The sequence below is a fragment of the Podarcis muralis genome, chromosome 11, assembly GCF_964188315.1.
Source record: "Podarcis muralis chromosome 11, rPodMur119.hap1.1, whole genome shotgun sequence".
Classification (NCBI taxonomy): Eukaryota; Metazoa; Chordata; class Lepidosauria; order Squamata; family Lacertidae; genus Podarcis; species Podarcis muralis.
In genome coordinates this window covers 53,931,465-54,072,837 of record NC_135665.1, presented here as the reverse complement: position 1 = coordinate 54,072,837, position 141,373 = coordinate 53,931,465, and the positions used below count along the sequence as shown (strand labels likewise).

General features: G+C 46.8%; 5 protein-coding genes and 1 non-coding gene across 10 annotated transcripts; 3 read left to right on the top strand and 3 right to left on the bottom strand.

The window, feature by feature from the left end:
- Positions 1 to 2,773: 2,773 nt before the first annotated feature.
- MBD2 (methyl-CpG binding domain protein 2) lies at positions 2,774 to 63,905 on the bottom strand. 2 transcript variants are annotated; one of them, XM_028748677.2, is made up of 7 exons: positions 63,196 to 63,898; positions 31,769 to 31,928; positions 27,938 to 28,075; positions 19,825 to 19,915; positions 17,803 to 17,980; positions 5,426 to 5,571; positions 2,774 to 3,784 (listed from the first exon to the last, which is right to left on the bottom strand). In XM_028748677.2, exons 1-6 carry the CDS (start codon positions 63,309 to 63,311, stop codon positions 5,442 to 5,444), a joined length of 813 nt encoding a protein of 270 aa, XP_028604510.1. In that variant the 5' UTR covers positions 63,312 to 63,898; the 3' UTR covers positions 2,774 to 3,784; positions 5,426 to 5,441. The 2 variants fall into 2 exon arrangements, with proteins under 2 accessions (XP_028604510.1, XP_077792609.1); XM_077936483.1 differs by lacking the exon at positions 2,774 to 3,784 and adding an exon at positions 3,840 to 4,427 and having other exon boundaries at positions 63,196 to 63,905.
- Positions 63,906 to 65,981: 2,076 nt separating this feature from the next.
- On the bottom strand, positions 65,982 to 66,054 carry TRNAK-CUU (transfer RNA lysine (anticodon CUU)). The gene has a single exon. It is a non-coding gene; the product is annotated as a tRNA-Lys (tRNA).
- Positions 66,055 to 67,752: 1,698 nt separating this feature from the next.
- Positions 67,753 to 85,675, top strand: POLI (DNA polymerase iota). 3 transcript variants are annotated; one of them, XM_028749022.2, is made up of 10 exons: positions 67,753 to 67,939; positions 69,937 to 70,062; positions 70,543 to 70,707; positions 74,238 to 74,390; positions 74,472 to 74,708; positions 75,749 to 75,927; positions 77,451 to 77,542; positions 80,031 to 80,164; positions 82,205 to 82,407; positions 84,167 to 85,675. In XM_028749022.2, exons 1-10 carry the CDS (start codon positions 67,840 to 67,842, stop codon positions 84,938 to 84,940), a joined length of 2,163 nt encoding a protein of 720 aa, XP_028604855.2. In that variant the 5' UTR covers positions 67,753 to 67,839; the 3' UTR covers positions 84,941 to 85,675. The 3 variants fall into 3 exon arrangements, with proteins under 3 accessions (XP_028604855.2, XP_077792608.1, XP_077792607.1); XM_077936481.1 differs by having other exon boundaries at positions 67,794 to 67,939; positions 70,020 to 70,062; XM_077936482.1 differs by lacking the exon at positions 82,205 to 82,407 and having other exon boundaries at positions 84,167 to 84,349.
- STARD6 (StAR related lipid transfer domain containing 6) lies at positions 85,044 to 96,243 on the bottom strand. Its single transcript, XM_077936484.1, has 6 exons — positions 95,086 to 96,243; positions 94,721 to 94,770; positions 92,797 to 92,923; positions 90,476 to 90,593; positions 88,694 to 88,787; positions 85,044 to 87,442 (listed from the first exon to the last, which is right to left on the bottom strand). The coding sequence occupies exons 1-6, from the start codon at positions 95,173 to 95,175 to the stop codon at positions 87,286 to 87,288; spliced, it is 636 nt and encodes a 211-aa protein (XP_077792610.1). The 5' UTR covers positions 95,176 to 96,243; the 3' UTR covers positions 85,044 to 87,285.
- A 14-nt stretch (positions 96,244 to 96,257) lies between these two features.
- C11H18orf54 (chromosome 11 C18orf54 homolog) lies at positions 96,258 to 110,692 on the top strand. Of its 2 annotated transcripts, XM_028748766.2 has the most exons (8): positions 96,259 to 96,356; positions 98,585 to 98,915; positions 100,296 to 101,051; positions 102,676 to 102,826; positions 104,656 to 104,758; positions 105,063 to 105,200; positions 107,296 to 107,366; positions 110,200 to 110,692. In XM_028748766.2, exons 2-8 carry the CDS (start codon positions 98,630 to 98,632, stop codon positions 110,258 to 110,260), a joined length of 1,566 nt encoding a protein of 521 aa, XP_028604599.2. In that variant the 5' UTR covers positions 96,259 to 96,356; positions 98,585 to 98,629; the 3' UTR covers positions 110,261 to 110,692. The 2 variants fall into 2 exon arrangements, with proteins under 2 accessions (XP_028604601.2, XP_028604599.2); XM_028748768.2 differs by lacking the exon at positions 107,296 to 107,366 and having other exon boundaries at positions 96,258 to 96,356.
- A 13,968-nt stretch (positions 110,693 to 124,660) lies between these two features.
- DYNAP (dynactin associated protein) lies at positions 124,661 to 139,502 on the top strand. Its single transcript, XM_028749292.2, has 8 exons — positions 124,661 to 125,692; positions 126,800 to 127,006; positions 128,099 to 128,332; positions 129,628 to 129,781; positions 130,945 to 131,054; positions 136,933 to 137,046; positions 137,612 to 137,761; positions 138,473 to 139,502. Exons 1-8 carry the CDS (start codon positions 125,384 to 125,386, stop codon positions 138,605 to 138,607), a joined length of 1,413 nt encoding a protein of 470 aa, XP_028605125.2. The 5' UTR covers positions 124,661 to 125,383; the 3' UTR covers positions 138,608 to 139,502.
- The last annotated feature ends 1,871 nt before the right edge of the window (positions 139,503 to 141,373 follow it).

Sequence of the window (141,373 nt, the reverse complement as noted above, 5' to 3'; positions counted from 1 at the left end):
TCTCGGCCCAGAACATTGGAGGCTATACACCACACCCCTCAACAGTATTTATAGGAACTCAAACACTGAGATCCTGCTCTGTTCCAGTAACAAGAAGCCGAAAGCACCAGCCTGAAGATGACGAGTGAGACCTCGTCGAAACGTCGCCTAGACACCCCAACTTTTACACGGGAAGACACCCGAGGACACCAAAACCTGCATATATATATATATATATATTTTATACCGCCCTCCCCAGCTGAAGCCGGGCTCAGAGCGGCTAACAACAATAAAAGTAACACAGAATTCTAAAATCAATTCATTATAAAATCAATTCAGAATCAAATTAATGGCAACCATTTGGCTAGATTTCTGTGAGGATTGCAGAAGGAAGGGGTCAGACTGTGCCTTGGCCAAAGGCCTGGTAGAACAGCTCTGTCTTGCAGGCCCTGCAGAAAGATGTCAAGTCCCGCAGGGCCCTAGTCTCTTGTGACAGAGCGTTCCACCAGATCAGGGCCACAGCCGAAAAAGCCTTGGCTCTGGTCGAGGCCAGCCTAACCTCCCTGTGGCCCGGGACCTCCAAGGTGTTTTTGTTTGAAGACCGTAAGGTCCTCCGTGGGGCATACCAGGAGAGGTGGTCCCGTAGGTACGAGGGTCCTAGGCCGTATAGGGCTTTAAAGGTTAAAACCAGCACCTTAAACTTGATCCTGTACTCCACCGGGAGCCAGGGCAGCTGGTATAGCACCAGGTGAATGTGATCCTGCGACGAGGACCCCGTAAGGAGTCTCGCCGCGGCATTCTGCACCCTAATAATACATTAGGGCTGCAACTTGATTGAAGACGTTTTCATCTATGGATGAATTGATGATAGTAGTTCCGAAGAAATGTTCCCTTTGTTTTTAGACAACTTGGTACCATCACACATGCAAAGAAGAGGCATTCTCCCTAAGCGACTGAAAGAGGGGGTGCCTCTTTTCAAATGGCGCTTGCCATCTAGATTTTAATGTATTTTTATTTTTTATTTTTTAAAAAAGCATGCTGTCCAATTAATTAATTCAGATTTAACAGGCTTTTCATTAATTGAAAACTGCAGGCTGTCATAGCAGACCATTTCTCTGCACCACAGCTATCCATTCCTCTGCAAAAGTAGACAGATCCCGAGTTTAATGTCACTGTTCAATGCATGTTTAATAGGCTTCCAATTCCGTCTTGTAACAAGAATAAATTACCCATCAGTATCAAGGGAGGCAAACCCACAGAGCAGGTTGTTTTGCAAGGCTTTGAGGAGTCCCGTGATCAATGGTTTATTTGGAAACAACTTAGGCCAGGAGAGACTACTGGAAACGGCAAAGTCCAAGATAAATGGCTCCAGCTGCAGAAGTTCAATGCACATTATTATAAAGCCACTAGATTCTATTCACCACGGTGTCTATGGGGCGGCTTTTATGAAAAATCACCACGCAACAAGCATTATCTTCCCTGCTACCAAGAAGCCTTGAAAGGCTCGTCAGATTCGGACTCTGCTAGATGGATGTCTTCCTGTGGACTGGCTTTCCGCAATCAGTATTCCTCTCATTTTAGCTACCAACAAGCTTGATTGTAATTGGTGGAGACCCCAGGGCAGCACAATACAACGTCGTGAATAGAGGGCAGGCATCAGGATAGGGCAATGAACAGCCTGCTCTGAACCTGTCCGTCAGCCTATTTGGGGTGTGTGCTGCTTTCATACGTATTCACTCCGAAGTCTGCTCTGATCCATTCCCACAGTGATCCACAATTAAAAAAAGAAAAAAAACATGCAAAAGAATATACATTTAAGTACATGTTCCCAAACGTGTCATCTCTCAAAATAGCATTCTAACTATATTTTCTTTCAGCGTTGGAAAATGCATATTTTGAGCAATGTGTTGCAGCTTTCTGAAAAATGCAGCAATCGATAGATAGCTCAGTTTTGAGCCATACATCAGCCCTGAAGGTGCAGATTAGAGCACTTCAGTTCAGAGTTCATGAGGGTCAAATTTGTCAAGCACACTGCTCCAACCATGACACCAGGGAGGGAGAAAATGGAGACCTCCAGACGCTGTTGGACTGCCACTCCCATCAGCCTCAGCTGGCATTGGCCAATGGCTAGGGGTGATGGGATCTGTAGTCCAGCAACATCTGGAGTGTAGGGATGATCGCGGAGTGAGGAGTGGGGTCCGGAGGGAGCAGACTCCCTACCCGCAGGCAGCCACAGTCTGCCTGCACGCGTGACCTTGGGGTGCGGGGCACCCCCCCCCACACACACACACAGACAAAGCCACGGCTGTCTGAACATCGTTGCCTCTGTCTAACCTTTTGCGGTCTCAGTAGTCTGCGGTGTCCTGTCTGTAACCTTTGTCTCTGAGACCTTTTGTCTCCTTCGTCATACACTGTGCAAGGGGGAAATGACGCAGTGGAAACAGGTGCCAAAATAACTTTGTACCACCCCACGATCCCGGGACCGGAAGATGTGTAAAGGTCACAGCCCAAAATGTATCTGCTGGGTTTGCATATTTGTCTCAATAAAAGGAGGTTCCACAGGGCTGGCCAGCAGCTCGCATGCAGCCCACCTGTGCGCAGCTCACCTGCATTATCAACTCCTGCCTCATGTCCATCACTTCATGGAGGACCACAGGTTCCCCACATCTGGTCCACAAAAGCAGCAAGCACCCCACTCCCACCAAGTCATGGCCTCACCCCCACCCTTGCCAATACCACTACTGGCTTTTTCTCTCCTTGAACTGACCGACTGCTACAACATTTGCGCAAACCATTTCATTTGAAAAGTGCTTTACAATCTTTATTAGGTTCATCCTCACAACAACCCTGTGAGGTAGGTCACTCATTCCCATTTCACAAATGGAGAACTGAGGCTGATCCGCGCACACTCGGCAGGTGTGTGCATTCATACTCGCATCACAGTGCTCATCCAGTTCCCGCTGAACTTAGGATAGTTGCCTCGGCTGGGGATGCCAAATCCCCATTTGGGCCCTTAAGAAGTGCAAATCAAAGTCAGTGACTTGAACCCGGGTGTCTTGGATACAGTCCACTCACTTAACGCCCTTATTTCTCTGCCCACCGATCCATCTGGCGATCTGGGCACGGGTGCCTATAATTTCCACTTAATTATAGCGCATCACAGTCTACAAATTTAGTTGCTCCAAATATAATTATTTATTTCTCTTTTAGAGAAGGGGTGGCGATGGGTCAATTTACAGATGTTTCCACTCAACTCCGGTATATAAAAAAAATCTTTTATACAATATATGTACAACACATGTCACAATAGACTTCTTTCTTTCTTTTTAAATCGGGAGCGAACATTCCGTTTGCCTGATCCATTGTTACCAGCACACATACATCCACACAAAAGGAGAGAGAGAGAGAAGAAGGGGGGGAACCCTAAATATTTAGTGCTAGTCATACAGTTCCAGATTGCAGCCTAGCGTTGAAAGCTCAGCTTTGGGTTTAGGGAATTGTCTGACATAACAAAAAAATAAAAATAAAAAACAAGACTTTTGAAGTCATTAAGACACAAACTTTTTAAAAGTGGGTTTTCCTTTTTCTTTCTTGGTCTCTCTGTTTCCTCCTCCCCCCCCCCCCCAAGATATATACATAAAAAAGAGCCCAAAAAAAGGCATTGGTTTTTAATGCTATTAGAAAGCTATATAAATGTGCACAGGTCCTTTTCTTCTTTTCATAAAAGACCAATGGAAAACAAAACAAAAAAAAAGCGCCTTCAGCTTCCAGGAATTTCTTCTGGGGATAATTCTGTTTTAAGTACCTGTATGTAGAATGTAGGGAATGGGTAGGAAACAGGTTTTTGAGAGAGAGAGAGAGAGAGAGAGAGAGAGGGAGGGAGAGAGAGAGAGAGAGAGAGAAGAATGACAATGGTTAGACATCTTTTATTCTAACAGTGAAGATCTTTGCCACAGGAGCTCTAGAACAAAGCTCCCACATAATCAGAAGCCTCAAATTGCCTGTAGCAGTTTTATTGGTCCTGACAGATGCTACAGGTTCCCGTGAAGAGACTTAGTCTAGTCTTCACTTAGGGCTGCTTACTCACAAGTACACTCAATATCCAACTACACTGCCACACTCAATATCCAACTACCAGCCGGTAAGCCCCAGTACAGTCAATGGAGCTAACTTCTGGATAATATATAGAACTGAGCTGCCGGACACTCACCCTCCAACAACTACTTACAGCAAACAAAAAGAACCAGGAGACATTGCAGCTTCCTTGTTCACCTCTGCTGCAAGAAATGAGGCACTGCCTGAGGTTGAGCAGATGGGATGCACTAAGGACGTGTTGGAAGAGGGCCTCCACAGTGGGCTACAGGAACTGTTAGAAGCCACGACAGCTACTGTCACCTGGAGGCTTCTGATCACATGGAGGCTTTTTCAGCAGCTCTTGCTTGAACCAGCTATAAAAAATAATGGCCAGTGATACCAGCTGATGGCATGGTTTGTGGAAAATACCCTTTTGGGCCACTGGGCTCCCTAGTGGGTCAAGATTGTACTGTATGTTTCCCACTCATGCTATATACACACCACCATGTTGAGGTATTCAGTTATGGAGAAATCTTACTCATTTTTTTAAAAAAACAGGGGAGGGCAAGACGGCATGTACCGTATTTTTCGCTCTATAAGATGCACTTTCCCCCTCCAAAATGGAAGGAGAAATGTGTGTACGTCTTATGGAGCGAATGCAGGCGGGAGGCTCTGCTCAGCGCTCCCTTTAAAGAGCCGCATGGAGCGTGTGTGCGGCTCTTTGGGGCTTTTCCCCGAGGAGGGAGAATGGCTGCCCTTCTCCCTCCTCGGGGAAAAGTCCCCAAGAGACACACACTCTGCACGCTCTTTAGAGGGAGCGCGGCTCTTGGGGGAGCCTCTCCTGGGCAGCCGGATGAAGGCTCCCCTTGCCCGGGAGAGGCTGTGCACATAAGCTTCTGGGATTCAGAATATATTTTTTCTTGTTTACCTCTTCCAAAAACTAGGTGCGTCTTATGATCTGGTGCGTCTTATAGAGCGAAAAATACGGTAGTTTGAATCAAACATTTAAGAAGAAGGGACTACCTTGAAGGCCTTGGGAAGGACACAGGGGCGTAGGAAGCTGCCTTTCACCAACTCAGCATTTGCTGCCCTAGATGGAGGCGCCAGGAACTGAACCTTCTGCATGCAAAAGGGCTCTGCTGCGGAGAATGGCCCTTGCCTGGCGCCTTTCATCAAGATCTATTCTGTCTCTTCACCTTTAGCCAATCAGCTTGGCAGGCCTGGAGAGGAGAGCTGGGCCACTTCTGTGCTCTGTGAAGCACTTCACAAATTGCAGGCTTTTCATGCTGAACAGCAAAGCAGCAATCACAGTAACTAAGGGAGACACTCCAACACGCAGCGTTGTCGCTCCACAAGGAACCCGTGGCTGTACCTCATGCTTTTGCCTCTTATGCTTCTTCGCCATCATCCATCTCAACCTCGTCCAAGTCAGCTGTATCTGCAGCTCGCGACAAGATGTCTGCCATTAGAGCCTCCTCCAGCTTTTTTCGTACCTGCTGTACTCGCTCTTCTTGTTTCCTGTGGAATAACCCAGAGGGAAAAAGTATCACTGAAATATTATCTCCACAAATGGAAAGAGAAGTCAATCAGCAGGTCAATGCTATCTCTGTAAATCAGGGAATGAAGGTGAGCAGGTGAGGAACTGGTGGCCCTCTGTTATCAAATTTAATCTCCACCCCTATAGTTCTTCCTCATCTTTGAACAACTTCAGGTCCAAACTAGATTTTGTGTAGATTACCACCCCCCTTTTCCTTTCCGTCCCTGATGCAATAAATTCTATTCCTAATTTCCCATTTTGTAAAACTCTTGTGTGATTACTGGAGACATGAGTCTCTTGTAGACATATAATATCCCATTTTTTTCTCCTTAACACATGTTCTGTTTTGTTTCTTTTGAGGGGTTTTTTATTTATTTATTAATTTTCCACATTTATAACAAATATAATATATAAAAGACTCAAAACAAAACACATTAAAATACTAAAAGGAAAAAGAAAGAAAAATAAAAAACACTTAATACTTCTAAAATCCAAATTAACTTTCATTGTTATCTGACTTCCTCTAATCCCCCCTAACTGAATTTCATTGTGACACCTTTGTAACAGTTCTCCAAGATCATATTTCTAATACAGTTACCGTATTTTGTGCCCCATAGGATGCTCCGGCCCATAGGACGCACCTAGTTTTTTTGGGGGGAAATAAAGAAAAAAAATTATTTCCCCCCCAGGTGCGGGGCTGGAAGAACCAGGTCGGGGAACAGCGGGAAGGCGCGCTCTGCCTCCCCGCTGTCCCCCAAGCTTGTGGGGCTGGCGATGGGGAGAAGTGCGCTTATCCCGGGACTGCAGGCAGCTCTGCGCAGCCATCAGGAGCGGGGTGGGACTTCGCGCCCGGCTCCCGCGCAGAGCTGTGCTGAGCCCGGGACTGCAGGCAGCTCTGCGCAACCCTCGGAGCCGGTCTCCCGAGGGTTGCGCAGAGCTTCCTGAAGCCTGGAGAGCGAGAGGGGTCGGTGCGCACTGACCCCTCTCGCTCTCCAGGCTTCAGCGAAAGCCTGCATTCGCCCTATAGGACGCACACACATTTCCCCTTCATTTTTGGAGGGGAAAAGTGCGTCCTATAGGGCGAAAAATACGGTAACTCCTTCAATTTACTACCTTCATTTTTTGAGTTTACTATTCAACCCACTTACATTGCATGAGATAACATTTTAGTGACACACAGATTTACTGTATTCACGTTACCTTACCACATTCAAGAAATAACTATAAAACAAACTTTTCCACTTTATTCCTGTCTTGTCTCTTCTAGCTCTTGAAGTCTCTCTCCACCTAGATCTTTCCAGTACTTCCTCCAGAAACTTCCTGCTTCTTCTACCGTCCTAAAGGTCTTCCGTCTATCTTTATACGTGAAAGTGAGTCCCCGAGGGAACCTGTGGCCCTCTGAAACTCCAAATCCCATCATCCCTGACCATGGCCCATACTGGCCGAGGATGATGGGAGTTGGGGTCCAACAACATCTGGAGGGCCACAGGATCCCCAGCCCTGATCTAAAAGAAGGCGTTCCCACAGAACCACAGAATTGTAGACTTGGAAGGGACCGTGAGGGTCATCTAGTCCAACCCCCTGCAATGCAGGAAAATTGGCAGACCTGCGGCTTGAACCCATGACTCTGAGATTGAATCTCAAGCTCTATCAACTGAGCTACCTGGAGAGCCATATTTGACAAACTGGGGGGAAAACCATAACTGACAAATGAGATGCTCTAAACACTGCTTGTGCAGGTGGTGGTGATGATATTGATGATGATGAATAATAATAATAATAATAATAATAATAATAATAATAATAATAATAATAATAATAATAATAATAATAATTTGTATACTGCCCTATACCCATAGATCTCAGGTTCTACCCGTAGATCAGGTGGATGGATACCTTTTTCTGGGGATCAGGTAGATTTCATAAGAGAAGCCCAAATTCACATCCATTTAAAGTACAAATATTCAAGTCAATGAGGAGAGTTTCCACATCAAGAAAAACACCTGCTGTTGCCAATGTGAAAACTATCTGCATACAGTATTTTTCGCTACAAATTAAAATCCATGCTCCCCACTGAGGCAAATTATGTGATTCTTTTAATGAAACTCTTCATAGGTAGCTTAATACGGACCCACCACTAATCTCATCAACATGCACTGATTTTCACTTATGAACTCTGATGTAACGGTTGAGAAGGAAGCATTTCAGCTAAACTGAGCCAAATACATATACCAGTTTGGAGGTCATTGACTTTAAGACTAAAAAGAAAGCCCATCCGCCATCTTTTTTTTCCTGGAAGAAGAATTAACATAAACGCGGAACTATTGAATTCAGGAAGAATAAGTCACTGGGGGAATGCTGAAAGCCAGCACTGAATGTGATGTCAGGGTGAAAAAATCTCTTGGGATTCTCTGCCACACTTCCATTGTTGGGGAGCGATGAAAAGCTAGCAGCTACAAAGACCTGTATGGCTTTAATAAACCTAGATGGAGAAGCTGAACGCAAATCCCCAAAACTTTTCCAAATGTACTTTTCCTTTCTATGCACCAGAGTTTCTCTTATTTTAAAGGAAGGAGCGCAATGAACACTGGAAACTGAAAGGAGCAGAGAGCTCCCATCTTCAAGCACTCTTCTGTAACATTTCACAATCCCACAAGCCATGTTTGAAAAGCAGGATGTCCAAAGCAAACTCAAAATTGATTATTCTAGCTGCCTTCAGACAAGGATGAGGATCCTGTAACCCTCTAGGTGTTGCTAGATTATAGTTCTAGTCATGCTGGTTGGAGCTGGCAGTAAATGGAGTCCAACAACATTTAAAGGTAAAGGTAAAGGGACCCCTGACCATTAGGTCCAGTCGTGACCGACTCTGGGGTTGTGGCACTCATCTCGCTTTATAGGCTGAGGGAGCCGGCGTACAGCTTCTGGGTCATGTGGCCAGTATGACTAAGCTGCTTCTGGTAAACCAGAGCAGCACACGGAAACGCCGTTTACCTTCCCACCAGAGCGGTACCTATTTATCTACTTGCACTTTGAAGTGCTTTCGAACTGCTAGGTTGGCAGGAGCAGGGACCGAGCAACGGGAGCTCACCCTGTCACGGGGATTCGAACCGCCGACCTTCTGATTGGCAAGTCCTAGGCTCTGTGGTTTAACCCACAGCGCCACCCGCGTCCCCCACAACATTTAGAGGGCCCCAGATTCCCCACTCCTAACTCAAATAATTAAAACAAGCAAACCAGGTTTTTAAACCCAACCCACTAAAAACTATTGGCAGAGCCCCTGATGGCCAAAAACATGGTCCTTTAAAACATCATGGGTTTTTTTGTTTTTTTAAAAAGGACAGTGATTTGGCTTTAGTGTAAATAAAGCCCTGGGATGATGTGACTGAGTCTCAAATTTTAGTTCCTGCCCTGTCCTTCTGAGCTCTAAAATTCTATGTTTCTAATACCTTTAAAGCTGCTGCCCTTATGTCACGGATAAGAAGCGATCACACTTTCTTTGTTTATTTTGAAACTCTTGGATCAAGCTGACGCGGAGACTGCAAATGTGCCTCGTAAAAAGCATCTCACTAAATAATAAAGATGCTTTATGCTGCTGTTTACAGATCTTTTACTTTATCTTTCCATTCAGTACATCGCGCTGGGTCAGGCTTTAGTAGTGTTGGGGGGCAGTAATGTCAAGGCTGATGAATGAGATTTATTTTTGAGCAACACAGAGGCGATGTAAGGATAACTCTGCAAAAGCACAGGTCGGGGAGCTCCAAAGAGGCGCCCTGCACATGCAGAAGAGCTGAAGGAGGGGGGGTGTCCCAGATTCCAGAGCCGAGGCTGATTTAAAAGGTGCAAGACAGAGAACGTGTTCACCAAATCATCCGCCGGCATTTAGAGAGCGAGATTAAAGTAAATGAATGGAAGGCACTAAGGTATGTGTATTTGCACAAGGAATCTTGTGGCCTGGGTACAAATCACAATTGAGGATCACTTTGGGGAGAGTGGGATGTTGGCAGTGAAAAGCAATGTATATGAAAAGCTTATGCAATGTCAATGGGAGCCCGGAATTATTGTACTTTTCCGTGAGAAAAGTAGAAAGCCAGTGTGGTGTAGTGGTTAAGAGCGGTAGATTCATAATCTGGTGAACCAGGTTCGTGTCTCTGCTCCTCTACATGCAGCTGCTGGGTGACCTTGGTCTAGTCACACTTCTCTGAAGTCTCCAGCCCCACTCACAGAGTGTTTGTTGTTGGGGAGGAAGGGAAAGGAGAATGTTAACCGCTTTGAGGCTCCTTCGGGTAGTGATAAAGCGGGATATCAAATCCAAACTCTTCTCTTCTTCTGTGTACAGTGGTGCCTCTGATTGTGAACAGGATCCATTCCGGAGCTCTGGTTGGATCCCAACATTTCCATAACCAGAGGGACCGCTTCTGCGCATGCAATGGTAGAGCGCTTCTGCGCATGCATGTGTGGCAAAAACCCAGAAATATACATCTGGGTTTGCCACTTACGTATCCCAAAGTTTACGTAAGTGGAGGGATATGTAAGCAGCGGTAGGACTGTATAAGACCAGGTTAGTTTAAAAATAATGTTTAAAACTGGGGGGCATCTTATACACAGGTAGTGCATTGGGGGGATGTGTGATTGGTTGCTGCTGCGAGCCGGAGATTCTCAGTGGCTATTGGGTGTGTTATTTGTTGCTGCAGCAAGGGTTTGTGTTGGTTGGCTGTCGCTGCGACAACCGGGCGGGCAATAGTAGTGTAGTTCTGTGTGAGCGATTTTCAGCAATCCCCTCTGGGCAATCTTCCCCCATTTTCTTAATTTGGAGCCCCCCAAAATAGGGGGCATCTTATACATGGGTGCATCTTATACACAGAAAAATATGGGCATCCCTCTGCTTGACAGGACCTTCCCCAGATCTATGGCAGAAATGGCTTTTCTGCTACCTGTGCCCTTTTCAAAAACTGGGTGCTCCAGGGATCAAACCCGAGACCCTTTGCATGCAAAGCTCATGATCTGCCACTGAGCTGGGGTCCCTTGCCTTTTGCACATACGAGAGGACCGCAGCAGCCGAAGGCTTAGCAGGTTTCCCATATCAATACAGTGGTACCTCGGATTACATATGCTTCAGGTTACAGACTCCGCTAACCCAGAAATAGTACCTCGGGTTAAGAACTTTGCTTCAGGATGAGAACAGAAATCGGGCTCCGGCAGCACAGCAGCAGCAGGAGGAGGCCCCATTAGCTAAAGTGGTGCTTCAGGTTAAGAACAGTTTCAGGTTAAGAATGGACCTCCGGAACGAATTAAGTACTTAACCCGAGGTACCACCATACGCCAATGCCAGCCAAGTGCATCTCTCAGCCAGGCTGCCCTCTGGTTTGCAATTTAAAAGAAACAAAAACGTGAAAATTTGTCAGCCTTTTAGTACAAATTTCTCTCAATCTATACATTTTTGTTTGGCAGTTTTGCCTTAATATACCCAAAGCAAGCCCTCCCACCTCAATGCAGTGCAACTTTGTAAATTCTTTTCACTAATATATGTAGCTTATGAACACTTTACCCTGGTGTATGCTATTTTGCATGCATTTCTTGGCCGGTGAACTGCACTGCAAAATTCAGAGAAGTGTGAATTCTGGTGGACGCTTGTGTTTTGGTTCTCGTATTGCTTCAGAAAGTTTGAATTAGGTAGTTTTGTCTTTTGAATGAAAACTGAATCGAAATTCTCCACCACCCTACCTGGGACTTTCTGCATGCAAAGAAGATGCTTTAACACTGAACTACAGTCTTTCCTATGTTTGGATGAGGAGTGTTTGGATACCAGCATCATAATACAGTCATACCTCAGGTTGAATGTGCTTCAGGTTGAGCGCTTTTGGATTGCGCTTTGCAGCAACCCGGAAGTAACTGAGAGTGTTACTTCTGGGTTTTGCCGCTTGCGCATGCGCAGACACGGCAAAAGATGACCATCGCACGCGCAGACGCGCTGTCGCGTCTTACATTCCATTCAGGATGCAAACGGGCTCCGGAACGGATCCCGTTCACATCCCGAGGCACCACTGTATTGATGAAGCACATGAATCTGTCAAAGGAGAATGGGAACACAGATCCTTTGGGGGAAATATCACAAAATATTTCTCTGTTATTACATCTTGCGCTTACACAGCTTAACCCTGTCCTGCATATATATCAACAGAGAAGGACTCAGCAGTCACAAAAACCCAAAACGACTTGCACTTAGGAAGCTACCTTTAAGTGAAAACGCATCATCAAAAGTTAAGTAAGAACTGCAGGCCTGAAGCAAATGACTTTCCCATTAATACGTTCAGCTTGATTTCCTATGTTAATTTGCAGAGAAGGCACTCTGGAAACAAAAGTCCCTGAATATGCAACTGAATCAAAGGTAGCCCGTGCAAACATAATATTATTATTATTATTTTAATGCAAGTGTGACGTGGAGGAAAAGGAAAGAAGGAACAAGAGATATGAAATTTTCAAAGCAAACGAACCTTGGAAACACTATTTTTTCTGACAGATCAGGATTCCATTGCTATTAGAGAACTGTGGTTCAACATTGCCCTCTGCTGGAGGCAGTCTGGGATTTCAACTGCTAAAAGGAAACAAAAAACACCCCGAAATCCTTTGGAACATTTCTTTTTATGTGTTAGCCGTCTCCTGCTGGCGGCAGAAATAATAGAGGGGGGAACCCATGCTGTGTTAACTTTTTATGCCTCCATTACATCGTTCGGGACACAGTGAAGCCGAAAAAACGCTTAGTGCCAAACTTTAAGAAGATGCTAGAGACTATTGAACAAAACTAATTTTCAAAGGGAGAAATAAAGGAGTGGGGGAGGGATTGCAACATCAAGGACCTGCGTTCATCTCTGAGCTTCCACGACTGCTCAAAATTCACCAAACTCTTCTAGCCTATTTGGGTAAAATCTTTGTGAGCAAAGTCTACTAAAGCAAAAGGTTGCAAGAGCAATTTTGGGAAATTGTTGTACGTTAGGACTGGCCAGGATAGCTCAGTGGTAGAGAATGAGACACTTAAGCTCAGAGTTGTGGATTCAAGTCCCACTTTGGGCAAAAACACTCCTGCAATTACAGGGATTGGCATAATTGACCCTTGCGCTCCCTTCCAATTCTATGATTCGAACACAAGCACAGGTCATATACAGTGGTACCTTGCTTCTCAAACGCCTTGGTACTCAAACACCTTGGTTCCCCAAACCCGAAAACCTGGAAGTAAGTGTTCCAGTTTTCGAACATTTTTCAGAAGCTGAGCGTCTGATACGGCTGTCAGCTATTGTTTCTGGGGCGCCTGCACCAATCAGAAGCTGTGCCTTTGTTTCCGAACATTTCGGAAGTTAAATGGACCTCTGGAACAGATTAAGCCTGGCCCTTTTGTTTCTGCTATTTGTTTTGCATTTTGTTTTTGAGGCTTAATTTGTTTTTGTGACTCTGTGGAACCCAGTTAGCTACTGATTGATTGACTGTGTGACTGCGGAAATGGATAAAAGCCCCCCATCCAAACAATGACTATCAGTGCAGATAAGAAAAAATAATAATTATAATTCTTATCATCTACAATACTGTCTTATTTTATAGTACAGTGCATTATTGCTTTCATTTTATGGATCAATGGTCTCATTAGATAGTAAAATTCATGTTAAATTGCTATTTTAGGGGTTGTTTTTAAAAGTCTGGAACGGATTAATCCGTTTTGCATTACTTTCTATGGGAAAGCGCAGCCCTTGGTTTTGGAACGCTTTGGTTTTGGAACGGACTTCCAGAACGGATTAAATTTGAGAACCAAGGGACCACTGTAGTAAAAGTGGGCCCAGGCTGTATCACTTCATATTGCATGGGGGGAGGGGCTGGATTTCTCAAAAATCCCCTGTATTTTAAAAAATAATTCCTGCACACAAAAAGGATGCACTTCAGGAGAAAGCCTGGTGTAAGTCCTCCTCATTTTCCAAGAGCTGAAAGGAGAATTTCCAACGCTAGCAGTCTGCCATGGAGAACGACCGCTTTCTCATGGCCACCCATCTTAGCAACCTATGAAGCGGACCTGCAGGAAGAGTCTCTGGTGCTTAGCTCCTGCTGGATCATGCCAAAGGCCCGACTAGTCCAGCATCGTAGAATCATAGAATTGTAGAGTTGCTTGGGACCCCGAGGGTCATCTAGTCCAACCCCCTGCAATGCAGGAATCTCAGCTAAAGCTTCCATGACAGATGGCCACCCAACCTCTGCTTAAAAACCTCCAAGGAAGCAGAGTCCACCACCTCCCAAGGGAATTCGTTCCACGGCCGAACAGCTCTTACTGTCAGAAAGTTCTTCCTGACGCTTAGCTGGAATCTCCTTTCTTGAAGCCATTGGTTCGAATCCTGCCTTCTGGAGCAGGAGACAGCAATGCTCTCTCAATGGCCAACCAGATGCCTACAAGCAAGACCTGAGCAAAACTGCACCCTGCTCTTTGCTGGCAGGATTATACAGGTGCAGCAAGTCCAAGGAACAACTTCAGTCCAAACCATTTAAGGCTTTAAAGGTTAAAAAAAAGAACTTTAAATTGGGCCCAGAAACTCACTGTCGGCCGGTGAAGCTGCTACAGCAATGATATCATCAACACTGACTGCCTCTGATGGCTGCATTTTGGACCATTTGACATTCTTGAACTATCTTCCACATAATAGCTGCATTTCAATCCACATACGGGAGGTGAGGAGCAAGTCAAGTTCAATGGGAATTTGGAAATACAGAGGTTCCTTAAGCATCCTTAGCAAAGAGACTGTGTGCCCCCACAGTGCTTTTACCTCAGCCATGGGGCAGGTGGCCTCATTTAATAGTTATTGAAAGCTTTCATCTCAGTATTTTTAAGGGGGTGGAAAGGAACCATGCAATTTGGACGACCCACCCCAGTGACACATCCTCACACAAAGATTTGGAAATGGGCAACTGTGAGGCTCAAAAGCCACACGTAAATAGAGTTTCCAGGTCAAAGGCCTGGAAACGATGCCTTATGAGGAATGGCTAAGGGAGCTGGGCATGTTTAGCCTGGAGAAGAGGAGGTTAAGGGGTGATATGATAGCCATGTTCAAATATATAAAAGGATGTCATATAGAGGAGGGAGAAAGGTTGTTTTCTGCTGCTCCAGAGAAGCGGACACGGAGCAATGGATCCAAACTACAAGAAAGAAGATTCCACCTAAACATTAGGAAGAATTTCCTGACAGTAAGAGCTGTTCGACAGTGGAATTTGCTGCCAAGGAGTGTGGTGGAGTCTCCTTCTTTGGAGGTCTTTAAGCAGAGGCTTGACAACCATATGTCAGGAGTGCTCTGATGGTGTTTCCTGCTTGGCAGGGGGTTGGACTCGATGGCCCTTGTGGTCTATTCCAACTCTATGATTCTATGATTCATTAAAAAGAAGGGAAGTGGCAGCCATAATCGAGTCTGACTCCACGGTGCAAACTTTTATTGGGAAAGTGCCCACTCTCATATTTCACCCAGCACAGGCCAAACATGACCCCATTTGATTTACTTCCTTGTTTATGAACTGGCACGGCCGTGGGCTGTTGTGTCAGCAGAAATACACAAAGCTCTGCGAACGCTGCATTGCTGCTGAGGTGGCAGAAGCTTCAAACACACCCTTCAAAACCTGGAGTCTAACAGGACAGGAAAGAGAAAGGTCACACCTTTTCTTAAGTCACAAAGCACAAAGAGCAGCCTCATGAAACAAACCTGCTTTCAGGTGCAACATTCTAAGCATCAACAGGAATGAGTCTCAATGGGCAGAAAGGATGCAGGAATCTGGGGAAAGTGAGGGCAGGCAAGGATGCAGGGTTCAGCCCCGACACAGCAGATGTCACGATCCTGACCTTGCTTTGCAGGGGGGAGCAGTGGCATAGCGTGGGGGGTGCAGGGGGGGCCGGCCGCACCGGGCGCAACATCTGGGGGGGGCACGCTCGCCCCCTCCGGAGTCGCCGAAGAGCCTTGGGCGCAGGCTGTAGCAGAGCCCCATGTCTCGCGGAACCGAAGAGCTGGCAGCGGCTCTCAGCGCTCGCCGTGGTCCCCGCGCGTCAGGGCCATGGATGGCGAGCCAGGCAGCCCCTCCTCACAGCCCCGCCGCCGCCGCTGCTGCAGCTGCTGGGCCATGTTGCATTTTCCTCACCTCTCTGCCCTCTTCCTCCTCTGGGCAAGCGGCGTCGTTTGGGCGGCAGCGCCAGCGGCAACTTGCCTCAGATCACCTGACACGGACCCGCCCCCGCCGCCATGGCTACCTTACCGTAAATACCCCAACCCAGGCAGCAGCAAGAAGAAGCTGGCAGCGGCGGCAGGTTAGGGGGTGCAAATTACTTGCCTTGCCCCGGGTGCTGACAACCCACGCTACGCCGCTGGGGGGGGAGAGAAATCTCCCATTGGGGAGGGAGGTTTATTATTTATTTTATAGGAGTCCTCTCAAAAAGCATCAGGCCACTGTACAACAAGGGACGCGGGTGGCACTGTGGGTTAAACCACAGAGCCTAGGACTTGCCAATCAGAAGGTCGGCGGTTCAAATCCCCACGATTGGGTGAGCTCCCGTTGCTCGGTCCCTGCTCCTGCCAACCTAGCAGTTCGAAAGCACGTCAAAGTGCAAGTAGATAAACAGGTACTGCTCTGGTGGGAAGGTAAACGGCGTTTCCGTGCACTGCTCTGGTTCGCCAGAAGCAGCTCAGTCATGCTGGCCACATGACCCGGAAGCTGTACGTCAGCTCCCTCGGCCAATAAAGCAAGATGAGCGCCACAACCCCAGAGTCTGGAATGGACCTAATGGTCAGGGGTCCCTGTATCTTTACTGTACAACAACATAAAAAATAAAACAAAAGCAATACAGAGTGATGATTAAAACGACTGGCTACCCAAGAAAATTTTAAACCACTGCATAGGCTTGTCGGCACAGAGAGGTCAAGAGACATTTGGGGGTGCCTGCCAAATCTCTGCTGGAAGGGTGGTCTGTAGCATGGAGTCTAAATACCCGATTTAAGGCTTCCTCCAACTTCTGTCAAGGGGAAGGCAAACCTGGCCCTTCAAAGAAAACAGATCAGCTCAAACCATCATTCTTACTAACTTTTTTTAGACCGTTTTCTTGTCATTACACCTCTAGTTAACCAAAAGTCTCTCATGCCACGGAAACTGCCTCTGTATATCATCAAGTCCATTACATGAAAGGAGCATGCATGATTTTATTTTATTCTATTTGCAGTTGCTCAATATCCTTTTCTCTTCCTGTCCTTTCTGAGGCTTGCCTGTGCCTGGATAGCTCAGTTGGTTAGTGTGTGGTGCTGATAACGCCAAGGTTGCAGGTTTGATCCCATCCACTTTAAGATCTTTTACAAGTCGATCAACCCAGCAAGCGTGGCACCACTGCTTGCCCAACTTGCACTTCCAGCTACAGGTCCTCCCAGTGAAGCCCAACTTCTGAAAGTTCAATGGTTCTTCAACAAACTGTGAGGAGGTGCAACGGACAAGATCAAGCTCATAGAAGACCTTCGAAACAGCAGAGTGTGGTAAAACTGTAAGGTCAGAAGTCTGAAAAGTTGGTAGGATCCAGAAATCAACTCGGGAGAAGGAGAGGAAGTGTGTGCAATGTGAACACACGTAGTGATAAAAGGAGAGAATTCCATTCACCCCACAGAGAATGGGGCTGGTGTGACGTTAACATATGAGAATGCTGGAGGTGAAATAGTTAAACAAGTTACCCAATCAGAACCTAGGGGGGTGGAGTCAGAGGGACTATAAAACCAGCTCTGGGAGGGGCAAAGGGAGAGTTCATTGGGAGTTGGGTGGAGTGGGAGTGAATTGGGATAGAGTCTGTGGGTAGGTTGAGTTAGTGTAGTTAGGGGCTAGGAAGACAAGTAAATATCTGAGAGGTGGTTTAGTGAGTGAGAGCAGGTAGCGGAAGTTATAGGTCTGGATAGGCACCCCACGATTGTAATTGACCGACACCGTTTATGAAATCACACGCTTGTTAAACTGCAATAAATAAACAGAAGCTTATGTTCCAATTTAACCCTGACTGGACTCAGTATTGTCCCAGGTAGGGCCTGGGTGGTGGCAGCGAGAAATAAAGTGGTGGCAAAGGGATCAAGAGACGGTGAAACATCCGGGGACCCTGTGTGATCACCACAGCTGGTTGCAGTGAGAGGAAAAGCCCTTCAACGGCAGTGGGGGCAAGGACAGCGGCAAGGACTTACCTAATGTCCTCGTCCGTGACGATGAAGGCTTTGCAGAGAGGTTGGGAGGTGTTCAGCCACACGGCTGGGTTCTTCTCAACGGCGGCAGAGAGCTGCCCTGTGATGGGGGCAGAACTCGTGTGCAGTGCGCTGGCGACGGCAGACAGGAGGGTGTCGTCGTTGTTCCCCGGGCCAACCCCTGGAACGCGAATGCAGCACTTGATCAATAAGGTTCACCAGAGCAGAGCTCAACGGGCGGGATCTGGTGGCAAGGATCCCAAACCTCCCATCCCAGAGCCTAGTCAGGTAGCCAAAGAGCACATGAGAGGGAGATGAAGCATGCAGGGGCACACACACACACACACACATGGGTCTCACCCCACACCCTGCTGGCCCCATTCAGTTCACCTTCCTGCTTCGTGCAGGTTCAGCTTGACACTCTAGGAATTCTGGACAACCAATTATCTGTGAGGCAAGAGGGCGGCCTAACCACAAAACTGGCAAGAACCAGCTTCGGAGGAACCTAATGGCCAAAGCAACTCCAGATATGGTACAAGGAGGGTTCTAACACATGCCATTTCCAAGGACGGTGATTGACTAAAAGATGGTGGGACAATTTCAGGGACTGGGCAGAGGAGGAATGGTGGAGACCGCCTCCCCATCCTGACCCTTCCGGGGAGGAGGAAGAGGAAGGCAGTATAGATTTACAACAGGGGTTTGAGGGAGGTCGCAGTTCAGAGGCAGATGAGGGGGAAAGCTGGGAAACCATGGGAGAGCCAGAACAACACCCAGCTGACACATGGTCATCAGAAAGCATTCCAGACCCTCAATCTCCCAGAACACGGCGAGCCTTAAAAGTAGGAGAGCAAAGAGCTCAAAGACAGAGGGCACATAGCAGCACCCGTAGAAGTGACGGTGAGAATGACAAATGAGGAAATGGGAGAGACGGTGTAGATTCACTTGGGACAACGCCATTGTCCAAGAGGCTGGGTTCTATAGCCTCTCTCTGTAAAGATTAAAATAAAAAAGGACGGTAAGAAACTCTCCCTTGTCTTTATACGTTCCTGGGCAACCAGCCGGGAGCCACTGACAGCATCCTGACAGGCAATGGGGTGGCAGAAGATGGTAGGGGAGAGGAGGAAATACCTAAGGTGACTATCTTTTACTATATACCATGTCTTCCTAATGGGAAGACTCTCTGGACTCTGTCCTGTAATGCAGTACTAAATAGACAAGCTGGGAATCTGGTGACAGCCTCTGTAATGAACCCTCAAAGGGAATTTCTCCCCACACCAACCAGGCATTTGCTCACAGAATAGGACTTCCTCCCCTCCTCCTGGCCGTTTCTGCGCACCTGAGAATCTGGACTAAATGAAGCTTTGGTCTAAACCAGCAGGGCCACTGCTGTTATGTTCTTATCACCCTTTAGACTTCCACCAGCGTACCAAGATGTGAAGCTACAATGTGGACACCTGGGGGCAAAGTCAAGCATGTGGGCCCTCCCTGTTAGAATTCCTGCTCCATGATTGCAGTCATGGGATTTTTGTCTATCACATGACGGTGTATGTTTTGACTCCACAAAGTGGGAAGTGATGGAGACAGGATGTTTGTGTTACTGTGTTCCGTGAAGTGTGACTGTTGTCCTTTGTTTTGTCTGATGCTAGAGAGAGAGGGAGCCATGTTGCAGTGCTCCGTGTGCGTTTATGTGTAAATAAAGTAGATTAGCCAAAATGCTGAGTTGCTGAGGTCTGTCACGCAAGGTGCGCAAACTCTGCGGATCCCTAAGTGTGTCGGTGTCAGTTGGCATCGGTCGCTGTGATGTTTGGGGTGAAGAAAGCTTATGAAGCTCCCAAACGATCGACCAGGAGGGAGAGAACATGCCAGTCGGGCATGTGTCTCTGCCAGGGTCCTACTCAAGTGTAGGCTGAACTCCTGGCACCCCTTCAGATGCATCCACACATGCACAAAATGTCCCTCTGCACCCCAGCTTGAGAGCCACCCATGTCTTAGGAGCGCACAGAACACTACTGATGCAAAGAGTACCTTGAAGGCCTTTCGGCAGCTCCATGGATTTTATGATCTGCTCGCTCACATCTGACGCGCTCAAGCCTTGCAGCCTCTTCTCCCAGAAAAGCTGAAAAGATTGAAAGATTGCCGGGTTAATTTAAAATGGAAAAGTAACAAAAATACTGCGGGGGGAGGGGAAACCAAGACAGAATATTCATTTTACAGGCATAAACTTAATCCCTTCTGCAACAGCGCTGGAAGATTTACAGACAGTCTCTGCATGCTGCCAACTTGACGAAAAAGCAGAAGGAATCATTTTGTTTATTTGCTGGTTTAGTTCAAATATTTATGCCCCATTTATTTGGACGCAATCAACCTCTCAAAAGCAGCTTGCGGTGATACTAAAGCAAACATCCCTTGTTTTTATTCTTTTTCAAGGTTACTTCCAGGGCAGATTCTGGGTGCCAGTTCCCTGCGGAGCTTTGCTACTGAAGAGAAACTATCCTCTGGGAAGTTCTCTTGCACAAAGACTTGCGAAATGAACAGTCGCTGCCCAATAACACAGTTGCTTCCCCACACACCTGAATGGGACTTGTGCCCAGGACAAACCAACACCTGATTGCTCCAGTGCAGATGAGCACCAGCTATACTTGCTTACTTTAAACTGATGCAAAAACAATTAAGCAACAATTAAGCATACGCACACTTTTTCCAGTTAAGGACAATTGTCTAGAACCCTTGATTGCTTTCAGTATGCTAGGGCTGCATGGTGAACTTAAAAGGGGGTAGTTTTCAAGAATGCTCACCCAAGGACCAAATTACGTGTGATGCAGAAGGCAGCTTTGTTGGGGGCTGTTGCTGTTTTTAAAAAATGCAGATAGCACCAGCTGCAGGGAGAGCAATGGATAATTACAAGGAGCATAGCAGGTGTGGTGGAAGATTTTAACCCTCTCCTCTCCTACTGCTGTCCTAAATAAGAGTCCTGTTCCAAAGGTGCCATCTGCATTGGAAATCACTCATTGGGACCAGCTAAACTTTGATTTGGCGTCTCAATTGCAAATTCTGCCCTAGTGTAAGTGTAATTTGCCCTGTGGCACAGGGTGACTAAGTTCAGCACCTGAAAATGCGTGCATCGATAAGGTGCTTGTGAACTTGCGCATGCAGGTAAATCTGCAAGGACTGTAGACCAAGGAGACTCAAATTCGAATCCATGCTCAGCCATGGGTAAGCTTGGACCAGTTAACTAATATCTCAGTCTAATATGCTTCACAGAGCTAATGGAGAGAGAGAGAGAGAGAGAGAGAGAGAGAGAGAGAGAGAGAGGGAGGGAGGGAGGGAGGGAGGGAGGGAAGAGTACATGTTGAAGGAAAAACAAAATGGAAAAAATAAGAGTATTCAGCAAGGGTAGTAGTTGAACTAAGTTTGAGTAAAACTTAGTTGAATTACCAATCTTGCTGCTTACCATGAGACCCACTGAAATTAATGAACATGTCTAAGACATTGCCATTAATTTCAGTGGGCCTACTGTGAGTAAAACTTAGCTGAATACCACCCTAAGCAAGTGGATGTATCATGCAAATGGAGATCTTACATATGGCACCTAATTAGATTATTTTGAAATGTGCTCCTTTCCTGAAAACCAAGGTATTCAATTGCAACTCCTTACTTAATAATTGGATCATTTTTTATTACCCCCAAGTAATTTTTCATTGTGAAAATGACAGTACAATTTTTTAAACATCTACTTAATTTATCTTAAATGGGAACTAAAATGATACAATTGGCATGATTACTGTAAGGACTATATAAAATGTTCCTATTTAGCTGATTTAAAAAATCAATTTAGGTTACAATTATGTCAGATAAGTTTGGTGATCCCTGTAGACCCTGGTCAGAGTGATAATGTGATGGATGAGTTTTGTACGGAACATAATTGCTTTGTTTCAGTGCTCTCTACACAAGCCATTAATATTTGGTTGTCCAATTAAGATCACTTTTAAGACAATCGTGGCAGTGACCAACATCAGTCCATATTTACACATTTTGCAAGACAACTCAATTATTTCATTCCTGTTTTCCTTCACCAGACCATCATCAACAGGCTTTGCTACTTTACCTTGTGTGTTTATATGGATACAGGTATATAATTATCTCTACCCGTCTACTGCATATGGGTATTCAGATCAGCTTAGATCAATTAAAACCACATCATCATAAAGACAACATCATCAAGAAAATACAAAGCGTGTTCGCACATTACACTGAACCCAGGTACAAGCTGTCTCTGCACATGTACAAGGGTTTGTACAAAAGAGTTGATTTCTACAGTTCAACTATTGTGAACACAGGTACACAGATGGTACACTCATCGTATATCACACTTGAATAACCGGGTGTACCAGTTCAAGCAATGGTGTACACAGATTGAACATGCATGGAGCGTAGTAAGAGGCAGAAAAGGCACAGCAAATCTGGGAGGAAAACAGTCTCTGCTTGGCAGGGCAAAATGTCTTCCAGAACAAAAATGACTTTCCTAGCAGGTGGAAGATGGTTAAAGAGAGGGGGTCACCCAAGCCTTGCAGGGCAAAATATGCCATACTTTGGGTGCAGCAGTGAACAAGATGCCGCCTTTTTAAAAGCAATGCCAGAGGTGTTGAGGAAGAGGAGAAATCAGTTGTCTGTATCAGACATCTAGGCCTGCAGCAACATCTATCATGCGATGGAAACAGATAGAGATGATGCCATAGACTGGACACAGAGGAATGGTGGGAGGAACCAGCTGGGGAACCCCAAGGGGAAGAAGGCTCAGAGCCCTGGGTTTGGTGGTGGGACGGCAATGAGTGATCAGAGGGAGAAGATTGGAAGGATGGGATGGTGGAAGCTGAAGACATAACAGGGCTTAGTAAGAGAGAAGTCCAGAATCGGAAGCAGAAGCTGAAGCAGGAGAGGAGGAGGCCAAGAGGCAGAGATGAGTCAGGCTTGTGAAGAGGCAGGAGAGGTGTGAAGAGGGAGGAGCAAAGGCAGGCATGGAGGCACGATCTCATCTCAGATTGCTTGGGATACATCCTGGAGAGGAGGAGACATAGCTGGCTGTGGGGAGGCAGGGACCTTTAGTCTAGACCAGGCATCCCCAAACTTGGCCCTCCAGATGTTTTGGGACTACAGTTCCCATCATCCCTGACCACTGGTCCTGTTAGCTAGGGATGATGGGAGTTGTAGTCCCAAAACATCTGGAGGGCCGAGTTTGGGGGTGCCTGGTCTAGGCAACTGCTTCATGGGGGCAAGACCTGAGTTGCTGTGCTCATTAGGCCTGGAATTCCTGTGCTGATCCTGTTTTGCTAAGAAAGAGGTAACTCCAGCTCGCTCAAGGTGAATTACTGGTGGCTTGGGTCCTGCCAGGTGCCTTACAGCAAAGTTTCCCAACCTTGGGCCTCCAGCTGTTTTTGAACTACAATTCCCATCATCCCTGACCACTGGTCTTGCTAGCTAGGGATGATGGGAGTTGTAGTCCAAAAACAGCTGGAGGCCCAAGGTTGGGAAACACTGCCGTACAGACTACTTGCCCCTTCAGCTCACAGCAGTGGCTCCCCAGAGTTCTTTCCCTGAGTCAACAGTGTGATGCAGCAGCAAACAAAGCTAATGCTATTCTAGGCTGCATCAACAGAAGTATAGTGTCCAGATCAAAGGATGTAATAGTACCAACCTATTTTGCCTCGGTCAGACCACACCTGGAATACTGTGTCCAGTTCTGGGCATCACAATTTAAAAAGGCTACTAATAAGCTTGAGGAAGGGTTGATGATCGAGGTTTTGGAAACCAGGCCTTATGAGGAACTGTTGAAGGAGTTGGTATTTAGTCAGCTTCTACAATATGTGATATTTTCGGTTCTGTTTTTACTGAAGGTTCTGGGGCTTGAGAAACCAGGACCTTGGAATGCAAAGCATGCGGCCTGCGGTTGAGCTACAGTCTCCTCGTGATAAGCTCAGCACCGCACAAAATGAAACGAGGTGCTACGTAGACAAATAGGAAGTCTCATTTATATCAGACAAACCATCTGTACTCACAAGGATATTGTCTGAGTGGTTCCAAACATGCAAACACTCAAGGCTGTCTCTCTACTAATGTGGACAGCTTTTAACGCAGGTCTGAATGTCTGAACTGGGCCCCTTCCCTATTCAGCACATTCGTACAACAAAGAAAACCTGAAGCCTAAAGCTGCTCCCATTTCAGCATTTTTAGGCTGCTCCTTAGGTCAGTGCCTTCTTCACAAGCTTTTCTGCAGAGCTGGCACAGTAACAATGCCTTTGCCGTTCTAGAACACTTAAGAAATCCATGTTGGAGATCTTGCGCTGGGAGCACTGGTCTGTAGCTTCTGGGAAATGGCAGGTAGGGTCTGGAGGACGCTGCTGGACTCAAGAGAAGTCACACCAAATGCTCTTCATTCTTTTGTGCATGGAATGGTCTCCAACATGATGAATATATATACAGAGGGAGAAGTTGTCTTATAAATGAATCATCCCGACTTTGGCCGGAAGCAACTCTTTAAGCTCTCATCAGGCAGAGAGGTCTTCCCCCATCTCCGCTACTAGGGCCAGATCCAGGAGCAGTTAACCCTGTGTGGGCCACTTTCGACAGGTGGGGTGGGTGAGCCACCTGTCCCTCGCCTGATGTCATAGGATGCCTGGTGACTGACACTTCAAACTGTGGCTGTGAAAGAAGAATCCGGAGCACGCTCTTAAGTGTGCTCTCATTTTCTCCTTTGCAGCCCTGGCTTGAAGTCAGTGCTTTCCCAATTCAAGGTGCAGTTGCAAAGGAACAATCAACTGTGTGCTTAGAAATGCAGGTCTTCCTGTGCAGCTGCAGTAACTTGAATTAGGTGCTTTTTGAATATGACGCCTTTTTCTGTCACCAGGGTGTGGCTCACCCAAAACAGCCTATGGGTCAGACGTTCCACACCAATGAAGTGACTGTTGTTGTTTATATACAGTGGACGGGTGAAGAATCCGAAGTTCTTTAATTTCTGTACTTTATCTTTTCTATTCTCTCTTTTAAGTTCTTTTCTATCTCCTCCTTCTTGTCGTTTTCTCTCGTTTCTTTTCCCCTCTTCTCTTCTTTTCTCCTATCCTTTTTCTTTTCCTCCACGCTTTTATTTTATTTAGATTATGGTTGGATGAGAAAAGATACTTGGTATGAAATTTTTGTATCTCTCTTTATAAACTCTAATTAAATTTATTCAAAAAAGAAGAAGTAGTTCCCCACACAAATGAAGGTGGCAGGGTCTTAATCTGAGATATGGCAGCTGCCAGGCTGTGCATTACCACTGTGGGAAACTTATCAGAAATCCTCATTAACGTAGGTATTTATGAAAAATATTTGCACCTCACCCTTCCATCTACAATGCAGCTTGCAAAAAAATGATATCAGAATTGTCAGATAAAATACCACACAATAATATTTACATCACCGTATTATTATTATTATTATTATTATTATTATTATTATTATTATTATTATTATTATTATTAAAACTATTACTTAAAATAAAAGGACAGCGACCAGATAAGGCACAAAAATAAATAGAGGAGGCTTGCCAGAAAAGGGGAGATGGCTAGAGCTCAATGACAGAGCATCTATCTAAAGGCAGTCCTGATGTCTTGCTGTGTTTACCGTATTTTTCTATGTATAACACGCCCCCCGTGAATAAGGCGACCCCTATTTTGGGGGACTCCAAATTAAGAAAGTGGGGGAAGAAAGCCCAGAGTTATTGAGTTTGGGGGGGATGTCACCAAGAGTTGTTGAGCTTTTTTTTGGGGGGGGGACTGCCGAAATACCGTTCACCCGCCTAGCTAATGCTGACAATCACACACGTCGCCAAAACCACCAATCGTCTGCCCACTCGCCCCCAGCAGCCGCCAATCACCAGCCCAATTGCCGCTGCGGCAGCTACCAGTCACACGCCCAGTTGACACGGAAGTTGGCAATCGGCAGCAGCCCTTGCCGCAGCCACCAATCACCCGCCCAATCGCAGCTGACAATATCCTGCTCACAGCTGCAACCAATCGCCCGTGTGTCCCCCTGCACTATCCATGTATAAGACAACCCCCAATTATTAACATTATTTTATACTAATAAAAAATCATTTTATACACAAAAAACTACGGTTAATTTTGGAAGCCACCCAGAATGGCTGGGTAACCTAGTCAGATGGGCGGTTTTCATCATCATCATCATTTGCTTTGCATACCAAAAGTCCCAGATTCAGTTCATAGCAGCTCCAGTAAAAAGGGTCAGTTATCAGGGTGACAGGGAAGACCACTGTCTTGAGATTTTGCCGTACAGCTCATCCATTTGTGTACACAAGTCGTACAATCACTGTGTATACCCGTTTTCTTGGAAAGAAACAATAGAACTGGAAGAGTTGGAACAGGCATAGGCACACTCAGCCCTCCAGCTGTTTTGGGACTACAACTCCCATGACCCCTAGCTAACAGGACCAGTGGTCAGGGATGATGGGAACTGTAGTCCCAAAACATCTGGAGAGCCAAATGTGCCTATGCCTGAATTGGAAGTTACCCCAAGGGTCACCTAGTCCAACTCCCTGAAAGGCAGGCGTCTCAACTAAAGGATCCATGGCAGATGGTCATTCAACCTCTGCTTAAAAACCTCCATGGAAGGAGAGTCCACCAGTTCCCAAGGGAGTCTGTTCCACTGTTGAACAACAGCTCTCACTGTGGAAATATACAAGGTAACAGCCAGGCCCACAACAGAACCAATATTACCCACATCTCCTTTCTAACAGACCAGATCATGACTTCTGCTGGAGAACTGAAAGTGTTTCTCCCACAGGCCTCCAAAGTCATCTCGAAGGGTTAACCTATTTTAGGAGGACCTAATCATCCAGGATTAGGGACGCGGGTGGCGCTGTGGGTAAAACCTCAGAGCCTAGGGTTTGCCGATCGCATGGTCGGCGGTTTGAATCCCCGCGGCGGGGTGAGCTCCCGTCTTTCGGTCCCAGCTCCTGCCCACCTAGCAGTTCGAAAGCACCCTTAAGTGCAAGTAGATAAATAGGTACCGCTTTATAGCGGGAAGGTAAACGGTGTTTCCGTGTGCGGCTCTGGCTCGCCAGATGCAGCTTTGTCACGCTGGCCACGTGACCCAGAAGTGTCTCCGGACAGCGCTGGCCCCCGGCCTCTTAAGTGAGATGGGCGCACAACCCTAGAGTCGGACACGACTGGCCCGTACGGGCAGGGGTACCTTTACCTTTAATCATCCAGGAAGATCAAAAGGACTTCAAACGTGATGCATCTGGGAGGCAGAGAAGAAACAGACATCCAGGAAAAGCCTTTGACTCACCCCCCCCCAAAAAAAAGCTCCCGGTGAACCAAGAGTATGGGCTCGCAGGATATGTGAAATGTCAATATCCTCACACACGTACAAAGAAACCGTGACCTGGTCCTAAGGCTGCAATCCGAACGGGAAGTTCAAGCCCCAGCAATACCAGTGGAACTTCTGAATAAAAACAGTTCTGAGGGGAAGCTCTTTACGGTGCCCCAGAATACAAGATGCAGAGGTGTAGTGGTTAGAGTATCAGACTAGAAAAAGGGAGAGGCGGCTTCGAATCCTTACTCAGTCATGAAGCTCACTGGGTGACCTTGGGTTAGTCACCATCTGTCAGCCTCACAAGGCTATTGTGAGGGTGGGATCACGTAGCCTTGAGCTCTTCCTGGAGGAAAGGTGAGTCATAAATGCAATAAATAAAAATAAATTAGCTTTCATAACTTTCTTATTTTTTTCGTTGAGTTGTTGGAACACTTTGTTAGCCTTGTTTGTTACACATTTAAAATGAGCCAGTCATTTAAATAATTTGGCATTGTTTTTCCTTCGTACAAATTACATTTTTCTCTGTCTAAATTATATAAAAAAGTATTAATGCGAAGCATCTTGCACATTAAGCATCATGTTGATATTTAGCGAGTGTCGATTTTGTATTTCTGTAATAAAAAATGGAATACAGTGGTGGATATTTGACCACAACTGCCAATTGGCAGGTGTCCCAGTATTTCACGTCATTTCCTCTGTGACAAAATAGTTTCCAATTGCTGTCCTTCTGGGCCGTATCAGCCCCAAACCACCCATCGCCCCCAGTTACCTGTCTGGGCTGTTCAATCACTCTCTGTGGATCGGACTTCACTTTGTTGCTAGGATGGTTGGTAACTTTGGTGACCGGCTGTTTAAAAATAGACGCCGTTTGTCTGATTGGCAGTGTTGTGTTTAAATCTGGTTTGCCCTATTCGAAGACAGGAGAAAAACCACATGTTATCGCACAGCTGATAAGCAGAACGGGGAAACAAGAGAAGTTATTACATGGCTGGTAATCACGGCGGGACATGCAAGAACTTGCTCGTATTTTTCTCCTGAACACCAAATGTTTTTTAAAGAAAGAGTCACCATGATAAAATACGCTTTGAGGAAATTTCATACACCAGCTTACCTATGCATGTATGGCAAGGGTGGAGGCAAATGTGGCCCTCCAAGCCTTTTTACCTGGCCCTTGGGACTCTCACTACATCACAGCCACAGCCACAGCCACACACCCTCTGTGGTCCCTGCTTCACATCATGAGATTTCTGCCTGGTTGGAATTCTGATAACACAGGGGTCAGCAAACTTTTTTAGCAGGGGGCCTTAGTTTGCCTACCCATGTGCTAATGCCTTTTGCTTGCCTGCATGCAAGGTTACTGAAGAGGGAGGTTTTTATGTGGGGACATTTTGATGCAAGGATGTTTTTCACCTGGAGTCAAGCTGAAAGAACATATGTAGAACGTTTTCTATAGTAGCCAAAAGCATCCCCTTCCTGGAGTGGTTTTCCAGGATCACATTGGAAGGGGGCTGTAACTGTCTGGAATGCTGATTTCCTGTGAGGTCAATCAGTGATCCAATTGGCAGGGAACACCCATGTGACTGATCCGGGAAAGCATTGCCTCACTTTGCTTTCTTCGACCTCAGTGAACCTGACAGGATATATAGCGTTCACTGCACTTGATCCTGACTGTCTAGGGCAGGGGTCAGCAAACTTTTTCAGCAGGGGGCCAGTCCCCTGTCTCTCAGACCTTGTGGGGGGCCGGACTATATTTTGGGGGGAAATTGAACAAATTCCTATGCCCCACAAATAACTCAGAGATGCATTTTAAATAAAAGCACACATTCTACTCATGTAAAAAAACGCTGATTCTCGGACCGTCCACAGGCCAGATTTAGAAGGCGATTGGGCCGGATCCAGCCCCCGGGCCTTAGTTTGCCTACCCATGGTCTAGGGCAGCGGTTCTCAACCTGTGGGTCCCCAGATGTTGTTGCACTACAACTCCCATCAGCCCTGAGCTCTGGCCTTTCTATGGGTGATGGGAGTTGTAGTTCAACAACATCTGGGGACCCACAGGCCGAGAAAGGCTGGTCTAGGGTCACTAAGGGGAAAGAGGACAGAACAGCACTTAAACAGGCACCACGCTAGATGGGTTTAAAAGAGAATTAGCCAGCCATGGTGCCTATGCTCTGTCTCCACAGTGGAGGGCAGAAATGCATCTGAATACCAGTTGCTGGAAAACCCAGGAGGGGAGAGTGGTCTTGTGTTTGAATCCTGCTTGCAGGTTTCCCACAGGCCTCTGGTTGGCCACTGTGAGAACAGGATGCTGGACTTGATGGGCCATTGGCCTAATCCAGCAAGCCCTTCTTATGTTTTTACGAGAGAAGTAATGGCTCCATTCCTAATTTATTATCAATCAATCAATTATTGATATACAGTGGTACCTCGCAAGACGAATGCCTCGCAAGACAGAAAACTCGCAAGACGAAAGGGTTTTTTGTTTTTTGAGCTGCTTCGCAAGACGATTATCCCTATGGGCTTGCTTCGCAAGACGGAAACGTCTTGCAAGTTTGTTTCCTTTTTCTTAAAACCGTTAATACAGTTGCGACTTGACTTCGAGGAGCAACTCATAGCACGCGGTGTGGTAGCCTTTTTTGAGGTTTTTGAAGACTTTGGTGATTTTTGAAGCATTTCCAAAACTTTCCCGACACCGTGCTTCGCAAGACGACAAAATCGCAAGACGACAAAACTCGCGGAACGAATTAATTTCGTCTTGCGAGGCACCACTGTACAAAATCTAAGAAAAACAGTCACAAAGCAACAACTAAACAGAAGATCATAGAATCCCAGAGTCAGAGGGACCCCTGCAATGCAGGAATGTTTTGCCCAACAAGGGGCTTGAACACAGAACCCTGAGATTACGAGTCTTACGCTCTTACCAACTGAGCTAGCAAGGCAGATGTGTCCTGAAACAATACAAAGTGGACACCTGTTGGCAGAGGCCTCTTTGCGCAGCTGGAAAAGCTTGTCAGAACAAGATTGTTCTCTGTTTGCTTCCTTGTAGGTGCAGCGAGGGCACTCCAGTGATTTCTCGACAGGAATGCTGTTCCTCAGAACAGGGGCAGCCACACTGAAAGCCCTGCTCTGAGACAGACCTGTATCAGCAACCAAAAAAAGATTCCTGCGCCAAGTAACACTGATCCACCATGCAAATGTAACGATCTACTACTTCTGTTCTGCTAGCACAAGAGGAGAACTACCCCACTCCTTTCCCCTGCAGACCCTTTCTTGTGCATGCTCTAAATCAGGCCCAGGGGGAGATGGGAGCCTCTGGAGAAGATCTCCCGGTATGCCCCACGGAGGACCTTAAGGCCCATAAATAGCAACACCCTAGAGGTCCCAGGCCCTAAGGAAGTCAGATTAGCCTCAACCAGAGCCAGGGCCTTTTCAACACTGGCTCCGGCTTGGTGGAACGCTCTGTCTCATGAGACCAGGGCCCTGCAGGATCTGATTTCTTTCTGCAGCGCCTGTAAGACAGAGTTGTTCCGCCTGGCCTTTGGCTTGGAATCAACTTGATCCCCTTCCCCTCTTTCCTTTTTCCTTTCTCCTTCTGTGATAGAACTCCTATTTGGGGACTCCTCTGGCTTTTTTCTGGCCCATGTAGGACCAGTCTGGATAGTTAGCTTCAGTGAAGACTTGACATTTTCATCCCCAAAAAGTTTTTGATTTGAGTTTCCATTGAAATGAGGCTGTATTTTAATGTTTTAATGTTGTTTTTTAATCTTGTTTTTAAGTTGTATTTCAATCAATTAGTTTTTATATCGGGGGTTAGCCACCCTGAGCCCGGTCTAGGCTGAGGAGGGCAGGGTATAATTAAATATTATTATTATTATTATTATTATTATTATCTGGGGAGGAGAGAGAGAATGGAGGTGCCAGTGGGTCAATGAAATGCCAAACCATTTTGAATTCAGCCCATTGCCTTTCTGCCATTTGCAGGGAGGATGAGAGTGATAACAGATCATTGATCCCTTAACTACTGGAATCCTGGTCTGAAGATTGGCCCCTGCAATGCTCTTTAATGCACACACCGGCAAGAGACAGCCTTCCTGCCAGAAAACCTACTTTTGCTCCCCTGATGACGAACAGCACTGACAACATTGTGAAAATGCACCAGGTAATCTCTTGGCATCACCTGTCGCATCAAAATGTTCCCTGGAAGTGTTTTGTCAGCCTTATCGTTGTTCATCATACAGATGGAAAGCACCGACATTTGGTACCTTTGATTATACACGCAGAAGTTTTGTGGAATTATTTTCAAGGGTTATGTTCCAGGCTTGCTTCTATTTATTTTGTCACTGCCGGAGCATTGCAAAAAAAAAAAGAAATGAAGTGAAAACCGAAAACCCAAGCAAACGCCTCCATCACTGATCAAGATAAATGCAAAGATGAAAGGGAGAAGCTGATAGGAGGTGTGAACAAACAAAGACCATTGTTCCTTTAAATTTATTTATATATATATATATATATATACACACACACACACATATATATATATATATGAGAGAGATGTCAGAGTTTATGGAACTGACGCATCTATAAAGTGTGCTTGTGAACAAACCTTGTTTTGACTGAGCGAATCGTTCCTTAACCTCTGCTTGTTCTTCTGTAATTTACTAGGCATCATCTTCCCTGTCCTGAAGTCAAAACTGCTGAGGTCAACAGTGTTCCCCAAGTATCTCGACAACTGGGGCTTGCTTCGGAATTTCTTCCCACTCGGACTGCAAATATAAAGAACAGGAGAATGAGAAATGCTTCATTCAGAACTTAATACCCCTGGCTGGATCAGGCCAAGGTAAGGTAAAGGTAAAGTGAGCCTTGACCATTAGATCCAGTCGTGGCCGACTCTGGGGTTGTGGTGCTCATCTTGCTTTATTGGCCGAGGGAGCCGACGTACATGCGGCCAGCATGACTAAGCCACTTCTGGTGAACCAGAGCAGCGCATGGAAATGGCGTTTACCTTCCTGCCGGAGCGGTAAAACTGTAAAGGTAAAGGTACCCCTGCCCGTACAGGCCAGTCTTGACAGACTCTAGGGTTGTGCGCTCATCTCACTCTAGAAGCCGGGAGCCAGCACTGTCCGCAGACACTTCCGGGTCACGTGGCCAGCATGACAAAGCTGCTCTGGCGAGCCAGCGCAGCACACACGGAAACGCCGTTTACCTTCCCACTAGTAAGCGGTCCCTATTTATCTACTTGCACCCGGGGGTGCTTCCGAACTGCTAGGTTGGCAGGCGTTGGGACCGAGCAACGGGAGCGCACCCCGCCGCGGGGATTCGAACCGCCAACCATGCGATCGGCAAGTCCTAGGCGCTGAGGTTTTACCCACAGCGCCACCCGCGTCCCTTCCGGAGCGGTACCTATCTATCTACAGTGGTGCCCCACAAGACGAATGCCTCGCAAGATGAAAAACTCGCTAGACGAAAGGGTTTTCCGTTTTTTGAGTCGTTCCACAAGACGAATTTCCCTATGGGCTTGCTTCGCAAGACGAAACGTCTTGCGAGTTCTTGCGAGTTTGTTTCCTTTTTCTTAAAGCCGCTAAGCCGTTAATAGCCGCTAAGCCACTAAGCCGTTAATAGCCGCTAAGCCGTTAATAGCCGCTAAGCCGTTAATAGCCGCTAAGCCGCTAATAGCCGCTAAGCCGCTAATAGCCGTGCTTCGCAAGACGAAAAAACCGCAAGATGAAGAGACTCGCGGAATGGATTAATTTCGTCTCGCGAGTCACCACTGTACTTGCACTTTGATGTGCTTTCAAACTGCTAGGTTGGCAGGAGCAGGGACCGAGCAACGGGAGCTCATCCCGTAACGGGGATTCGAACCGCCGACCTTCTGATTGGCAAGTCCTAGGCTCTGTGGCTTAACCCACAGCGCAACCCGCGTCCCAACGGATCAGGCCAAAGGCCCACCTAAATCCAGCATCCTGTGGCCAACCAGTTGCCTGCAGGAAAAACTGCAAACCAGACCCAACACAGGGGCACTTTCACTGCTGTGGTTTCCAGCAACTGGCATTGTGGAGCTTTTAACACGCGTCTTTTTCTGCCCAAAGGCCACATTTCCTTATAAGCAACCTTTTTCTCACCGGGGGTGGGGTGGGGAGACATGACAAGCCAGGCCAGAGTCTAAAGGACAGCAAAGGAATGGTTATGACCTTCCTATGTATAGCAGTTACAACCCAGCTGTGCAAAGGTCAGAGGTTTAAACATATTTCCATCCTTTGTTCAAGGACACATTCCAGCCAGACAAAAGTAGTCACCGGAGGCACCAAGTTGAGCCAAGGAAGGGAAGAATCCTGAACACTGGAGGAATAGAACGGAATAGCCACATTCAGCCTGCAGGCAAGAGGTTCCCTGAGCTTGCAAAAGATTAATTCCTGGCCACTGAGCCTACATCGGTCCCTAGATGAGTAACTGATTTATAATATATAATTGATACGTACTAATTGATTTATATCACTAATAGATTGTTGATTATTTTACTGTTAGGCTGCCTGTCAGTGTGCTTTTTATTTATTTTTTGTCAGTGATGTTTTGCAACGTGTTTCTAATGTTGTACACCACCCTGAGATCTTTCAATAAAGGGCAGTATATAAATCGAATAAATATAAAACAACTTTTTCATCCTTCTCTTCAGCACAAAAAAGGAGAGGGGCAGAATAGGTTACAAACGCCACCTATAAGACTGATTGTAAACCCAAGGACCAGGGCCAGAAGTCACAACACCAAAGGAAAAGGGAGTGGGAGGGAAGAGGAAGAAAGCAAGCTTGGGGACCGTTTTTTTCATTAACAGAAGTCTTACAATGATCAGCTGGAATCAAAAGCTGTCAAGAAAACAAGGCCGTTAAAGTTGCTGGTCTTTCAGCAGAGATTCGTGTTGGCCAAGCCTGCTTTAAAAGAAAAATGAAGGGGCATTTGGACTTCTAATGGTAAAGGTAAAGGGACCCCTGACCATTAGGTCCAGTCATGACCGACTCTGGGGTTGCAGCGCTCATCTCGCTTTACTGGCCAAGGGAGCCGGCGTTTGTCCACAGACAGCTTCTGGGTCATGTGGCCAGCATGACTAAGCTGCTTCTGGCGAACCAGAGCAGTGCACAGAAACGCCATTTACCTTCCCGCCGAAGTGGTACCTACTTATCTACTTGCACTTTGTTTTTTTTTATTTTGTTTTTTTTTTATTTTATTAAGAAAAGGTACACAGTTTACATTATATTACAAATATATACATACAAAAAAAGAATTCCATCAAAAAACAAAAAAAACCCAAAGTATTCCATCAAGGTAAAAGGAGTTCCATCAAACAGACAAAGAATAAAGAATAAAGTATCTGGGAATTTGGCTCTCACCTAAAAATATAAACCTGGTTGAGGACAATTATAGTAAGGTGTGGCAGGACATTAAAAAGGACTTAGATACCTGGTACAGATTAAAACTTTCATGGACAGGGAGGATGTCAGCCATTAAGATGTGCATCCTCCCGAAATTATTATTCCTCTTTCAAAATATCCCGATAATTAAAGGCACCTCCCTCCTTAAGAACTGGCAAAAAACCCTGACCAAGTTTATTTGGCAGGGGAAGAGGGCCAGAGTAAGGTTGAAATATCTAACAGACTCGAGAGAAAGGTGCGGATTTGCAGTCCCAAATATTAGGTTATACTATGAAGCAGCCTGTATCTGCTGGATAAAGGAATGGGCCACCCTCAGAAATTCAGACCTCTTGGATTTGGAGGGCTTCAATATAAGATTCGGGTGGCATGCCTACCTATGGCAAGAGAAAGGGGAGGTCCACAGAGGATTTTCTAACCATATAATCAGAGGCCCATTATTGGAAGTGTGGAAGAGGTATAAAAAACTGATCGAGAAAGGTACTCCATGGTGGCTCTCCCCAACCAACATCATTAAAATAAAAAAAAAAATATGGCAGATGAAAAATGCACGTATGAGGATATTCTGGAAAAGACAGAAACAGGATGGAGGGTGAAGCCCTATGAGGAACTGAAAGATAGAATAAAAGAATGGTTCCACTTCCACCAGATATCTACTTGCACTTTGACGTGCTTTCGAACTGCTAGGTTGGCAGGAGCAGGGACCGAGCAATGGGAGCTCACCCCGTCACGGGGATTCGAACCACCGACCTTCTGATCAGCAAGTCCTGGGCTCTGTGGTTTAACCTACAGTGCCACCCGCGTCCCATCTGGGCTTCTACCAGGTGTTTAAACAACATCTTTGCAGCCAATCCACACTTTGCACCACCAGGCACACTTGCTTTTACGCTTCTGTTTGGATCCTGCACATGGTTTACAGAGAGGAGCTATGTATCTCCAAATACTTTGCAGTAAGGGCAAGGCAGACACACACTTACCAGTGTGTCCTTTGAACACGCCTAATGTGCATTTAGGGGAACATGCGCCACTCCTTTGCACTCTGCGTGCTCTCCACAGGAAACACCAGGGCAAAAACATGGCCAGCTGGCTGCCGTGAAATGTGCAATCGACCCTGCTCTGCAGTGAACAGGACGTGAGTAGGACGTGAGAAATTCAGGTTCTGGTTTCTACTGAACCAAGCAGCTCGGTGGGTGGATTCTGGCAAATCACCATCTCTCAGCCTAAGCTCCTTTGCCAGACACAGTAGTTAAATATAGCAAAAAAAAGTAAAATCCAATTCACTTTTTTGGGAGGAACCGTATGACCCCCTTGGGGGTATCCCACAGTTTATTTGAGATACTTCCTAATGGAGATAGCTGCCATGTTCAAAATTCATCAAGACCTCATTCACACATTCTTGTCCATCACCCAGTTTTCATCCACTTGACAACTGCCAATTGAGTGCAAGCACCGATGGGGGTGAAAATGCTGCCATTGAGCTGATGCATAAGATCCACGACAGCTCATTCACACACGGCGCCACTGCCAAACAATGAGCATGTGCAGCAAGCCCCAAGTGCTAAGCAGCTGAGTGACAAGGGATCAATACCTGTGCGAACCCGCCTACAGACGCTACTGGACGTGCTCATTCTCATCAAAGACCTCTTGCACCTTTGCAGCTTGGCTAAAACGGTCCTCAAAAAGATTGCAGGCGTCTGACAGCATACAAAAGGATTCTGCCTTTTCAAACGCAGTTCAGAAGCTTGTTCTTCAGGGCAAATGCCCAGAGATCAGGTATTCTCTTTGCAATGCGGCTTTGAAGCTTCCACAAAGCCACGTGGCTCCAGGAGCCCAGCTGAAGTGGTGTGACTCTTTTTTTGCAAAGTGTTAGGATTCCTAGGCTCACACAAAAGAGTCAGAATGAAAGTGGCGCCGCTTTAAAATAGATGTTTCGAAATTAAAACTGCACTTACAGGTTCCTGATACAAGTCTCCTTAAATATACAGTGGTACCTCGGGTTACATACACTTCAGGTTACATACGCTTCAGGTTACAGACTCCACTAACCCAGAAATAGTGCTTCAGGTTAAGAACTTTGCTTCAGGATGAGAACAGAAATCGTGCTCCGGCAGCAACAGGAGGCCCCATTAGCTAAAGTGGTGCTTCAGGTTAAGAACAGTTTCAGGTTAAGTACGGACCTCCGGAATGAATTAAGTACTTAACCCGTGGTACCACTGTATAAGGGACGCGGGTGGCGCTGTGGGTTAAAGCCTCAGCGCCTAGGGCTTGCCGATCGAAAGGTCGGTGGTTCGAATCCCCACGGCGGGGTGCGCTCCTGTCGCTCGGTCCCAGCGCCTGCCAACCTAGCAGTTCGAAAGCACCCCCGGGTGCAAGTAGATAAATAGGGACCGCTTACTAGCGGGAAGGTAAACGGCGTTCCGTGTGCTGCGCTGGCTCGCCAGATGCAGCGATGTCACGCTGGCCACGTGACCCAGAAGTGTCTGCGGACAGCGCTGGCCCCCGGCCTATAGAGTGAGATGGGCGCACAACCCTAGAGTCTGTCAAGACTGGCCCGTATGGGCAGGGGTACCTTTACCTTTACCTACCACTGTATAACTAAACCATAAAGCAGTTTTCTCCTCCTAGTTTCCTTTGCTGACTAAAGCCACTTTTGTTTCACTGGCCTGCTGGCGCAATAAAATAAAAAAAAGCATGCACAGCCACTGGCCAGAGCTGATGCCAACTGTAGTTTAGCAACATCTGGAGGACCAAAGGTTTCCCCAACACCTGCTTCTAACCATTTGCAGCATGCTGGCTCTCTGGATGCTTTTACAAGTTCCTTCCGTCTCCACGCATTTTGGAAGGGCAAAGGCCCCTGCAACGGGCCCACAGATCAGACAGCACAGCTCACTAGAACCTGGTAATAATTTGCAACAGGTTCAGAAGTACAGCAGATGTGAATGGGGTTTGTGTGGAGGAAGTAGAACTATCAAGCAAAATTCAGAACATCTGGATGAAACATGGACAGAAATACTGCAAAAATAAAAAGAATCAAATGCCTGTTTTAAGAGCCAGGTTCCTATTATTTGCCTTTATAAAACCAATGTTTCAGAAGAAGGAAGTCCACCCAATAAAACCACTTGAAAAGAGATACCCTGTTCAGATGGACTTTTTAAAGAATTACACAGTGGCTCTTACTACTGTAATTAGTCAAGGAACCAACCTCCATTAATAAGGCCACTCATTCATGTGGGTGACACATCATTTCCTAATGTGAAAGACCAGTCATATTATCTCTCCTCCTCCACACACAAGATAGATAACCTTCCATCTGCCACAAATAGGGCGTCATTCAACTAAGCTAAAATCACACACACACACACACACACACACACACACCCCTCGTTCTCTTAGATTCAAGTGGGTGGCTAGGGCAGCTCCGAACGGCCTTCGTGCAATGCTAGAGGCCTGGCTAGAAAGCTTCAAGGCCACAGCCGCTACACAAAAGGATTGAGGAAAAAGAAATATGAATTGGCCCTGCTCTGTAGGCTGGGAGCAGCTAGAAGCCAGGTGGAGTCACAGATCTTTGAAATGTGTAGACTCGCACATGCCGGCCAGCTTCTGTTTCGACTTGAAATATTTGTTTTGGGCTTCTCAGCAGTTCGTAAAGGCAGGAAGCGGGCAGTAGGAGCGCCGGTCCAAAATGGTACCCATCAAAGAGGCGCCAGAACTGCGCTCCGGCACGGTCCGGCTGAAAAAAGCACTGCCTATCCTTGTATCAGCAGCAGCAGCACCAATCATTTTTCACTGGGGCTCATGGGAGTTGAAATATACTCGGAGTCGAGAGTGGATTTCATGCTCTTTATTCAGCTCATAGTGGTGAGGAGGAATGGAAGTTCCCCCAGAATGTCTGCTTTATATACATTATTTACACAATGGGCCTCACGTGATTGGCTAATTCCGGGATTCTCCTGTAGGCCAATCAGGTTGCGGGTTCACTTCCACCTGGAGCTGGATTGGGTGGCTCCTGTGGACCAATCAGACTGCTGCATTCTGGATCCTATTGTTCTAGGACCAATCAGACCGCTGCATTCTGAAACCTACTGTTCTAGGACCAATCAGACTGCTGCATTCTGAATCCTATTGTTCTAGGACCAATCAGACCGCTGCATTTTGGATCCTATTCAACGCAGTACATAACAGGAGTTGTAGTCCAAAACATCTGGAAGGTGCCAGGTTCGCAAAAAGGCCCTCTAAAGAACCTCTGGGCCTTTATGGAAGAGTTGCTGCTTTTCAACCAACCAAGAAGCCACCACTGCACACCCTGTTGCCTTAAACAACGCCTCTGCAATCTCATCTCTTTCAGCGGGTTTGCACAGCGCAACTGCGTCAGAAGGCAAACAAGCCTGTTGACAAGGGACAGGTAGGCACCAGCTCCCAGCTCCATTTCCCTGGCCGCAACAGCCCTGACAGCAGGTTTTCCAGACGCCGCCTTTGCAGCTTGGAATGCACAACCCAATACTTAAAAGTGAAGGATTTGCTCAGTCAGAGGGAACCAAGCTTGAAAGGGAAACTTCGTCGAGTACAACAGCACTTGAAGGCTTGCTTCCCCACTGCCAAACCCCATTACCTAAGAGTCAAAACACACACCCGCTGCCGTGCCACCAGCTCAGATTACCTTTCACTGCAAAGATCATGAAAAGCACTCATCACATTCAACTAGCAACAACGGCGCTCGTGCCGGCCGACTGTTTTGAGGCTAGCAATGGTGCGACTGTTGAAAGTCCCTGGTCTTTTGCTGGTGCATTCACTGCTCTGCCCGCTTCTGGCCCTCAGAAGCTGGCCCAGAAGGAAATGCGGCCCTCGGTCTGAAAATGGTTCCACATTCCTGCTTTTAACAGTCCTGCAGAAAGAAGAAAGCTCAAGCAAGCAGCTGCTTTTACCTCTGTCAAAAATTCCCATTTTTTGTTCAACCACAGAATTGTCTTGCACCTGGGAAGCCTAGAGAGAGAACAAGTGGGCTGCTGTGGTGTCGTTTGGCAAAATGTAGCAGCTAAGAGACCGGGTTTGAGTGCACACTTTACCTTTACAATGCCTTCAGTGTTCAAAACTAGCCAGGTGCCAGGAGCATTTTGCACTGAGCTATCAGCCACTTGCGGCCACATGAAGATGCCTGGGCGCATGACGTCTCCACCACCTGGAGGTGCATGCCTGGGAATTGCTGGATCTTTATGTTTTCATACACTAATGCCCCATCCTGTAGAATTCTATCAGTTATATTTTATTGGCACAATCAGATTGAATTCCAGGAATCAAAATGCCTTTTCTGTGCAGCCTGAGCAGGAGCAGTGAACAACGGTATAGCTAATTGTTGAAGCTCGTCTCCACTTACCCCACACTGCCCTGCTCACAGTTGCAAAGAATGGTCCGTTTCACCATTAAGAAAAAGAGGTCGGAATAGGCCAGGATATTTGTGGAATGTCCCTGGATCAAGGGACTTTTCTTCTTCTCAAAGGTCTTAACCTAGCTCAAGGTTGTCATCTGAACCAGCCAGATGTTGAAAAATAAGACTTTAGAGCTGTCTTCCCCAAAATGGCAACTAGACATTCAGTTTTGGCGACTGCAACCTTGCTTTGAGGAGCTTATATACCTAGTTTGTAAAACTGCCTTCAAAGTGTACACCCCCCCCCAAAAAAAAAGGGGGGGGGCGGGGAGAATTCTGGGCACTGATGGCTACCCCTTACAGAGTTACAATGCCTATATATATATATATATATATATAGAAACTTTTCAGGGGACACAAAGAGAAAAAATGAAAAAAATGAAGGGAGAAAACCAAAAAGGTGCTTGAAACTGTAACCCAGTTCTATATATAAGTACGATACATATATATAAGTAATAGATTCTGGTAGGGAGCCATGTTGGTCTGACACAGTCGGAATATATAAAAAAAATTGTCCAGTAGCACCTTAGAGACCAACTAAGTTTGTTCTGGGTATAAGCTTTCGTGTGCATGCACACTTCTTCAGATACACTGAAAAAGAAGTTGCCAGACCCTTATATATAGTGGGAGAGTGGGGTGGGTTTTTTCTCAGGAGGATAGTAAGAGAGGGGTGATTGATGGGGGATAGGTGATGAGTCAATCAATTTTTGATTGGAATATATATATATATGTATGTATGTATATGTATATGTATATGTATACACGTATGTATATATCTAATGTTATTATTCCAATGAGTATACAATTATTAACAAGGCATTATAATTTTTGTAAACGCATTCCAAGGATCATTATATTTTTCAACATACAGTCTTTGTCTAAAAACAATCTGTTCATATGTTGCAAGAGTCGTCATATCTTCCATCCATTGATCAAAAGGGGGCATATTATTATCGTTACAGTGGATCAATATCAGTCTTTTGGCAGAAGTGAGGGTGCAAATAATCCATCTACGCTGACCAACTGTCAAACGCCATATTTCACCTTCTGCCATGAACTAGGTGACCTTAATATAGCACTTATGTAAAGGTTACAACTGGATAATGCATGAGAAGTGCTTTGAACTCTTAATAGCGCTATGCAAAGTTTATTATTTTTTAAATCACATATAATTAAAAGCCCAGAGCAATCGCATTCTGTAACAAGCAACTGGGAGTGTTAATCGCTACAGACTAACGGCACCTTAGAACTGTAACACACATTAGCAAAATTTACAGTTATAGTAAAGGTGTGGGTTTAAGGTAGCAGAAAGATTAAAGGGAAGAGCTTCCCCTAAGAACAAAATCAGCAAGCATATATAGAAACACAGAAGGGACCCCAACGGTCATTCAATCCACCCCGCCCCTTGCAATGTTTCAGCAAAATCCACTTCTGTGAAATTTGGAACTGCTGGTTATTGTCCCTCTTGGAGCAAAACACAGATTTCAGGCACATGTTAAGCACGTTTCCTCAATTTCAATTAAAGCTCAGTCAAAGACATCGGCTGCGTACACATTACTAGTTCAATGCGCTGTGAGATTGTTCTTTTGCTCAATTCGGAGCAAAGCTGGTTTGGGATAAAAGGTAAAGGTAAAGGACCCCTGGACGGTTAAGCCCAGTCAAAGGCGACTGTGGGGTTGCAGCACTCATCTCGCTTTCAGGCCGAGGGAGCCAGCATTTGTCTGCAGACAGCATTTGTCATGTGGTCAGCAGGACTAAACCGCTTCTGGTGCAATGGAACACCATGACGGAAACAAGAGTGCATGGAAATGCCGTTTACCTTCCCGCCACAGCGGTACCTATTTATCTACTTGCACTGGTGTGCTTTCGAACTGCTGGGTTGGCAGGAGCTGGGACAGAGCAACAGGAGCTCATTGTGCAGATTCGAACCGCTGACCTTCTGATCACAGACCACAGCGCCACACGCGCCCCTGTTTGGGATACAATGCACTGAAACATAGCATTTCATAAGAAACAACAGGATATGTAGATCGTGGCCAAAGCTGCGTGCACACTGCTTCCCAAACCAGCAGTGGGAGAACACTGTTCGCTGAGTAAACAGGAGTGTGTGTGCACAGCCACCCTGAGGTCTTGTGCCATGAGGAGGTTTCAGTTCAAGAAGTGCAGGAATGCCAAGCAGGCTGCTGCAGAAACGCTTAATGGAAATAAAAACTCATACCCCACAACCTTGTCCACCTTTCAACGATAAGGACTCCATATCCAACAAAGTTCTAAAGAAAACCTCACAAGCCTTGAGAATGAGGTTGGAAAATAGAAGCCTCTTTCACAGGGCTAGCTGGGGGGAGAAGACAGTTTAAGAAACTAGAGGAGAGATTTCAGCACAACACTGATTTTCGGCTTTTGAGATGAGCCTGAAATGCAAATTACCATATTCATTCTATACCCACCCCTCTTAGCCCCCCTTTTTAGAATAAATGGCATCTTTGTTCTTTTTAACCTTTCCTCTGCTTTATGTATTTTGCCAAAGTCTGCCTAGGACTTTGGTTTTTTAAAAAAGAAAATCTATATATAATTCATAGAAGAAAAACATTTAAATGTGGCTTCAAACTATGGCTCCCAAGTATGAAAAAGGAAAAGAGTAATAATTCCTATACATTCTATGCCAGTTTGTATCTAGCTAAACAGTTGTGTTCTACATACACACCATATTTCTCTAGGCACCATCCCACAACTGGCATTTAAATATATACAGAGATTATTTGCAAGATCAAGACCTTAGCTTTGGGATGCTGGAGTCTACAGAAGAACACATCAAACAACAAGCCCCAAGCTGTCTAGTTTGCATTTCATTTAAGGGTTTTTTTTGTTTTTGGGGATGTGTTTTTGTGTGTGTGCGTGTGGGTTTTTTTTGCAGAAGACTGACATCATTGCTCAGGGCCTGGGACTGAACCCGCTCATAGCCTGTTTTCCCCCATGTGGAATTCCAACAACAAAAGTTCTCTTTACATATTAGGAGGCTCTACAAATTAGCTTCCTCGTGTGGGAAATGTTCAACCTTACTGAAGAACACTAAGAATCTGATCAGCAGCAGTTTCTCAAACCAGCTTGCTGTGGGACTCCTAAACACATTTACTCAGAAGTAAAACAGCCCTTAATCCCTAGAAAGCTCGTTTGAAGTGGTCATCTCAAAGCGCAAACCTCTGCAGGTTCAGTTTGAAGTAAGATCCACCCAGCATCATCAGATTTACTCCCCAGTAAGTGCAAACAGGGTGGCAGTATTACAGTGCAATGCTGTCATATTCACTCAAAGGTAAAGGTAAAGGGACCCCTGACTGTTAAGTCCAGTGGCAGACGACTCTGGGGTTGTGGTGCTCATCTCGCTTTACTGGCCGAGGGAGCCGACGTTTGTCTGCAGACAGTTTTTCTGGGTCATGTGGCCAGCATGACTGAGCCGCTTCTGGCGAAACCAGAGCAGCGCATGGAAACGCCGTTTACCTTCCTGCCGGAGCAGTACCTATTTATCTACTTGCACTTTAACGGGAGCTCACCCCGTCTCGGGGTGATGATATTAGCCTGATGATATTAACCACATATTGCAGCTTGTGTAGGTTGGACCTGAGTTGTTATTATGTTATTATTATTTATTACAATTATATTGTATACCCGCGCTTCACAAGATAAAATCACAAGAGAGTATTGTTGCATGCCACCCCAAACTCTTCCAGGCTCTTACTCAGGATTCGTTTCCCCCAGAATGAGGGGCAGTGGAGACTGCAGTGTCTTTAGGATATGAGTTTAACTTACACACATATGCAGCCCAAACCTACAATGGAGGGGCTCACAGCATTAACACCCCAAGAGGGTGGTGCTTCTCTCATAGCTGCAGCCTTAATTTCAAGTAGGAATCAGGCATGGCTCTGTCTCTCCTAGCCTGCAGCCTGCAGCTTCCCACTTCGAGGTTCACACACAACTCCCAACTCTGCCTTTGTCTTTTCTAACTACCAGCGAGTTGCCATGTATATCTTGCTCTCTAAAGACATTTTACTGGCTCAGTCATCCTCCTTTTCGTGGAATTAATTAATGATGAAAAACTGGAAGGCAGTGACAGGCCATATACCATATACATGTGTCTTGCAACACACTTTATATTCTTGCAACACACTTCAAACAAAAACAGATATGAAGCACACTAAAAATTGGCCCCATCAACTAGTGCTTTCACTGATTAGTCAAATGAGTAAAGCTCTCAGCACTATGAACACCACATATTTATAGCACTAAGATCTACCCAGATCGTTTTCGTATAGCAGTGTCACACATTTTAATAACCGTCAAGATCATTGGCTTCGATAAGCCAACTTTTGGGGATTGTAAACTTAATCAGCGTTTCATATCTGAAGGCTGGGAAAATCCATTTCTCCTGTGCTACATGGCCTTAGGGACGTATCAGGTACACAGCCTAATACACACATCCACACAGCGAACTCATATGTGATATTGATGGGGAAAGTATGTACTGCAAGCCTAAAAGAAATAATTACAAAATGCAGATGAGTCCAGATTGCAACACACTAATAATACTGTGAACTTGCCTTGTATCTATTGGACTTGCGTAAGATTTCCTTCATAACTGGAGAGTTTTGAAAACCTCTTCCTCCATTTCACTTGCCTTCTCCCCATCTCCGCAACTCAGGGAAGACATGAATGCTCCCAATACAGTGGTGCCTCGCAAGACGAAATTAATTCGTTCCGCAAGTCTCTTCGTCTTGCGAGTTTTTCGTCTTGCGATGCACGGTTTCCCATAGGAATGCACTGAAAATCAATTAATGCGTTCCTAGGGAAACCGCCTTCAGACCAGGTCCGGGGACAGTCTGTCACCCGACCTCTTCTGAAGGCTGGGGGGGGGGCGAAAGTCTTTGCTCCCCCCGCCTGCATTCAAAAGCCCTCCGGGACAGCGGAGAAACGTGCTGCGTTTCTCCGCTCTCCCGGTAAGGCAGGCAGGGGGGAGCAAAGACTTTTGCCCCCCGCTGGCCTTCAGAAGAGGTCCAGGACCTCTTCTGAAGGCTGGCGGGGGGCGAAAGTCTTTGCTCCCCCCCTGCCTTCAAAAGATGTCCGCCCAGGGTTCGCGGACCTCTCCGCAAGCAGCGGCAGCGCTGCCGCAGCTTGCGGAGAGTTGCCGGCATGCCGAAGCCTGGGCGCGCTGATCTCAGCGCGCCCAGGCTTCGCGGCCCCGCCCCCGGCATCGGGGCATGGTCCCGATGGCGGGCGGCGGGGGGAGGCGTTCCCGCCCGTCCACCGGCATCGGGGCATGGTCCGGGGCTTTTAAATTGCCCCGGAACAGCGGAGAAGTCCCCCGCTGTCCCGGGGCTTTTTAAAATGCTGGCGGGCGACAGCGGAGGCTTCGCTCCCGCCCGCCAGCATTTTAAGATCGCCCTGACAGCGGAGAAGTCCCCCGCTGTCCCGGGGCTTTTTAAAATGCTGGTGGGCGACAGCGGAGGCTTCGCTCCCGCCCGCCAGCATTTTAAGATCGCCCCGGACAGCGGAGAAGTCCCCCGCTGTCCCGGGGCTTTTTAAAATGCTGGCGGGCGACAGCGGAGGCTTCGCTCCCGCCCGCCAGCATTTTAAGATCGCCCCGGACAGCGGAGAAGTCCCCCGCTGTCCCGGGGCTTTTTAAAATGCTGGCGGGCGACAGCGGAGGCGCTTCCCCACTGTCCCGGAGATTTCCCTATGGGCTTTCGTCTTGTGAAGGAAGCCCATAGGGAACTTCGTCTTGCGAAGCGCCTCCAAAACGGAAAACCCTTTCGTCTAGCGGGTTTTCCGTCTTGCGAGGCGTTCGTCTTGCAGGGTACCACTGTATCCTAATCATAGTCAGGAGACTGGGGAGAGCTAGATCAGCACCAGAACCAAACTTGCATTGTTTTCTTTTGAGTTTGCATGGCCCTGAACGCTACACACTTACGTCTGCCTTGCAATCTTTTCTGCAGTCTCGGGCAAGTCACAACCTCTCAGCCTCAGCTTCCTATCTCTGAAATGGGCATAACTGTGGTCTATTGTGCAAGGCTGTTTCTGAGAACAAAAATAATAAAGGTCAGCAAGCTGGAAGCTCTGTTCCAAATACTGTATTTTTTTGCTCTATAAGACGCACTTTTTCCCTCCTAAAAAGTAAGGGAAAATGTGTGTGCATCTTATGGAGCGAATGCAGGCTGCGCAGGTATCCCAGAAGCCAGAACAGCAAGAGGGATCGCTGTGCAGCGAAAGCAGCGATCCCTCTTGCTGTTCTGGCTTCTGGGATTCAAAGTATTTTTTTCTTGTTTTCCTCCTCCAGAAACTAGGTGCGTCTTATGGTCTGGTGCGTCTTATAGAGCGAAAAATGTGGTAATTTGCACATAGGCAAGGAAATAGAGGACCAAGCTCTTGTGGTTGCAGTTTTCCACCAAGGTAGCAGGTTCACGACTGTGTGAATGGGATGATAGTCCAGATGGGCTATTGGCCTGATCTGGAAGGCTCTTTTATGTTCCTTTTTCAGTTTTCGCTTTTTTGTAAACTGCTTGGAGGTTTTATTACAATCAAATGGCACACACATTTTGTTGACTAGAAAGCTAAACAGACTGGGCCTGATCAGCTTGGGGATGGGAGACCATTGCAGGGGGTGGAACTACAATGCAACTGTGCTCCTCAAAGGCAGAGGGGAAGAGCAGGATATATATTTATTTGCCCAATTAAATCTTGTTCCTTTCTGGGAAGGTATCTTCTGTCACATGTGGTGAACTTGTGAAGAGGTAAAGGCTTTCTGGGAAATGGTATATAATGAGTTAAAGAAAATGTTTAAAAATACTTTTGTTAAGAAAACAGAAGCTTTTTATTGTGTATAGCAGGTGAAGAGATACCAAGGGAAGATAAGAGACTGTTTATGTGTGCAACAACTGAGGCAAGAATTATTTTAGCCCAAAAATGGAAACAACACGAAGTACCATCGAAAGAAGAGTGGCAGATGAAGATGATGGACTTTGCAGAACTGGCGAAGCTGACAGGATAAATCCGAAACCAGCATGATCAAGTATTCTGAAAGGATTGGAGTAAATTTATACGATATCTGGAAGATTATTGTAAACAATTAACATCATTAGCAGGGTTGTCTGAAAACTTGTAATGGGAAATTTTCTACCTTTCTATATTTATTTAAATTTGAGCTATTTTGTAAGGAGTGTAATTAGAATTGGAAAATGCACAAAATGTAATGATACAAAGTTAATTTTGAAAGCCATGAGGCGGGAGGGAAGGAAGTTGATAGGCTCTAAAGAGCCAGGGAGGTAAAGTGGATAATAATGATGTGAATGTATATTATTAAATGGAAAATAAATAAATGAAATTATACGCGCACACACACTCTTGGTCCTTTCTTCCAAAGTGATCAAGGCAGTGTTTTCACCCAACAACCCCATAAATGAAGCTGGTAGACCTTGACTTGCTCAGGGCAACCAGGGGCGGTGCAAGACATTTTGCCACCTGAGGCAAAACTCCCCACTGTTTCCTCCACGATGGAGCTGGGGGCCTGAGGCTCTGAAATGGCCTCCCCTCAAAGAAAAGCCTCAACACTTCACCAGGTGGGGCGGCAGTGCTTTCCGCCTGGCGACACAGCTTTGCCAACTCGCAGGCATTCTAGAGAGATTTGCCATTGGTTTTCCTCTGCTCTGAGGGGCAGTGGGACACTGTGCCACTCCCTTACCTGGGTTGCTTCGGTGGCAGCAGTGAGCCTGAGGCCCACCCCAAGGATGCTGATATTCTGGTCCCAAGTTGTTAAAGGATTTTCCAGGTTAAAGGTAAAGGGACCCCTGACATTAAGTCCAGTCGTGGCCGACTCTGGGGTTGTGGCGCTCATCTCGCTTTACTGGCCGAGGGAGCCAGCGTACAGCTTCCGGGTCATGTGGCCAGCATGACTAAGCCCCTTCTGGTGAACCAGAGCAGCGCACAGAAACGCCATTTACCTTCCCACCGGAGCGGTACCTATTTATCTACTTGCACTTTGATGTGCTTTCGAACTGCTAGGTTGGCAGGAGCAGGGACCGAGCAACAGGAGCTCACCCCATCAAGGGGATTTGAACCGCCGACCTTCTGATCGGCAAGTCCTAGGCTCTGTGGTTTAACCCACAGCGCCAGGTTAACTTGGTCCTTTAGCTCAGGCACATCCAACTTCCAAGAGACTGCGATCTACTCCCACTATAAAAAAAAAACTGGCAGTGATCTAACCATTGGAGTGGCCAGAGTTGTTGGGCTTTTCTGGGGGGAGGATGAGCCAAAGGTGTTGAGTTTTTTGGGCCCCGCAATCGACCATGATCAACCAGGGACACCCCACGATCGACCTGTTGAACACCCCTGCTTTAGTTTATCAGCACCCACTGCAGCTTCTTCATGTGAAACAAAATGTGCGCCAGCACATTCCACAGAGCAAGCTCACTGGTGCCCTTTTCAAATGTGTTTAAAAACGGAGGGATTATTGGGTTGTTCCTGTTTTTGTTTTTATTGTGTATTTTGTGGTTTTACGTTGCAAACCACTCTGAGACCTGCGGGTGGAGGGAGATTTGCAAATTTAATCAGGGCTCTTCCCCCCCCCTCCCCCAATAAAATGTTTAGGAGTACTCTCATTTTGACTCAAGAAAATCACCATTTTATAGTTCAAATGGGGGAAAATACAGTAAATGGACAAAAGTACAAAAATTCACAAAATGTTTAGGGGTATGCGTCCCTTTGATGAAAAAAGCACTGAATTTAATTAATGCTAATAATACTTGCACGTCATACGTGCACTGGAAATGTTGGGGGGGTGAGGTCTAAAAAGCCTCAGTGACATTAGGACATGGTGCAAGTTGAACTGGACTTTTACGGAAACCAAGACACTCAGCACTGGAGCCACTGGTTGTGGCAGAGGTCCGGCATCCTTCTTAATGCCCGGGTCAACCCTAAAGCGAGGCATTTGTTGAAGACCAAAAAACGAGCTTTCTGGAACTCTTATATGGCTGGAGCTTTGTCAACACAGAAAAAGAAGAGGGGAAATAAAGCAAAAGGGAAATGAAGCGAGGCTTCGGAGTGCAATATCCTTTGCTGCAATTTGGGAATAAGTACTGTATTTTTTGCTCTATGAGACTCACTTTTTCCCTCCTAAAAAGTAAGGGGAAATCTGTGTGCGTCTTATGGTGCGAATGCAGGCTGCGCAGCTATCCCAGAAGCCAGAACAGCAAGAGGGATTGCTGCTTTCACTGCGCAGCAATCCCTCTTGCTGTTCTGGCTTCTGAGATTCAGAATATTTTTTTTCTTGTTTTCCTCCTCCAAAAACTAGGTGCGTCTTGTGGTCTGGTGCGTCTTATGGAGCAAAAAAATACGGTATTTCACTGCACTCAAAGAGGCCTGCGGCCCCTCCAACTTCCCCATTAAACAGAGCGCCAGGAATATAAAAGCATGCCAACCGCTGCATGTTAGCATCCCTGCACGCTTAGGACATCATTCCGGTCTCCCATTTCGAAGCAGCCTTTCTCGCCAGCCTGCCACACACCACGGGCAAAGATGAGAGCGGGTGCCCAACGCTGGCCAATCACCGGCCAGCACATTTGCATACGGCTGGTGGCACCCCGGGTCAAACAAAGGCAGTAACCCGGAAACGGCGGGGGGGGGGGGTGCAGAGAGAGAAGAGCGAGCTTTGATGGTGAGACATAGTTCAGAGACAAAAGACCTGCTCCTTTTCTTCTCTCTCTCTCTCTCTCTCTCTTTTTTACTCCTTCATTTGGACAGACATTTGTCAGCTCCCTCTTGTTCGGCAGCCACAGCACAGGCGCCTTTTCAAACAATCTGACAGTTGTGAAAGAGCAAGCGGGATGAAGCATTCCTTCTCCCAAGAGAAGGGGGGGGGCGAAGCAGGGAGAGAGAGGAAGCTAAATGCCTTTGCTTGTTAAATGCACTCGAACAGCACACAGTAAACAAAAGTGATAGCATGGCCTTTTGGCTACAGCTCATTATGAGCCCTAGGAATTTGGGCAATAAAGCGAAACTGAACTGATAGCATCCTCTAAAATTACAAAGCAGTTTCTATCTCCTCCTTTCCCCTACCTTTACAGAAGGTGGAGGGGGAAAGGAGGCCACAGTCCTGAAATTTGGCTACATCACCCATATAAAAGAGATCTGGACAGCACCCCTGGGCATGTTTTCATCACAGGGAGATGGGAGGGGGGGTTCGCAGCGCAGTTATTTAATGCTGAGCTTCCATTAAGGCTGTAAAACCACTTTCCATTCTCTCCTCTCCCCCCCCCCCAAACACAGAATTTGTAAGAACGTCTGGCGTCATGACCCATTTCTGCAATACAAACAGCATTATCTCCTCCCTTCCCCACCCAAGTTCGGCTTCCGCGGGGTAAAAAGAGCAAGTGTCTGACTCTGTCCATTGCCTGTCTTTTCGGAAAGACGCTACCTAAGGAATAAAGGGCCATTTTTCACACTTTGCACAGAATCAGCTGGGTTTCTCACTCAACATGTGGCCAGTCCCCGTCACCTTCCCACTGTATGGGGAATGCACACTTTTGGCAACTGTGCGTTTTTCAATGTACAGAAGAAGAAAGTGGCGCTTCATGAGGCCTCGTGACAGCCACAGCAGACAATAAATCTGACATCAAGAATCGGACATAAATCTGACATCAAGAATCACAAGACAGAGAAACCAGTAGGAGAACACTTCAATCTCCCAGGACATTCTATACAAGATCTCAAAGTAGCTGTTTTACTACAAAGGAATTTCAGAAATAGACTGGAAAGAGAAGCTGCTGAATTGCAAATCATTACCAAACTTAAAACCATGGAGACACCTGGCCTGAATAAAGACATTGGATTCTTATCTCACTATACATGACAAAGCCATTTTTCACCTTCTCACCCCTTGCTTTTCCCTGTAAGACCTACTGCAGTCGTTAATAGTCGTCAACAGGCTCATCACAGCTATCTGCCAATCACCCATTCCCACCCCCCTCTGAGTAATACCCCTCCCCACCTTCTCACTATATAGAAGGATCTGGCAACTTCTGTTTCAGTGTATCTGAAGAAGTGTGCATGCACACGAAAGCTCATACCAAGAACTAACTTAGTTGGTCTTTAAGGTGCTACTGCAAGGAATTTTTTTTGTTTTGACTATGGCAGACCAACACGGCTACCCATCTGTAACAGCAGACAATGTGATCCAGGGAAGAAGTGAAATTGAAGAGGTGGTGTCTGGCGCCCACAGGGAAATTTCAAGCCCCAGCCTGAAATTTTGTCTAGTCTTTTTACTTAAGAAGAAGGAAAAACTTACTGACCGATTGCAACAAACGTTGTGCGCAAGAAAAGTGAGCCTCACTCTGCCATCCAAGTTGTTCTAACCAAGAAGTACAAAGGCCCTGGGATACTGGGGGGAAATCTGAGCAGTTACTACTGATTTCTAAGAGGGGAAGTGCTTGGAGTCCAGGAACAAGCTACCATCTTCCCAGGACAAATTTCTCCCTCATGTGAGTACAATCATGTGGTTACAATCGTGCAACAGAGGAGACTGGGGCTGCACTTCCAAAAACCTGAAGCAGGAATGGGGAATGCAGAGGACTGCATTCTCTCACAAGGAAATTTCAGGGGGGGGCATGTAATGATGGGGGGAGCAGAGGCATAAAGTGGGTGGAGCAATGCAGTGGCATAGCGTGGGTTGCCAGTGCCCAGGGCTGTACTGGGAGAGAGGGAGGGAGCAAAACGGATGGAGTACGCATGCACATTCAACTGCTTTATGGTGTCTGAGTCACCCAGGAGATCGCAGGCACAGAGATTTAAAACAAGAAGAGGCTGGAGAGTCTGTTGTCTGGAGAGTTCACTTCCTGGTTAGCATGGAGAAGCTCAGTGACAGAAGTTCACCGCTGCATTGAGGCCCCCACCCCTACACTACGCCAATGGAGCAATAGATGCAACTTCTACCTTTGCACGCCACAGTATAAATCCACACAAACCATCCCTCATCAGACAAGCAAGAGGCTTTATCGCTGTTTGAGGACATGCAAAAGCAGGCTGGTGAAGAGATTAGCTGGGAAACGGGTGTGGTCTAGTGTCCCAAGGGCCAGGTGGAGAGGGATAGAGGCCCACATTTGGCCCCTGAAACTAAGGCCACCTACCCCTGAGATAGAAAATCAGAAACAGATGGCTGCCCCCTGCTCTCCTTGAAGAGCTCCAGTGAGGGAAGAGCCCACTACAGTGGTACCTCAGGTTACATACGCTTCAGGTTACAGACTCCACTAACCCAGAAATAGTACCTCAGGTTAAGAACTTTGCTTCAGGATGAGAACAGAAATTGTGCTCCGGCGGCGCGGCAGCAGCGGGAGGCCCCATTAGCTAAAGTGGTGCTTCAGGTTAAGAACAGTTTCAGGTTAAGAACGGACCTCCAGAACGAATTAAGTTCTTAACCCGAGGTACCACTGTACTCTTATAGGCAACCAATTCCATCGCCAAACTGCTCATACTATTAACACATTTTGCAGAAGGTACAGTCATGACCTACCCTCCTGTGACTTCAGCCCCTGAGGGTTAATCCTGCCCTCTGGAGCAGTGGAGGAGACAAGTCTTTGCTCCTTCCTCTGAGGGATGAGGCAGTCCATCAGGTATTTCAAGTGTGTTATCATGATCACCCCTTCTCAGCATTTTTTCACTCCAAGGTAAATATCCCAAGTTCTTTACATATTTCCTCATAGGACTTGCTTTCCCTGCCACTGGATCCTCCTCTGAAGCCATCTGCATATATCCTAGTGGGTAAAGGTAAAGGACCCCTGACCATTAAGTCCAGTCGTGAACCACTCTGGGGTTGCGGCACTCATCTCGCTTTACTGACCAAGGGAGCCGATGTTTGTCCGCAGACAGTTTTTCCGGGTCATGTGGCTAGCATGACTAAGCCACTGGTGGTGAAACCAGAGCAGTGCACAGAAACGCCGTTTACCTTCCTGCCGGAGTGGTACCTATTTATCTACTTGCACTTTGACGTGATTTCGAACTGCTAGGTTGGCAGGAGCAGGGACCGAGCAATGGGAGCTCACCCCGTTGCGGGGATTCGAACCGCCTACCTTCCGATCGGCAAGCCCAATGCTCAGTGGTTTAGACCACAGCACCACCCATGTCCCTATCCTAGTGGGTAGCGACCAGAAATAATTGTTCAGGGTTAACCAATTTGGGGTACAGAAGCCCCTGATATGGAGACTGCTTCTAGTGCTGCTAATCTGGATCTTAACATAGCCCGCTTTGAACTTGATGAGAACCCCAACTGCGTTTGCACACAAGCAGCAGAAAGCAAAGCAGGAGCAGCTCTTGCCAGATGCTTTTTTCCACCACTCTCCTGCAAGTGCTGTTTGTGAGTCTGTGGGTCACATAAGGGCAAGGGCACAGAGAGAGGTCTGCATAACATCAATGTTCACTCCTGAATGCAGTGTTAGAGATTAGCCACTTGCAACCAGGTGGAAGATGCTAGGACGCCAAGGTCCATCTGGGGATCCTTGGATCTTGACTGTTTTCACACATTAATACCACATCCTGCAGAATCCTTCCGTTATATTTTATCTGCATAATCAGAATGAATTTCAGCAACCAAAATGCAATTTTTTTCTGCAGCCTGAGCAAGAGCAGTGAACGGCGCTATAGTTAATTGTTGCCGCTTTTCTTCACTTAGCCCACCCCACTGCCCTGCTCACAGTTGCAAAGAATATTCCTACATTATGAATGATCGATGTCACCCTTTAAAAGAGGTAGGAATAGGCCAATATATATGGGAAATGTCCCTGGATCAAGGGACTTTTCTTCCCTAAGTTCTCAAAGTGCCTAGCCTAGTTCAAGGTTGTCATCTGAACTAACAAGATGTTTAACCGAGAATCAAACACAGCCAGTCCATCTTTTGAAAAATTAGACTTTAGAACTGTCTTGCCCCAAAACAGCAACTAGACATTACATTTTGGCAAAATGGTTTAAGGAGCCATTTTGCACCTAGCTTTTATATCTGAGGTTCTAACGCTGCCTAAGTCATGTGTATCCTTTACGCCTATCCTCAAAAGAGCATGGACTATTACCTCCAGCAAACAAACAAACAAATAAATAAATAGGTGCAGCCTGATTCTCAAACACCAACAAAATGAAAGAGTAAGGACAGCTCACGAACAGGATGGAAGTGCGGTTGACTCAGAAGAAGGGGGCAGAGCATTTTGCCCTAACAAGTTTGCATTCCCAGACAGTGGTGCCATCTGGGCAGTACTTTAGGGCAGAAATCTAGGATCTCGCTCACCAGACTGAGCCAGAGGACACCAGGACTGGCTTGCCACACTTTGAAATAATTTAATGACACATTGCTGTCCTAAGGATGGGGAGCAGACACATCAGACCATTTAAGTCCAGAGACTGAAATTAGGTTTGCTTACTTATAGAATTTATTTATATCATACACTTTACACACCGCCTGACTGTATTTAAAAAAACAACACCCACTTCAAAGCAGTTTACAAAAAGACAAAACAGTAAAATCAAGAAGAACTCACGATCCTACTTTAAGACGTACCAAATGAAAGTGCTGAAACAGATTAAAATGACCTCAACTTTCTAAGCACGTGGGTAAGCTTGTCTGAACAAGAATGGTTTTTAGCAGGCACCGAAAAGAGTACAGTGGTGGCGCCTGCTTGATCTCAACAGGCAGGGAGTTCCAAAGTTCAGGCGCTGTTCAGGCACTAAAGCCGAATGGGTATTATGTGTCACCTGCAGTAGTGCCAATTGCACAGATCGAGGCAGTCAAGTGGGCCTGTAATGGTTCTAGGGGTTGCTTGTGTGTAAATCAACGCCACCCTTGGCTGGTTGCCTGAATGAACCCTTTCTGTCTGGACAGCCACGCGCCTGTGGCTGTCTCAATCACTGGCAGAATCCGTTAGTGGGCGTTTCTTGAACTTCTTCCAGCAAAGAAGCTCTTTGACGCCTAGTCTCCGCCTACTTTCTCTGCGCGGAAGCCTTCTGCGCAGGGAGGGTGTGGGCATCGGAGGACCCGTGCTCTCCCCACTGGTTCCCGGCGAGGAGTCTTGGAGCCACCTCGCCGATTCCCCCATCTGCCCCCCTTCTCCACTGGTGTTACGCTGATTTCCTTCCCCAGAAGATGTGCTGCTTCTCTCCCTCCCAGGACACTCTCCGGAATCCCTCTGGAGCCCTCCCTCTCCCTCTGGCTCCGATGGCAGTTCCCTGACAGGGCCCTTGTGGGGAAAGGAGATCTCGTAGGTAAACGGTCCCAAGTTGTTAAGGGCTTTATATACTAAAAGCAATGGGATGTGGGTGGTGCTGTGGGTTAAACCACAGAGCCTAGGACTTGATGATCAGAAGGTTGGCGGTTCGAATCCCCATGGCAGGGTGAGCTCCCGTTGCTCGGTCCCTGCTCCTGCCAACCTAGCAGTTCGAAAGCACGTCAAAGTGCAAGCAGATAAATAGGTACCACTCCGGCAGGAAGGTAAACGGCGTTTCCGTGTGCTGCTCTGGTTCGCCAGAAGTGGCTTAGTCATGCTGGCCACATGACCCGGAAGCTGTACGCTGGCTCCCTCGGCCAGTAAAGTGAGATGAGCGTGGAACCCCAGAGTCGGTCACGACTGGACCTAATGGTCAGGGGTCCCTTTACCTTTATACTAATAGCAATACCAGTTTCAAATTGCAAGACCCTTGGAATGGCTTACAAAAAAACCTGGTATTTAGATGGTTCCTGACCTCAGACTTGCAACCTAAAACACAGCACACAAGGAAAAAGTAATGGGAAGGAGGAGGGAAATGCAAAGTTCAAGCACAAGTTTGGAAAGTTGCACTTCGAAAAGTTACAGGCGATGTCAGTGGTGGTTCCAAAGGCCTTGTCCTTGATAAAGAGCATGCCCTCCCCTGGGGTGCTTTTCATGAAGATCAGATCCAATAGCAGAGCTGGCTGCCATGTCTAGGCGAGGAGGACAGATTAGCTCCTGCCACCCAGTCCTTTCTGATTTACTGCAACCTATTTATGCTGAAACTCTTAACTACTCGAGTACTGAACCTGGAGTGGTCATATCCTGCCATGCACAGGAAAGACAGCTGCTGTTACATCAGCTATATAGGCCTGCTGTACATGCAAAGCAGCCTAGGGGCGCATGGGCTTGCGGCTATCACCTGCCTTCACGGCTTCCTCTTAGTGACAAGCGACAGCATCTCTTAAAAATAAAATAAAGTGGCCTGATACATTTACTTCCCACCCCCCACCCCCCACGCACACAGAGAAGAGAATGAGACCAGCGAGTACAAGACCCCAGGCAAAGGGCAGAATCATAGAATCACAAATTGTAGAGTTGGCAATGACCCTAAAGGTTGTCTATATCCAACCCCCTTCAATGCAAGGAAGGGGTTGGAGCTGGGTTGGTTGCAAGGCAAGAGAGTATGGCCGATTTTGTAAGTCGCCGCCTTTGTCAAGGATAAAGAAACTAAGCATTTTAATCAGTAAATAAAAAACAAAGCAGCAGCAGAAAACCCTGGTGTGCTAAGATGAAGTCCAAGGTGCATGCCATAAACTCCACAAATTTGCAAAAGCCCAAAGCATGAGGGGGAAGGTTTAACACACAAAAACAGCTAATAAGCTTAGTGCTTACACCAAGGAAAGGAAAGAATTTCAGAGCAACTCTGGCTGGGGGGAATCCTATTAAAGCATTCCCCTTTTCCTAACTGTACAGCAGTGGTAGACCGCAGTCCCTCCTGTGGAGCAAAGGCCAGTTCTTGGCAGAGCACTGGGTGTAAATGCTACCTTTGCATGTTTTTGGCTAGTTTCTATGCATGCTCTCTCTCTCAAACACACATACACAAAAACACTTCTCCGCCCAAGCAATGCATCTCAGTCTGCCCAAAACACTCAAGGAAGGTGTGCAGGAAGGAAGGTGAGGGGTGTGGCCTGCAGAAACTCCCAAAGGGCAAATAGGGACATCTGGAGGGATGTTTTCTGGCCTACCCACCTGGGACTGAGGTTCCCTACCCCTGCTGGACAATGGGGAACAAGAGAGACCGCAAGAAATGGACTTGAATTTGGTGGCCTGAGTTCAGGTTTCGCCTCCACCACCAATTCCTCGTGTGACCTCTGGTAAGTCATTTTCTCTTGGTGTAAAATGGGAATACAGTGGTACCTCAGGTTAAGTACTTAATTCGTTCCGGAGGTCTGTTCTTAACCTGAAACTGTTCTTAACCTGAAGCACCACTTTAGCTAATGGGGCCTCCTGCTGCTGCTGCTGCGCCGCCGCTGCACGATTTCTGTTCTCATCCTGAAGCAAAGTTCTTAACCTGAAGCACTATTTCTGGGTTAGCGGAGTCTGTAACCTGAAGCGTATGTAACCCGAGGTACCACTGTAAGGTAATTGGCGCAATATCCGAATAATATACCGTAATTGATGTTTCTACCAGAGGGAGCAGCCTGTGACTAGAAAACTGTTCTCCACCTCTGGAGTAGACCGTTGTTGCCCATCTGCTTACAATACTCTGACACATTCCCTGCATTCAGGTCAAACTGGATGTTACACGGAGTTAGTCATTTAAAAAAATACTTCAGGGGGAAGTGTGTGTGTGTAAAATGTAGAGAGACAAGACCTTCCAGGAGGCAGGGGTGGGTCAGAATGGAGCTGGTGGTGGGTCACCCATTTTCTCTCTCTCTCCCCTCCCCAATGCTGTCTCTCCCCTTTTCCCTTCCTACAGAAAATCCCCACTGTGCAGCAGTTAGTGTGAAAAGGCTCAATTTGCACGTGAGCTTTTTTATATAGGGGCTGAAGGAGACATCACAGGTTGGACCCCAAACAACAATGGGCTGCCCCTGGCTTATGGATGAACAATTCCCAACCTCTGCTGTAAACATTAGGCGCCCCCATGCCCCCAGCATAAGCTTTTCCTCCCTTTCCCTCTTTGGAGAAAAAGTAACTGGGGAACTGAGAGATGAAAGGACAACTGACAAGGGTTAAAGCAGCCACAGGCAAACTCGGCCCTCCAGATGTTTTGGGACTACCACTCCCATGATCCCTTTCTAACAGGACCAGTGGTCAGGGATGATGCGAATTGTAGTCCCAAAACATCTGGAGGGCCAGGTTTGCCTATGACTGGGTTAAAGAATCTCCTTCCCACCAAATCTCCAAGACGTTCCTTCAAAAAAGAGTTACATGAAGCTCTGTGCAACTTGTAGCACGGTGCTTAAAAATTCACAGCCTCAATAATTTACAGTGGTACCTCTAGATACGAACGGGATCCGTTCCCGAGCCCTGTTCGCATCTAGAAGCAAACGTAACTAGCGACGGCACATCTGCGCACACGCACGTCGCTTTTCGCTGCTTCTGCGCATGCGTGTGATGTCATTTTGCACGTCTGCACATGTGCAAGCGGCGAAACCCAGAAGTAACACGCTCCATTACTTCTGGGTTGCCGCGGAGCGCAACTCGAACGCGCTCAACCTGAAGCACATTCAACCCTTGGTATAACTTTATTATTATTGTTGTTGTTATTATTATTATTATTATTATTATTATTATTATTATTAAAAGTTTTTAAAACATACTGCAGGCTAATGATGCAGCAGCTGTAACAAGTAGTAGTAGTAGTAAAAACAACAGGAGTAACAGTAGCAGAAAGGAAAGGAAAAGTTGCTGCAGCAGCAGAAGTAAGAAAAAGGTGTGGCAGGAATGGTTATGAAAGTCACCTGGTGACTTACAGGAAGGGGAAGAAGATGCAAGGAAAGTCAAAATCCTGCTGCTCTGAGGGAGATGCTCTCTAGGGGCATTTTCCTGGCTGGCAGTATAAATGGGGGAACAGCCTGCCCAGTCTTTGTCTGACCCGCAGAAGCCAACGAGGGAATCACAGAAGCCCAGGTGTCATTCTCTCTGACCCTGAAGGAAACGAGAGAAGACAGGTTGCCTGCTTTCACCAGGCCTGAAGAGGACAGCTCCAAACACAATGCCGATGCCCCAAACTGGAGTGTGCCAGCGCAACCTAAGGACTTAAGAAAAGCCCCGCTGGATCAGGCCAAAGGAACATCTGGCCCAGCATCCTGTTCTCACCAGGGCCAGTCAGATGCCCATGGGAGTGCAAGAGCCCTGTCCCCATCTGTCACTCCCAGCAGCTTTCAGGAGAACACGGACACTGTGGCTAGTAGCCACTGATAGCTTTGGTCTGACCTGCTTTTAAAACCATGCAAGCTGGTGGCCACCAATGCCCCTCGTGTCCCTGCCTGGGACAGCAGACTTGAGTGGGTAAAGCTACAAGGTACTAGGATGCAAGGTACTCGCACTTTTGAGGCACAGAATTGGACATGAGGACAAAGCCCTTTGCCCTCCACAACCAGGAAATAAGTGGGAACGCCACATCCTAAGTTGTCCTTTTGCACTGGGCAGGCAGGTGTGTTTCTGTAGCAGTGTAAGAAGCTCAGATATGTAAGCTGATCACCAAACAGCACCTTAAACCTAGGTTACAGTCACCACATATTGGGACGCGGGTGGTGCTGTGGTTTCTTGGGCTTGCCAATCGGAAGGCTGGCAGTTCAATCGGAAGGCTGGCAGTTCGAATCCCCATGACTGGGCGAGCTCCTGTTGCTCAGTCCCAGCTAACCTAGCAGTTCGAAAGCACACCAGTGCAAGTACAGTGGTGCCCCGCAAGACGAATGCCTCGCAAGACGAAAAACTCGCTAGACGAAAGGGTTTTCCGTTTTTTGAGTCGTTCCGCAAGACGAATTTCCCTATGGGCTTGCTTCGCAAGACAAAACGTCTTGCGAGTTCTTGCGAGTTTGTTTCCTTTTTCTTAAAGCCACTAAGCCGTTAATAGCCACTAAGCCGCTAAGCCGCTAATAGCCGTGCTTCGCAAGACGAAAAAACCGCAAGACGAAGAGACTCACGGAACAGATTAATTTCGTCTTGCGAGGCAACAGTGTAGATAAATAGGTACCGCTGTGGTGGGAAGGTAAACAGCGTTTCCGTGCGCTGCTCTGGTTCGCCAGAAGCGGCTTAGTCATGCTGGCCACATGACCCAGAAGCTGTACGCTGGCTCCCTCGGTCAATAGAGTGAGATGAGCGCCGCAACCCCAGAGTCGGTCACTACTGGACCTAATGGCCAGGGGTCCCTTTACCTTTTAACTGTCCAGGGGTCCTTTACCTTTTCTTTTTCTTTTTTACAGTCAGTACAACAGATTGTCTAGTCTCCTTGATCATTCTTATTCTTCCTTTCTTTTCTATACCACTTTATTTTTAAAGGGGGGGAAATCTCAAAGCGGTTTACAACACATTGAAACATTAAAAAAAATGAGACACATGCCAAAGCCCTCAACCCCGGTAACAACACGCACAACGTAACAGGCCGTTTTTGACCATGTAACTTCTATTTCAAACACAATTCAACATATATCATCTCACAAAGCGCAATTCCATAGACCAACACATCATGCAAACAGAACATATCGAGATAAATTAAAGTCCAGTGGATGGTCAGGGGTCCCTGCTGAGCCCCAGAAACCACTCACTTACTCTTGCTGTGTGTTTGCCTGACTTCTCAAAGCAAGAGCAAGCGAAAGCAGCTGGCTGTACTTGCTGCTTCAAGGCAGTGGTTCATATCGCGGCAAGCAGGGGTCACAAGGAGGGGGCCCCACTCAGGGTCTCCTTCCGTGCCCCCCCAAAAAAAAAATATTGAGGAGACACTGTTTAGGCAAACAGTTCCAAAGGAGCAGCAACAGCAAGTATCACCTGGGTGGGTGATACATGCATGCAGCAGGAAGGAACATAAATGTCTGTCAAGGACTGGGTGGATGCAGAGGGGTCATGGGGAACCCCCAGGGGAAGAAGACTCAGGGGATTGGTGGTGGGACGACAATGAGCAGTCAAGAGCAGTGGCGTAACTAGCCGCTCGGGTGCTGGGTGCGGTGCGCTGCAACCGGGTGCTGGGCGAGCCACGCATGGGGGTGGGGGTGCAGCGTGGAGCCTCTCCGTCGCCTCCCCCTCAGCTGTAGGGCAGCTGAGGGAGAGGCGGTGGGCAGATACAAGCCCCATGCTGCTGTTTCAGGCAGCGCAGAGCCTGCAGGTGCCCAAGCCACTACGTCACTTCCAGGAGAGACATGTAGCTCGGGCACGCTGCAGGCCCCGTGGTGAGTGCCGGCCCCCGCGGTGTGGCACCCAGTGCCAGCCACGTTTCCTCAGGTTTGTTGACTGAACTAAAAGGTTTTGTGAGCCCAAATTAAAAAAAAATAAAACTCATATTTTTGTCATTTTGTCACACACACACACACACCCATGATGACACCCAGGGCGGCCCACACCCTCCGCATCCCCCTTCCTCTGCCACTGGTCAAGAGGGAGAAGAGGGAGCAGACTGGGAGGAGGAGGCCTCGGAAGCCGAAGAGGGAACAGGGTTTAGTGAGCAGGAAGAGGCTGTGGCAGAGAGCAATCCAGAGTCCAAGGCAGAAGCAGAGGCTGGAGAGGAGCAGGAGCAAGCAGCAGAGATGACAGGCTGCTGAAGAAGCCAGGGAGTCTCCTGCTGCTGCTGTGACCAGCTCCCTTTCCCCCAGGTCTCTCAGAGAAACGAAACAAACAGAGTAGAGGGTGGTTGTGCGCAGGCGGAGCCTGAGATAGTATGAGAAATACCCTGCAGAGGAGGAGTCCTAGTGGGCACTGGGAAGGCGGGGACCTCGCAACTGCTTCATCGGGACATGACCTCCTAGAAAGAGTCGCTGAGAGCACTAGGCACTGGCCTCTGGCAATTTGTTGTTTTTGTTGCTGACCTACGCCTGACTCCAGCCCTGACAATGCCACTCCATACAACAGATATAGGCGATGTGATGCCCTCCAGATGTTTTGGACTACAGCTCCCATCTTGCCCAGCCAGTGCGGCCAGTGGTCAAGAGTGGCGGGCGTTGTAGTCCGTAACATCTGAAAAGCAGTAAGTTGGCTACGCCCCTGCTGTCCAGGCACACCCAGGGCAGGGCAGAGAAAGTAGACTTCTTTGCTTTTGGGGGAGGGGGTCACTTTTCCAGGCAGCAGTCTGGAGGACGTAAATGGATCTTGCCAAACAAACCGAACCCTTCCAACTGGCCAGGCTGCAGGATCCGGGCTTTCCACCTGGCAATTATGGATATGCATGTGTTGCACAAAGCCGGAAGGGGGAGAAAGGGAGAAGAAAAGATATTACTGTTGAAGCGAGGCATGTTTTTCCTACCTAGAAACTTTGAGAAAAAGTTCTCTTTCCCTTGCAAGCGAAACTGCAGGCAGAAGTTTTATCATACCTCCACAGGGTTGCACCGAGGCTGAACTGCTGCTATGAACCCCAGAAAGGGAGGCCAAAGAGACCAGAGTAGCAAAGTATAAAAAGTAGGGCCACCAGAGGCCGCATAAGACCGGTTTAGAGCCTAGCCTGGCTCCACCAGTCAGCAGTCCCTTTTGTGGGTTCGGTGACACTGATAGAAAATAAGAGAGGGAAAGAAGTCTTATTGGAATGGTGGTGGTGGTTGTTTAGTCGTGTCCGACTCTTCATGACCCCATGGACCAGAGCACGCCAGGCACTCCTGCCTTCCACTGCCTCCCGCAGTTTGGTCAAACTCATCCACAGGGAAGAAAATGAGAGGAAAGAGGACAGAGAACGCCACCAACACACAGATTGGTTCATCTCCCAAAGCCACTCAGAGTCACGCAGACCAGACTTTGTTTCAAAAACTAAATGCGTCAGGTTGCCAATTCCTGAGAAAGTTACAACTTCCCACCACAAAGGGTGGGAGTCACTCCTAAAACTTAAGACACGTGGAACCTGGAGCTCCCTAGAAACTTGGGAGGCAGGAGAGTAACTTAGTCTACTACGTTCAGAGGAACCGCCTGAAAGTTGCGCCCTTTTCTATCCTAATATCCTGCGTGTGGAATCTAGAACACCTGAGGAGGGAAGCCCCTCACTCTGCACATGCTCAGGAGGCGCTGCCAGAAAGCTACGACTCCTCCTGCCCTCTTCAGCGCCGCTCCCAAGCGCGGCGTGCCGAACCCTCGAACTCCCCGGGAGCCCCTCACTCTGCACATGCTCAGAGGGCGGCGGCGCTTCTCCTGCTGCGCGTTTTGAACCCGGCCATGACGAAACCGCCTCTGGGGTCACGCCCTGACTCGAGCTGGGCGGCTGGCGCTTCCGATGGAGAGGCTTTACCTGAAATAGTAGACATCGCTCTTGCCGGCGCTGAGCCCCGATTTCCGGATGACCTCCTCCTTCTTCCACCCGGGAGGCAGCGCCGGGCAGTCCACCCGCTTCCCCCGCTTCTCCATGCGCGGGGCTGGGCGGCGGCGCCCCTCCGACGGAGCCCAAGAAGAGAGTTGCTCCGGAGCTCGCGAGGCCTGCTGTCCGGCTGCCTGGCCGGCTCGTTCGGCGGCTCCTTGGCCGGCGGAGGAGGCCGGCCGGCCGGAGGCTGGGCAGGCGAGGGGCGCCGGAGAGACCCGCTCAGCGGCCGCCCGTCGAGGCTCCTGTTCAGCGGCGGCGACGCTCCACGCCTGCTGCTCCTGCTCCTCCTGCGCCGCTGAACTCCGTCGGCCAGAGCTGGGAGGCAGAGTTGGGGCTGCTGCGCGCGCAGCGCTCTCCTCTTGCCCGGTGGCGGCGGCGGCGGCCGCGGGAGCGCCTGCTTCTCCGCCTCCTCTTGCTGCTGCTTCCGTAACTGAGCCTCGGAATCCGTGTCATCGGCGCTCGGAACCTCGGGGTCATAGAGCCCGCGCGGCGCAGCCAAAGAGGGCGGGGAGGGGAGGGGGGCGGCACGCCAGCCAGCCAGCCAAGCGCCCGCCCCCCAGACGAGCCAGCCGGGCACACGCACCCGGCTCGGCCCAGAAGACCGCCTCCCCTTCCCTCCGCGCTCCAACTTTACGCGCGCCCCTCGCCGCGGACGGCACAGAGGAGGCGAATGGGCTGCGCAGCGCCGCCCTCCGAGGTAGCGTTAGAGGCTGCCGGGCTGCGTCTCTAACACCCCCCTCCCCCATATCTTGGTAGGCTCCTCCAACTCCCATCAGCGCCGGCCAGCGCGACCAATGGTTAACGTCGACGTCTGGTGGGACACAGGGTCCCCCGGTTGTTAGAGGGCGGGACTCGTGTGTGTTAGTGGGAGAGTGCGGTCCAGTGGTTAGAGTAGTCCTGCACGGCACGGGGTTGGGCTAGATGACCCTCGTGGCCCCCTTTTCCGAGTCTCTAGGGTCTGACCTGGGAGAACAGGGTTTGATTCCCCGCTCACGGGGCTGGCCCGGGGACAGTCGCTGCTCGTCAGCCCGACCTACCCCGCAGGGTTGTCGTGAGGATGAAGTGAGCAGGGGGAGGACCATGGGAGCCGCAGGGAAACGCGGGATCGAACTGCGATGGTTTCGTATTATCGTTATCATTAGTTGCATTTATTCGTGTCGCGCTGCAAAAATGTCTCAAAGCCACTGGCAGTTCTGAAAGCGCGCGTGATACAAAATGTAACTATATTCAATAAAAGAATATTGATATATGTGCTGTAAGACTTTTGCTGTTTCCAATGGAGCTTTACCTCTAGGTAAGTGTCTCTAATTTCCAAAGGAGCTGGTTTAGGATTGTATCCCGGTGCTCCAGTTCCCGCACATTTGGAATCTGGGGCCGAGGGTTTTTGCTGAGTTTACTATTTTAGAGAGCGCCCTTGAGCATGTGCAGAATGACCTTCCCAGTGGCTACCGCGAAGGGCTAGATCCCTCAGTATAGGGAAAAAGTTTCAATTTGTAGGAAGCGCCTCTGAACATGTGCAAAGTGAGGAGCTCCAAATCCCACACATCTGGACTTAAAAAGTGGGGGTTTTCTCGGATAAAGACAGTTTAACATTTTTGAGAGCACGTAGGTCGCTTTTCCCGTGGCAAACGGAGAGGCACAGATCCCAAACATCTGGTCGAGAGCTTCCTCGGTAAAAGTTTGTAAACTTTTAGGCAGCGCTTCTGAGCACGTGTACAGAATCATAGAATTGGAAGGGACCCTGAGGATCATCTAGCCAAACCCCCTGTTGGTTAGAGCGTGGTGCTGATAACGCCAAAGTTGCAGGTTCGATCCCCATATGGGACGTCTGCATACTTTTGTAAAGTGGATTTCCACAAATACACATCAACACACACAGCTACTGAGGCGCTCCAGTTTCCAAATCTCTTGGTTTACTAGCGAGGTTCAAGGACAGAAAGAGTTCTAACTTTCAGGCAATGCTTCTGAGCATGTGCAGAGCGCCGTCCCGCGGCTCCTGAGCAGATCCACCACACACCGGAAATTGTGGGCGAGGTCGTGCATCTCCGAGAGCGGGAACTTTCGGGAAAACGAGCCGTCCGGATTCCGGACATCTTTAATTTTAGAAACGGAGAATTGTCTGCCTGGGCGGAGCCCGCCGGGTTCTCTGAGCCTGCAGCTGGGCGCGGAGGAGACGGGGACGCGGAGCGGGTTCAAATCTTAGGCGTTGCCTACGTGGGAAAGCCAAGGCGGGGAGAGGGGAGAGGCTTCCTTCTGTGCCAGCCACGTGTAGATGCCTACAAGAGAGAGCTGGGCATCTTCGCCCTTCTGAGGCTTAAAACAGCATCAGTGGGGTTTATTTGCCATACCGCGAAAGCAAAACAGAAACAAGAGCAAAGTTACTTCGGCTGCAAGGCTCGCCCTCATTGCAAAGCCCGTGCAGTGAAAACTGCTTGGGAATAAACATGCAAGACCTCAGGTTGTTTATTATTTGAGCGTAAGGCTTTCTGGTGAGCAAGCAAGTGCCAGCATAGGAAACTGCCTTATACCGAATCAGACGACGTAACTCACTGTCTTGCAGTGGTTTTCCAGGGTACCAGGCAGGGGTCAATGCCAGCCCTACGGTGATATGCTAGGGACTGGACCTGGGACCCTTTGCATGCATAGCATAGAATTGTGGAGGTAGAAGGGATCCCAAGGGTCATCTAGTCCGACCCCCCTGCAATGCAGGAATCTTTTGCCCAACATGGGGCTTGAACCCACGACCCTGAGATTAAGAGTCTCATGCCCTACCGACTGAGCTACCAATGCAGATGTGCCCTGCCACTGAGCTACAGCCCTTACCCAATGGGCGCACGGCACACAGGACGAAAATCTTTCGCAAGGCTTGATGCAAAAGGCACAGAGAGTGGCTTGAGAAAGCCCCACCCAGCTGGGTCAACCAGTGTGTGACTTCCCTATGCACAGGGTCAGGGAGAAGTGCAAGGCAATTTTCAAATGAATTATCTCCCCTGCCAGTGAACTCTGAATTCCCTTCCAAACACACCTTTCTGCTTGGCCCTGGTTTATAATTTGGGGAAACAAAATGCAGATTCTTAGAAGCTGTTTGTGATGACCTCAGTCTAGACTCCTCTAGGATTTGCCATCCTGTTTGTAAGCAAAACCCACACAATTTGGCCTACTAAGGGAATTGGAGGCTTCCAGCTCTCAGGTGGAGAGGAAGGGAAGGTGTCTCTGGTACAGTGGTACCTTGGGTTACATACACTTCAGGTTACATACGCTTCAGGTTACAGACTCTGTTAACCCAGAAATATTACCTCGGGTTAAGAACTTTGCTTCAGGATGAGAACAGAAATCGTGCTCCGGCAGCGTGGCAGCAGCAGGAGGCCCCATTAGCTAAAGTGGTGCTTCAGGTTAAGAACAGTTTCAGGTTAAGAACGGACCTCCGGAACGAATTAAGTACTTAACCCGAGGTACCACTGTGTTGGGAATGAAACAGAAGTGGGTGGCACCATCTTCGCCCTAAACCATGCTCTGCTTTATGTGATGTGGGTTTCCAGGAGCATTTGCTTGACTGCAGCTGGAGACAGAATACTAGGTGGATCCGGTCTGATCCAGCCTTACTGGAAATTGTTTTTAAGTGATTAAATAAATGTGCAGAGGCTGAGGTGCCTGATCCAGCTTGAGGCCCCATAAACAAGCTCACAACCTGTTACACAAGCTTAATTGCTCTCACGTCTTGCTATCCTAAATACACTTGCCATGAGATTCCTGCATTGCGGGATTGGGCTACAATAGATGACTCTCGCGATCCCTTCCAACTCTTTGATTTTATGATTCTATGAGACCCATCACATATATTTAAAGGACTATGCCCCCCCCCCCCCAAGAATCCTGTTAAGGGTGCTGGTAACTCTCCTTCTCTTGAGGGGCAAACTATTGTTCCCAGGATTCTTTCGAAGTCACCTGCTTCAATTGCGCACTGAATATGCTTTAAATGTTTTGTGTGGACCTGCCCTATAAAGCACCGAAGCTTGATCCTGACTCAAGGCGCTTTCGAATTGACACTTGCCCTAATAATCATAAATTAGAATTCCCACGCGACGCCTACTGGATCGGTATTGGATTTGAAACTGCTGAGCATATGAGGTTGTCTTGAAATATATTATTGTGTTTTCACGTGTGGACTTGCTTTGTTTGACTGTGAAATCGCTTCGGGGTATTCCCCCCCCCCCCCCCTGGGAAGCAAGCTGTTCATCCATGGGCGATTATCCATTGTTGCACGCACGCCTTACTCGGAAGTAAAGGAGCGCCATTCCTTCCACCGGGACTTCTCTCTTTGATGTGCAATGTTCTGGCCCTCCACCTCCCATACAGGAATGGAGGGATGCGGGGCAAAGGGAGGACCTTGAACTTTAACCAGATCCGGATTAAGCGATGCCGACCTCAGAGAGACCAGACGCCGGAACGAGGAAGGAAGGAAGGGAGTCTCTTCGCGTAACTCCGCCTTCCCAGCTGGCCGGCCATGCGCGGCGCGCGGGCGCGGGCGAAGGGGGCGCCCGTTTGCCGCGGCCGCGCAGACGCCGCTCGCATCTAATGGAGGGGTCCGGAGACGAGGAGGAACCGGATTGGCTTCTGCCGGAGCCAGGCGGCAGCCCTGGGAGAGATCCTTTTGCTGATGGAGGAAGAGTCCCATGTAAACAGGGGCGAACAGTTTGGGGGCGGGGGTTTGCTGCTTTGCTTCCACTGCGCCATCTACCGAGCTCGGTACAAAGCGGCGTAGGAAGCGAATTCAGAATTCGGACCCGCTCCTCTTTAGTCTGTCGGGGAGCTGGAAAGCTGGCGCCTCTCCCAAGGATATTGGGAGCAGTTGTGGTCGCCTCGCTTCCCAAACGGGACATTGTAGAACTGGGAGCGGTTCAGAAAAGGGGAAAAGAAAAATGATCCGAGGGGATGGAGAGGTCCAGCTGCTTCCTTGGGACTAGATGGGCTCCTGGCCTGATCCTGCAGGGCTCTTCTGATGCCCTCTCAAAAATACAGGGAGTTCATTGCAGAAAGAGAAAGGCATAGCTAGAGGGGAATAAAGCGTGAGAGTGGGGGTGTCGCTGCTAGCCTTCGAGAAAGCAGGCTGAGAACAGTATGAGAGAATGGAATAAGGAATACTTAATGGTTTACTAACACCAGTGTAATTTTGCACACTTGCAAACTGCTGTGGACAGTCATCGGGGTGTATGCATGGGTGCAAGCTGCTGCGGTGTGCAAGAGATCTGCGGACTGGCGTGCTAATTCTTACTTTATTATTAATTGGATTTTATTGCCCTTCTTCGAAGAGCAGCATTAGAAAAGAGGTGGAGAAGGAAATGTATTGGATCCCTTCTGGGAGCACACACAGAGAGAGGTGCCATTAGGCAGCAGCTCTCAATTATTTTTTTTCTGGGCCACACTTTTAATGATAAGAAATTGCTCATGCCACACTGATTATTATTTTTTTAATAAGAAATACATTGGAAAAGAAAAGGACCACAACCTGGATTGCCCTCGGTATGACTTGATGCTCTTGCTCTCATTTTTTAAAAGATAACCATCCATAGTCTGCAAATAATATCTATATATCTATAGATACAATACTACACTGAAATGTTTAAATGTTTCCTTGTCCTTGAATCTTCCCATCACACCTGTCATCCTCTCCTGCCACACACTTTGAGAACCACTGCTATAAGGTGGGGAAAGCAGTAAGCTTTCCCCCAAATCTGGTTGGGGCAAAGGAGGGAGCAACCTACTTCTCACAATATTACCATTGAGGAAGGCATTTGCCCCATCAATGTGTCTTGGCTAGGGACGGAGGAAGATGTTACCTCCTCAGCATCCTTTCTCTTGAACTTTGGACCCCACTTTGGGTGCCCCGCCCCATGCAAAGATGGTGCTGTGCTTTTATGAGAATCGGTGTGCATGTTGCAGGTTACAAAGATGGCAAGTAAGGGTCAATGGTGCTGTATCCTCTGTGAGATGCAAGGAGGAGAGCCCTTGACCTCAGCCCAGTATTCCTGAAGGTGCGTCTCCACCCTCCACTCAGCCTGAACACTGAGGTCCAGTTCCGAGAGCCTTCTGGCAGTTCCCTCCCTGCGAGAAGTGAGGTGACAGGGAAGCAGGCAGAGGGCCTTCTCGGTAGTGGCACCCACCTTATGGAACGCCCTCCCACCAGATGTCAAGGAAATAAACAACTACCTGACTTTTAGAAGAAATCTGAAGGCAGCCCTGTTTAGGGAAGTTTTTAACATCTGATGTTTTATTGAGTTTTTAATATCCTGTTGAAAGCTGCCCAGAGTGACTGAGGAGGCCCAGCCAGATGGGTGGGGTATAAGTTGTTGTTGTTGTTGTTAACAAGTTTGCTTGAATCTGAATGTCTGTGAATTCTTTGCATCATGGATTAACACTTTTCCTCCTTGCTGCTCCCTTAAAACAGCAGCTTGAGGCCCCAAAATTTAGCAGGAAGATGTTCTTGTCCCTATAGTAAGAGAAGCTTCCTTTCCAAATATCTGTTGCTTAGAAGGCTGTTGTTAGAATTGCAGGAGCAGGGCCAATAGAACACCGGTAACTGTAGTTACAGCTGCTAAAATGTTAACATGCTTTAGCACTTGGTGGCGAAAACATGAAAAATGAATTAATCTCTGTTTTGACCTTTCACTGCAGCTTGCCATGGCAAAGTGGCATCAGCGGGAAGCTCTCAGCACAGAATCATTGTGCACCTTGACCTGGATTGTTTTTATGCGCAGGTGGAAATGATCTGCAATCCTGAATTAAGAAGCAAACCTTTAGGTAATATCATAGTTGACTGCTCTTCTGTGTGTACATTGAAAATCAGGGTATGCCTGCATTTTTTCATTTTCCCCAAGAAATTATTACCTGTAACTCTGCTCTGATGGAAGCCCAAATAAATATTTTGTTTTTCTTAAATGTTTCCAATGAACCGACTTTTAATATATTTGTGTTTTAGCTTCTCAAAATATGTCAAAGGTTGTGCAGTTAAGCTTCCATTCACCAAAAATGCAGTCCTTGACTACAATCTCAAGAGTGAGTGCCTAAGGCTGCAATCCTAAACGCACTTGCTAGGGAATAAGACCCACTGAACACAGTGCAACATGCTTCTGCTTAACTATGCATTGATTTGTGTTGGATATTAATATTGATCTTGGAAATTAAAAAAAAAGGAGAAAAGCAGTACTGAAATATACTTTGGCATGTTGAAAACTCTAAACGGATTGTTCATTTCAGCTGCTTCAATTCTGCCTCTTCCAGGTGTGCAACAGAAATACCTGATGGTCACCTGCAATTATGAAGCCAGGAATGCTGGAGTCAAGAAGTGCATGTCTGTGAAAGAAGCCAAAGAAAAGTGTCCAGAATTGGTGCTGGTTAATGGAGAGGATCTGACAAAATACCGAGAAACGTCTTATAAGTTTACAGGTATTATCACCTTGACAGTTTTAAACAATGTGGAATTGGCAAACTTTGTGGCTTAAACCACAGAGCCTAGGACTTGCTGATCAGAAGGTCAGCGGTTTGAATCCCCGCAACGGGGTGAGCTCCCGTTGCTCGGTCCCTGCTCCTACCAACCTAGCAGTTCAAAAGCACGTTAAAGTGCAAGTAGATAAATAGGTACCACTCGGGTGGGAAGGTAAACGGCATTTCTGTGCGCTGCTCTGGTTCACCAGAAGCGGCTTAGTCATGCTGGCCACATGACCTGGAAGCAGTATGCTGGCTCCCTCGGTCAGTAAAGCGAGATGAGCGCCGCAACCCCAGAGTTGGCCACGACTGGACCTAATGGTCAGGGGTCCCTTTACCTTTTTATCCCAGGGGTTCAGTCATGAGTACAGATCTCACCTCTATGACCTGGGGAAGGGACTACAGTATATCCAATTAGGAGAGTATGTTTCCAAGCACAATTCAAAGTGTTGGTGCTGACCTTTTAAGCCCTAAAAAAAGCCTTGGCCCAGTATATCTGAAGGAGCATCTCCAGCTCCATCGTTCAGCAAGGACACTGAGGTCCAACCCTGGGGGTCCTCTGGCAATTCCCTCCCTGTGAGAAGTGAGGTTACAGTAAGGTTACCAGATTTTTTTCAGTGAATCCGGGGACACTTTTCAACTTCAATGGATTGTAAATCCAGGGACTGTCCCCGGGAAACGGGGACATCTGGTAACCTTAGGTTACAGGGAGCCAGGCGGAGGGCCTTCTCGGTAGTGGTGCCTGCCCTGTGGAACACCCTTCCATCAGATGTCAAGGAAATAAACAACTATCTGACTTTTAGAAGACATCTGAAGGCAGCCCTGTTTTGGGAAGTTTTTAATGTTTGATGTTTTATTGTGCTTTTATTCTGTTGGGAGCTACCCAGAGTGGCTGGGGAAACCCAGCAAGATGGATGGGGTGTAAATAAGAATAAGAATGCACTCTACCTGCAGAAGGTCCCAGGCTCAGTATTTAGCCTCTCCAGTTAAAAAGATCTGATAGTGATGTAAAATGTTCTCTTCCTGAGACCCTGAAGAGCCACTGCCAATCAGAGTAGAATATACTGGGCCATAAGGGCAAATAATCTGAGCTGTCATAGGATAGCTTCATAGCTTCCTTTTATAGGACCCTTGCAGACTAGGTTTCTATTGCAGTTTTTGTAACATGTTCTGGACACGAGGTTGGCTTAGTGGTGGATTTACTCTGCTTTGCTAGTTGCTCTGAAATGCTTCCCCCGACACTGCCATGTTATTGCTGTCCAGAGGGGCTAAAGCACAGCAAGAAAAATAAACCGGAAGATTTGTGTGTAGTATGACAAATTGAGTGATTTCACTAGGAAGTGATGACATTAGAAGACATCTGAAGGCAGCCCTGTTTAGGGAAGCTTTTAATGTTTGATGTATCACAGTATTTTAATATTCTTTTGGAAGCCGCCCAGAGTGGCTGGGGAAACCCAGCCAGATGGGCGGGGTATAAATAATAAATTATTATTATTATTATTATTATTATTATTATTATTATTATTATTTGTACCAGTTGGAAATGAAGCAGTGTGATGGCCCCCAAACCTTTGCAGGTGCAAACAGTATTGAGAGCAAGTTGGTCAGGAGATGTGAAGCCCACTAGGCAAGAGCAGATAAAGAAATGACTTTGAAAGATGCGAGTTCTAAAGGTGCTTCAGGAGTCATGCACAAGCAGGGAAAAGATGAGGTGCCTAGGCTTCAGCTGTGGAAACAGCTTGTGTCCCAAACCTCCAGAACTTCCCCTCTTGCTCCTCCTACTTTTGTTGTAATGTGTGGGCATTGGCTGGGGACCTCGGGACTTGAGGAATCTTCCCAAGGTCCTGTCGTGGTGATGTCATAAAGTTGCCTTGTGATGTGTGCATCTCCTGGAAGCAGGCGCATCCCTCATCGACAGCTTACTCCCTTGAAATATAAAGTTGGAGTAGTAAAGGGCCTGAAACTTAACAAAACTTTCTCTTTTATTGCATTTAAAGTATTTCTTTCTGTCTCTTCATGGCTGAAGCAGTCCCAGAGTGCCTTGAAATCAATGCACAGTGAAAACAGGTTGGGTGCAGGGAGATAATAATAATAATAATAATAATAATAATAATAATAATAATAAATAATTAATAATTAATAAATTTATTTATACCTCACCCTCCCCGGCCAGAGCCGGACTCAGGGCAGCTAACACCAGTAAAATTACAGTAAAAACATAATAGGAAAAAAACAAACCAATTTAAAATACAGGTTAAAATGCAATTTAAAATGCAGCCTCATTTTAAAAGTAGGCCATAGATCAAGACCGTAAGGGGAGGGAAACATAAGGGTCAGACTGAGTCCAAACAAAAGGCCAGGTGGAACAGCTCTGTTTTGCAGGCCCTGCGGAAAGATGTCAAGTCCCGCAGGGCCCTAGTCTCTTATGACAGAGCGTTCCACCAAGTCAGGGCCAGTACTGAAAAGGCCCTGGCCCTAGTTGAGACCAATCTAACCACCTTGCGACTTGGGACCTCCAGAATGTTGTCATTTGCGGAATAACATACAACCTGCAGAAACAAGGAAACGATCCTCTCCTCAAAGCCTGAGGAAATAAGTCGCAGCTCAAGCCTGCCCATGTCTACTCAGAAGTAATGCAGTGGGGCTTGCTCCCCGGCAAGTGGGGTTGGGCTTAGGGCCTGAGCATTCGGCTGCCACCCAAAACTTGTTCATTGCAATCGGCCTTGCAAAGGAGATGTTTTGACTTGAAAGCTGTGGGTGGAAGTGCCGACTCGTATCAACTCCCCCAGGTCTCCTTAAGCAAGATGCATTGTCTCACTGTTGCTTCCAGTCTAAAATGCTCCATATACCGTACTGGCCCGAATATAAGCCAGGTCTGGACTCGGACCCATCTGCCTCTATTCTTGTTCAGTCAAAGAGAAGGTTGATTAAGGGTTCCTCAAATGAGCAGTTCAGAAATATTAGACAACCTTGTCAAAAAGTGTCAGGCCTAGGCTATGGGCAGCAGTTTGTGATGAGCCTTGGATTTTTCTATTAAGGAGGTATTAATTTTCTTCTTCTCCCTGTAAGGTAAATGTAAAGGACCCCTGGACAGTTAAATCCAGTCAAAGGCGACTATGGGGTTGCAGCGCTCATCTCGCTTTCAGGCCAAAGGAGCCAGCATTTGTCCACAGACAGTTTTCTGGGTCATGTGGCAAGCAGGACTAAACTGCTTCTGGTGCAACGGGACACCGTTACGAACGCCGGAGTGCACAGAAACGCCGTTTACCTTCCCACCACAGTGGTCCCTATTTATCTACTTGCACTGACATGCTTTCGAACTGCTAGGTTGGCAGGAGCTGGAACAGAGCAACAGGAGCTCACCCCGTCACGGAGATTCGAACCGCCGACCTTCCGATCAGCAAGCTCAAGAGGCTCAGTGGTTTAGCCACCTGCATCTCCCTGTAAGCCCTCCACTAGCTCAGTTAAACACTTTGTTGTTTTGTTTACAGCACTGTTGGAAGAATTTACTCCCCTGGTGGAAAGGCTTGGATTGGATGAAAATTTTGTAGACATCACTGAGATGGTCGAAAAAAGGCTGGGACAATGGAAAAAAGATGCCTTTTCTCAAATCTCTGTCTCAGGCCATGTATATAACAATCAGAGTAAGTACTTCGCCCTTCCTAAGCGAGGTTGCTTGGCCTGTTAGATGCACCTCTTCTTAACTCTTTCCGTTTGCTTCTCAGCTGTCGATTTACATGATCCAGTGCACATACGATTGGCTGTGGGGTCTCAGGTGGCAGCGGAGTTGAGAGCAGCCATGCACACCAGGCTGGGCCTCACAGGCTGTGCAGGAGTGGCAACTAACAAATTACTCTCCAAGTTGGTGTCCGGGACCTTTAAACCAAACCAGCAAACTGTTCTGTTGCCGGAGGGTCGGCAGGACCTCATGAACAGCCTTGACAATGTCATGAAAGTGCCTGGTAAGATGGGGAGGGGGAGATTCCTCTGCTTCAGTTACACAGGTGCACTCACCTGTATAGGTTAGGTTTAAGAGGAGGGGTATTGGGGAAGAGGTTTCTTCTTTTGAATGGGTGGCGAGAAAAGAGAAATTCTACCTTGGTTTATTCTGTACACACATTGTGTGTTTTTTGTGTATCATTTTTTTATTAAATTTTCTGTTTTACGATTTAAAATATTCATTTAAACAACCTCAAAATGTCAGTGATTCCTCTTCTTCTCTTTCTATGGTTCATTTATCATATCATAAATCCCTGCATATTTTACATGAACAAAGCCATTCAGTATTCCATTATTACATCCATCAAAACTTATTTACGCTGTTGAATTTATCATAATGCTGTCAATGTTTTCAAGTGTACACAATCCCGCCCGCCCCATACTCAATAAACATTTTCCAATCTTCTTTAAACGTATATTCTTCTGGTTCTCTTATTCTGTATGTTAGGTCCGCAAGCTGCGCATATTCCATCAGTTTAAGTTGCCATTCTTCTTTAATTGGGACCTTGCTTGCTTTCCATTCTGGGGCTAACACAACACAGGCCGCAGTCGTGGCATACATAAATAACTTATTTGGACAGCTGGGAATTTTAATCTGAATTATCCCCAACGAAAAGGACTCTGGTTTGGTTTTGTATTTTGGAAAAGCACTTTTAAACTTTTTTTAAAAAAATCATTATGAATTATTTCCCAATACTCTTTTACCCTTTTATAGGTCCTATTCTGTACACACATTGTTACCTTTCTTAGTGGCCGAATACCTATCAATCTGGAAGCAAAAAAGGCCGTTCAGAAATAAGGGACCAGTTTTTACATACTAAGGGGACTTCCTGGGTTTGCTTTCAAATAAATAAATATGCTTGTGGACATGCCTGAAGCCTCCTGCTGTCTTTGAATTGAGGACTTCCTAGTTCAAGGCCAGCATTCCATTCCATTTCATGCCAGTCCACTGAGAGATTTTCACTCCCCTGTACTTGTAGAGTGAACAATTTCTCTTGTGCAGGTATCGGCTATAAAACAGCAAAGCGCCTTGCGACGCTGGGACTCACCACGGTGCGTGACCTTCAGACGTGCCCGGCTGCGATCCTAGAGAGAGAGCTGGGATCTTCAGTTGCCCAACATATCCAGAAGCTCAGCTGGGGAGAAGATGATTCCCCAGTCAGCCCATCGGGGCTCCCTCAGGTATAAAGGAAAACGCAGGTGCTCAAGGTCTTCACAAGAGCCAGTGTGGTGTAGTGTTTAAGAGCGGTAGACTTGTAATCTGGTGAACCGGGTTCGCATCTCTGCTCCTCCACATGCAGCTGCTGGGTGACCTTGGGCTAGTCACGTTTCTCTGAAGTCTCTCAGCCCCACTCACCTCACAGAGTGTTTGTTGTGGGGGAGGAAGGGAAAGGAGAATGTTAGCCGCTTTGAGACTCCTTCGGATAGTGATAAAGCGGGATATCAAATCCAAACTCCTCCTCCTCCTCCTCCTCCTCCTCTTCTTCTTCTTCTTCTTCTTCTTCTTCTTCTTCTCTGCCTCCATTCTCAACATTCTGCCATGCCCTAGTCACTGGGGGTGGATAATACTTTCTCAGGCCAGGTCCCACATTCCCTCATGGCAGACAAAGGCCAGAGGCAAAGATGGGCAGAGCAATGGATGCAAATCTAGATTCTGTGTCATAGGTTCTATTCGATCCACACACACACCAGCTGTTTCAATACAGACCTACCTCTCCCCAAGAGGCATTAAAAAGTAAAGGGAAAGGGACCCCAGACCATTAGGTCCAGTCGTGACCGACTCTGGGGTTGCAGCGCTCATCTTGCTTTATTGGCCGAGGGAGCCGGCGTCCAGCTTCTGGGTCATGTGGCCAGCATGACTAAGCCGCTTCTGGTGAACCAGAGCAGCGCACGGAAACGCCGTTTACCTTCCCGCCGGAGCGGTACCTATTGATCTGCTTGCACTTTGAGGTGCTTTCGAACTGCTAGGTTGGCAGGAGTAGGGACCAAGCAATAGGAGCTCATCCCGTCACGGGGATTTGAACCACCGACCTTCTGATTGGCAAGCCCTAGGCTCTGTGGTTTAACCCACAGCACCACCTGCGTCCCCAAGAGGCATTATCACAGATTAAATAATTTCCATCCCGACAAAAGCTTTGAAATGGACATTCAGTAGGGATGTTGAGGGTTTTGGCCCAAGAAGAGTCCTGAGGGCCAGACAGAGATATCTGGAGAGAGTGACTCTCCCTACCTCCCTGCCTGAGTTTTCTTGTTGTTGGGATCTGTCTGTCTCAAGAGACAATGGAGTGTGGTATCGGGGGTGAAGTCAAACCATTGCGTTAGCAGCAACAAAATGACCTCCTCAGGGCACAAGCCTGGGCAGTGTGTCTGGAGGTCCTGGGCTGCCCAGATGACAGAACCCCCCTCTCGGCCTCACTGATGTGGTCCAAAGGAAAGCAGAGCAATATGTTTGGTACTGGCTTGGCTGTGATTCATCAGAAGTTTGACTTAATGTATTTGGTTTCCCCAAACACAGTATCTCAAAGGTGATTTCACAGCATGCAAAGTCTTAAAGAACAAAGACAGTTGGGTGAAAAATCAGCCCGTGCAGAATGTACAGGTCCATTGTTTCCTCCAATTAAGACCTTCAAATTTTTCCCCGCCCCATTTGTTGTTGCTGCGGTATAAACAATTACAGTAATATATTTTTTTTTAATGTTCTGCAGTCTCTCAGTGATGAAGACTCCTTTAGAAAGTGCTCTTCCGAAGCCGAAGTGAAAAAGAAAATTGAAGAGCTGCTCGCTAGTCTTCTGGACAGGTGACCTTACTGTGGAGTATCTTATCAGAAGAGATGCGCCTGGGCATAAGCTGAAATATCTCTTATAAAATATGCACCGTATTTTTCGCCCTGTAGGACGCACCTTTTCCCATCCAAAAATGAAGGGGAAATGTGTGTGCGTCCTATGGGGCGAATGCAGGCTTTCGCTGAAGCCTGGAGAGCGAGAGGGGTCAGTGCGCACCGACCCCTCTCACTCTCCAGGCTTCAGGAAGCTATCCGAAAGCCTTGGGAGCCCACGGGAGTTCCCGCCGGGCTCCCAAGGCTTGCGGACAGCAGCCTGCAGCCCGAAACGCGGGGAGCGCAGCAGAGCACACCCCGGGCTTCGGGCAGCTCTCCGCAAGCCTTGGGAGCCCATGGGAGTTCCCGCCGGGCTCCCTAGGCTTGTGGATAGCAGCCTGCATCCTGAAGCCTGGGGCGTGCTGAGTAGCGCGCCCCGGGCTTCAGGCAGATATCTGCAAGCCTGGGGAGCCCGTGGGAGTTCCCGTGGGCTCCCCAGGCTTGCGGGTAGCAGCCTGTTCTGGGGTCTGGGAAGCTTGGGCTTCCCCTGCCCCAGCCCCGCACCTGGGGAATTTTTTTTTTCTTTATTCCCCCCCCCCCAAAAAAAACAAACTAGGTGCACCCTATGGGCCGATGCGCCCTATAGGGCGAAAAATACGGTATATTTGACTTGGCTATCATCATGCATGTGTGTGTCATTTGTCCTGCCAATGGTTCTTGCATTCAAATCAAGCAGGACTGGGGACCTGCAAGCACAGGGCCTAAATGCCACCCCTCCAAGCCTCTCTCTGTCTGGGCCTCTTGCCAGGCCAGGCTTCCTCTCCCCAGGTCTTGCCTCTCAACAGTCTCCTCGAATGCTGTTGCGTGGCTGGAACATCTCCCTGTGCTGTGATCATGCTTTTTCCCTGCCAGGATGGAAAATGGAGATTGGCGTGTGTCCATGCAGAAGCTATTGGCTTTTGTGTGGTCAAATCAAGAGTCGGTTCTGTTGCTCCGCCCACCACTGGCACTTGACACTTGCCCCCCCCCCCCGAAGGTCACCCAGGAGGGAATGGGCTACTTCCATTCACAGAGGGAACTGGAGGCCAGTGGAGGATTCCACTGGAATCAGAGGTGATGTGGCATTTCCACCAATGTCCCTTGAGCAGCCTTCTGCATGACCTCTTATGCTGTCCCCCAGTCCTCCAGAACAGGTTGTGTGTGTGTGTGTGTGTGTGTGTACACACACACACACACACACACACACACCCCACATATTTTAACATATCAGTTCCAACAGTCATACAACATAACTTCTCATCTTATATGTTTTTAGACTTCCATCAACGCCTCTGATGATTTTCCGTTCTTTATCACTTATTATGAATTTCTTAATTTCTATATTACATTTAATTATCCTTAACTAATAATTCTTTCTTGCAATATTTCAAATAATTCACCTTACAAAACTTCTCACAGTCCTACTAGCATAATCTGTTCATCACAGTTACTTTTCAGATAGTTCATATATTTACTCCAGTCTTCTAAGAATCTCTGATCCAGCAGGTTTTGAATCCTTCCTGTTAATTTGTCTAATTCTGCATAGTCCATCAACTTCATCCTCCATTCTTCTTTCGTCGGTAGTTCTTCTTGCTTCCATTTTTGTGCCAATAATATTCTTGCTGCTGTCGTTGCATATAAAAACAACTTACAGTCCTGTCTATTAATATCATCTCCTATAATGCCAAGTAAAAATGATTCTGGTTTCTTAATAAATGTCTATTTCAACATCTTTTTCACCTCATTATATATCATTTCCCAGAGGTTTTTTACTCCAGAACAGGGTTTCTAGGGGCAAAGGAGCTACAGGAGGAAAAGGAAATTGGCAAAAGTCATCCCACCCTCTCTTTCTGCTAGCGGGAGCCACTCACAAGATCAGGCTTCCTCATAAACTCGGCCCTCCAGATGTTTTGAGACGACAATTCCCATCATCCTTGACCACTGGTCCTGCTAGCTAGGGATCATGGGAGTTGTAGGCCAAAAACATCTGGAGGGCCAAGGTTAAGGAAGCCTGCACAAGATGCTTCTGCCAGTAGAACCTAAATTTGAATCTCAGCCATAATCCAAAGCACTTGGTTTAATAGTGTTGATAAAGTGTTGCTTTCTCTCCTTTGGCTGAAGAAGCTTCCCCAACCCTGACACTGACACACACACACACACACACACACAGAGAGAGAGAGAGAGAGAGAGAGAGAGTGAGTTTGTGGCCCCCATAAAATTACCTCCCAAAACAATGTGGCCCTTGATGGGGTGGGGATGTCACCCACCTATCCACGTAGCTGAAGTGCTTGGAATATTCCTGCCGTGCTGTAAAAATGCTTGATAGGGTTTAGTTTTCTTGAGCCAGGCGAAACTGAGATGTTTGGGAAATGGTAGGCATGTCAACCTCGGTCTGTTTCTCCATGTTTGTTTGTTCGTTCGTTTTGGTTAGGTTATACAAGGATGGAAGAAAGCCACATACCATAAGATTAACAATCCGGCAGTTTTCCCCTACCAATAAATGGTTTAATCGGGAGAGCCGCCAGTGCCCCATTCCATCACATGTGGTCCAGAGGATCGGAACAGGTAACTTGCCTTTGTGGGGTGGGGGGGACGTCTCCTTCAAGATGCGTCTTGCACCACCATTGCATGCTTTTCAACGATTGGTCAAGATACACGCCTTGGAGCTTCGGTTGACTTGAGCCCCTTCCCTCCTTGCTGGGTTGCTTTTCTGTTCTGCCTGGTTTGGTTTTGTAACCAGTTAGTTTTGTGGCTTTATTTTCTGATGTTTATTATGATTTTGTGCTTGCTGCAGTTGTGAGATTTTTGTATCCTGACCTGGGACTGTTCCATTAAGGCTTTTAAGTGCAAATAACCAATCAGAAGAATTGTGTCCAATGAAATTGTACTTCGAGTAGACTCATTAAAATTAATGGAGCTAGGTTAGTTGGGCCCATTAATTTATATGGGTCTTCTGTGAGTAGCGCTAACACTGGGTACATTTCTAAACAACTGAGGTGCAGAGGCTCATCACACTAGCCATAGCGATTCCTCCAAGGAAAGCAGAAAACTGCCTGCATCTTGATCCATTACATAATGCCTCCCTACACATACACAGGCACCAGCACATAGCACAATACCCTGTTTACCAGTATTAGCTGACAGTGAGCTGGAAAAGGGTGGTGTAGTGGTTCACATGTTGGCCTTGCACTGGGGAGAGCAGTGTACGTGACCCAGAACAACATTCATTTTGCATTTCATTCTAATCAAGCACTATTATGCAATGAGGTGTGGTCATTTAAACCACTTGAGGAACCCCAACTAAGGAGAAAAGCATCCAGTCTCCCTACAGCAAAGAGCAGCAATTACCTAGACATGACAATGTGTTAGGATTGCAGTCATGATGTTTCTTTGGGAGTAAGTTCAGTATCTTCTTCATCCCAGGCCTACTGGTAGCAACCATTTTTTATCTACCTTGTCTCTTTGTTCCTAGCACCCTTCCTTCCCTCCCTCCCTCCATCATAACATACAGACTCTCCCAGCTGTAAAGACTGGGAAGTATCTTCAGAGTCCCCTCTGAGCCAGTGTGGTGTAGTGGTTAAGAGCAGTTGACTCATAATCTGGTGAACTGGGTTCGCTTCCCCGCTCCTCCACATGCAGCTGCTGGGTGACCTTGGGCTAGTCACACTTCTCTGAAGTCTCTCAGCCTCACTCACCTCACAGAGTGTTTGTTGTGGGGGAGGAAGGGAAAGGAGATTGTTAGCCGCTTTGAGACTCCTTGGGGTAGTGATAAAGCGGGATATCAAATCCAAACTCTTCTTCTTCTTCTCTTATGAGCCCTTCTTTGCCTCAGTGCCCTGTCTCTTCTCCTTCAGCTTCCCTTCCTTGCTCCTCTGTCTCAGCTCTTTGCACTAGAGATGAGAAAGCATCGCTCTGCCTGTCCCCAAAAGAGATCAAGCCTTCAAGTGTCTGACGTCACTGCTTGCAAAGGCCCATTTTGGTGAAAAGCCTGATGCTCCCTGCTCCAAGGTGCCCTCCTCAATTTACTTTGGGGGCAGGGGTAAGGCAGAGATAGCTTTGGGTTCTCCCAGTTGCCACTGAATATACTCTCTTCTGGTGACTAGGAGTGTCCACAACAAATTTTGCCTAACCCTTTCCCTACTGAACACCCACCCACCTATCAGTTGCCTTGCATCCAGGCTCCCTATATATTGTTTTCAATTTTTTGCTTCTCTGCATCCTGGGCTTCAGACCACCCCTGCATCCCATCCAAGCAAAGAACTTCCCTTCCCTCATAGAAACGTGGAACTGAGCATTGGGTGCCAGCGTGCCAGCTCTGGTAACAGGTATTGGAGGCATCATTGTTACAAGTACCATACTGTATAAATGGGCATTAGCCAATCTGATGTCCTCCAGATGTTGCTGGATGACCACTCTCACGGTCCCTGACCATTTGTTATGCTGGCCGGGGTGGTGGGAGTTGGGAGTCCCAACATCCAGAGGGTACCATGGCATCTCCCCCAGTATAGATTATCTTTACTGGAATTCTGGTGCAGATCTTGTTCGGCACTGTAAAACGTGTGTAACTTCAGGGTGGGTTTCTCCTGCTTAAATGTTCACATCCAGGTGACTCCAAAGTCAAGACACACCTGGTTGCTCTCCTGATGAAACTGTTTCATAAGATGATAAACGTGCAAGTTCCATTTCATCTGACGCTTCTGAACGTCTGCTTCTCCAGCCTCAAGGCCCCTCCTGCTTCCGCCAAGCAGACTATTGGGTTTTATTTAACTCGTTCACCACCCTCTTCCAGCTGCAGCAAAGTCATTCATGTAAGTTCATAACTGTATTTCTTTTTGTAAAAATAGAGAGAGAGATATGTTACCTGCCCTGTCCCAAATAAATGTTTACTTAAATTCACCAAAAAAGAGCTGAGCTCCTCACCTATACTTTGTGAATAAGAATCTCATCTAGTACACCAGTTCTGCCTGCTGGTATTGGATGTGTCGCTACCACAAATACAGTATAGGTCAGCGGTGGCCAACCTGGTGCCCACTGGATTACAACTTCACAATCTCCTGACCGTTGGCCATGTTGGCTGGGACTGATGATAGTTGAATCCAACAGCATATGGAGGGCACCAGGTTGGCTAACCCTGGTCCCTATCAGAATTCTGGCACAGATCTCAACAGCAGTTTTATATACACCCACACACCCACACCCCCACACCCACACACACACACACACACACACACACATATATATATATATATATATGTAACATGTGTAGAGGAGGCAGACTAGTGAAAATATTTCTGGACTTACTCACAAGAGTATGGTTCAAAGAGCAATTAGAAGAGATTGACAGTCAACTGAATGATGCTTGTTGGGTATCTCAATCTACCTTTGCCAAGCTAATGCTGTCTGCAAATGTTTTGGACTACAACTCCCATCAGCTCTAGCCAGTGTAATGAATGGACTGGTTGGATGCAGAGGAATGGTGGGAGGAACTGGCTGGGGAGCCAGCAACAGGGCTCAGTGAGTTGGGACAGTCTGTAGCAGAGAGAAGTCAAGAATGAGAGGCAGAAGCTGAAGCAGGAGAGTGGAAGGAGGGAAGTCAAGAGGCAGAGATGAGTCAGGCTGGTGAAGTTATAGGTGTCTCCCCCCCCCCTGCTGTGACAAGCTCCCCTCTCCCCAACTGTCAGGCTTTGGGAACTCAAACCCCCCCCCCCCAGGGCTGTAGATAAGCAGGACACAGCGAAAAGAGTCTCTTACCATTTAAAAAGTTTTTAATGATCACAGCAAAAGAACAAAGCATTGATTCTCAGAATGAAAGTGCTTCCAATTAAGGTTTCCACCCACTTCCCCCCTAGTCACTTTGCTGCCCTGCAATCTGATCTCACAGCCACCATGCTTTTTGCGTAGCCACCTTATCTGCTGGCCTTATCTATGTGGCCTTGGGCTGATAGGCTGGACACTTCCCAGCTAGAGAGAGTCTATTAGCTCTCTCTCTCTCTCTTCCAGTTCTTCTCCTCCTAGCTGTCCCCCACTTAGTTCTGCCCAGCTGTTGTCTTCCAAACTATGTCCCTCTGCAAACTACTGTTCCAAATCTATACTGCTCCACTGCTCCTGGGCAGCTTCAGGATCCTGGTCAGGGGGAGGGTGAAGCTCCCACCATTTCTCATCAGAGCAGTACTCCTCAGTACTCTGACACTGACTTGCAGAACCAGGAGAGATGTGAAACGGGAGGAGCAAATACAGACCGCACGCAGGCGCAGTCTCTGATTGCTTGCAAGAAGCGCTGGAGAGGGGAAGGTGGGGAGCTTTAGTCATGGCAACTTATTTCATGGATTAGGCCCTACTACAGGGTATGAGCTGCTGTGCTCATTAGGCCCGAAACCCAGCCAAGTCTCTTGAGTATCGTGCTTCGCTAATAAAGAGTTAGCCCCAGCTTTAAACTGTGTTATTTACTGACTAACTCTGCGGCAGCCAGGCTGGGGCTGGTGGAAGCTGTAGTCCGAAATATCTGCTCAGAGCACCAGGTTGGCAAATAATGTTCTTGCACAAAAAATTGTGCCATTTGTGTTGCAGGAAACAGAAGGTATGGGTGCAGGACGAATAATTTCAGGAGATAAGCTGGACTGCTGTGAAGCTTCATCAGAGGTGAGGGATGCTATAAAAAGTCGACTGGAGTCCCCAGACCTCCCAAAAGATACTGGCCTTCTTGAGTTTCCGCTTCATTTGCTTCCTGATGGCATTGACTGCAACGTGTTTAACCAGCTTCCAGCAGACATTAAGGAGGAGATTATTTCTAGCCAAATGAGAGGAGATTCTACAGCATCTCTACAGGAACGAACATTATGGGTCCCAAGGGAAGGAATGCCAGCTAAGGCACAAGACCAAATGAGCCACGCGTCTCAGGACATAACCTCTTTGGCATGTGGGGGCATGGCATCCACCAACGACAAGCCACCGCTAGCTGTAAACACTTGTACTCCCAGCTGCCCTCTAGAGACTGGCGAAAATGCCTCAATTGCTGACGCTACTGTGGGTGTTAAAAGCTCGCCCCCAGTTCCATCTCAGCCTTCATTTCTGCAGCTTTGTATTCCAGAGGGGCAGAAACACCCAGACAAAGAAGCCAGCAACGAAGGTTGGAAAGACGGTTCAAAACTTGTCCTCCCTCCCAATATCGATCCCCAAACCTTTTCCGAGTTGCCTACAGAGATGCAGAAGGAACTGTTGGTGGAGTGGAAGAGCCAGGAGCCTGCCTCCAAGCTGCGGGCTGGCAAAACTCAAAACAGGCTCAAAAGGGAAAAGAAAGCCCCCCACTCAAACAGTTTATTAAGATATTTTAAACCCAAATGATCACCAAATACACTGGGCTATCAGTGCAGTGTTGAAACTAAAGAAAATCACATGGCTGAATTCTAGGATGGTGCCATTTCTGACAGCAGCTGGAGAAGAGGGCTTGTTTTGTTTTGTTTTAGTGCACCCTCAAGTTAAATACATATATAACCTTCCTGCACATGGACAACTAGCTCTTGTCTAGCCTTCTCCCCGATGTGCAACTTTGCTACATGATAAGGGTTTGCTTCTTTAATATGTTGGGAGTGCTCAGAAAATGCAGCTACCCACATGCTATCTGCTATAATTGGGAAAGAACCTGACCATGTGATTTTGATTTGTGCAAGTGAGCTCTAATCCAAAATCCCTTTTCTCTGAAATGTAAATTTCTTAAAACTCTGGAGAAGAGGTACAAGAAAGGGAAGTGTGTCTGTGGGGGGGTAATATTAAAGGAACACCCCCCAGGAAATATTGCTCCCCCTACTCTCACCGTCAAGCACATTGTGGTGATGAGATTTCTGACCTCTGAAAAGACAGGTGAGAATATGGGATGGGCGAGGAAAAGCACGTAACGGGAGACATGAGACAACAGACATGAGCAGATGGAAGTTGGTGGACCCAGATCCTCTGGTAAGGCAGGGAGATTCAGAAATCCATTTTTTTCCCCATTTCCATCCTCAAAGTGGGAGTAGTTGACACAAACACAACCAGAATTCTTTGTTCATAAACACAATAAAGTGTGTTATTAACCATGGAGTACGAGTCTGAATTCTTATGACAAACATACATACTTCTTCCCACTTATGTGTAGAGCAGGTCTACTGTCAGCTCCCTGGAACTAAGCTTGTGTTCCTTAAAGAACTTGGAAGCTGGGAGAAATTTTACAGGTGCATGTGTTCCTATTTTAACATTTATGCTGTAAAGGCACTCCGTGCATGTGTATTTAGGAGTAAGCACCATGGTTTTCAAGGGGGCTTACTCTCAGGTAAGTGTGTGTAGCACAGCTGACTTTGTCAATGCAGCCTTCATGCCAAACAGTCACACGGACCCAAGTAACTCATGCCCATAGTGGTTGTGGTCAATATATATTGTGTGAATGTATGTATGTGTATCCCCAGCATTGAGATCAGGATATAATCTGGGGCTGCTGAGTCTCGCAAGTGGAATTAGCATAACTGCACCCCTCACATCTCTCTCCTAACAAATGTCATCAACCAGGCCTGAAGCCAGACTGAAATGGATCCACATTTCCAGTCTCCTTGAAGCATGCCTGAAGCGGGACAACTGCCATGTTCTCCAGCACATTGCCCAAAAGGGACATTTGCCATTAGGCAACAGTTGTCTAACACTTCTGGGTCCAGAGAGGTCCTCTAAGGAAGAGATGCACCACCACCACCACCTCCTTGAAAGCAGATGGTACCTCCCCCTTCTCCAATGAAGCCTTGGCCACTCTCTGGACCCACCCAGACAGCACCCTACAGCTAGCTATAAGAAGCCAAGGTTGGCATTAGTCAAGGGGGCAGGGGGTCAGCTGCGCTTATCCAAGAAAATTGTCCTCAGGCCACAATAAGATAAAGTGGTCCAGAAGGAGAAGATGGTGCAGTGGATTCCTCTAGTGTGGACTTGCTCCAACTGTGGCATCCTACTCTGCCTAGATCTGAGTGATTTTGTCCCTAAAGTGCCTTGCAAGGTTGTTACAGCAGACCTCTGAAGGAGTCACAGCAAAGCTCTCTTGGCCAGGTAACAAAAGCCCATTCACCAGTCCAAGAAGAAGAAGAAGAAGAAGAGTTTGGATTTGATATCCCGCCTTTCACTCCCCGAAGGAGTCTCAAAGCGGCTAACATTCTCCTTTCCCTTCCTCCCCCACAACAAACACTCTGTGAGGTGAGTGGGGCTGAGAGACTTCAAAGAAGTGTGACTGGCCCAAGGCCACCCAGCAGCTGCATGTGGAGGAGCGGAGACGCGAACCCGGTTCCCCAGATTAGGAGTCTACCGCTCTTAACCACTACAACATACTGGCTCTCATTTGGAAGACCAACATTTGGAAGACCTCACGCTCCTCACCCTTGCCATAACATGAAGATTCACTCAAGGTGATTAAAGGTAGCTATATGTTTTCTTCCCAGTTCTTAATGCAGAGGATGGTTGTTTCCATCACATACTACCTGCAAGCTTCTTTGTGTCTGCCCACGTCCGGAGACCCAACTCTGAATGAGATTGATCTTTGCCTGGCCCAACATGGCAGCTTCTAAATGGTCCACACTGACCCCCACTGAGCACGCTCTCTCTGAGCCTTTACATTAAACCAAACTTCAGTGACAGTTGTGCACTGCAAAGAACCTTCCTTTCCACTCTCTGGTAGAATTTTATAAGGCGTTTCCCTTCAGTGACTTAATTCCAGCTTTGAAATCCATGATCATGTTCATGATGCTCATTGGCATAACCGAATCTATGACAGAAGGCATTAACTTCCCTCCTAAGTCCACCTGGACAATCGCCACAAACTTGGAGTGCTCTGGGTTGCTGAAAGAGAGGAATTGTTTTTTATCCATTAAGAAATCGGAAATTACACACAGTTCTAGGAATCAAATATGACACTATAACCTGGCAGTAGTCTGTATTACTACTTCATCATTATGTTTGGCACTTATTTCTACTAACCCAAGCAAACGAGACAGTTTTTCTCTCTGAGACATTAACCTCAAAGCATTGCATTATTAGATTTTGCATGCACCCCTGCACCATAAGGTTCCAGGGAGAGTTACAACAATTAAAATATACCCTTCTAAAAACAAACAGTTCTGATTATCGGAAGGGGGGAGGGGGAAAATTAAACTGTTAACAGTGAGAATTGAACAGTACAAACTCATCAACAGATGGGACCCACAGAACAGAACCAAAGAGGGAAAATTCAGCAAAAAAGCTTCCCTTCGCTATACACTTAAATCATTTCCCCCTGCCTTGAACTCTGGAAAGCCTCTGCCAGTCAGTGTAGATGGCACTTTGCTGAATGGACCAATGCTATTCTAGGCTGCATTAACAGAAGTATAGTGTCCAGATCAAGGGAAGTCATAGTACTATTCTATTCTGCCTTGGCCAGACCACACCTGAAATTCTGTGTCCAATCCTGGGCACTATAATTTAAGAAGGTTGTTGACAAGCTGGAACGTGTGCAGAGGAAGGCAACCAAGATGATCAAGGGTCTGGAAACTAAGCCTTACGAGGAGTGCTTGAAGGAGCTGGGTATGTTTAGCCTGGAAAGGAGGAGACTGAGAGGAGATACGATAGCCATCTTCAAATATCTTAAGGGCTGTCACATGGAAGATGGAGCAAGCTTGTTTTCTCCTGCCCGGAAGGGAAGGACTCAAACCAATGGCTTCAAGTTACAAGAAAGGAGATTCCAACTGAACATCAGGAAGAACTTTCTGGTGGTAAAAGCTGTTCAACAGTGGAAACAGTCTCCCTTGGGACATTGTGGACTTTCCTTCCTTGGAGGTTTTTAAGCAGAGGTTGGATGGCCATCTGCCATGGATGTTTTAGCTGAGATTCCTGCATTGCAGGGGGTTGGACTAGATTAAACTCAAGGTCCCTTCCAACTCTTCTATGATTCTATGCTTCTATGATTTGGTAGGGCATCTTCCTATGCTCCTATTCATGTAACCAAACTACAACTGACGCAATGAAGTTATAAAGAGCTCTTCTGCCTCCCAGCTTGGAAGCCATCATGATGATTTACCCTTCCCTGCAAATAAACAGGCTGTGAGGACCACTTACCCTGGTATGGGACAGCACGCATAGCCAGAAGGGTAGTTTGTTCCACGCACATACTTTGGAGTTGGAGGAAAGGCTGGGTGGTCCACACTTACAGCTATGGGGGGGAACAAAACGGAATTTAAAACCTGCTCCACCAGCAAACATGGTGACCCAAACATACGTCCAAGCAACAAATCACCTATTGGCACTAAGAATAAAAGAGCAACATACTGTGTGTGTATTAATAATAATTTTTTATTTACAGTGGTACCTCGGGTTAAGTACTTAATTCGTTCCAGAGGTCCGTTCTTAACCTGAAACTGTTCTTAACCTGAAGCTCCACTTTAGCTAATGGGACCTCCTGCTGCCGCCACGCTGCCAGAGCACGATTTCTGTTCTCATCCTGAAGCAAAGTTCTTAACCTGAAGCACTATTTTTGGGTTAGCGGAGTTTGTAACCTGAAGCGTATGTAACCTGAAGTGTATGTAACCCGAGGTACCACTGTATACCCCGCCCTTCCCGGTTCAGGAAACCGGGCTCAGGGCGGATAGCAACAAATTTAAAACACTTAATTGATGCAACGAAAAGCAGCATAATATACAGTGAATAACAATAAATTCAGAATTCAAAAATAAATTTGGGGGGAAATCCATCCAATAAACATTAGAGCTAGCTGGCTAAATTAGTCCTGTTTGGGCCAGTGAGGAGACCAGGGGAGAATTAGCTGTGGGATCCCAGAGCAGGTAATCTTCATAAAAGGGGAGGGAGAGGGAAGGAAGGGGAATAAAAGATCAGGCTAAATTCAAATGGAAAGCTAGGTGGAATAGCTCTGTCTTACAGGCCCTGCGGAAGGAAGTTAAATTGCATGAAAATAACATGCAAATAAGCTCTGCTAAAGTGTGTAAGGGCAAAAATACTTTAAAAAGAATATATTAGGAGAAATTCACATTAAAATGTTGATATATTTTCATTAGGACTTTTTTTCCCTAAGGAGCAAAATGAGGCGAGGAGTGTGGGGAACTGGACGTAAGATCGGAAATATGAGAAACAGGATTTGTTCATCCCTACTTGAAGGATATGGGTATCGTTCTCTAGGAAAATAATATGGGGTTTTTAGGGGTAGGAGGATAACAGAGCTATTTGTTTTCTAAGTTAGTATTTATTACAGTTCTATTCTTCCAGAGAGCTTAAGACACTTCATATGGAGGTTAGCCCACTGGCTTAAGAGCCAACTCCTAGGGACTGAGGTCTCTTTGGTCGAATGAATAAAATAAAATATTGTGATGACTGACATATAAGCTACGGGACAAGGATAACTGTGACTTTAAAGATGAATGGGAACCCTTTACAAAGTATCTGAAGACGCAACAAAGTGAACTGGACTCCTTGGCAGGTTTTGAATAAACATTCACAAACTTTTTTATTGATAATAATCAGCTAAATAGTTTGAGGATCTATACAACTTTGTAACATGCAGAAAACAGCAGTCTCAGAGAAACCAAAGACTGGAACTGAGGGAAGTCGGGTTTTTGTGTGGGAGGGTGGGGGGAGGGAGGAAAAATGGGGGGGGGGACAAGGATGATATGTTTTTGGATAGTATGTCTTGTTTTAATTTTGAATAAAAAAACTTTTTAAAAAATTGTGATTATGTGGGGTGGAGTTTACCTGCCCCCCCCCCAATATTTTATTCAAGTTGGTACCCCTGCCCACTAGTGTATTCTACTGAGGGGAATCACCAGGTTCTAAACTGGTTATGTGTGAAATCCATTTCTTAACCCCTTCCCAGCAAGTAATATTACTTACAGTTTGTTGTCAATAAATCTCCATCATATGTCTTAACATGCAGCAAGTAGACAAAGTCCCTTGGCGTAACCAGCCCCAAGCCGTAACTGTGTGTAATACTTTGGTAAACGAAAGTGTCCTGTAGCAAATACAAAACAAATAAATAAACAAATTGTTAAAGCATTGGCCCCAAACTTTCTTGGCTGCTTCAGGGTATCCTGCCTACCAGAAAAACAAGTTGAAGAGTCTTGATATTGTGCTTCGTCAACCAATTGCTAGGCTTCACCAGCCAAAAGCAAAGCTGGCATTTTCAAGCATGCAGGCACTGCTGATGCTCAGCTCAGAGTTCAACATAGAAACACTGCTTTTCACTGATGTGGCAGAAGGGTGGATAGAAATCCTTTCAGTAAAATGACTGAGCAACTAAATAAATTATAGTGGTTCCTTGGTTCTCAAACGCCTTGGTACTCAAACAACTTGGAACACCAACACTACAGCAAGTGTTCTGGTTTACGAACTTTTTTCTGGAAGCCAAACATACTCCGTTTTGAGTACCACACTTCCGTTTTGAGTGTTACACTGACAATTTGAGTGTCTGTCTGTTTTTGCGACTCATTTGTTTTTGTGACCGTGTGGAACCCACTTCAGCTACTGATTGATTGATTGTGTGACTGCAGTACATTGTTTATTGTTTTCATTTTATGGATCAACGGCCTTGTTAGATAGTAAAATTCATGTTAAATTGCTGTTTTAAGGGTTGTTTTTAAAAGTCTGGAACGGATAAATCCATTTTGCATTAATTTCCACGGGAAAGCGCACCTTGGTTTTAGAACGCTTTGGTTTTGGAACAGATTAAGTTTGGGATGGAATGGATGGGTGTGTATGGAATGGATTACTGTATGGAATGGATAGGGATCAGAAACAGGTAACCAACCTCATCCTATGCATCCCCAACACTTCCTAAAGAAACCCTGTTTCTTCAAACATCAGAGTCCTACTGAAGTACCTTCCTATTCATTTCTTCCTTATTTTTTCCTGGCTTTTAAAAGTGTTGCCCCTGCCCCAATCTTTCTAGGTAGTTTCAGAACAATTGGAAAGAAGGACATTAATACATTTGAGGAAAATGGATTAAAACAAGGGGAAAAAATATTTTGTGCAGGTGGGATGGCTTACAGTACAATCCAGCCCAAAGATCCACCAGGTTGAGGGAGTTTGGATTCAGCAGAACTTGGGCTCTCCCAGCTGAGCTGGCAATACAGCAGTGTAAGTCTCTCACCCTGGCTCACCCATGGCTAAGCTAGCATAAATCCCCCCCCAAAAGGGGAGCGTTATGGGGAAGTGGGGGAGCACAGCAGATAGAGACTTACACCTCTTCCAAACCCTTTTCAGCTCAGTCACATGAACTAGCAACCCGGCAGAACTTAACCAGGAAAAAAAGATGGTTCAAGTCAAATTCCTACAAATCCCTCTTCAACGAAATCTGGAATAGAGGTAACAAATGCTGGCTTTCCATAGTTAGGAAAGCTCTGCCAGGGAAAATAAGTTCCCTCCTTCCTACATGTCTGAGGACAAAGTAGTAGGCTATTGCCATGTGTGTAGCATACTAAAGTCAGAAAGGAATTGCTTTCACTAACTTTCCTGAACAGTAGCTATATTGTATGTTATTTTTGAAGTGCATAGCTTATTTGCTATGTCTTTAAGAAGTTGGCAGGTATGGCCTTACACGCTACGAAGCATTATGGGCTGCATCCTATGAAGTCATCCTTTAGCCAGCTAGCCCTAGTAATCATCTAAAGTTTATTGGATGGATTTCCCCCCTAAATTGATTTTTGAATTCTGAATTTATTGTTATTCACGTTTTATACTGTATTTTATGCTGGTTTTTTGTTGTATCAATTAAGTGTTTTAAATTTGTTGTTAGGTGCCCTGAGCCCGGTTTTCTGAACTGGGAAGGGCAGGGTATAAATAAAATTTTAATATTATTATTATTATTATTATTATTAATAAGCGCAATGACTTCTGCTTGTGCAATGGGATTCCCTCCTCTCTCGCTGTGTACCCATCAATCTGCTCCAGGAGATTGACGGGAAACCAAGAACGTATTGAGGAAGAGAGAGGAACTCCTGCCCCACAGGTAGAAGTCATTGCACTAAGGAGATAACTTCTTTAGATGCAACCCTAAATAATGTACAAAGATGCACCTATGAAAACCCAGAGTTTTATACAGCCGCCAAAGGCACAAGTCCTGTTTGTCCCCCATTTCAGCTCTGCCAGAAAAGCCAAAGTAATGCCTAGGCTAACACACCCCAGAACTTCAAAACCCCATTAACTTATGGAATCACCTGGTCAATTGTATCTACAAGTTTGTACGACTGTACTGCTCTGTCCCACTTGTTGCGGTACTCAGCCCGGAAAATGAAGGGAAAGAGTTTAGGAGCCGGTACTTCCACTAGCGCTTCAGCACGATATCTAGGTTAGATACGGAAACAGAGGTAATTCAGAGGTGTTTGGTTTGTATCGGGACTTGAGGAGCAGTTCTACGCACACAGAAGAATGAGGCAGTAGAACAAAGCAGTATAATTTTAGACTGGCATGGGTGGGGAAGAAAGGAAGGCACTTGTGACAGGAATTTTATGGTCTTAGACATATGTTAAATGTTCATAAGTGTGCCAACCAAGCACATACATAGATCAGCACAGGAAGACCGACCTGGAACCATTTTGATTCCCAAACTGTCCCAAACTGACCAAATGTTTTCTCTGCAAGGTCAAAGGAAAATGGAAAAGCCTCCCCATTGTCTTTTCCTTCACAAATCCTGTCTTAAGGGTATGTCTGTGTTTGAACAGGGTGTGAACCGGTGACATGGCCCAGGAATTTATATTTATCATTACAAAAGACTAGCCGGGCTCCCCAGGCAATCCAATCAAGTAACCTGCCAGACAGGAGATAAGCAACAACAGGAGAAAAACAATATTCAAATGTTCTGTTTTAGACCGCCTTTTCTGTGATGTAGGTGTGATGTTTCTGGGGGTGGTCTTGATCTACAGGGTGGCAATTTCAAAAGTCTTTATAAGGCCTTGCACGCCATTTTTCTGGGTTCCCTCCTCTCTCCTGTGGGTGAGGGGAGCACCCTGTTGCAACAGATCAATAAAGATCAAGCTTACTAGCTGCTTTGCTTCTCAATATTCTCTGGTTGGCCTCTGTTATTCTCTCCTACCAATAAGGGAACCTATGTAAGGACTTTATATGGGCTCTTGGACACCCCATAAAGGAAAAGGGCAATTTTTGTTTACAACACACTGATGCATGAATGAAAAGAGAGAACATCTACGGCAGCCTTAGCTGGGACTTGTCTCCTGCCTGACACCCTGGAGAGCTGCTGCCAATCAGTGTGGACAATATTGGGCTAGGTAGACTCGTGGTCTGACTTGATACAAGGCAACTTCCTATGTTTCTGATAATTCATTCATAGAATCATAGAACTGTAGAGTTGGAAGTGACCACAAATCTAGTCCAACCCTCTGCAATGCAGGAAGGTCAACTAAATCTTACATGATTTGGAAGCTACAGGTAGTGAAGAATGCACCAGCCAGACTGTTCACAGGAGCAGGCTACAGGCAACATGCCACCCACCTCTGTTTAGAGAGCTATACTGGTTGCAATAAGGCAGGTTCAAGGCTCTGGGTGTAAATTCACAAAGCCTTAAATAATCTGGGACCTCCAGATTCCTTATGCTCCATCTTGATCGCTGAGATTCCCTGAGGGTCCAGTCAGCCTTTACTAGAGACCACGCCATTAGTATGGAAGGCCCTGCCCTGTGGAACTCCCTGCCACTAGAGGTTCAGCAGGAATGATTCCTGCCTACTTTCAGAGGGTCTGTTGAAAACTGTGTCATTCAGACAGTCCTTTGGAACACGATGTTTTCCTACCCACCAACAACCAGCTTCTACTGATGCTTCTACCAACATTGCTATAATCTTGCATGTTGTATATTGCCTTGCTGTGTCTTTTATGAAAAGTGTGGCTTGTAAATGTTTAAATAAATAATGAAACAAAATTAGTTTTTTTTTAAAACAACAACAACACAAGCTTTCACCTTACAGCATGGTATTTTGGGATCCATGTAGCATTTAACATGGCAACTGACTGGCATGAAAAATTCAGGAATCCCTGGGATGGGGGAGTGACTACTAAATCAGTTTTGAGGTCTGCAGTATGGACATGCATGGAAGGAAATACACAGGAACCAAAGCCCTGTATACTTACAGAGTTCCTGGGAAATCTGTTGAAGGTCTTGATGACACTGAAATTTGTTTCTCAGGTTGACAATAAAGGAAAGGAAAAAATAATAATCAAATCCCTCTGAAATATCTGTAACTTAAAAAACAAACAGACCCCAATTTTAAAAAAACTATTGTTTTACTTCTAAATCTCTGGTTGCCTGTGAGAAATAAGAACTGCCTGTAAATTGACCAGGCATCTTGGGATGTTTCCTTCTTCTTCTTTTTAAAGTTGCAATTATTTATCAGCAGGCTGATAAAAAAAGAAAAACCTGCCATGGGCTAATAACAGTTTGGGGCTTAACAGCAAGAGAGAAATAGTTGAAAAAAGATGAACGGCATTGTTCTTACTGCACTTTTCACCACTTTCCATCCCACTGGATCATGAAGGTACGAGAAAATTTTTATGGAGAGGCCCTCTGAAAGTTTCTTATAGTCCATCTATCTGTGAAAATGGCAAAGCAAAGGACAAGTAAGTGTCGCAAGGACAGGGGGTGGGGATACAGCACGTTTTATTCATTCCACAGAGCACCTTAACTTGCTGGTCAGAAGGTCGGCGGTTCAAATCCCCGCAATGGGGTGAGCTCCCGTTGCTCGGTCCCTGCTCCTGCCAAGCTAGCAGTTCGAAAGCACGTCAAGTGCAAGTAGATAAATAGGTAAGGTAAATGGCTTTTCCGTGCACTGCTCTGGTTCGCCAGAAGAGGCCTAGTCATGCTGGCCACATGACCCGGAAGCTGTACGCCGGCTCCCTCGGTCAATAAAGCGAGATGAGCGCCGCAACCCCAGAGTTGGCCATGACTGGACCTAATGGTCAGGGGTCCCTTTACCTTTTAAGCTTCTGAGGGTAATGGGGCCCTTTATATGTTCAGCTGTTTAGACCACAGCACCACCCACGTCCTTTATCAACAACAAATTGTCGCTGTTTTTGTGTGTGTTGAATATATACTATATAGTAATTGATGGACCTAATAGGTATGTAGGTTTTATTTTATTTGTTTTTTATCTTATATTTTGGAAATGTACATCCAGGCGCTTTCCCCCCCTTTAATCTTTTTTGGGGGCCCCAAGAGAGTGGGGCCCTAAGTTATAGCTTGTTTAGCTTTGTACAGTACGTAAATCCAGCACTGCCAGTATGGGACAGCTGCATTTTCCTGCATTGATTCTCAGGGTCCCTTCTATTGAATCTATGAATCGCTTCAAGTTCCTCCTGCACGCTAATTCCCATCGCTTTCCCGGCTTCAAGAAGGCGGCTCGCCTCTTGGAGGCGTGTGTAGATGCTGCTGCAACAGAGCCGCACCAAGCGCTCACCTGGGTCTTGCCGCTCGCATCCCTTCTAATCTCCTCCTTCCCGGCTGCAACTCGCGTTTCTCCTCGGTGGGGGGCGGTGTGGCTCAGCAGCATTGTGATGCGTTCGCCCGCGGGGCGTGCCGGGAGTTGTGGTTCGCAGGGGGCGCTTGCTCTCCGAACGCCGGGCAGCCTCACTGGCATGCGCGGTGGCGCCGGCCTCAGCAATGGAGCATGCGCAGTGGAGCGCTGACGGCGCCATTTTGGGAAGAGGCGGTATTTTTTTTTCCCGTTTCAAACGTTTTGCGGGCGGGAGGAGGAGGCGCCGCCTGAAGCGGGTAAGCGGCTCTCTCCCTCGGGGCGAAGAGGGTGGGGAGTCGCCAGACACGCGTTATTGCCCGGCGGCGGGTTCACACGCGGTGAGGCGACGCGCGGCGGTCCGCGGAAACACGCGTGTCGCGAGTTCAGACGTGCGCGCCCGCATCTTGTGCCCCTCGCGCGAGAAGCGTCCGCTTTCGACCCTCTGAGGAGGACTGAGGGAGATTTCGGAAAGATGGATGTGGGTTTCGAATCCGTATTAGGGCTAGGCCAAAATTTAGCCGCTGGCCTACCTCACAGGGCTGTTGTGAGGGTGACATTGGGAGGAGGAGAACCACGTGCGCCATCCCGAGCTCCTTGGGAGATAAAGGTAGCACGTATATAAATGAAATGAAATACGTGAAATAAGCAGTTATTGGGAAAAAGTAAAAATGTAATAAAATAGTTGCATGCAATAGGTAAAATAAATTATTATTATTATTTATTGAATTTCTATACCACCCTATACCTGGGGGTCTCAGGGCGTTTCACAGAATAAAATCAAGATATAAAATCACAAAATACATAAGAAAAATAAAAACAACAACCGCCGCCCCCTTCCACAAAAAAAGCCAACACTTTTTAAAAGGGCATAGGGATGTAAATCAGATCATCCAAAGGCTTGGTTAAAAAGGAACGTTTTCGCCTGGCGCTTAAAGGTGTTTAATGAAAATAAGTAAAATAAACAGTTATTGGGGAAAAAAGTAAAAATGTAATACAGTCATACCTTGGGTTGAATGTGCTTTGGGATGAGTGCGTTTGAGTTGCGCTCCGCGGCAACCCGGAAGTAACGGAGCGTGTTACTTCCGGGTTTCGCTGCTTGCGCATGCACGGACGCGCAAAATGACATCATGTGCAGAAGCGCCGAAAAGTGACGCGTGTGTGTGTGCAAACGTGCCTTCGCTGGTTACATTTGCTTCTAGATGCGAACGGGGCTCCAGAACGGATCCCGTTCGCATCTAGAGGTAGCACGGTAAATAAAATAGTTATTGGAATTATGCGATAGATAAAATAAAATAAATAGTTATTGGAAAAATCTTATATGAAGCAGCCAAGCTTCTTGTGACAGCGTTAAGGAAGACCTGATTCACAGCACAGTCCATCCCTTGCGTGTTTTTATTTGTGTTTTTACATACAGTTCAAAAAGAATAATAAAAGGAGAAAAATTAAAACCATGGTAAACCAAGGGGACACAACAGAAAACACCTAAGGGCTTCCCTTCCTCTCCTTCTCTGGCTTCTTCTCTTTTGCCTTCCTTCTGCGTACAGTGGTACCTCTGTTTACAAACTTCTGGAAGTCCGTTCTTAAACCAAAGCGTTCTTAAACCAAGGCGTGCTTTCCCATAGCACCGGGGACTCAATTTACAAATGGAACACACTCAACAGGAAGCGGAACATGTTCCACTTCCAAGGCAAAGTTCACAAACCAAAACATCTACTTCCGGGTTTGCAGCGTTCTTAATCCAAGTTGTTCATAAACTAAGCTGTTCTTAAACCAAGGTACCACTGTATTCCGAGTTGCTTCCAGGTGGGAGGGTGGATAGGACCGCAGCTGTAAAGTGGTGAACTTTGGTTGGATTCCGGCTGCTTGTACTTACCTGGGAGCAAGTAAGGCTTTGGCATAGGTGTCCCTGGTGTTTTGCTGCTGCTGCCTTAGCAGGAGGACCTGCTTGAATAGCATGTCACTCACCTAGGAGGATTAGATTGGATTTGATATTTGTGTGCTGCTTCTCCAACAACAAACATTGAATTCAGAGTGCCCTGCTCGTAAGAATCCAAAACATGTTTTCGGTGTCTGTTTGTCTCAGGAGACAATGGAGGAGTGTGCCTTTGCAGGTGAGGTCAAGCTTGCAGCACCTGCTGTGTCTATAGTGACCGATACAGGAAAGTCATGTTTTGCTTCAGCTGATGCAGATGAAAGTATCCTATTCTGCTACTGCAGATGCACCATGGTTTTCATCTCTCTGTGCTCGTTGGTCCTCTGGTCACTGCTGTGGATACACAACTTGGCTGTCTGTCTCCAGGCACTACGATCCTGCAAGGGATTCTCACATGGCGGGGTTAACGTTGCCAGCCTTCATGTCACACTTGCAAACACACTTTGTAACAGAGAGTCGGTCCGTCAACAGGTCCGGCTTCTGAATTCATGATATTTATTAATGCTCAGCATGGCTGACTCACTGGTTTTCTCACTTGCTGTCATTTTTCAGAAACATGTCTAGCGGTTCCAGGAATCCAATTTGGTGAAATGTGTAATGGCTTGCTTGATTAAAAAAGGGAGCGTCTACTCTCCAGAATCAACTGTTTCTTGTCTTCTGGCAGACTGTAGCCTTAGCAATAGTAGTTGCTCCTTGAAATCCCACAGTTCAATTCAGTACAAGGACAGGCTCTATAGGTCTGCATCTCAAGCATTGGAGGCCTATATTGAAGATTTCGATCTCAGCCTTGTGTCGCCAGAAGTAAGACCTGGAAAAATCTGCATTACGCAGAGTACTCGTAAAGACCTAAGGTCCTCGGAGGACAGTTTCAAGCGCAAATATGGTATGTGAGTGTTATTCCATTTGTGTCAGGCAAAACCTTGGCCCCTGTTAAGGGTCGCTGGAGAGTGGCAGATGATGCACATTTTTTATTGCTTAGCTTACATAATTTTGATCTTATTTGCATTTCCTATCTTGTGATGCTTAGGCGGCTTTCAGTGAGAGATAAGTGACAAGTTTGTATATAGGATTAAAGTGAAATATAACACTCCACAAATGAGAGACATTGTAATAACATTAATAACTTCATAACATTGGGGTCATATTTCTGTTACAGCAGCTACTAGTTATTACTTTTATACATTCATGTTAGATGATGTGACTAATGTAGCAGATGATATAACTAGTTAAGACTAACAAGTGTTTTGGTTTAAGCAATGGATGTATTTTTATGCTGCTTTTCATACAGTTATTGCCTTTTAAAGTGGCTGTCATCGGTAATAAAAGAGGGGGGCTGTCATCATTAGACTTACAAGCTAAAAAGAGAGACACAAAAAAGGGGGAGTGGATGGGAAATGTAGAAGAGGGTGCTCAGTTCTTCAAGGGTAGAACAAAGTGGGCATTTATATCCAGTCCAGGCCAGGTTGATTTTCCCTTGCTGGTGCTCTTGCTTGAATAGCAATTACTTGTTGGTCAGATTGTACTTTCCCCTTGTTTCTGCAATTCAGGAGCAACATGCTTTCAGGCAAGGAGAAGGAAGCAAGCTCTCTGCAGCTGCTCCTTCTGTGGTGATGGATGGGACCAGATTGGTCTCTCGCTTGCCTTGATATTATACTAGGGAGGCAGCCTCTCGGTGCCCCTCGGCCACATTGCTGGAGGCAGAAGTCAGTGTTTTCTTCCCTTCTGCTCTACAGTCCCAGGACATCTATCAGCTGGATTTGTATGATCTTTCAGGTGGGAGAGGGGGAAGTGACAACACAGAACTTAGAATGGTAGCCAGAAAGTTTCATGCATGTGGCTTTTAGTTAATGTTCGTGAAGAACTGATCATACAAACAGTGAACAGTTTTGTTGCACATGAGTGATATGTCTGATTAAGCATTTTCATAGGAAGTGGCTGCTTCTATGAGCAAAGATACCTGCATTTTCTGCATGCACCCCTCAGAGAAGCAGCCGTTCCAACTTCCATGAGAATTTTAATGGATATTACATTACTCTTGCAAGTAGATCACTCTTATGTGCAGTTATTTGCACTATCCTGTACATGTCTTCTCATAAGCAATTCCCACAGACTTCATTGAGCAACCTTAATATATTTCTAGTAAAATTGCACCTTTCTAACATCTTTTAAATGTGTTTATGTTGCTGTTTTTGTTTTGTTTTTTACAGTTTTTTTAATGTGACCTCTCTCTCTCTCTCTCTCTCTCTCTCTTCTTGTTTTTCAGCTTTGGAGAAATTTGAGCAGCAAGCCATATTAGGGTCAGTTGTGCCACATCTGAGGAGAAAAAATGCCTATGATGCAGATATGCTTAGTCTCACTACCGATGATCTTCTAGCATTCCCTGCAGATGGTTCCTTACCTTTTATCCATGCTGCTGCCTTAAGACCTGTGCCTCAAAGTATCAACCAGAACAGGAAGTCGTTAACAGCATCTGCTTCCTGTGCTCATCAGGCTTCATCCTTTGGCAATGAAAAAGTATCGAATTTTCCTGAAAATCCAGGTTCCCCTTCATATCAACACTCTAGCAGAAATGTGAACGCACAACACAGATTTCACAGATATGACTCTGGGCAGTCTGTGAAGGACCACCTCATGGAAGAAGACAACTCAGAGTCTGTATTTCATAAGAACTATCCAAGGTGGCTTACAAGCCAGAAATCTGACCTAAGTGTTTCGGGGATAAGCAGCATTCCCAATTTCAAGTATCCAATCTGGCTGAAGAGTCATAATCTCTTGCCGGAGTCAAGCAATGAAAGTTCTACCTGGGCACCAGGTGGAGAGGACGGTACCACATTTTTGGAAAATAGCAAGACACTGATGAAGAGTCAAAACGATGTGGAAAGGTCAAGCCATCCTGGACGTTCTGGACATAATTTGTTGGACCAACAACATGAGCATGAAGTTCAGAGAAACTGCCACTATGATATTCCAAGTGCCTATTTCACACCTCAGGGCTTAAAACACAGGCATTCAATTACAGGTAACTCACAGGTGCACTTCATTTGGTGGTCAACAAGTTTTTGAAGCATGTGGTGATCATGAATCCAGACTGTTTCTTACATGTTTTCATAGAGAGTAAAACAACTTTCTGCTACCCTTATGCCCATTGGCCTGACACAGAAACAACACTGCCCAATCCCTAGCCATGGTTGGGTGTCAGTAGTGTAAGCTCACATACTCCTCCTGACTTCCATTATAATATCTGAGTTAACCACAGTTAGCATATGGTGAAGCCTGTGTTTTCACTAACCATAGTTAGCACCAAACCACAGTTTAAAACCATGTTTTTTAAGTCGATCTCTTGGACTTACGGTGGTTAGAAATAATCAGAACTTAAAACAGCAGCAGAGATTATGATAGAAACTAATAAAAACCTATGCATTATTTAAAAACTTGGGCAAACTGCATTGTTTTAACTTGTTTTTCATAATGAAATATTCTCTAATAAATCCATTTTAATGGAATAGCAATGCTTTTTATGAATGAGTTTCTCTTGTTGACTGTTTTCTTTTATTGTTGGGAGTACTTTTAATCTTATTTGATCTATAAGTTTTATCTGTAAGCTGCCCAGAGTTTGATTTTTATCACAGAAAGCATGATACAGTATAAGTCAGTGAGAGAAACGTTGCAAATTCTGACATGCCATTCTGAAATGGGAGGAGCAGCCAGTATTTTTCTAATTGACTGTGGCTAGACTCACTCACTTTGTCAATTAGATGAGTCAGTCTAATTGAAAAAGCCTCTTAAGTATATTCATAACGCCATTCCGGGTCTTGAGGTCTGTGACATTTTTGTGCCACTGTCAAATGCATACAAGAACAGCAGCCATTCATGACAGCAGTAATTAGTATGGCTGCTGTTGCCAGTGATCACTGTTCTTATCTTCTATACATTTGACCTAAGATAAGAACAGTGACCATTCATAACAGCAGTCTCACTAATTACTGATGTTATGAATGGACATGGTTCTGATCTTGTATACATTTGTCCTTTGCATAACTGTCAAAGGCCTACTGGATTCCACTTATTTCATGGCCTTTGGTCCTGCTGTTTACATTTTCTCTCTCTTACCCAGTGTTTGTCTCTGTCTGCCAAATGAGAATAACATTTCACACACGCCTAACCCTGCTTCCTTGTAAGCCCCATTTAAATCAATATGACTTACTCCTGAAGAGACATATTATGAATGGACTGTGCCCTTACTTTAACACAGTATACTTCTTTTTATTGCAGCAGATCTTCTCAACACAAAACTGTTATAACTTTAGATACGTGTGTTTCTTTTGGTTAACATCTAGTACAGTCATACCTTGGTTGACAAACAGAATCCATTCCGGAAGTCCGTTGGACTTCCAAAACGTTCGCAAATCAAGGTGCGGCTTCCGATTGGCTGATTGGCCCCAGAAACAATGCCAACAGCCGAAATGGATATTCGGGTTCCAAAGAAAGCTCACAAACCGGAACACTCACTTCTTGGTTTGCGGCGTTTGGGAGCCAAAACGTTCGAGTTCCAAGGCGTTCGTCAACCAAGGTACAACTGTATACACCAGATGTGAATTCAAGGTGACTTGCGTTTAATTGCTATTTTCAATAAATGATTTCAGATGAGGGTACTGATCTAATACTTCAGAAGACAAGAGGGACTCAGGAGACTTCTGCTGACGAATTAACCAATGCGCTGAAAAATGATGGCAGCCCTTGTACAGTGGATGTGTTAGAAGCAGAACGATCATGGGATAATGTTCCTATTGGTTTGTGAGTAAACAAGACATACACATAGCTTTGTTATGAAAGCATATCAAGGATATTTCAGTTTAACGTTCAAGAGTATGGTTCTTCACCATCTTAATTTGTACAGCAGACCTCCAACTGGCCTGAGCATGAGCAGTACCTAGGAACAGTCTTCTGCAATGAACTCTTGGTATTTTTCAGAGGACATAATAAGTGCTGGATCAGGCTAGTGGCCCATCTAACCTGGCATCCAGTTTCCCACAGTGACTAAATGCCTACAGGAAGCCCACATTCAGACCAGTATTAGAAGCTGATTGCCAAATGGAACCTTAAACCTGGGTTATGGTAGCCACAATGGAATGTCTAGGTGCTTTTTCTGCTGTGATTTTTTTTTTAAGTATTATTAATTTCATTTCTAAACCACTTTTTATTTTAAAGGGGAAAAATCTCAAAGCTGTTTACAACACATTAAAACATAAAACAATCCAGAATAAAATAAATTCAAGCTTCAAGGAAAATATTCCAGATCCTTCTCTAAGTAACATTTTGCTTTCCTCATATTTATTTACCTATTTAATCTATAGAACTGCCCCATAGCAGAACTATTCTAGGAAGCCAGTGGTTAGAGTGTTACACTAGGACCTGGGAGAGCAGAGTTCAAATCCCCACTCAGTCATGAAGCTCACTGGATGACCATGAGCCAGTCAAAGGCTCTTAACCTACCTCACAGGGTCGTTGTAGGGACTAACTGAGAAGGGAGGTGAACCATGTACTCCTTGGAGGAAAAGGTGGGATATAAATGCAATAAATAGCTCTTCTTACCTGCTTAAGCAAGCTGGAGGGCTAGCCAAATGGAGATGTCAGTTGCTAACCTGGCATCCAGAGATCTCCATGGGGTCGCAATTGGACCCACGCCAGTCGCAAAATGTGCCTGGAGCCTGGGGGATTTCTAACACTGATTCAGACACTTAACTGCCTCAGACATTGGAGATAGTAAAAAGGTGTCATGACTAGTTGCCATTGGTAGACATAACTTTCATGAATTTTTCTGTTGCTGTCGGGGTTAGTGGCAATCTTGATAACCTGTGGCAGCAAATTCCATAAATTAATGATGCAATGTGTGAAGAAGTAATGCTTCCTTTTGTTCGTCCTCAGTCTCCCATCATTCAGTTTTCTCATATGACCCTGGATTCTAGTACAGCCGTACCTTGGAAGTCGAACGGAATCCGTTCTGGAAGTCCATTCGACTTCCAAAACGTTTGGAAATCAAAGCGCAGCTTCTGATTGGCTGCAGGAAACTCCTGTGGATGGATCAGATGATACTGTGGATGGATCAGATGATATGCAGTCATATGTGTACAATGAGTACAGGTAGGGACTTAGCACACATCTCTGTGGGGTGCCAGTGCTAAGCTTCAGGGAGGTAGATGTAACAGTCCCAATCCTCACTGTTTGTCTCCGATCCCTCAAAAAGTCTTTAATCCAGTCACAGATGGTAGAAGAAAGGTCCACATCCATCAGCTTTTTAATAAGAATGTCCGGGAGGATGGTATTAAAAGCCAAGCTATAATCAATAAACAACATTCTATGCTATGGAAAAGCTGTTTTGTTAAGTGTATTAAAAAAATATATCAGCCATTTAACTCTGCTTACAGAAACAGAAACATCACCAAATCATAACACCCACAGAATATTAATGCTCATTGATACCAATGTTGTTATACTGTCTGACTTTCAGGACTGTTTTTGACTGAAAAAGTCTCCCACTGGTTTGTATACAGCTATGCTAAAATATTTTTGAGAATGAAAAACTATTTCAGACAAGACATTAAGCTCCAGATATCTGTCTACAGGAAAACTCCAGTACCTGTGTGTTGTGAGGAGGAGACCTTTCTGCAAAACCCCAAAGCAGGCATTAATGAATTTTTGGAAGATTGCTTAAAGAATGTTGGGCAGGTATGTTAAAAGTGAACCTTGAGTGAAGATCATTGTTGGCATCCATCTGTCTCGAGAGACAATGGAGTGTGCCGTCCAGGGGTTCTTTATCTTTAACCTATAACATATAGTACTAAAATGGAAAAACAGCCCTCCCAAGCACATTCCTAAAGAAACTTATGAAATCCTTTTAATATACCGGTAGATCTGGAGCTAAGGTGGAAAATTGCCACTTACATCACAATCCTGAACTTCACAGGGGAGGATAACTTTTTCAGCTGCTGTATTGAGTTCAATGTCCTTTGATTACAATATATTTCTTTAGTTCCAGGAGGACACATTCTCTGGAGGGAATCATCATGGCCCCGTGGAAGCTTTGAAGCTAATGCTGTTTAATCTTCAAGCAGTTCAGCACAGCTTTAACCAGAACAAAACTGCTGGACAAAAAGAGGAATTGAAGAAAGTAAGTTCTTCCATTTTGAATGAGACTCCCCTTGATGTTTCATTATTTTCCATATTTTTACCCCCTCTCTTGAAAAGACTGACTGAAAAATTGAGGCATAATTATCTAAATTCAAAATGACCTGGAAATAAAACCACATGCAGAAATGTTTAGCGTACAAAGCCTCTTAGGCGACTGGTGAGTCTGTTTTGATAGAGATGGAGAACTGTAGAGCAAAACTTGATCTGCTAAATGACTGAGAAGGATTGTAAAGCACTTGGCATGCTAAAAATTCTATATACAATGCCAGTGCATGTGAGTTTTATTTTATTTTATTTTTAAAAAAGCATACACAAAAACCTACCATTGTGCCTATAAACATGAACCTGGGGAGTTTAAACAGTGGCCCTTGATGCTACTTGCCCGAGCCAAGCAGTTAGATAATAGAAATATTGCTATAAGTATTTGTATAAGTGCTCATCATCCTTCACATACACTATTTCATGTATTCTTGGCAACAACTGTTTAAGTAGGCCAGTATTATCATTATCTTCAGTGGCACTTTACGAAAAATAAGAATCCAAGTATCTGCCCTGAAGCGTATACAGTCTAAAATCTGATTCAGGGAAAGGTGCGGAAAGTGTCGCAGGGATAAAATGGGACAAAAAACCATGTTGCTTCAGTTGCTTAATCCTAGACTTTACGGAGCACCGAGATTGTATAAAAGCAGAAAAGTTTGGATTTAATGAGAGATTTGAAGTAAGAGAGGTGGTTTGTTATTATGGGTGGGCACTAAGGCACCAAGTGAGTTCATGGCCAAAATAAGGGTTTTTTTGGGGGGGGGGACAAGGGGGGCAGGCTGCAGGCTGGAGTTTGAAAGCAGCAATTTCCTATCTGAAGATTGCCCAGTGCATTTTGATGAGAGAAGGTCTTCCTGCATCTTTTAATTGGAGCACCTGTTAAAATAACTCACGCAAAATAAATTGCTGCTCCCAAACATCAGCACCAGCTTACTTCTCACAATCCAGCTTTTGGCACAACTCCCATTCCTTCTGCAACTGTTTAATATTTGCTGCTGAATTTACAGTTAAAAGTGATGTGCTATTTTGCACAAGGATTTAAATACAGGTTGTTTGCCACCTTGAGCCACAGATTGTAGGAAAGGCAGGATTAAAGAACCTTGAATGAATACATAAGCCCAAGTACACGTAACCAGCTTGAAGCTGTTCCCCTCCCTTCTGTTTTCATTGTTTGTGCTGCCACTGCCAAGGTGTGATTTGAACCAAGGACTTCATGGCTCACAGTGTTAGCAACTACCTTTCACTAACACTGCAGCATGTTTTAAATAAAAAGATACAAAAAACCCTGTTGGATCAGGCCCGTGGTCCATCCAGTTCGACATCCTGGTCTGACAGTGGCCAACCAGAAGCCTATTGGAAGCCCAAAATAACAACAGCAAGGCTGATACTGTATTTTTCTTTTAAAACTTATACCTATTTTTTCTGTGCTGTGCCAGTGATGGCATATACTTGCGGGCCCCACTTTCTGAATGCATTACATTCTCAGAAAATAGTTCGCTAGGCAAGTGTTTGCATAACAAGCTCATGCTTTCCATTAATTCCTACAGAAGCATTTCTAATCCGTGGTGTCTCCGATTTCCCCCCCTCCCTGATTTCTGCCTGAAACTTCTGCAGCCAATCAGCAAAAGCCAAACAAAGAGAAAACTGATATGTCTTATCTCACTGTTCCCTGATTTGTCTGATTTCTCTTCCTCCGTCCATTGTTTCTGCCTAAAATGGCTGCCACCGACCAGCAAAACACAAGAAAGGAAGTGGACAAACTCTGGCTGTTCTCAGTTATCTGAATCAGCCATTTGTGTAACAACGTTTGGGTATAATTATTTGCATTTGGATAACGAGCATTCCGATAGAAGGACCTGTGTTCAGTATATTGCTTGGGATTCTGCTTATATTCTGATAAAACAGTTATACTTATTTGCTTATTCATAGGAAGTTTTAAACTTTTTCTCTGTATCTCCCAAGAGAGAAAGAAAGGATGTTCAGAAAGAAATGTGTCCTTGATCGATGCTGCTAAACAAACCTTGCTTCTTTTTCAGACTTTTTTAGATGAAGATGTGGAATTTAAACTGCATGATCATGATATCATCCCTGTAAAATCACTTCAGAGGTGAGCAGGCTGAGATCCCCAGACCTAAGTCTTGGCCCCAAACCCAATTACACCAATTAGTTCCAAATTAATACAGTTTTGTTAAGAGGGCTCCCATGCACCATTCTTGATGGATCCTTATGATCTAATATTACTGCATGTCATATTCTTATTTATTTCTATTACGTTCCATTTTTCAAAATTATCACATAATTAACAGCTTAATGATTTCTATTTGTGTTACTATATTATTCAACTTCCAAAAAAAGAGCTTCAAGTGAGGAACCATAGCTTTTTCCTTTTCATCCTGCATGTGCCACATCCAAAAATCAGTTGTTAGTTTCTTGGCCTTATATGCCTCGCTGATGTTTTCCATTTTCCTGTGGCATTTGGGGCTTTCTCCTTACTCCCACTGCTGTTGTATTCCAGCCTGGTTGGGGCGGAGCTGCAACTTCAAGGTTAAACAGGCTCAGCTCCTTCCCATAATACTCAAGCAGTTCCAAATCGACCACAGTAGATCCCTCCCTTCCACTGGCAGCGAATCAACAAGTTTTAGAGATACCCCAATTCTTCCTCCTACTGGGAAGGAAGGGGAAAGGCGATGTCATTCCTCTTCCAACATCCCAAAAGCCCTCACGCTGCTTTCCTTTCGCTGCTACTATACCATTTTGCTTTTTTTTTTTTATAAAAAAAAGGTTATATTTCAACATCTCTATGATTTCTTTCAGTCTTTTTTTTTGGGGGGGGGGTAGGCTCTAACTCCCAGCGACACCCTTCCAAACAAAGCAACCAGGCTCCCCCCCCCTTTACTCCTTTCAATCCTCATTCAGCTTTACATCTTCTTTTAAATCTCAGTGTGACATCGTACATCAAACCATCCTCACTTCTATATCTTAAAATTCAATATTAGGAGAAGGTTGCCAAATCATAAATGTAAAAACTTTCATTAAATGTAGGAGAGAGTCCCCCTCTCCACCATCCACCTCCAGCACAAGATAGAATTTTCTCCTGATTTCACACCTCAGTTGCATGCAGCTGATTGTTTCTCAGTTATTACAGTGGTGCCTCGCAAGACGAAATTAATTCGTTCCGCAAGTTTTGTCGTCTTGCGATTTTTTCGTCTTGCGAAGCACGGTTTCCCATAGGAATGCATTGAAAATCAATCAATGCGTTCCTATGGAAACCAACTTCAGACCAGGTCCGGGGACAGTCTGTCCCCCGACCTCTTCTGAAGGCTGGGGGGGGGGGGACAAGGGCTTTTCTTCCCACCCCCAGCATTTTAAAAAACCCCGGGACAGCGGAGGGCTTCTCCGCTGTCCGGGGTTTTTTAAAATGCTGGCGGGCGGGAGCGAAGCCTCCGCTGCCGCCCGCCAGCATTTTAAAAAACCCCGGGACAGTGGAGGGCTTCTCCGCTGTCTGGGGTGATCTTAAAATGCTGGCCGGCGGGAGCGAAGCCTCCGCTGCCGCCCGCCAGCATTTTAAAAAACCCTGGGACAGCGGAGGGCTTCTCCGCTGTCCCAGGGCAATTTAAAAGCCCCCGGGAAGGCAGGCAGGGGGGAGCAAATACTTTTGCCCCCCGCCGGCCTTCAGAAGAGGTCCTGGACCTCTTCTGAAGGCCGGCGGGGGGCGAAAGTCTTTGCTCCCCCCCCGCCTGCCGTCCGGGATAGCGGAGAAACGAAGGCTGGTGGCGGGAGGAGGTCTCTCCGCCCCGCCGCCAGCCTTCGGAGGAGGTCCGAGGACAGTGGGGAAGACGCGCTGCGCTTCCCCGCTGTCCTGGAGATTTCCCTATGGGCTTTCGTCTTGCGAAGGAAGCCCATAGGGAAATTCGTTTTGGGAAGCGCCTCCAAAACGGAAAACCCTTTCGTCTAGCGGGTTTTCCGTCTTGCGAGGCGTTCGTCTTGCGGGGCACCACTGTATGTCCATTTCTTCCGATGCGCACCTTAATGCCAATTAAAACCCACTTATATGGAGAACCTCTGCATCTAATGGTGATTTGGGGGGGGGGGGCGGTTTCGCATCAGGCTGTAAGTGCATAGTACCCATCGCCTTCACCTGTCCCCACGCTGATCTGTGCGGGGGCGAGCAATTGAGGTGATGACTGGTTGCCAATACCTCCTGTACCCCGAGAGGCTTATAGGGGATTGTTTAACCCTTCCATCTCCCTTTTTAAGCCTGTGCCTCTCTCCGATGTTGAGAGAGCCATCGCCATGGGGCGGGACAGGAACTGGAAGCCTGTTTGCATGGTTTTCTCTTTCCCACCTGCACCATCTTCATGAGGAAGGAAAATAAAGGAAAACTGGGCTTCTTCAGGCTTGAGCCTTTGTCACAGCTCTTACGAGCTGCAACAGGACTGCCTGCTTAGAGAATTTTAAAGTTGTGAGCTGGGACTTCTTTTCCTTACATCCATCCATCGGCTTCCTTTTCTGGATCATGCTGTGCACTAATTATTTATTTCTGAGCCATACTGTTAAATCTGGGTTGGGTATGGTATAACGTAACAGGTTGAAAGCAAGCTTATCTGAAAGTGTAGCCCACTCATATAGCCTTAACTTACTCCATTGCAGAGTAAAAGAAACGCATTGAAGTTTGGGGGCCTCAACTTAGGTCTATCACAGCCTGCTTATAGGTTTTCTGGAGGCATCTGGCCACCACCAGAAGCAGGATGCTGGGGTAGACGGATCTTTTGGGCTGATATAGCAGGGATCCTATGCATTAAAAGAGAGCCAGCAGATCACTAAAGCCTTGGTTCAACACATCGTTAATGGGCTGATCTGATGTGCTCTGAGAAACCGAAGGAAGAACACTACTATGCACAGAGATTGATGCTCATACATCTGTTTTGCTTTGTTTATAGGGCTTTACATCATTTATCTCGACTTAAAGGTCTGGTTGATGATCCAAGTGGCGGAGAATAACCAAAAAACAGTTATCAAGACACGAAGCATACATTGTCATAAATCTGTGAACTGGGGGAAATCCCTAGGGCAGCCTCTTAATCAAGACCTGGACATTCATGGGATAAATACTTCTCAAACTAGAGCGTATGCCTACCACTTCAGCTCAGCTGTGGTTTGATGGATGTTCTCTATTGAAATTTTTTTGACTTTTCAAAAACTTGCAGAAGCTCATTGAATGGGCTGGTGGCACTGAGTGGAATTTGGGGCTCCCCTCTTCTTCTTCACTCCCACAGGCGACTGGCTTCATCCATGCTGTACGCCATAAGAAGCCTTTGCAAGCCCCCTGCCTTCCGTGCAGCATGAGTTGCTTGGGGAAAGCCAGCTCTAAAACCTTGCTTGAATGCTTAGGTTTCACTGTTCTCTAGCACAACAGAGACAAGGTCCAAAGGATTAAGTGTCACCCACAGGCTATCAAAGCTAACCTTGGGAACGCAGGAAATCAAGATCATCAAACGAGAATGTTGCAACAGGCTTATTGCAGAAATTGCTTTTTGTTTGTCGATTCACTGTGTTTACACAGGTGGGAGGGTGATCTTCAGAATACAAGCTGCTTTCCTTTCACTTCCAATCATGCTTGGCATCATAGGATTAAATTTCAGCATAGTAAAAAATATACCGGAGGTTTCTAGGATGGCACATTCTGGAAACCATAATAGTCAAGCTATGATGTCTCCCGCTTTCTGCCTGGAAGTGCTATGCTATAGGCTTGGGGAACTATGATGAAATCCAGGAGTTTTCATAGAAATGTGTATTATAGCTCTTGTTCTGGAGGGAAGTTAAAAAAGTAAGTTCTCACAAAGTATACCCATATGAAGTGGCTCAAATATCTTTAAAAGTGCCTTTTCCCACATAGGTTGGGATATCATTTGTTGCTCCAAGACTGTTGGAATATATTTTTAAAAAATATATAAAGATTGATGCTGCTGGTGTCAGACACTTGGCTATATTTTCAACTAATGTTACCATCCGTAATCCTTAATCTTGAATAAAAAATGTTCAGCCTCTCTTTCAGTGCAACCCTAAGCATGCCTGTTCTGCTGTCTAACTAAGGGTCTACCGTCATGAACTTGGTCTGTTGGGTTTGTGGAGTTTAGCCTGTGCTGAAATTTTGATGCCCAAATTTCTAGCTCTTGGTCTCATGAATGAAGGACATTCTTCATCTAACTTTTGAGATACTTGGGTGATGGATACTGTGGGTTCCAGGTTGTGTTTGGGGCTGCAGCCACGAGGTGCTTCCCAAACAAAAAATGTGTGTGCTGTTTTTGGAAACCAGTTTGAGTTGCCTGTTTATAAAGCAAAACAAAAAAACCCTGTTCTTTGATATGCTGAAGGAGTATATGAATTGTCCTTAAGTTGGATCAGACACCTGAGCATCAGCTGAACAATATTTTGTGTGCTTTTTAAAATCTGGGGTGGGCGGGCTTTGAGAAAACAAGACACATGGATAAGATGTTCAACATGCTAAATAAAAGTTTTGCTTATCCACCACCAGGCTTGGGTTAGTAGCCTTCCTGGTATGTTGCATTAATGAATCCAATAGAGCACTAGGCAAGGGGAGAAGATTTTTCCACAAAATCCACAAGGAATATAATTACATGCAGTGAGTTCCTTTCGACTTAATTTCCATAGCCAGCATATTGATTATATAATTTATATATCCAAATATTTTTACCTTGGCCTTCAGCCAGAAAGGTTTGTATAGTGATTTACATAAATTCAGCAAACCCCAGACAGTTGCTGCCTCCAGGTTTACAATCTAAAATCCATGACGCGAAAGGAAAACGGGATGAGGAGGGCAGAGGAAAAGCTGGCACCAGTTCTTAAAATTACTTAAAAGTTCTAACAGTGACTAACGGGAATAGAAACTGTTCAGGGTGAGGAGTAGCTGAATGGAGTTGGCCTCTCAGCAGAACTGATAGTGTGGGCTTCACTTCCTATCTCTCCCTCTTCAGCAGCCTGATGGAATGGCTGTTGGCAGCAGAGGGAGCCGGGACGCAGCTGGAGCTAGTTTCTCAGGGTAGTCAATGGAGTGTCCCTCTGCAATGAATTAAGAATGCAGGCTGTGTCTAAGCAGAAATATTGTTAGTGCTATTCAGATTCTGAATCATTAGGAATTCACAGCAGCAGACATATTTGTTTTATTTGTGGAAACAATCCTTGTGCCAAATTAACCAAACTAATAAAGCAACAATCCAGTCCACAGGCAGCATAGTCTGAGGTTTCCATGTGTCAACAGAAATCTTCTGAGTTCGTGTCCGCAGCGTTCTCTACTGCATTTAAAGGCCGTTAGTGTCTAGGGACATTTTTCTGCAGGGTTCCCCCATCCGGCAGTTCGAATCCCTGTGATGGGGTGAGCTCCTGTTGCTCGGTCCCAGCTCCTGCAACCTAGCAGATTGAAAGCATGCCAAAAAGTGCAAGTAGATAAATAGGTACCACTCCAGCGGGAAGGTAAACAGCGTTTTCGTGCGCTGCTCTGGTTTCGGTGTTCCGTTGCACCAGAAGCGGCTTAGTCATGCTGGCCACATGACCCGGAAAAACTCTGAGGACAAACGCCGGCTCCCTCTGCCTGTAAAGCAACATGAGCGCCGCAACCCCAGAGTCGTCTGCAATTGGACTTAACTGTCAGGGGTCCTTTACCTTTACCTTTTTTAGTGTCTCAGGACATTTTTCTGCAGGGTTTCCCGCATCCTGTACGTGTACTTTCCCATCCATCTTACTTTAAATTAGGGCTGTCAATCAAGTGAAATAATTTTCAGTTGGTTCCTTGGCTAAAAGATGGCTACTCAGTTCAGTTTGGTTAGCATATTACCAAATCTTTATTGGTTTGATAGAGCATGCAATTACACAAAAGCTACATGTCCAGTTAGTCTGACGCCAGAATCAAGATAAGCTTGATTTCAGCAAGCATGCCCATGTGCTCAGGAATCAGGATCTTGTGCTCAGCCCACATTCCTGCAGCTGGTCACATGCTGGTTTTGTTAGTGTAGGTTTCAACATCAATGTGTGGACATCCCCAGGGGGTGTTTCCTTCAATGTGACCAAAACGGACCGGACCAGTAGCATGGACCCCCTCCTGTGGTAATCATGGGAAACACCCTTTGCCCCATTAACATAAAATGAGGATTCATGAGCGTCAGTTAAGTTGCATTAGCTACAATGTAAACCAGAAGGAAGAAACGGATTTGAAAGTGTGTAACTGAAACAAACCAGTTCCTAATTTTGGACACACACATTCAAATTAAATAAGCCAGAAGCTTAGACATGGTGATGTGAATTTTAATCGGCTTTAGTATCTTAAATTTTTGTAAGTTTTAAAGTATCTGTCAGAGGCTGCCTCAGGTCTCAGCTCACAAAAGACCAACGCCAAGATCTTTTTATATACAAGGATGTTTATTGCAGTTCATTAATGGTTCCACAACCGAGGCGCGCAGCCCCGCGTCTGTTAACCTTAGATATTTGAAGTCCCCTCTGAATCGGTCCCGCCCCTACACCAGTTTAAGAGGCTTGTGCTGGTCCACCTCTTTCTGTCTTTCCTTTTCCGCAGGGTCTTTCTGCCCTCCTGGGTTCCTTCCCTCCTGCTTTCCCCTGAAGCGGATTCCTCAGATGCCTGCTCCCCCCTCCTTCGTGCTTTGGGACCAGGTTCCTCCTCCGGGCTCTCTGCATTTCCGCGCGCCTCCACATTTAAACTTGGCGCGCGTTCGCTACCCCTGACCTTCCTCTTGACACTCACACTACTCCCTGTACTACTCTCCGCCCCTTCCGGCAGGACGTCCTGCCCCGATCTCATTTCCCTGTCTCCTTCCTGCTCTGCTCCGTGTGTCCCCCTGGGAACTCCCCCCTCTTCACTCCGTTCCTGCTGGGAAGCCGGCCCCGATCTCCCACTCCCACTCGGGGTTTCCCTGCTGCTTCCCTGCTCCTGGCAAGTCCCCCCTGTGACCCCCCTTGGCCTGACCAGGGGCGCCCCCTTCTGGGAATCCTCCGATTCACTTGAGAGACTCATGGAAGACCTCAAGTCATTGTCATCCTCTTCCTCACTCTCCTGAGATTCTTCCCCATCGCTCTCCGTCTCCCCCCTCACCTGTGCCTCTGTCCCTGAACCCCTGACATCCATCCCCCCCTCGAAGCCCCCCCTTCCCCCCTCCCGCTGCTCGGGCGCAGGTTCTGGGGGCTCCGTCGTTGTGGAGGTCGCTGCCGGACACAGGTCGTCGACGTCGATCTCCTCTGCTTCCAGTTCATTGTATGTGTGCTCGAACCCATGGTCCTCTCCCAATATGTTCACGTCCTCCTCACCCCCTGTTGCCTGGGTGGGGTCTGCTTGCCAAGGCCCCATCCGCCACTTCGTGCGCCAGTCCTCTTCTGGTAGGTCGTCCCACCAGTAAGAAGGGTCAGTGTCCACCCCCGAACATGATCACCTTGGAGGGCTCGACTCTGGCGTCGTCTCCACTGCGGAGGAGAACCCTCGGAAGGTGCTAGCGGAAAGTGTGGGCGTGAAAAGCCAATCGTCGAAAAACTGTGCTGGCATGGGCCTGTGTGGGAAAATGGCATGGAACTCGTCCTTGAGGAGGGGTTCGTCCAAAGCGTAGTCCGGCACCCAACTGTTGGCGCTGGCCGGGGTGCCCTCTCTGGCGAGAAAATACTCTACTCCCTCTTCCCCCCATCTCGAGTCCAGAATCTCTGTGACCTCGTTGATTGGTTCGGCACTAGGTGACCTCCCCCTCTTGGGCGACTCTCCGCTTGGGTCTGGTGCCGTCCCTGACTCCTGAAATCTGTGTGGAGCCCTGTAGGGGGTGAGCACCGACCTATGAAAGACCGGGTGCATTCTGGAACCTTCGGGGAGGGCCAGTCGAAACGCTACGGGATTGATCCTGGCCTCAACTTGGTACAGCCCTAGTTGCCTGTGTCCTAGCTTCTTTTTAGCTAACGACTTGGCCGGCACTGCTTGGGCCGCTAACCATACCCAGTCTCCCACCTGGATGTCTTCCCCCTCCCTCCTGTGTTTGTCCGCCTGCACCTTATAGGCTTGTTTAGCTAGCTCCAAATGTCTCCGTAGCTCGTCGTGCACTTCTTGCAATTCTGCTGCGAAATGGTCGGCCTCCTGTGGCGCCCCCTCCCCCGTCGTTACGAGCCCCGGGAAGGTTCTGGGATGCCTTCCATTGTTAGCGAAGAACGGCGTCACCCCCGTCGACGCGTGCTTCGTGTTGTTGTAGGCAAACTCAGCCATCGGCAGGTAATCCACCCAAGCCGCGGGTCGCTGATTGGCGTAACATCTCAGGTACTGCTGCATGATCGCGTTGACCCTCTCTGCTTGGCCGTTGGTCTGCGGATGTCTCGCCGACAACAGGTTGATTTTGACGTGCAGGATCCCTAGGAGCTTCTGCCAGAAACTGGAAACAAACTGGCGCCCCCTGTCAGACAGAATGGACCGTGGCAACCCATGCACCTTGAATACGTGGTCGATGAACAGTTTGGCGGTCTGCTCCGCTGTCGCCACCTTCGCGCAAGGAATGAAATGCGCCATCTTGGTAAACAGGTCTACAACCACAAGTACCGCCGTCTTGCCTCGCGAACTGGGCAGATCAGTGACAAAGTCCAGCGCCACCCTCTCCCACGGTTGCAGTGGCGTCTCCAACGGTTCCAGCAGTCCCGCTGGTTTCTGGTGCACTGGCTTGGACCTTTGGCACGTGTCACATCTGGCGACGTAATCCGCGACCTCCCCTCGCATCTGGGGCCACCAAAAGTCTCTGGCCACTAATTCCGTCGTCTTTTCCTTGCCGAAGTGGCCAGCGCTGGGTGCGTCGTGTAACTGCTGCAGAACCTTCGCGCGGAGATCGTCTCCCGGAACGTAGAGAGCGCCTTTACGGGTCAGCAGGCCATCGCGTATTTGGAACTCGTCGTCCTTCGCCGTGCCTCTCCGCACCTCTTCCATCTTGGACTGTGCGAACGGATCCGCCTGCAACGCGCGATGCACCGCCTCCAGGTCCACGGCGGCTGAAGCGCACGCCCACGCCTGCGGTGCAAAAATGTGCTTGGCTGCCGCCGGTGCCGCCTCCTCGAGATACTGCGGCTTCCTGGAGAGCGCATCTGCTATGACATTGTTGTCGCCTGGGATGTACTCTATCCTGAAATCGAAATCCGCAAAGAACTCCGCCCAGCGTATGTGCCTCTGGCTCTGTAGCTTCGCCGTGCGCCAGTACTCTAGGTTCTTGTGGTCCGTGCGGACCTGCACGGTGTGCTTGGCTCCGATGAGGAAGTGCCTCCATGCCTTGAAAGCTGCGTGGATGGCCAGCAACTCCCTGTCCCAGATGGTGTAGTTCTGTTCCGACTTGCTGAGCTTCCGGGAGTAGAAAGCGCAGGGCTTCCAGTTCCCCTGCGGGTCTTCCTGTAAGGGGACGGCCCCCACCGCTCTGTCAGATGCGTCAGTTTCCACCCGCATGGGCCTGCCGGGATTCACGTGTAGCAGCTGTTCTTCGGATGCGAAAAGACTCTTAAGTCTCCTGAAGGACTGCTCCGCCTGGTCCGTCCAGGTGAACTTTTTCTTCTTGGAGCTGAGAGTGTCCGTGATAGCTGCCGTCTCCCTGGCGAAACCCCTGATGAACTTGCGGTAAAAGTTGGCGAAGCCGACGAACCTCTGGACCTCCTTCCGAGTTCGCGGGCTCTTCCAGTCCAACACCGCGCGGACCTTGGCGCTGTCCATGGCTAGTCCCCTGTCGGACAGCCTATAGCCCAGGAAATCCACCTCCGTCACGTCGAATTGGCACTTCTCCAGCTTGGCGTAGAGCCTGTGCTCCCGTAGCCTCTGCAGGACCTCCTTAACGTCGCTCTCGTGCGCCTCCGGCGATTCCGAGAAGATCAGAATGTCGTCGAGGAAACATACGCACTTCTTGTAGAGGAGTCCCGCTAGCACGTGATGCATAAAAGCTTGGAAAAAGTGGGAGCCATTTTGGAGACCAAACGGCATAACTCTGTATTCGTAGGTGCCCAACGGCGTGAACATGGCCGTCTTCCACTCATCACCCTCTCGCACGCGTATGAGATTGTATGCGCCGCGGAGATCCAACTTGGTGAAGATCTTCCCTTTCCTCACCGTCCTAAGCAGGTCGTCAATCTTGGGCATGGGAAAGGCTGCAGGCTTTGTCTTCGAGTTTATGAAGCGATAGTCTACGATCAGCCTTTTTTGGGGCGTGTCCTTTTTCTTCACGAAAAACACAGGACTGCCCCCTACTGCCTTTGATTCTCGGATGAATCCCCGCTGCAGGTTGTGATCTATGAACTCCCTGAGCTCCTGCATCTCATCCTCGGACATGGAATACAGCTTTGCAGTCGGTAGCGTTGTCCCTGGCAAGAGGTCAATTGCGCAGTCGTAGGGCCGGTGGGGTGGCAACTGGTCAGCCTCCTTCTCGCAGAAGACCTCCAAAAACCTCTTGTACTTGAGGGGTACTGCTTGCGCCATGCTGAGCCTCAGCTGCTGCCCTTCCTCTTGGCCCTCCTCCTCTTGACCGATCTGGATGCAATGCTGCGCGCAGTAGGACGAGCCGAAAGTGAGCTGCCGCTGGTACCACGCCATGGTTGGGCTGTGCCTATCCAGCCAACTCATGCCTAACACTATAGGCGTGTCTGACAGGCGGGTGACGTTGAAACTGATGACTTCTCGGTGATTGCCAATCTGCATCACCATGGGTGGCATCTGTTGTACCACCTGCCCACCCAGCAACTTCCTGCCATCCACCGTGACGACGTTCAAAGGCAGCGTGGCTGGTAGGAGCTCTATGCGATGCTGCTTGACGAAGTGCACCCCCACGAAGTCTGCGTTGCTCCCACTGTCAATTGTAATGGGGACTTCCAGGGTGCGTCCATTAGGTAGCTGGAGAGTTGCAATGAGCTGCACCACTGGCTTGGGTGACAGGGGGTCTGTGGGCTGCAAAAGCGCTGGGGACTGCCCTACTGACTCGCCTGGCTGTGCCTCGGCATCTCTGCTTCCAGCCAGGCATTGTCGTTTCCCTGAAACTGCTCTTCATGTTGTGCTGCTGCAGTTACTGTTGCTAATGCTGCAGTGTGCTTGTGGAGCCTCTGGGGACACTCTTTGGCCATGTGCATCCCACTGTCACAGATGTAACACTTCCTGTTCCCTCTAGGAGGCTTCTTCTTGACTGCTCCGGACGCTGGGGCTCCGGCAGCTGACTGAGCCTTTGCGCTCCCCAGTTCCATTAGCTCCTCCCCTGCCTGCAGCTGAGGTGAGGGACGCGTACGTCCTGGATCTCTGGGAAGGAAAGGAGGCACTCTAGACGGTGTGTGCAGCTGGCTACCCCCCTCATTGCGCCAAGGGCGTTCTTCGTGGCGTACTCCAATGGCGAGCGCCCGCTGCACCACTTCTGCCAGGGTTTTAGGTCTGTCCCCCCTTGCCAGTTCATCTTTCACAGGGCCAGAGAGCCCCTGCCAAAACAAGTCTCTGACTGCCATAGAGTCTTTCTCCCATCGCAGCACATTCAGCAAAGCGAAAAAGCGAGCATGGTACTGACGTACTGTAGCCTTGCCTTGCCTTAAACCATGCATCTCTTGGCGTGCTACATCCACATCCACGGTAGATTGGAAACAAGCGTCCATGCATTTGATAAATTCATCGGAGTCCCTTCGAGCAGGGCAATCCTCGCGCCACAGATTGCGCAGCCAAGCCCTCGCTTCCCCATGCAAGTGGGACACAATGAAACCCACTTTCTCCTCCTCATCTTTAAAGTCGTTGCGAAGCAAATGCAACGCATATTCTACGTCTGCTCGAAAACTGGGGTACTGCTTCAGGTTCCCATCGAAGTGGGCTACCAAGTTGCCTCCCCTTCTGCCCAGGGCTACTCCAGCAGATTTGGTTCCCGGGAACCCCACTTGGCATGCATGATCCCACCTGGCTTGCAGATCTTGGCACCGCTTCTCCGCCTCTTCTCCCTTCTTCTGGGAGACCACTACCGCAGTGGTAAGCTGGGAGACTGTGTTGCGTAGATCAGCTATCTGCTTCTCCATACTCATGGCTGCCAAACTTCGTGAGCTTTGCAAAAAAAATTTTGCGTACTTTGGAGAGGGGACTTACTGTCAGAGGCTGCCTCAGGTCTCAGCTCACAAAAGACCAACGCCAAGATCTTCTTATATACAAGGATGTTTATTGCAGTTCATTAATGGTTCCACAACCGAGGCGCGCAGCCCCGCGTCTGTTAACCTTAGACATTTGAAGTCCCCTCTGAATCGGTCCCCACCCCTACACCAGTTTAAGAGGCTTGTGCTGGTCCACCTCTTTCTGTCTTTCCTTTTCCGCAGGGTCTTTCTGCCCCCCTGGGTTCCTTCCCTCCTGCTTTCCCCTGAAGCGGATTCCTCAGATGCCTGCTCCCCCCTCCTTCGTGCTTTGGGACCAGGCTCCTCCTCCGGGCTCTCTGCATTTCCGCGCGCCTCCACATTTAAACTTGGCGCGCGTTCGCTACCCCTGACCTTCCTCTTGACACTCACACTACTCCCTGTACTACTCTCCGCCCCTTCCGGCAGGACGTCCTGCCCCGATCTCATTTCCCTGTCTCCTTCCTGCTCTGCTCCGTGTGTCCCCCTGGGAACTCCCCCCTCTTCACTCCGTTCCTGCTGGGAAGCCGGCCCCGATCTCCCACTCCCACTCGGGGTTTCCCTGCTGCTTCCCTGCTCCTGGCAAGTCCCCCCTGTGACCCCCCTTGGCCTGACCAGGGGCGCCCCCTTCTGGGAATCCTCCGATTCACTTGAGAGACTCATGGAAGACCTCAAGTCATTGTCATCCTCTTCCTCACTCTCCTGAGATTCTTCCCCATCGCTCTCCGTCTCCCCCCTCACCCGTGCCTCTGTCCCTGAACCCCTGACAGTATCCTATTTTCTCCTCCCAATATTTTCTTGTTCTCATCTTTTTGTAAACCACTTTGAGTTTACGATGGTACCTCGGGTTAAGAGCGTAATTCATTCTGGATGTCCGTTCTTAACCTGAAGCTGTTCTTAACCTGAGGTACCACTTTAGCTAATGGGACCTCTGCTGCTGCCACGCGATTTCTGTTCTCATCCTGAGTCTGTAACCTGAAGCGTCTGTAACCTGAGGTATATATTTTATTAGATGAATAAATAAAATAGTACCTGAAATCACACAAATTAATCAGACTCGTTCTCAACTCTTGTATATATACAGTGGTGCCCCGCAAGACGAATGCCTCGCAAGATGAAAAACCCGCAAGACGAAAGGGTTTTCCGTTTGCGATGCGCTTCGCAAGACGAATTTCCCTATGGGCTTGCTTCACAAGACGAAAACATCTTGCGAGTCTCGCCATTTTTTTCCTGCTTTCCCCCCCTTTTTCAAAGCCGCTAAGCCGTTAATAGCCTTTTAACAGCTTAGCCGCTAAGCCTTTAATAGCAGCTAAGCCGCTAAATCGCTAATAGCGCTAATCCGCTTAGCCGCTAATGGGGTTGCTTCGCAAGACGAAAAAACCGCTAGACGAAGAGAATCGCGGAACGGATTCTTTTCGTCTTGCGAGGCACCACTGTATATATATGTGTGTGTGTGTGTACACACACACACACACACACACACACACACACACACACACTGTTTAGTTGACAGCACAAATTAGGCTCTTGATTTATCAGGACCATAGACTTTCTCACTGGCATATTACATTGCTTGGTTCATATGATGCTGAGGAACTGAATAATATTATGACCGAAATTAGAAGTACATTAGTCACGGTGACAGCCTTCCTGGTAAAGAAAGTTTGGTTTAAGAAAGGGGATATCCTGAATTGCAACCTGTTCCTCAAGTTGTCCACTACCGTGTGTATATCCTAAGGAAAACAGATGCTTTCTCCTGCTACTGAAGTTCAGGCCACAAATCCAAGGTAACTTCGGATTTCACTTTTGGTGCATGCAAAATTCTACTTCGCTCACTTGAAATGGATAACTCAGGATTTGAACTTCATGAAGAAACACCTCCGAGTCCCTCAGTCAAAATGGAGAGGAAAAAACAAGAACACCCAGTAAGTTGCTGTTGTGAAATAACGAGAGAGCTGGTCTGAAGCTATATGCTCAGATCTGGAAACTTGTTACAAAATGTATAGAAAATCTTGAGAATGTGCTTCCATACTTCATCCAGCACCTCTAGTTATAAACAAGTAAGTATTAGCAGGTTGTCTAGGACTTGAACTGCGTTTTTAAAAATCTGCTGATAAAAAATGTTTTTTTTTTTTTAAAAACCAGCAACAGCTGAGTTAAAAACACAGAGTAGGAGATTTTTGTTTTTTAAAATGAGCTTATCAGGCCCAGCAAGAGTAATCCAATAGTAGAAATTTTTCTATGTGCAGTCTAATCTGTAGGCAGCACTTGGAAGTTTGTACCACCCACCAAAAGGTTGATGTTGGCAGCCATAGGTGGAGAACCTGTGGCTCTCAGGATAATACTGGATGCCAGCTCATCATCTCTGGTTTTTGACCTTGGTGTCTGGGGATGATGTGCAAATCCAGTTTGCTTCTGTTCATGGAATGGGGAAGCGCCATCCTGTTCTTTGTTTCAGGCTGGCTCTCCTGATGGTAGTTGGTGTCTTATCAACTTCTGGATGGTTTGGGGTTCTCACTGTGTTGTAGCCTCTGAGGCAGGCAGAAGAAACAGAATCCATGTTGTCTCTCTGCCTTTTCAGCATTGTCAGAATGGACAGTCTTATACGAACAACGGAAGCAGTCTTATCCCAAGTCAGACCATTGTGGAGGGTTGCTATCTTTGGGTGCAGAAACAAGAAAAGCCTGGCCATATGATCTGGTACAAATTTGGTACATGCAGAAGGAGGAACATTGGGGGGATATGTCAGGTCGACTATGCTGAGAGCAAAAGAAGTGGTGTTTTTATCCTTTAAGTGCTTCCTTTTTATCCTTAAGTGCTTTAAGTAATCTCTTTCTCCACTACTGATCATTCAGGATAAATAAAGAATTGCCAGGAGATTTATAGCTCTTCATTGTACAATGTGTACAGTTGTCTTATCTGTCCACAAGAAGTGACATGCCCATTTTGTAAATGGCTGCTTCAAAGTGGGGGAAAAGATAGAAATTAAAGACCAGTGCTCGGAATGAACTAGTTTGGTTCAACAAACTTCACCGAATTAGTTCAAAAATCTCTGAACTACACCTGCAAGTAGTTCCCATAATTGTTGGGTGAATGGAAAGAGAAGTTTGTTTTTGGGTAGAACTTTGAATGATTTCAAGTTCTTCAAGTTCATTCTCTTACATTTTTTAAACCCTTAAAGTAGTGGTTTTCAACCAGTGTGCCGTGGCACCCTGGGGTGCCTTGAATGATGGTCAGGGGTGCACCAGGCAACACTGTCCTCTGTCCCTATTTCCTTCCTCCCCTCCTCTGATGCCCTCTCGCGTCTCTGCCTCCCAAAGGCTTGCACATCCATTTATTGTAATAGCCCTGGCTATGAGCTCCGCAGGCAAATGGTGCCCCTGGGAGGCACCTTTGTTTGGGGTCAGGAGGGGGGCAGCTCAGACCAGCGATGGCAGCAGCAGCTGCCCGCAGGACTTCCAAGGAAGAGGGGAGAGGAGAGGAGGCTGAAGGAACACTCCACAAGGGAGGGTGTTTCAAAAAGGGTGAGAGGCTGCTAGCTCTGCAGGCAAGGGGTGACAAAACTGGTCCTGAGCCCCACAAAGGTGCCACAGACTTTTAATCTTAAATATCATGATCGTTGGAAAAAATAATTAAGCAATTCACCATTTAATGATTATTATTCCATATTTATATCCCTCTTTTCCCCGACAGGACTTGAACTACTTATTTATTAATTTATATCTCAACTCTCCTCCCAAAGGAGCCCAGGGCAGAAAACAAGAAGTGATAAAACAACACCACCTTAAAAATGAGAACTTTTTTTAAAGGAGATAACTTTCCGGGCTCTGCTAAGGAGATGTTTAGGATCAATATTTGTCATGCCTCCAGTTACTGTAGGTCTGTGTGTGGGGCCAGGTTAGGCCACATTACATTTGCTTTGCCCCAGAGAGGCATCAAGAACTGAACTCATCTGTTTCTGCATAGCCCCATCCTTGAATCTGTCTTTCTCATGCTGGAATGTGACAAAAAGGACAAGCACTTCTGAACTTGGTTTTTAGATATGGCAGTGATAATTGTGTCTGCGTTATGTTGTGCTGAATAATAGTGACTTCCCCAAGGTAACCAGGGTGCTCTGTGCAAAACTACTGCACAATTATGAATTAACTAATATTGATTTGTTAACTTCCTCGGGCATTTTCCCGGTTAGCTTAAGCAACTTTGGTTAGGACAACTTTTTGTAAGCAGAAGTAAGGGAAGAAGAGTTGAAAGAGGAAGTTTTCCTGGCTGAGCAGATCAAAACCAGCAAATTATTCTCCACAAACTTCTAAAAAAACCCAGAACCTTTCAGCATTGCAGTAATCAAAAGCAAAAACTGCCAGTTGCTACAATGACAATATTAGCAAGCTGGGTCACTTCTGAAGTTATCAATTGCTTTTTCCCCTAGTTGGAGCTATTCTGCTTTGAAAATAGCCGGAGCTGAAATAACAACCTAAAGTTCAACTGATGAGGCTTTTACTTGCATGGAAATGCAGTGAGAGAGGAAAGCTGAATTTCTACCAGTCAGGTAGCTAGTAAAGGTACAGGTTCCTAGCTACAAAAAAGGTGGCAACCCTAGTGCAACCTGTTCTAAGATAGGTATAAACTGATCGTGTATGCCTGTGATAAGATACTAAGCTCAGATGAAAATGGCAAATGATGGGGTATTATGGGAGGTTCCTCCCCAGCTCAGGAGCTCCATTACTCTTTGTCATAGCACAAACCCTACCATTTCCCAGAGTTACATAAGACTTAAAAAAAAATATGGAGGAGAATGGCCTTTAGAGATCACGACATACGTAGTCTCTATAATAGTGCTTTTAGAACTGACGGGGAGTTGGATGTTCTGTGTATTGCACTAGACAGAACATGCCCACACATATAATCCCTACTCTTTACACATATACACAAACATACCTTGGAGGCATGCTCCCCCACCCCTTCCCCACTCACAATTGTGGCATCAACATATGAGAGTGCTGGAGGTGAAATAGTTAAACAGGTTACCCAATCAGGACCCAGGGGGTGGAGTCAGAGGGACTATAAAACCAGCTCTGGGAGGGGCAAAGGGGGGAGTTCGTTGGGAGGTTGGTTGGTGTGGGAGTGAATTGGGATAGAGTTTGTGGGTAGGTTGAGTTAGTGTAGCGAAATATGCTGAGTCAGGAACAGTTAGGGTCTAGGCAGACAAGTAAATATCTGAGAGGTGGTTTAGTGAGTGAGAGCAGGTAGCGAAAGTTATAGGTCTGGATATGCACCCCATGAATGTAATTGACTGATACTGTTTATGAAACCACACGCTTGTTAAACTGCAATAAATAAACAAAAGTTTATTTTTCAATTTAACCCTGACTGGACTCAGTATTGTCCCAGGTAGGGCCTGGGTGGTGGCAGTGAGAAATAAAGTGGTGGCACAGGGATCAAGAGACGGTGAAACTTCTGGGGACCCTGTGTGATTGCCACAACAACCACAAGTAAAACAGGATTGGAGGCAAGTCCCTGCTGTTTGTACGTACACTCAGTGGGAAACCTTAGATTGTGCTGAACCGTATGTGAAATAGCTCCAAGAGTTATGAGATATGTAGCAGCCAGGCACGTGATGTGTTGAGACCCCTATGAAGCGACCAGTAACAGCTGCAATATGTGAATCACGTCTTTAGGGCTTCACCAAATGGCCTCGTCTCAAAACTGAGTGACCAAGGAGGTCATCTATGTCCCTAACACTGAGAATTTTCAGAATTGATAGTCAATGTTTTTGCTGCCCTGGAGAAGCCTACATGCCACCTTCATGATCCAATCTCGGCCCTACCTGGAGAAGCTAGGAATTGAATCTGGGATCTTCTGCATGCAAGCCAGTTGCTCTACTACTAAGCTACAGACCTTCGGCATTGTGGTTATAGTGTTTTAACCATAAGCTTGTCACGTGCTCCCAAAGGTTGCCGGTACAGCAGCTTACACAGGCCTGGAGAGGCAATGTTCTGTTTTGCCAGTTCTATAAAAATGGCTACTAATTATTCCTCTTTGTTTCTTTGTTTATCGGGGGAGAAAAAGAACCGCTGGTCCCTGCTCAACATCTTTCTGGTCTGCCTCTTGGCCTGTGCCATCACCACTGTCTTAGGGGTGCTGGTTTTGTCTCTAGTCTATACCGCCAACACCGGCTTCAAACCAAAATACGATGCCAGCTCACAAAAGCGTAGAGCTGCTTCCCCGGGAACTTCAAGAGTAACATCTGCCCAGGTGGACCCCAAGTTCCAGTTTCTCCACCAGCTTGCTAAAGCCAAGGTAGAATTTGACTGTATCCTGTCTTATTTTTATTTATTTATTTATGGCGTTTATACGCTGCTTAATTGTTAGTACTTCTAAGCGGTGTACAAGGAACCAGGCGCCACGCAGAGAACAAAAAATGAAAAAGCTGTGCAAAACTTGAACTGCCTTCAAATAACTGCTGGAGTGGGAAAGTCTTTTTTGTCATGTGCCTGAAGTTCAGCCAGGAGGGTGCCGTTATGATCTCAATTCGGCGTGTGCTCCACAGGCTTGGGCCCACAACACTAAAAGCCCAGCCGGTATATATTTCACATAAGAGGCTGTGGACTGTCCTTCATTGGAGAGGTTGGATGGTCATCTGTCATGGATGCTTTAGTTGAGATTCCTGCATGACTCTTGGGGGTCCCTTCTAACTCTGTGATTCTGTGAATAAGGACCTTAATGATTATTTTGTCCATGGGGTTGCTAAGAATTGGTAGCCTCCAGCTCCCATCATCCCTCACCAATGTCCATGCTGGCTGAGGCTTTGGGGTCTTGAAGTTCAGCAGCAGCTGGAGGACACAAAGTTGGCTAGTGTTGCTCTACTGAGGTCCAGCTCCGAGGGCCGTCTGGCGGTTCACTCACTGTGAGAAGGGAGGTTACAGGGAGCCAGGCAGAGGGCCTTCTCGGTAGTGGTGCCCACCCTGAGGAACACCCTCCCACCAGATGTCAAGGAAATAAATATCTGACTTTTAGAAGACATCTGAAGGCAGCCCTGTTTAGGGAAGTTTTTAATGTTTGATGTTTTATCGTGTTTTTAATATTCTGTTGGGAGCTGTCCAGAGTGACTACGGAAACCCAGCCAGATGGGTGGGATATAAATAATGAATTATTATTATTATTATTATTATTATTATTATTATTATTATTATTATTATTTATTTTACTGTATAAGGAAAGAAGGAGCCACTTTATGTGTTCCTGGACTGTGGAGGGACATAGCATAAGTACCTGAGCCTGTAACAAGTGTACACTCTTTCACGCAAATTCTTGTACACAGCTGGAGGCGGGACGAGCCGCAAATAACTTCACTGGATATTAGACTTTTTATGCAGTGCTTGATGTCCCAAGTATTACCCTTTCCAGAAGCACGAGTTCCCGGGCGGTACCATTCAGTGGTCAAGATTCCGGAAAAACGCCAATGAGTACCAGAACAAGGAAGAGATGGAGTTTGGAAGAAGCATCAATGCTCAGCGCTCCAAGATGACATTTGGAACTTTGCAGATTAAAAGCAAAGGACTGCGTGCACCACACTGGCATTTCAATGCCAATGAGCATGGCTACCTCTTAAAGGTACTTTTTGGGGTTATCTTAAAATCGTTTTAACCCCACCTTTCTAGTGGAAAGAACCCTTACATAGCTATAGGTTTAGGATGGTAGTTTCGTTTCTATGTCATCTTTGGGTGCCCTCCAAATTTATGGTTTTATATCTCTAAAATTGCATTCTGAAGAGGAGTCTTTTTGCTAAGTTAATGGCCCAAGCCATGTCTGTTAAGTATCTCTTTGCATGACTAAGGAGTAAAGGAGACGAGTTGCCATCGAAGTTACTGGATGTTTCCAGAAGCGGGACAGGCCTCCCTCCTTCCTCTGTTGGAGGTCATGTCATTGGTGGGTTCAAGAGAGAATAGACCAGGGTGAGTCGTATGTGGAGTAAACACAGAGACTTAACTTGCTCTCTGTGCGCTGACTCCATAGCTATGGCTTTGGGAAACCCACAAGAAAACTAATGGGAAAAGCAAAATCAGTTGGGTTGTCGGTGCTGTGAGCTTGTAATGTATAGGCATGTAAATAAAATCACACATCACAAAGACATTGCCATCTCCGGTGACCTTCATTCGAAGGAAACGAAACCTGAGGTATGGCTGGGGCAACCCAGTCAGATGGGGGTGGCATATAAATAATAAAATTATTGTTATTATGTGTCGGCAACCCTGCAATCTCTCACTGGTCAGGGACTGGGGTGTGTGTAGCTCTATAAAATGTAGCCAACAGCAGTGACAGGGTATGGAGGCACCTATTTGGTGAAGGAGGCATGAGGGCTCTGGCAAAGTCCCAGAGCCTTCCCACATCCTTCCCAAAGCTGGGGAAAGCACTAACTCGGCTTTGGGAAGGAGACAGGAGGAGGAGTCCAGGGTGGCGAATAGATCACCAGTGTCCCAGATTAAGAATTCTGATGCAGAAGACTGATTGATACATTTTAATAGTCTATAGTTGCCCCAGCCATTCTGGGTGCCTTCCAACACCCATAAAACATAATAAAACATTGGTGCTTCATTCTTTGCACTGCTCTGATGGCTCATGGTAGTGTTGTAGTGATGGCATTGGATTTCTGCCTTCTTAACTTGATTTGCAAAGACTAGTCCTCTCTCCACCTGTGTTGTTCAGGGCACTGCATGGATTGGGGTTGTCGATGCTGGTGGAAATACCGTAACCACGTACAACGTCACAGCGGGCCAGGTCATTTTCTTCCCCCGAAACACGGTGCATTGGCTCAAGAACGTCGGTACAGAAGACTGTCTGTTCTTGCTGTTCTTCACAACCCATGAAGAGCTTCAAACTCTGGATCTGGATGATACGTTTTTCTTAACACCTGAAGACATAGCAGCAAGGTCATTAAAGGTCTGTACAACATAAACCCCTTAGTGCTAGATCAAAGCAAATCTGTGGGGGCGGGGGACTGATTGCTGTTCATTCCTATTCAGCACCAAACTACAGGTTTTCCCAGGGGAAAGTGGTCAGGCAAGCAAATGTGTGGATAAGCCCTGAGTTGTTTCTGTTCCTGATGCTACACTTGAATGCAGCTCTATTGTGAAAATCTTTGTAAGCTGCTTTAAGAGCCAATTGGGGCTATGACATGGGGTATGGGCCCCTCCAGATAGCCTTTTAATTGTGCATTTATGATTGTTCATACATACAATGCTATTGGGGGGGGGGGTCCACTTTCCATACAAATTGCACCTGCAGAGGTTTTTGGGCAGCCCCCCTCCCGCTTCATTTCCAAGCAGCAAAGTCCATTTCCTACTGAAATTCTGCAACTTTTCTTACCACGAATTGTTCTGGGGTGTGGGTGTTGTTTTTTGGTCCCCTTTTTGTTGTGCTTCAGCCCCTCTAGAAAGCAGTTATGTGGCATCATTGGGGAAGCTTCTCAGAACAACTAATAAAGCAGAATATGCCCACCACTAATGCACAGGATGTTTTAGTTTTTATTTTTTTTAAGAAGCCTTTCAAGTATTTCACTTGTTCTTGAAAATTTGGTTCCCACCCCTCTTCCCATCTCTTTTAGGGCTAAAACTGCCGGCTTGCATTTCTTAGTGCAGAAAATATTGATCTGATGTGTAGAGATCTTTCCTATTCTACTTAATTCGAGAAGCTTCCGTAAGCTTCTCTGTGTGAAAGAAACAAGCAGAAGGTTCCTGATGTTTGGGTTATTCCTTCAAAGAAGCTGAGTACAGCTGGCTTAAACTGGTTCTGTTATCTCTTTCTGTCAAGGCCATGCTGACTGTAATAGTGAGGCCAGAAGGAGCCTGGGTCTCTCTCTCTCTCTCTTTGTCTCTCTTTCTTTCTGGTGTGGTGTTCTGTATGCTTATAAGTTATTGTAAGTTGAAGCTAAGCCTGCTGCAACTGGATTTTTTATAGACAGTGCCAATCCTGAATGTATTGGATTTCTGACCATTATGCTCATTTGCCTTCAGTAGCAGTAAAGCTCTGCTGGATGAAATATTAATTGCCTCTGATCTAGTTTTTGGGAATCCTACAATGTGTTTAAGTTGTTACTCTGCTAACTGCACATTGGAATCTGCTCTGGATCAATACTGAGTAGGATTTCAGTGACAAAAACAAACTCCTCTAGCTGGAGCTCCTTTAAGTCACTGCTGCTGAGAAGCTAAATGCAACATTTGCTGCATGTTTTCTAGCCTCAAGGTGGAGTGGCCTTCATCAGGTCTTTCCAGAAGCAAGCAGAAGACCAAGCCGTCAACCTTCCTCCAAACCTAGCGGAGCTCGTTCAGAATCCCAACTACCAGCAGTCCGAAGACCCGCTTGTGTGGCGGTACTTCTTTGACCTCAAAGGTACTTCGGAGAAAGCTGAGATGGCGTTAGCAGGGACCTTTGTTTCCAGACAGTTAGCAATGTGGGTCACTTCAGCAAAGGGAGCAGAGGCAATAGAGGACCAGCCCCACCATCACCTTAGGAACGTTCTCCTGGACTTCTGATGCAGGAAGGAACTGGTGGCATCCACTTGCTACCCAAGATGTTTCCAGACATTCTCAGAGACCCAGCCAGGAAAGGATTGCCCAGAATCAATGGCAGAATCTACCGTATTTTTCGCTCTATAAGACGCACCAGACCATAAGACGCACCTAGTTTTTGGAGGAGGAAAACAAGAAAAAAAATTCTGAATCTCAGAAGCCAGAACAACAAGAGGGATCGCTGCGCAGCGAAAGCAGCGATCCCTCTTGCTGTTCTGGCTTCTGGGATAGCTGCACAGCCTGCATTCACTCCATAAGACGCACACACATTCCGCCTTACTTTTTAGGAGGGAAAAAGTGAGTCTTATAGAACAAAAAATACGGTATTTCTGGTTTCACGGTTCATTCCACAGCATAGGCAAAGCTGGATACAGAAACTCTGCTGTCTGCAAAACCAAGCAGCTGAGCTTATTCCTAATGAAATGCCCACGGAGGAATCAAATATTCTCTTTTTAAAGCCTTGGGTTTTTAAAGAAACCTTCTTGGGTGGTAAGATTGGCACTCAGATAAGGTTATCATACATCTGAACATACCCAGAATATTGCAGTCGGAAGCAGTGTCTGCGTGGAAACTGGCAAAATGTCCAGGAAAATCTGGACGTATGGTAACCCAGTGTTGTTTTTGCTGTCTTTCCTTAAAAATAGCTCAAAATGTCAGTTTTTATGTGTCCAGGTTTTCACTTTTTGAAAAATGGCAACCCTAACTCAGGACTCTCTTAGTAGTCCCACCACCCTTGGAACTTGAGACGGGGTGGAGGAAGGCTGGGAAAGTGTATTCTCTTTCTTCCTAAGCTATGGAGTTTTGGTATGTCTGGCACTTCTATATCCAGAACATGCAGTCTGCTGCTAAGTGATGGCAAATGTCTCAGAACAGCAAGGTTGGCTTAGCAAGCAATGTAAGCTAATAAATATTCTGTGATGATCGTGAACTAGGTCTCCCAAGCTTGCCTGATTGTTGAGGATGCTGTGTTTGTCCTCCATTCAGGGTCAACTGAGTTCCGTTTCCCCGGGGGAATAATCCAGTTTGCTCGGTATGTGAAAGATGGAAAAGGCTTGAGTACGAATGAAAGAATTTACAGCGAGTTTCTCCATTCAGTAATGTCAGGGAACTGCCATCGGAAGGACAGGAGGTGCAAAGGCTCCCTCAGGTTGAAAGAGACGGAGCAGCTGAAGAGGGAACCAGTAGGGGGCGAGCAGGAACTTCCAGGGAAAGTGAGTCGGAGGGGTGGCTCAGAGACGTTTCCAGCGAAAACAGTGGAGAGGTCTCAGGACCTCCTATAGGGACACCCACGCCTCGCCGGAAACTGTCACGCAGAGAGTCCAGAAGACGTGTTTCCGTGAAAGAGCTTTTATGTTGGAAACGTTTCCGAAAGCAACCACTTTCGGATTCTACTAGCGATTGACGCAGCCATGCCGGAGGGGCTCCGTCACAGGCAGAGGTTTGAAAACCTGATCAAACTCTGAGGGACTTGCATTTTACGCACAAGCAGCTCATCATCCCACCACAGCAATCCGAAAGTCTCTGAAAGCCAGCTTGTGCAAGCAGCGGCATCATGAGCGACCCAGCCGGAACCGGAGGAGCAGGAGCAGCTGGAGGAGGTCCAAGCCTGGAAGAAAGGTACAGGGCGTTGGAGATCCAGCTGGCCATGCAAACGGCGAGGCTTGAGGAGAGGAGGGCTCAGGATGCAGAAAAGGGAAAGGAGAAAACCACCTCGATAGCCAGAAAGGTGCCAGGATTGGTGCAGAAATTCGGGGGAGATCCCAGAAACTATCATGCCTTTAGAACTGAGATGCAATACGCTCTCAACCTGCAGTATGATGACTTCCCCGACGAGGAATCGCGAGTGGCTTTTGTAATTGGCCATCTCGAAGGGGGGGCGAAGGATTGGGTTCGACCCCTGATGGCAGTGAATAATGAGATACTAAAGGACACGAGGAAGTTTTTTCGTGCCATGGACCTGATGTTTTCCAGTGACATTGAGCAGGGGGTGGTACGAAGGCAGTTAATGGCTTGCAAACAGGGGAGCCGATCTGTCCGTGAGTACTGGACTGAGTTTACTATGCTGATTCATAAATTGGGGTGGGACCTATCGGCGGAACCCATCCAAATGCTTTTTGAAGAGGGGCTTTCTTCGGCCGTTAAAGATGAACTTTCCCGGGGGCCAAGGGCGGAGTCTATGGATCAGCTGACCAAATCCGCGCTGGCCATAGGAGCGCGCCAGGAAGCGAGAGCTTTGGAAAGGCGGGAAGGGAAAGGAGAACGTTGGAGGGAACTGCGCATTCCGGACATTCCAGAGCCACCTTTCCCGCCGGCAGAGCCGATGGAAGTTGGAACAGCGCGGGCGCGCGCAGTTTCAAATCCCAGTGAAGGGCGGAAGAAGGAGGGAAAGAGCGCCAAGAAATGTTATCTCTGCCAACAGCCAGGGCACTTTGCCAGAGTCTGCCCACAAAGAAAGGAATGGCAAGGGATGGCAGGAGCTGTGGGGGAAAGGGAGGAGGAAAACAAGGAGCAAGTAAAAGCCAACGCCTGGCTGCCACCGTCGGGGCACAGCAGCCAGGCCAAAGAGCAGTGAAAGTGCCCACGCCAGAACCACCCAGACCTGCTTTAGTGATAGAAGTGTCACTAGAGCTGCCAAATGGACACCCCCTACAGGTCAAGGCGCTTTTGGATTCAGGCAGCTCCTGTAATTTTATGAGTAAGGAGTTTGCAGCTGAGCACCAGATACAGACCATCCCTTTAAGTAATCCCTTGCAGGTGACCACGATTGATGGCAGAGAGCTGTTGGGAGGAGAAGTTAGCCAACAGACTGTCCCGATGATAATGAGGGTGGCAAGGCACACCGAACGGATAGCGTTTAATGTGGCCACCTTGGGAGGAGCTCCCATTATTTTGGGGATGAGCTGGCTGGCGCTACACGATCCGCTAGTGGGCTGGCATCAGAGGGTGGTCTCCTTTGGGTCAGCGCATTGCCTAGAACACTGCAAGCAGGGGAAGGTTCAGGGCGGAGACAGAGTCACCCTAGCCGGGATGGAAGTAATGGGCAGAGGGAAGGTGCCCCCGCAATACGCAGATCTGAGCAACGTATTCAGCGAAAGGGAAGCAGACAAACTGCCGCCGCATAGACCCTTTGACTGTCAAATCAACCTACTCCCTGGGGCCCAACTCCCAGTGGGCAAGCTGTACGCCATGTCCGACAGGGAGATGCAGGAGCTGAGGGAGTTCATTGACAAAAACCTGAAGCGAGGTTTCATCAGAGAGTCCCGAGCGGTGGGGGGCAGCCCAGTGTTTTTTGTGGACAAAAAAAACACAGATAAGCCGAGACTTGTGTGTGACTTCAGGGCCTTGAATGCAGTGTCGGAACCCCTGGCTTTCCCTATGCCCCGAATTGATGACATTTTGACCAGGGTAAGGAAGGGAAAGATTTTTACAAAGCTGGACCTGCGGGGGGCGTACAATCTGATACGCATAAGGAAGGGAGATGAATGGAAGACCACCATGTTCACCCCTTTGGGAGCCTTTGAATACCTCGTTATGCCCTTCGGTCTACAAGGAGGCTCCGCGTGCTTTCAAGCGTTTATTAACCACGTTCTGGGGCCTTTGCTCTACAAGAACTGTGTGGCCTTTTTAGACGACGTGTTGGTGTATTCGGAGGATGAGGAGCAGCATGTGAGGGACGTTCGAGAAGTGTTGGGCAGGCTGCAAGCCAACCAGCTGTGGGTGAAACTGGAGAAGTGCCAGTTTCATACCAAGGAGGTGGAATTCCTGGGGTACCGCTTGTCAGACAAGGGATTGGCCATGGATCCAGGCAAGGTCCAAGCGGTACTGGAATGGAAGACACCGAAGACCAAGAAGGATGTGCAAAGATTCTTGGGGTTTGGGAACTTTTATCGGAAGTTCATCAAGAACTTTGCCCACTTGACGGCGCCCATCACCGACTGCCTCAGCAGCAAGAAGAAATTTGTTTGGACGGCGGAGGCGGAGCGAGCATTTGAAGAACTGAAAAGGGCTTTCGCCTCGGAAGAACAACTTCTGCATGTGGATTTACGAAAACCCATGAGAGTGGAAACCGATGCGTCCGACCGGGCGGTAGGGGCGGTACTTCTTCAACCGGGGAGGAGTATGTCAGAGTGGAGACCGTGTGCCTTCTTCTCGCGGAAGCTGAATAAATCCGAGAGGAACTACACGGTGTATGACAGGGAACTACTTGCCATTCACGAAGCGTTCCGGAGGTGGAGACATTTATTAATTGGGGCACAACACAAGGTGCAAGTGTGCACCGACCACAAGAATTTAGAGTATTGGAGAACAGCTCGAGTGCTCAACCAACGACAAGTGAGATGGGCACAGGAATTCTCTAAATTCAACTTTGAAATTTGTTATGTGCCAGGTCCAGAAAACGTCAGGGCGGACGCTCTCTCACGCAAACCAGAGTATTGGGAGGGGGAGGGGGCGATTGAAGAGAGACATGTCATCCCTGAGGACCGCTGGGTGTGTGGGGCGGCGCTGGTGGGGCAACGAGAACTGGTAGAGGAAACGGAAAATGATGAATATGCCCAGGATAAGCTCAGAGGACTCAGGGGGGAGGGCGAGAGCCCCGAAGGTTTTGAGGAAAGAAATGGGGCATTGTATTACAAAGGGGCACTGTATATACCCGAAGGTGAATTGAGGGGGAGAGTACTCAAGCAGTTGCACGATAGCCCCACGGCGGGACATTTTGGGCAACACAAGACCATGTGGTTGGTTACCAGGGAATTCTGGTGGCCCAAGGTGAGGGAAGATGTAAGGGAGTATGTAAGAGGGTGTGACCAATGTCAGCGAGCCAAAGGGGAAAGACGGGCGCCGGCAGGGTTATTAGAACCATTACCCACACCAGAACGGCCTTGGGAAGCGGTATCAATAGATTTTATGACGGATCTGCCGAAGTCCAAGGGGAAAACAGCCATCATGGTAGTAGTAGACCTGTTAACAAAGATGTGCCACTTTGTAGCATGCTCACATGCAGTCACAGCGGAAGAAACAGCGAAGTTGTTTGTAGAACACATCTTTAGGTTGCACGGGGCTCCCTTGAGGGTGATCTCAGACCGCGGCAAACAATTTACTTCCAGGTTCTGGAGGAAGCTCATGAGCTTGCTGCACGTGGAAGTCAATTTTTCAACGGCCCGGCACCCTGAAACCAACGGGCAGGCGGAAAGAGCAAATGGCATTCTTCAACAATATCTGAGGTGTTATGTCAATGACAGAGAGAACGATTGGGTCGAAAAGTTGGCGCTGGCAGAATTTGCCTACAATAATGCGGAGAATGTGTCCACAGGGATGAGCCCCTTTTTGGCTAATTACGGGTGTCACCCCAGGGCATTTCCAGGGGAGGGAGGGGAGAGATGGAGCGTTCCAGCGGCTGAACATTTTGTAGAAGAGATGGAAGCGATCCATCATCAGCTCCAGCTCAACTTAGAAAGGGCCAAGGCACAATATAAGAAGCAGGCAGACAAGAACAGAAGGGAAGGTGAAACCATAAGGGTGGGGGATCAAGTGTGGCTGTCAACCCAAGGGTTGCCGTTCAAAGGGGGTTGTAAGAAATTGAGGCCCAGAAGATTGGGACCCTTTGAGGTCATTCAGCAGGTCAACCCGGTGGCTTTCAAACTCCGGTTACCCAACCACATGAAATTGCACCCAGTGTTCCACAGGTCGTTACTGTCACCATACAGGGGGGGACGTGAAGGGGAGCACGTCAGGGGACCAGCCTTGGAAGAGAGGGAACGCAGCAACCATGTAGCGGAAATCCTCGATTCCAGGTGGAAGGGAAATCAGGTAGAGTATTTGGTGGCGTGGGAAGGGGAACCGGAGTCAGAAAACACCTGGGTGACTGCAGGGGAGGTCAATGACGAGGTTTTAACAGAAACGTTCCACCAAAGATTCCCTAGGAAACCACAGCCGGTAGAAAGGTTTAGGAGGGAGTACTTCGGCACCACCGACGAGGAACAGGAAATGGAAGGATTCACGGAGTCGGAGTTGGAAGAGGGAATAGACTCCGAAGACGAGGAGTATCGAGAGACGAGGGACAGTAGCAGGTGGAGGGAAGTGTTCGAAACTTCGGACGATGAGGAAGGTTCTTTCAGGGGTTTTACTTCCTCCCAGCCCGGAGGGGAGGAGACGGGAGGGGGTGAAGGGGGCCCTGGAGGGGAGGTGGATGTCAGGGAACTGCCATCGGAAGGACAGGAGGTGCAAAGGCTCCCTCAGGTTGAAAGAGACGGAGCAGCTGAAGAGGGAACCAGTAGGGGGCGAGCAGGAACTTCCAGGGAAAGTGAGTCGGAGGGGTGGCTCAGAGACGTTTCCAGCGAAAACAGTGGAGAGGTCTCAGGACCTCCTATAGGGACACCCACGCCTCGCCGGAAACTGTCACGCAGAGAGTCCAGAAGACGTGTTTCCGTGAAAGAGCTTTTATGTTGGAAACGTTTCCGAAAGCAACCACTTTCGGATTCTACTAGCGATTGACGCAGCCATGCCGGAGGGGCTCCGTCACAGGCAGAGGTTTGAAAACCTGATCAAACTCTGAGGGACTTGCATTTTACGCACAAGCAGCTCATCATCCCACCACAAGTAAGTATTGAGATAAAAAGCGCTGCCTGTTATAGTGGATGAGACCCTGGAGATCTGAGTCAAATGTTCCGTTTGGGGAGCAATACAGAAACCCTGCTCATAGCCATCTCTGCATGGTCTCAAACCACCAGCCTTCTGGTTAACAGCCAGTTGCACTGACCCATGGAGCCACCTGAGATTTCTAACGTTGTTGGACTCCAACTCCCATCAGCCCCAGCCAGCATGGCCAGTGGTCAGGGATGATGGGAGTTGGAGTCCAACAAATCTGCAGGGCCTCCGGTTCCCAACCCCTGTTTTAATGCTTTGAGACACCCTGTTGTTATTTTGCACAACCTCACATGCTCACGTGCTTTTGTTTCCTCTCCTTGCTCTCAGAAGGAAGATGCTCTTACTTTGGGGACACTCAGGATCTATAGCAATGGTCTACGGCAGCCCCACTTTCATTTCAATGCCAACGAGATGGGATACGTCATCAGTGGGTGTGGAAAGGTAGCTATTTAACTTAAACCACTGCGATGTAAACCGTTCTGAGTTTTCCTTGGGTAAGGAATAGGTGCTTAGCTATTGGCAGGAAGCAGAAACTCTCACAATATTGTTTTGACTCCTGCTGAAGACTTTCATTTCACCCCCGTTATATTTTATTAAATTTTTACAAGTTTCACAGTTACACTCCAATACATAATCAATTTTTCTTTTGTTTTTGTCAGCCTTTCATCCCATTTCCACTGTGTTTTTTTATTTCTCCCTCTTTCCTGCACCTTGTCTTCTATCTCTTATACCATAGTTGTTTTTATTTCAGCAATCCTACCCGGGCATACAGTTTAGTTATGCATTTCTCCCCAGTTTTGCTGCTTTTTACCTGAGTTTCATCGGTGATTATTTTATGTATATTTGCTTTTTTAACAGTTTTGCTGATTTAATCATGTTTTATTGGTGATGTTATTATGTACGTCAATTACGAATTTTTCTGCTTAAGCAGTTTATAAGCTTTTCTATAAAAGAAAAAGGTTATGAATATTTTCAATATTTCCTTGTTGGTGCATTCTCTCTCCAGGTGGGCATTATCGTTTCACCATCACTCACCACTGACTTCACCATTGGCGTTGGAGATGTCGTGTTTTTCCCCGTTGGAACCCAACACTACATCAAGAGCACATGCGACGAAGAGTTGGTTTTCATTTTGGCATTCAGCACTGCGAACCAGGTAGGAAATCTATGCTTGACTTCCTAGGTAAACTGCCGGGCTAGATACAGTTAGGCCACAGTTAAGTCAGTGGGGTGAGTTATTGTGAACCATAATCAACGTTATAAAGGTTTTGCGGGACTGGGGAGGAAAAAAATACCATACATTACCGATGGGGAAGAAATTTAACTCAGTTCACATTTAAAGGCAAATCTGCCTAATTTGTGCTTTCTGAAGCAATACACCAAAAACCCAAACATCCATCCTTCAAAATTTGAATTTTTCTGAATTTTGCAATGCAGTTCTCCAGCCAAGTAATGTGCATATACTAAAGTAGGTGTAAAAATGCATATTAGTAATAAATAACATAGGAAAGTGCATTATATTAGGTACACTGCTTTGCAAAAACGCATAGCTAAGGTGCGTACAAAGATGTGACTATTCGTTGAAAATCTCACGAAAATGCTGATGAATTTTCACGAGAACTTACAATTTATTTATTTATTTGCAAACCAATGTGGAAATGTAGAGAACTGAATGTAAGACTAGAAAAATTAGAAATGGAGAGAAACCAGCTGAAATTTGCTCATCCGTATTATACATGATTGTACATATTACATAAGATGGTAATTTAAAAAGTTTGCCATGAAAAATGTGTGTGCGTTACTGTGAAACGAGCGTAAACTCACCCTTCCTAATTCAAATGCTCTTGTGGTTGTTGTTTTTTTGTAGCTGCAAACCCTTGATATGGATGACTATTTCCACCGCACACCAGACCATATACTAGCCCAGCTTTTCTTCAAAAAGCAGGACGAATTTAAGAAGATTCCACATTTTAACGAGGATCAGGCAATTAATCTACCGTAGCAGCTTCACTACAGCAATGAAGAAGCCTGCATGAAACCACTTGTTATTAATAATGTTAATGCTGCCTTGGAAGAGTTTTTTGAGTTGTTATCTACTTCTTTATAAAGTAAACGGAGTCAGGGCTTGCATCGCGTTTTCCTAATAATAATAATAATAATAATAATAATAATAATAATAATAATTTATTTATACCCTGCCCATCTGGCTGGGTTTCCCCAGCCACTCTGGGCGGCTTTCCAACAAAAGATTAAAAATGCATTAAAACATCAGTCATTAAAAACTTCCCTAAACAGGGCTGCCTTCAGATGGCTTCTAAACATCAGATGGTTGTTTATTTCTTTGACATCTGATGGGAGGGCGTTCCACAGGGCAGGCACCACCACCGAGAAGGCCCTCTGCCTGGTTCCCTGTAGCTTCACTTCTTGCAGTGAGGGAACCACCAGAAGGCCCTCAGAGCAGGACCTCAGCGTCTGGGCAGAACAATGGGTGTGGAGACGCTCCTTCATAATGCCAGCTTATTCTCTACATGATGGGCTACAATATAAGGCAAAGGAACAACGTTACCCTGTTGTCGTGGTTAGCTTGACCCTATCTCATTCACAAGGGTTGCCAACATTTTTGGATTCAAGGGCCACATCTTGAGGCAGAAGAGTGGAGGAAGCGCCCAAACCTTGTGGGGAGGCATCACCAGCGCAATTGTACCCATTGACACTGTCTTGGCATTACCGGGATTATAGTGTACTCAGCCAGATGTGAAGGAAAACCACATTTCTAGAACTTAGTGAGCATGAATGAGAGCACTAAATGGAAGTGTTTTGACTTACAATGCATTCCAAATGCAATGTAATAGTCACAGAAATAAAACAAAATGAGAAGCTTTTGTGGTGGGGGAGCAGGTTGGGTCCTACATTGTGCTTCCTTTTCATGAAAGGGCTTATTTCATCTGCAGAAAGGGCTGCAGCCCAGCAGAGACTCCTGTCACTAGAAAGAAGAGGAATGAGAATTTTTACTTTTTTCTGCTGGGCCACCTTCCACACTGTCCTGGAGGGTCTTCTCTATCCTCCAGAGCAAATTTTCAGGGAACTATTGGAGGAAGTAGGGATAATTTTAAGAATCTGCCTCAGCCCCAACCCCTTCTGTCCTCGGGAGCCTTCCATGAGTTAAGTCCCAATCACAGAAACTCTGCATCTAAGCCAGCGTATTTTTTCATCATTCCCTACTGAAGTTCCTCAATGATGGAGTTGGGATGGGGGAGAAATCCAACTGTTTGCATTTAATGGAGAATTTACCTCATCCGCACCCTTCCCTCCCAAAATACATGAACTGAACTGGTGTGGAAATGTGGTGAGATGAACTGATGATTGGAAAAAGGAGAACCGAGACAAATCGAAACTGACATATATTTGCTCATTCCTGCGCTGAGGCGATAATTTCCCCTCAAATATATACATTCCTTTCCCCACTTTCAGATCCTCAAGCGAATGCTGTAAGCAAACTTTGGAAACAGCGCTGCAATTATTGTAATTTGAACAACACACTAGCTTTCTACTACATTGCAATTAGGTGGTGATTAGTTTTCATTTAGGGATGTGGAATTAACAGATGGCGAAATGTATTTGTGGGATGTGATCACATAGTAGTCACTCATTCGGGTTTTTCCTCATGCCCTGGGGGCATGACACTACAAAAATTGGCTGTAAGCCGGCAGCCCAATTCACCCTTACTTGGGAATAAGCCTCTATGACTTATCATGGGAGCAGAAGAATTTTCACCATTAGTTGTTGTTGTTTAGTCGTGTCCGACTCTTCGTGACCCCATGGACCAGAGCACGCCAGGCACTCCTGTCTTCCACTGCCTCTCGCAGTTTGGTCAAACTCATGCTGGTAGCTTCGAGAACACTGTCCAACCATCTCGTCCTCTGTTGTCCCCTTCTCTTTGTGCCCTCCATCTTTCCCAACATCAGGGTCTTTTCCAGGGAGTCTTCTCTTCTCATGAGGTGGCCAAAGTACTGGACCCTCAGCTTCATGATCTGTCCTTCCAGTGAGCACTCAGGGCTGATTTCCTTAAGAATGGATACGTTTGATCTTCTTGCAGTCCATGGGACTCTCAAGAGTCTCCTCCAGCACCATAATTCAAAAGCATCAATTCTTCGGCCATCAGCCTTCTTTATGGTCCAGCTCTCACCTCCATATATCACTACTGGGGAAACCATAGCTTTAACTATACGGACCTTCACCACTAGTAGGACACCATTTTGTATACGGTCTCGCCACACCAAAGAATAATGATAGTTTGCCACTAGCCAGGTTGAACCTCTTGAAACAGCCCTGCCTGTCCAACTATTTGAGGAGCTTCTAAGCCCCTCTAACTAAGGTATCCTCTCTTAAGCCCAGCTCTGGAAGAAAGTAAAACAAGCAGGGCTTTCGATTTTCTTTCCCAAAGCCAAGTGGATGCAGACTTTAGAGATAAATCCCTGAGAAACACCTAGTAAAACCAATCAAGCCAGGTTTCAAAGCTTATAGAATTTTATTTGTGGGGGAAAGGAATAAACGTTGCGATATGATATCTTTATTGTCATTGTCCCATACAGAACAATGAAACTGAAAAATCTACATAAGACATTCAAAACCCCCTAAAAACTCTGAAACCCCGTTTTAAAATACAATATACTATACAGACTCCTTATACTGCATTTAGAACCAGAATTGCATTTGGGTAGAAACTGTTTCTCAGGCAGCTAGTCCTGGTCTTTATAACCCTACTCTC

What these genes read in the sequence shown, in the direction of transcription:
- MBD2 (XM_077936483.1), bottom strand. Translation starts at nt 63,311, where the DNA reads ATGGAGAAGCGGGGGAAGCGGGTGGACTGCCCGGCGCTGCCTCCCGGG. An exon ending in AGCGATGTCTACTATTTCAG is followed by an intron (nt 31,929 to 63,195) that starts GTAAAGCCTCTC and finishes TTATATTTGCAG; the next exon opens with TCCGAGTGGGAAGAAATTCC. An exon ending in TGATTGAACAGCCCAGACAG is followed by an intron (nt 19,916 to 27,937) that starts GTAACTGGGGGC and finishes CAATCTTTTCAG; the next exon opens with CTTTTCTGGGAGAAGAGGCT.
- POLI (XM_028749022.2), top strand. Translation starts at nt 67,840, where the DNA reads ATGGAGGGGTCCGGAGACGAGGAGGAACCGGATTGGCTTCTGCCGGAG. An exon ending in ATTAAGAAGCAAACCTTTAG is followed by an intron (nt 70,063 to 70,542) that starts GTAATATCATAG and finishes TGCCTCTTCCAG; the next exon opens with GTGTGCAACAGAAATACCTG. An exon ending in CAATGTCATGAAAGTGCCTG is followed by an intron (nt 74,709 to 75,748) that starts GTAAGATGGGGA and finishes TCTCTTGTGCAG; the next exon opens with GTATCGGCTATAAAACAGCA.
- STARD6 (XM_077936484.1), bottom strand. Translation starts at nt 95,175, where the DNA reads ATGGACTATAAGAAACTTTCAGAGGGCCTCTCCATAAAAATTTTCTCG. An exon ending in GGAAAGTGGTGAAAAGTGCA is followed by an intron (nt 94,771 to 95,085) that starts GTAAGAACAATG and finishes TGTCAACCTGAG; the next exon opens with AAACAAATTTCAGTGTCATC. An exon ending in AGATTTATTGACAACAAACT is followed by an intron (nt 88,788 to 90,475) that starts GTAAGTAATATT and finishes TCCCCCCCATAG; the next exon opens with CTGTAAGTGTGGACCACCCA.
- C11H18orf54 (XM_028748766.2), top strand. Translation starts at nt 98,630, where the DNA reads ATGGCTTGCTTGATTAAAAAAGGGAGCGTCTACTCTCCAGAATCAACT. An exon ending in CAGTTTCAAGCGCAAATATG is followed by an intron (nt 98,916 to 100,295) that starts GTATGTGAGTGT and finishes CTTGTTTTTCAG; the next exon opens with CTTTGGAGAAATTTGAGCAG. An exon ending in ACACAGGCATTCAATTACAG is followed by an intron (nt 101,052 to 102,675) that starts GTAACTCACAGG and finishes AAATGATTTCAG; the next exon opens with ATGAGGGTACTGATCTAATA.
- DYNAP (XM_028749292.2), top strand. Translation starts at nt 125,384, where the DNA reads ATGTTCTGTTTTGCCAGTTCTATAAAAATGGCTACTAATTATTCCTCT. An exon ending in TCATCAGTGGGTGTGGAAAG is followed by an intron (nt 137,047 to 137,611) that starts GTAGCTATTTAA and finishes TTCTCTCTCCAG; the next exon opens with GTGGGCATTATCGTTTCACC. An exon ending in CATTCAGCACTGCGAACCAG is followed by an intron (nt 137,762 to 138,472) that starts GTAGGAAATCTA and finishes GTTTTTTTGTAG; the next exon opens with CTGCAAACCCTTGATATGGA.